The sequence below is a fragment of the Theobroma cacao genome, chromosome 1, assembly GCF_053813885.1.
Source record: "Theobroma cacao isolate CCN51 chromosome 1, ASM5381388v1, whole genome shotgun sequence".
In the NCBI taxonomy this organism is placed as follows: domain Eukaryota; kingdom Viridiplantae; phylum Streptophyta; class Magnoliopsida; order Malvales; family Malvaceae; genus Theobroma; species Theobroma cacao.
In genome coordinates this window covers 12019087-12162311 of record NC_142639.1, presented here as the reverse complement: position 1 = coordinate 12162311, position 143225 = coordinate 12019087, and the positions used below count along the sequence as shown (strand labels likewise).

The 143225-nt window shown below is 33.8% G+C and overlaps 12 protein-coding genes and 3 non-coding genes across 36 annotated transcripts; 6 read left to right on the top strand and 9 right to left on the bottom strand.

Moving 5' to 3' along the window:
• Positions 1–14596: 14596 nt before the first annotated feature.
• Positions 14597–20654, top strand: LOC18612360 (inositol diphosphatase DSP1). Of its 3 annotated transcripts, none has more exons than XM_007049124.3 (6): positions 14597–15270; positions 15407–15500; positions 19664–19721; positions 19819–19862; positions 19956–20035; positions 20186–20654. In XM_007049124.3, exons 1-6 carry the CDS (start codon positions 14990–14992, stop codon positions 20196–20198), a joined length of 570 nt encoding a protein of 189 aa, XP_007049186.2. In that variant the 5' UTR covers positions 14597–14989; the 3' UTR covers positions 20199–20654. The 3 variants fall into 3 exon arrangements, with proteins under 3 accessions (XP_007049186.2, XP_007049185.2, XP_017969639.1); XM_007049123.3 differs by having other exon boundaries at positions 14602–15270; positions 19956–20071; XM_018114150.2 differs by having other exon boundaries at positions 14604–15270; positions 19956–20654.
• A 13003-nt stretch (positions 20655–33657) lies between these two features.
• Positions 33658–35485, bottom strand: EFE (ethylene-forming enzyme). The gene is made up of 4 exons (XM_007049121.3): positions 35258–35485; positions 34901–35127; positions 34264–34597; positions 33658–34144 (listed from the first exon to the last, which is right to left on the bottom strand). Exons 1-4 carry the CDS (start codon positions 35360–35362, stop codon positions 33860–33862), a joined length of 951 nt encoding a protein of 316 aa, XP_007049183.1. The 5' UTR covers positions 35363–35485; the 3' UTR covers positions 33658–33859.
• Positions 35486–40605: 5120 nt separating this feature from the next.
• Positions 40606–42360, bottom strand: LOC148764540 (uncharacterized). The gene is made up of 2 exons (XM_088805403.1): positions 41878–42360; positions 40606–40833 (listed from the first exon to the last, which is right to left on the bottom strand). Exons 1-2 carry the CDS (start codon positions 42358–42360, stop codon positions 40606–40608), a joined length of 711 nt encoding a protein of 236 aa, XP_088661529.1.
• A 10088-nt stretch (positions 42361–52448) lies between these two features.
• LOC18612357 (uncharacterized) lies at positions 52449–53897 on the bottom strand. 3 transcript variants are annotated; one of them, XM_018120382.2, is made up of 2 exons: positions 53732–53897; positions 52449–53351 (listed from the first exon to the last, which is right to left on the bottom strand). In XM_018120382.2, the coding sequence occupies exon 2, from the start codon at positions 53288–53290 to the stop codon at positions 52625–52627; it is 666 nt and encodes a 221-aa protein (XP_017975871.2). In that variant the 5' UTR covers positions 53291–53351; positions 53732–53897; the 3' UTR covers positions 52449–52624. The 3 variants fall into 3 exon arrangements, with proteins under 3 accessions (XP_017975871.2, XP_007049182.2, XP_017975864.2); XM_007049120.3 differs by having other exon boundaries at positions 53658–53733; XM_018120375.2 differs by lacking the exon at positions 53732–53897 and adding an exon at positions 53612–53722.
• Positions 53898–54390: 493 nt separating this feature from the next.
• On the bottom strand, positions 54391–61686 carry LOC18612356 (uncharacterized). Of its 17 annotated transcripts, none has more exons than XM_018122494.2 (15): positions 61314–61686; positions 60577–61211; positions 60325–60485; positions 59746–59806; positions 59398–59463; positions 59105–59190; positions 58683–58746; positions 57509–57721; positions 56919–56984; positions 56469–56548; positions 56230–56379; positions 56066–56116; positions 55719–55781; positions 55351–55460; positions 54391–54974 (listed from the first exon to the last, which is right to left on the bottom strand). In XM_018122494.2, the coding sequence occupies exons 1-11, from the start codon at positions 61453–61455 to the stop codon at positions 56262–56264; spliced, it is 1692 nt and encodes a 563-aa protein (XP_017977983.2). In that variant the 5' UTR covers positions 61456–61686; the 3' UTR covers positions 54391–54974; positions 55351–55460; positions 55719–55781; positions 56066–56116; positions 56230–56261. The 17 variants fall into 17 exon arrangements, with proteins under 17 accessions (XP_017977983.2, XP_017977874.2, XP_017977915.2 ...); XM_018122385.2 differs by having other exon boundaries at positions 56070–56116; XM_018122426.2 differs by having other exon boundaries at positions 56254–56379.
• Positions 61687–66286: 4600 nt separating this feature from the next.
• Positions 66287–69220, top strand: LOC18612355 (ARM repeat superfamily protein). Its single transcript, XM_007049116.3, has 2 exons — positions 66287–68201; positions 68752–69220. Exon 1 carries the CDS (start codon positions 66431–66433, stop codon positions 68168–68170), a length of 1740 nt encoding a protein of 579 aa, XP_007049178.3. The 5' UTR covers positions 66287–66430; the 3' UTR covers positions 68171–68201; positions 68752–69220.
• Positions 69221–72709: 3489 nt separating this feature from the next.
• Positions 72710–75108, bottom strand: LOC18612353 (ENTH/ANTH/VHS superfamily protein). The gene has a single exon (XM_007049114.3). It carries the CDS (start codon positions 75030–75032, stop codon positions 72819–72821), a length of 2214 nt encoding a protein of 737 aa, XP_007049176.3. The 5' UTR covers positions 75033–75108; the 3' UTR covers positions 72710–72818.
• A 3662-nt stretch (positions 75109–78770) lies between these two features.
• LOC18612351 (O-Glycosyl hydrolases family 17 protein) lies at positions 78771–81305 on the bottom strand. Its single transcript, XM_018123761.2, has 3 exons — positions 81004–81305; positions 79583–80911; positions 78771–79029 (listed from the first exon to the last, which is right to left on the bottom strand). Exons 1-3 carry the CDS (start codon positions 81059–81061, stop codon positions 78995–78997), a joined length of 1422 nt encoding a protein of 473 aa, XP_017979250.2. The 5' UTR covers positions 81062–81305; the 3' UTR covers positions 78771–78994.
• A 1867-nt stretch (positions 81306–83172) lies between these two features.
• LOC18612350 (small ubiquitin-related modifier 1-like) lies at positions 83173–85165 on the top strand. Its single transcript, XM_007049110.3, has 3 exons — positions 83173–83388; positions 84621–84770; positions 84879–85165. The coding sequence occupies exons 1-3, from the start codon at positions 83311–83313 to the stop codon at positions 84963–84965; spliced, it is 315 nt and encodes a 104-aa protein (XP_007049172.2). The 5' UTR covers positions 83173–83310; the 3' UTR covers positions 84966–85165.
• A 635-nt stretch (positions 85166–85800) lies between these two features.
• LOC18612349 (G1/S-specific cyclin-E protein) lies at positions 85801–92972 on the bottom strand. Of its 2 annotated transcripts, none has more exons than XM_007049109.3 (10): positions 92251–92972; positions 92043–92146; positions 91330–91471; positions 90964–91245; positions 90730–90877; positions 87858–88817; positions 87528–87766; positions 87373–87446; positions 86885–86993; positions 85801–86261 (listed from the first exon to the last, which is right to left on the bottom strand). In XM_007049109.3, exons 2-10 carry the CDS (start codon positions 92096–92098, stop codon positions 86205–86207), a joined length of 2067 nt encoding a protein of 688 aa, XP_007049171.3. In that variant the 5' UTR covers positions 92099–92146; positions 92251–92972; the 3' UTR covers positions 85801–86204. The 2 variants fall into 2 exon arrangements, with proteins under 2 accessions (XP_007049171.3, XP_017979240.2); XM_018123751.2 differs by having other exon boundaries at positions 92043–92117.
• A 13647-nt stretch (positions 92973–106619) lies between these two features.
• Positions 106620–110862, bottom strand: AUG2 (HAUS augmin-like complex subunit). The gene is made up of 6 exons (XM_018120849.2): positions 110596–110862; positions 109694–109819; positions 109187–109291; positions 108500–108568; positions 107422–107535; positions 106620–107301 (listed from the first exon to the last, which is right to left on the bottom strand). Exons 1-6 carry the CDS (start codon positions 110716–110718, stop codon positions 106933–106935), a joined length of 906 nt encoding a protein of 301 aa, XP_017976338.2. The 5' UTR covers positions 110719–110862; the 3' UTR covers positions 106620–106932.
• Positions 110863–111241: 379 nt separating this feature from the next.
• On the top strand, positions 111242–111306 carry LOC148764539 (small nucleolar RNA U49). The gene has a single exon (XR_016024365.1). It is a non-coding gene; the product is annotated as a small nucleolar RNA U49 (small nucleolar RNA).
• A 206-nt stretch (positions 111307–111512) lies between these two features.
• Positions 111513–111665, top strand: LOC148764538 (small nucleolar RNA snoR2/U65). Its single transcript, XR_016024364.1, has one exon. It is a non-coding gene; the product is annotated as a small nucleolar RNA snoR2/U65 (small nucleolar RNA).
• A 60-nt stretch (positions 111666–111725) lies between these two features.
• On the top strand, positions 111726–111815 carry LOC148764537 (small nucleolar RNA snoR77Y). The gene has a single exon (XR_016024345.1). It is a non-coding gene; the product is annotated as a small nucleolar RNA snoR77Y (small nucleolar RNA).
• A 490-nt stretch (positions 111816–112305) lies between these two features.
• LOC18612347 (Xanthine/uracil permease family protein) lies at positions 112306–119639 on the bottom strand. Its single transcript, XM_007049104.3, has 14 exons — positions 119299–119639; positions 117217–117314; positions 116643–116819; positions 115807–115907; positions 115640–115715; positions 114841–114900; positions 114553–114740; positions 114373–114469; positions 114195–114281; positions 113695–113753; positions 113507–113598; positions 113143–113220; positions 112895–113055; positions 112306–112796 (listed from the first exon to the last, which is right to left on the bottom strand). The coding sequence occupies exons 1-14, from the start codon at positions 119372–119374 to the stop codon at positions 112584–112586; spliced, it is 1563 nt and encodes a 520-aa protein (XP_007049166.1). The 5' UTR covers positions 119375–119639; the 3' UTR covers positions 112306–112583.
• Between the last annotated feature and the right edge of the window lie 23586 nt (positions 119640–143225).

The window sequence follows — 143225 nt, the reverse complement described above, 5'->3', positions numbered from 1 at the left end:
TTTTCTTTATCTTCCTAGTTCCTTTGGAAAGAAAATGCTATTTAATTTGAATATATCATTTTCATGGTTTAAACTTTTTCTTTTTTATTTTTCAGTATTAAAATTTATTATAATCTTTGATATGTATTATAAAAATCTTCAAAATTTATAAGTAAAATGGAGTTAAAGAGAGCTTATCCTAAAATTTCATGAATACAGTAAAACAATATATTCGATTTGAGACAAAAGTAATACACACAAAAAAGTTGACTTAATGAAATAAATATTGAAAATTTTTAAATTCTTGGAATTTCAGTGAGGGATTTAATTTGGAGGGTTCAAATTCCACTTTAAGAGGAGGAACTTGCCAAATTTCTTGGTTTTCTAATAAGATATATACTTGTATTATATTTCCTTTTTTCACACACAACTTTTATTTTTTTAACCCCAATTACATCTAGACTTTTTCATATTACTAATAATATCAATACATTTTTGCAAATCTAAGGCACCCACATAGCTTTTTTTTTAAAAAATTTTTCCATCCCTAACATAATTATTCTTCTTTTATAGTTATTTTTTATCTCATCAAATTCCAATGCATACTTCATTATAAAAAGCAAATAATACAATTATAAATTGTATCATTTTGAATTGATATACCTTCATTTTAGAATTCTTGGAAATTTTGAAATTTCTCATCCATAATTTATATAAAAATACATATATTAAAAAGAATTTAATTAACGAAAATGGTCATATGGTATAAGGTGAAAATACATTAATTATACAATATGTTAAACTAGAATTTGAAGGGCTCTTATGCATTGTACACCATAAATTTGTTGGCAATAAAGGACTTGTGACTTTTGACCACTGAGGTTGTCACTCTTTGAATACACCAAAGAATTCCTAATCAAGCAAGGCAAAGCCCTAACAACCAATACAAAACCACTAATATTATTATTATTATTATTATTACTAATTTCTCATCTCTCCCTGGGAGACAGAAAAGAAAGGGAAACAACGTAAACAAAACCCTAGGAGCTTAGCTACAAATGGGACTATCCCAGCAAAGTTGCACTGTTATTTGACTGTTGCTTTTGTCCCTCTCTGCATTTTCCAAAATCATAATACCCTAATTCCCATGTCTTATGTAATAACTGCGCACAGCACTGCACAGTCTCAGAATTGGGGGGTTTTGCATTGTCGGGTCAATCTCAGACGGCCCCCCTCTGACTTAATACTCCTTCTACATGCCCTCTGTAATGAATTTAAGTATTGGATAAACTAATATAGTTTTGGTGGGAAAAAACATTCTACTAGCCAAGCAATCCTCCCACTACTGATAATACCAGCAGCACCCTTTAGCTGACTCTACGTATTATTGTTATTCCTTAATCTAATTTATCCTCCCTTAGGGCATGCCATGATTTGTGCGGCTATAGGAACCCTTGTGTTAAGCCTGATTTATTTTTTTAATTATGTTTTTGTGGTTGAAAAAAAGGGTGACAGGTAAAATACAGTCGTTTCAAAGAGAAAATTGCACCAGTGGCTGGGTTTGGTGAAGAGCTGCATTGAATGTCTGGCAAATGGCAGCATGACTTCCCATTTTGAAGCTGTAAATTCTCAGATATCACCAAGCTGCAGCGATTTATGACAAGTCATCATGAGGTTCCCACGTCAGGCTATGTCACCCATTTATTACTTCATCACTATTCACCTACTACAAAGGAAAGGGGTCCACATTTGAATGAGAAATCCTTCCTCCTTCGTTTCCTGAGAAAAGGGTTTCTCTCTTTTGTTCCTGTACACATGGCAGCACTGAAATGGTTGAAGACCAGAGCAGGCAAAGTGGCACAAACAGCTAAATAAGGCAAACACAACACCCTTTTTTCATGAAAATTTGTATACTTATACCTCGTCTCGTAGATGTCATGTCATACTGTCTTATTGCCATAGGGAAAAGAGTTCTTACAAACAGAAAGTATTGTCTTTTATAAATTCCTTATTCTTTTTAACTTTTACATATCAATTACTCCAAAGTCCAATTCTTTTTCTTTTTTTTTTATTTTGTGTTTTCTTCAGCCTCCTATTGTTATATTATTTATTACATATGAATAGTATTTAATTTATTTATTTTTCTATTTATCATTACATTATTATATTAGTTAGTTTGTTAAGTGAATAAATTATAAATTAAAACTTAAAACAAATTAGTTATCATACAGGTTAGTTGGTTTCTTATTTTATATAATTTTTTTAATTGATTTTAATTATTTCTTATTATATTAAAGATTGTAATATCTTAATAAAAATAATTATGGTAATATGATCCTTATAAAAAAATGAATAAAAATAATTAATGATTCTTTGTTAGGAAAAAGAAAAATAAAAAAAAATAAAAACAAAGAAATAATGACGTTTTTATTGTTTTATTGTTTCCTAATATTGATCCCACAAAAAGAGAGACAATATTTTTAAAATGAGATCGATTTTAAGAAGAGAAAAAGATAAATAAAAAATGTTTTACGTCTTTTTTGAGTGTGAGATATTTTATACTTATTAACACAATTTTTTCTATTAATTTTTAAAACATTTTACATTCTTAAAAAAAAATTCCCATTACAAACAAATAAAAAAAATCGAAAAACCTTTTTTGAAAAAAATTTTCACACTTACCCAACATGGTGTAAATGGTTTGTTAGGAATCAGTTTTTCCTCTGGTTTATTGCATGGACCTCTTTGGGTACGTGAGATTGATTCTGGGCCATACATTTGTGTTCTGGGTAAATGGCTTTGGGCCGAACTTCCAAAATTCATTCAAGAACATTCATTTTTATATTTTTCTGTCATTTCTTTCTCTATCTCTAAAATGATTTTTAATTTTTCTACATTTATTTAATTATCTCATCAAATTTCAATACTCAAAATTTTAAACTAATTATTCAAACAACACACTTACAGGTGTTATTATTTTAAATAGATAATAAATGCTAAAATGTTTAGAATTTGTCGTTCAAATGCACCTAATTGAAAGATTTGTTCAAGGAAGGACATTTCAAACATGATACATAACTAATCAAAATCATACCTCTACTACAATATTAACTTATTAAGTAATGAAAATCGGTTCATACCAGCCTTTGGGTCACCAAGACGGTGTCATATACATATATAGTTAAAGCTAAGATCTCTACCAAATTCGATCTAACCTCCTCTTTGATTACTTGAGCTAAACTCAATCGACATGAGAACTATCAATTAGGTAATATAACAAGTGTTTAACTATTGTTCTTATTCTAAAAAAAAAAAAAAAAAAAGGTCTTGCTCTTTGGTTGGAAGGAGTCAAGGAGGGGACATTAAATTCTTGCTCTTTGGTTAGAAAAAAAAGACGTGGAAGTATGAAAGTCAGATAAACACAGGAACTAAAGTATTAGTGATTGCTGTAGCAGAGAGTATTAGTATTTTATTCGGATGTTGTACCAGAGATATACAAATGCCCCTTTCTATCAAGCAATTAGCACTCAATTGTATGTGGAAAATCTGAAGCATTTGGCGTCTGAAAAACTCCGCCGCAAATACAACTTAAAAGACACGAAAAAAAGAATAAATAATGTATTGATATTTGTGTTGCTTAGATAAAACCAAGTCAAACTCAAACCTTTTGTTTTGGTAAGCCGGAATATCATTTGACACAACCCTCAAGCAAAACTGTCTCAATTATTAGGCGTGTCAAGGTCAAATAATTGGGTTTGTGTGGCGAATTGTTGCTGGATAATTACATGACAAAAGTGTAAAAAGCTTCTGCTGCCCTATCCAAGCATGTAAAGTGGTTCTTATTTCAAAACACTGCCCCGTGAATGGAAGCAACCCTCTTAAATTAGGCTATTGCGTGGAAAATCATGGACATGCTAGTTAGCGTCTTCTTCCAAGCTAACAACACCTTGCCAATTACTTGAAATTAATTATTAAGATTGAATAAATTCGGATTCTGACTTTGTTTCCTAGAAAGAATCAAACATTATATAAATTAATTACTTAAAGTAACAAAACTTTTGGGCATTTGTTTTTTTTTTAATTTAATTTTACTTTGATAAATTAAAATGATGAATAGGTTCGGACATGCCCAAATTTAGTCTAACACGAAACATCATCTGTTTTTCTCATAAGAAAGTCTTGGTTTGAATTTAAAGCAAAACTATATCCACTCAAAAGTCATGTTTTAATTTCACTATCAATGATCGTCAATAGTCGGTCCTCTATTATTACATTAAAGTCATGTCATGTCAAAGGTATTAATTTCTTGATAGCAACTCCACAATGTACTGCACATCTTTTTCTTTATATATATATATATATATATATTTCAATATTTTTTTTTAAAAAAAATTTATTGAATCAAAAATTAAAATGTCATAACAAGTCCATCACCATGACTTATCTTGACATAGAAAGCCAGCTTTGGAGAGGCGATGTCCCTATACATAAAGCAAAAAGGTGCTGCGCAAAAAGCCTTTGGCAGCAAAAGGCAAAACAAAGGAAGCCCCTAAAACCAAAAGGGAACAGGCAACAATGCATTTTGGATTGGAAAACTTGAAGTCAATAGTCAAGTTTCCAGACCTGACATAAATATAACAAGATCATTGACATAGCCTCCTGCTAGTGCATCACATATATTGTTGGCTGCAGCATGAGCCTGTAAAATTTGACAAGAAACATGAATGCCTTCGAGCAAGCTCATTTAGATTATTACAGACATGAACATCGTACCAAGTAGGCTGCAATAAAGATTGGAGCTCCATGCATGTACTCTTTGGTCATAGAGATTTCAATACCGTAAACAAGACCTAGTTAACATAAAATTAATTTTAAATTATTTAGTAAGGGTTCAACAATGGTTTTGCTTTTTCCCTAGTAAGCAAATAAAATATGAATGAATGGACGGGTCCAAAACAAACTCAAAAGTTAACGTCTTCGGTTACCGGCCTTTGAATAAAGCAGGGGACCATCACAGAAATTAAAAAACTAAATACACAGTAGGGCTAGCTAGAAACTTGGCAGAGATTGCGTGATGGGTAGGGATGGCAAGTGTAGGGAGACCGTTAACCTCTCATTGGTGGAAAGGATAATGATTATAACCTTCAACAATAGAGGCTGTTATTAATTGTTTTGTGTTAGAAACAAAAGACTTAGGGAAGGGGGGGCTCTTGCGGTACTTTCAAAGAGGTGCCTTCAAATGCTAGGACTTTTCTCATCTGATGTTAAAAGCTAAAGATTAAGAGGTTCACAAAATTCTTTCGTAAATGCACCATCAGCGTATACTCGAGCTTTATTTGAAAATAATCTTTGGGGTCACGACTTTAATGTAGAATCGGATATTTGTAGCTTTATCCCTATATGCAATTAATTAATTCGATGAGTTTTGTGGAGCCCCAAATTTTAATGTATCCACACAAGTAGTTTTCACATTTATATTCTGCCAAACGAAGAAAAGGGTACCATAGCGTTTTGAATTTGTTATGGCTAAAATTGAAGAAAAATGCATCATTCCCACATCAATATCATGTACTTTTTCTTTTGAGAAGAATATATATATATATATATATATATATATATATATATATATATATATATATGTTTGGACAGCCAGAGATTCTTCATCTGTGGATATTTTTTTTTCTTAATTTGACAAGTTATGCAATTCCCACTGAAATCAGACTCTTTTGTTGTTTTTTATATTCCAAATGTCCAATGCCATGTGATATGATCGATCTGTTGAAACTGTTTGACAGTATCCACCCTTTGAATTCAGGCATTGTGGTTAACTTCACATCACATATAGTGTGCGCACAGTAAGTGTAGAAAAGAATTGATTAAATAAAGACCAAAAGATACTTTAAAGGAATATATAAAAAAAAAAAAAGGGGGGGAGATCTATAGTTCATAAAATAAACATACTAGTGTATATATTCATGAATAAAATCTTGCTATATATAGCTTCAGGAAGAGTGGAGATGTTGCTTTCTTTTATTTATAGCCTTTCTTTCACATTTATTTCCAAGCTTTGATTTTTCATCTAAAAAGGGGGTTTACTTTACTTAGGATATCAGTTTTCTTTGCAGTCCTTTTACGTAGGACACTAGAAGATGTAGGTGGAACTTTTGACCAAGAATAAACTAAAATAAAATGTTGCGGGAGTTTGCATAATATAACGTTATTTTCATCAAATGCGTATCGTTACATATATATATATATATATATATATATATATATATATATATATATATATATATATATATATATAAGTCTACAAGATTGTTCTCATTATTGGCACCTGTTGTCACCATATGAAAAATATAAGAAGAGTATTGCGTATTCAAATTTTAAACAGTCTCATCTTGTCCGGATTTGGTTTAGTTTTATATTAATTTGTTTTGGATTTTTATTCTGAAATTGGCTAAATAACAATAAAAAAACAATAACACAGAAAAATCAAACAAACAAAATATACATATTTCAATATCCAACAGAAGGAAAACTTCAGAATTCAAAGTATTTTGTAAGGCCTGAGCTGCTAATTTTGGGAATTATGCTTTATATAGTTTGTAAGTATATTGGGAATGCCGGTGGAGTATGCTTGCTTTCTTATGTAAGTATATATTGGGAATTATGCTACACAATTTGTAAGGCTTGAGCAGCTAATTTTGGGGTTTTGACATCCATGTTGGGATATAATTTGACGTAGTTTGCTCATAATTTTTAATTAGTAAAGTTTATTGTGCTTTCAAAAGAAAAGAAGTCGAATCTAACAATGTATATAAAATGATTCGAATTCAAGCATTATTAGTTTAGTAGTGATTGACTTAGCAATGATTAACTTAAACTCTTATATAAGTCTTAAATATTACTTTCACATTCAATGTGTCATTGGGTATCACAATTTCATCCATTCAAATCTTAAAGGTCCTTGTTGTGTATCAAAATCACAATTAAAACTCATTCCACAAGACCATGATGTCACTAGCATAATGTGGGAGCTTATATTGGGTTGGCACATACTTTGATACTAATTATAATGATTCCGGTCCAATTACCACTAACGTAGTAATATTTTTAACTTAAATCACGTAATTCTTAAAAATTTAAATTTAAATTGTTAATAGTAATTGGTTTAGATATTTATATAAATCTTAATAATCTCATTCATATTCAATATAAGATAGCATCACAATATGAAAAGAAAGACTTCACTTTTTTTTTGTTTTGTATACTAATAGGATTAACAAAGCCTTGAAAAAAATTACCCAAAAATTATACTATATGATCAGCTATATATAATTGATTCTGTAATATCAAAGAATTCAATTAAAGAGATGAGGACTAACATCCTATTCTAAGAAGCAAACATATTCAATGTTGAAGACAAATATCTAAAGTATATTTATTCTTACCTACATATGAATTCTATGGGTTACAGCTGGTTATGTACTTACATGAAATTTAAAGAGTATTTAGGACATTTTGAAACTTGAAAAAGATGGAAGAAAGAGTTTATGGTTTTTGGTGTAAGAAAAAGAAAAAACACAAAAAATTACAAAAAAAAAAATCATATTATCAATCTTTTTAAAAGAATCACCACCTAAAACTCTTGAAATCAAAAATCAAATTTTCAAAAGAAGGAAGGAGGGGAGAGGTTTATTGGCTTGACACTAATAACACATTTGATTTGCAGAATAAGCAAAAATAAAAAAGAATAGCTATTATGTGATAATAGAATTGAATAATTATTACATAATTTAATACGACAAATGGAATAAGATAAAAATAATTATTATGACTTATTGCAGTGTTTGATTGGTAACAATAACTTTAAAATAAGAAATAAATAAAAAATAAAAAAGATAAAAATACCTTTTATTATATATATGATTATTTTTATTTATTTTTAAATATTAATATTTTATTTATAATCTAATCATTAACATTATAAAATACAAATATTTTATTTGTAATTTAAATTTTATTTTGATTATTTATCATTTAAATATTAATATTTTATTTATAATTTAATCATTAATATTGTAAAATACTAATATTTTATCTATAATTTAAATTTTATTGTGATTATTTATTTTTATTTTATTTTTTAAATATTAATAAATTATAATTGATTTAAATATTAATAATTGGTAATTTAAATATTAATATTTTATTTATAATTTAATCATTACAATTTTAAATATTAATATTTTATTTATAATTTAAATATTATTATGATTAAATATTAATACTTTAAATTAATTTTTAAATTCAAAATATTTTATAATATATAATTAAAAACTTAAACTTTTTATTAGAATAAGATTTTTTTTCTCTATTTGCATTTTTCATTTTTTTTAATTTATATTTTCACTTAATAATTTAAAATTTAATATTTTAAAATATTAATATTTTATTTATAACTTAAATATATTATAATTAAAATATGAAAATATTAATAATTTTTAAATTTATAATTTAAAATATTAATTTTATAAGTTTAAGTTTGTAATTTTTGAAAATAAGTAAGGACATTTTAGTCTAAAATGTTTAGACTTTATTCCTATGAATGTGGAATAGCTAATACTATGGGGAAAGATGGTAATAGCTATTCCAATATTTTACCAAGTTTTAAGGAATAGTCATTCCTTAGGAATGGCTATTCTTTCCCTTAAAAACAAATCAAATAAGGGGAAATTTTTTTTTAAGGAATAACCATTCCCCCAATCAAACATGACATAAAATTTATACCAAAACATCATACCAAATAGTGAATAACCACAAAAACAAAACCCAATACGTAGCAATCAATCGGACACAAACAGAATCTAACTAGCATTGTCAAATCATAAACACAAAATAAAGCTTCAAACTACAAAATTAACAAAACCAAAAATTCAACCCAAGAAAACCAAAGAGAATAATGTAAAAAAATCCAAAGAAATATCGTCAAAAAATCAAAGAGTGAAATATATAAAGGAAAATAAAGCTAATATGAAAGGTTGTTTCGGATTTTTCTGAGAATAGAGAGCAAAATAATGAAGGAAAGAGGAAGGAAATGGAAAAGCAAGAATATTTTTAAATAAAAATAAAATAATTAATTGAATAAATTTAATAATCACTTACCAAAATACACAATATGGGAATCCTAAGATTATTTTTCAGGAAGTGAAATATTTTTAAATAATTAGAAATAATAGAATTATAAAGTAGTTATTAAAATTGGAAATAATTTACAAAATTTCATCATTAAAATTAACAAATTTTAATAAGTGTAATTAATATACATTTTATTTTAATAAATTTATTATATAAATTACAGTAGTTGATAAATGATTACTTTTAATTTATTACATTTTCTCAATTTTAATTTTATTTTGTTATTTGAATGATCATAATTAAGAAATACAAAAATTAAAACTTTTTGAGAATTAAAATTTATTTAAATAAAATTTTTTCTCTAATAACAAGGCACAAGAAATTTTTTAAAAATGTTAGTATTTTAAAATAATTATCTTTAATTTACAATTACTACTATTATTTGTAGTATTTCCAAATTTAAGAGTACTCCTTTTACTATTATTACTATTATTTTTAATGTTATTCAAACATATTGAAAAACTTTTTGTACATTTTATACCAAACTATTTCTTTACATATATAAAATATTGATGAGCAAGATGAAGTTAATGATGTATATATGATATCCAGTTTTATTTTTATTTTTCTTACCATATGTTATATATTTTTGTTTCAATTGTTGTTATAATATGTATGTGAGACCTTGATTTTTATAGACTTGTAGCTAGAAGTAAACGCGATATCACGGATTAGAGGTAATTTCATCATTTCCTTAGTGAGCCCCTAGAAGTATGCTTTCAAACATTATGAAGGCCTAAATAGGCCTAAGGCATAAATGAATGATGAAAATAAGGATAAAATGACAAAGAAAATAAAAATAATGATGATTTCTAAGGTAGAGGCAAAATGATCATTTTTTTATCTCGAGTCGAAATTTTTAAGTTCTCGTAAACCCGAGTATTTCTAGACTATTATAGACTTTGTCTCAGTGTTAAAAGAGTAAAAATATTGCATAAAGGATTGGAGGAAGACAAAGCCTACTTGTTAAGGGCATTTTCGTAATTTAAATGGAGTTTGGATAAACTTTAGCTATAAATATCATTTTTCAGCAGCTTCTTCTTATTTTCCAACAGCTTCTTCTTCTTCTTCCTCTCATCTCACGTTTTTTTCATCCTCCATGGAAGCTTGTTTTGAAACCTCCATAACTTCTCTCAAGTTAACTCTAATTTTCATGCTTTTGTGCACTTTTTCATAAAACCTTTTATGCTCTTTCACTCTCTCACTTTAAAACCCTTAAAAAAGTCTTACTTCCATACTTTCTCTCACTGGCTAGGTGTTTTAGAGAGAGAAAAATGGAGCTTCTATAATAGCTTGAAAGTTTTTGAAAAAGAATTCAATTACAAAGCTACCAAGGTGAGTAGTGAATTAAAGTTGATTTTTAAGTTGTTGAAAATGGCTAGTGGATAGATTTGTGAATGTTTTGTAGTTGAGGATTATTTATTCGTCTTTAGTGTGAGTAGAATAGTAAAAGTAAATAACCGCTTAATGGCAATTAGAAGTTAATTAGGAATAACTAGTAGAACACGATTTAAGATATAGCTTTTAGAATTATGGTTACGTGAATTGAGTTGATTTGTGATGCTATTGTGTGTGATAGGTTCCAACAAGACCCCATATCTTTATTCGAAGCATTAGTGGAAGTTGGAGTTGATCTAAGATTTAACAAATATCGGTGAGTGAACTTGCATTTCAAAATGTTTTGGGAAGTGCCTACATGTTTAAATAAATCATTTAAAAGTTTCATTTGTTTTTGCTTTAAAAAAAATATACTTGGGGAATAAACCCTTGATGAAATGTTTTTATCTTGTGAAATGTGCAATTTGAATAGTTCATGCGTTATCACATTATATTGATATGTATATTATGCTTTGGATGCTTCTTTTGTGTGATAATCATGACCTAACTATGTGCGGTGTGGGAGTGCCATATGAGTTGATGATGATCCAGCTATGTACGGTGTGAGAGTGCACATGAGTTGATGATGACCCGGCTATATGCAAGTAGGGAGTGCACATGAGTTGAGTGGGATGGTATGCATGATGATGTATGTATATACATATATATGTATATATGTTATAGAAAGTTTATGAAAATAATTGTGATTGTGTTGTATGTTGGCATTGTTAATTGCTCTCAAATTGCTTTTCATTTCAGTAAGAAAAAAACTTTTTGATGTAACAATATCCCTTTTAACTAAATTGCTATGTTTCTCGTTGCAGCGAGAAACTCTCAGATTGGGGGGGTTACATTGGCTTGGTTCTTGCTGCAACTAGAAACTCTTGGGTGGTTCCAAAATTCTGATGCAGTGCTTTCACTTTGATAAAAATTTTGACCACATTCTGATTAGAATTGGGCAAAGTGGTAAACATCAAAGTTGTAGCCCAGCCTCTTATCTTTCTAATGAATTAAAAATTATGTCAATTGGACTTCTGTAGTGGGAGATATGCTTGAAAAACCGAAGTATATGTAAACTGAGAATGTCTTTTCGCTGCAGCGAGAAAACCCTCTGTTTGTTTGTCTTGCTTGGTCATTGTTGAAATTTTCATTCTATTCAACTTTATGGTTCATCATGGATCTTGTAACATTATGGGATTAAACATTCAAAGTTTGAAATGAGGGGTTTTAACCAAAAAAAAATTTAGACTAAATTGCATGGTTTATCGTAAGTGCATTATGTTTTCTAAAACATTATTTGTCGTTACTTGTTCTCTTCTTATATTCACTCACTGAGTTTATACTCACTCTTTTAAATTGCATGTTTTCAGATCTGTAGATAGTTGGGACAAAGACTAAGGCGTCCACTTGCATTCACTTTTGGTAGGTATCATGACATTCGATAGCCGTACCCTCACCAAAGTCACTACGTTGGTCGTCAGAAGTCTTTTATATAAGTACATGTACATTAAATGTAAATTGCTAGGAATCACTTTGCTAACGATGCATGTATAGTTTGGAATGATGGTGCCATTATGAGATGGCTATGAATAACCTTATTTTGAGATCATGCAAATGTAAATTTTTAGTATCTATGTTGTATTATGAAAATACGTCTAGTTGCAAATTACAAATGGTGGTCTAGTAATGGTGATGAAAAATTGATGGGATAGTGAACGGGATTACTTAAAGAGGCTTACTTGGACTTAGTGGGCTACGTCCACTTGGTCCATGTGCCGGTCATGGCTCGAAATTTGGGTCATGACAATGTAATATTGTTTACAATTCTTAACATCAAATGTCGATAAAATTTCACAAAATTCACATCAATCAAATATTTTAAAAATTATAATATTACTACAATAAATTCTTCACTCATTATAAATCTCATTGCGTAATGCAGGTGGGTTCCTAATTTTATATTGTTTCTTACATAAATGTCAACATTGTGACAAAGAGGCATTAGTCCAACTAAAAAAGCCCTTATTTGATATTCCTTTTTTAAAGTTGCTTTTCACTGTTAATACTTTTATACAAGACTTAATTAAAGTTTTTGGGATCAAGTTCATAAGATATTTTATTTAAAAAAATCAAATAAAAATTAAAATAAAAAATAAAAACTGATAGACATAAACCAAATGTACAAAATTTGAAAAGTTCATATACTTTTTTATATAGTATTCAGTGACGGATCTAAGATTTTGAATGAAAGGTGATTAAAGAGCAATCAAAGTTATGGATTGAGTCAATGATTTGATTCAGAAAAAAAAATTAATCACTTTTGAAAAAAATTAAAGTATGACATAAAATTTCATTAATAATTTAAATATAAATTTTAAACCCCAAGAAAAAAAAAGAAGTAAAGTAGAAAAAAGTGAAAATACTAAATCAATGTCAATAGCCTTGGCAATCTTTTTCTCAAATAATTATAGAAAAAAAAAAGGAAAAACAAGTTTTAAACCCCAAGAAAAAAAAAGAAAAAAATAATTTTAAAAAAGGAAAAAAAAGAAAAAAAATAATTCTAAAATTTGAGCTTAGAAGGCATTGAACCCAGCTCCTTTAAAATTTAGCTAAAAAAACTTACTACTATTCAAAACCAGTATATTTCATTTATTTAAGGATAACAAAATTACATATTTATTATTTTATACACATAAAAATTAAAAACTAAGAGATGATTCCTCCGTCACTACTAGTATTTTAACTAAAAAAATTATGACAATAGTTTTAACGTTGAATAAGTATTAATTAATACTGTATTTATAATATTTTTTACATATTGATTTTTTCAATTTTAAGTTTTTGATTTTAAAAAATAAATTTTTATTTGATTTTTTTATTAAAATATCTCACAAATTTGACCAAATCTTGGCATCGAGATCCATTGGCTAATTGCTGCCATACAGTCATAGAAAACAATAATAAAAAAAAAAACTCCTTAATCTAATGAAGACTTAAACAAGCAAAACATGAAAAACGATGGGGATCGATCCTCCATTTTGAGTGGTAGCAGCCGACATTGTGATTATAAGTTTGATCCCTTCATAAATTTTCTTTACCGGGTCAAAAGCAGGCCAATTTGTAGTAGTTAGTGCATGTTTTTCCATCCCCTGGAGAAAATGAATATTGAAGATATGAAACACTGGGGATGATTTATAGAACAAGAGCCTTGAGTCATCTATTCGTATGTTTGTGTATGTCACTTTCAATTGGCTCCGTTCCTGCACCCAACAAAATTAAATGAATTGAAATGGAGGGAAGAATGGCATGGAAATGAAAAAGGAAACAGAGGGCTTTCCAGGCACACTTTTTGTGGAGGTGGATTCGTACAAAAGTGACTCAGAAAAGTACGTGGCGCACGGGTCTCGCATTCCGAGCACAGACTATATCACCATCCCCCCTTTTAGCCTTCCCCCCTCTCTCTCTCTCTCTCTCATCCCCAGCATATTCTTTAGAATGTACTCTTTATTCCCCTTCCATTTTACAATTATATTATTTACTGTCTCCCAACTTTTATTTTATTTTCTTTTCTTTTCTTTTCTTTATGCCCTCTGTTAACTATATTTTATTATCCCCAGATTTGGAGGTCAAAAGTTTCCTTCTTACTTACTGTTTTCATATTGGGCGGCCCGTAGCTTCGCTTGATTATGACTCCCTAATTCTTTCAGGGCTGTGTGTGTGCATCAAAATTCAATGGCATGGTGATAGATAGAGCAAAATTGTGGGAGTTATAGCCAGGTTGCATAACCAAATTTTTGGTAATTAATTCAGTCACAAAAGTTTGATATTTCCTTAATTAAACCCGGCAATGACCACACATGAATTCGTCTTTTCGTTTTTGGTACAACGTGAATGGGCTCTTAGTGGTTAAACAAATTGCCTTTACAGGTATTACCATTTAATGCACTTATGAAGCGGATAACACGATTTTGCTCAAGAAAAAGAGAAAATATCTGGCAAAAAGTCACTTACATCCAGGAAGAAAAATCGGCTAATCTTTGGTTAAATGTAATTAAAAAACAATGCAACTTTTTCAGCCCATAACGCAGGCAGTGTTCATCCACGCCGTCTCCCTTCTGCCTCCTTTTTGTACTAAAATTTCCTACGCTTACAAAAAAGGGATGTGTGTCTATATATAGAGGAGCCATGTTCATCTTCCAATCCCCACCTTCCCTAACTCCCTCTCCCTCTACTATTAACCAACAGCACCCCCAGTTTTTACTCTGTTAGTATAACTCTTTCTTTCCTTTCTCTTTTAACTGTCACCCTGCAGCCCAAGTCAGAATCATCCCCAACCCCGAAAAGCACATTCTCCTTGATCCCAACGCTCTCTCTCTCTCTCTCTCCTCTCTTTTTCTCTTTCTTATAACTATATATTTTTCTTTTTTCATTCATGAAAGAAGACACTAACACCGAACTCAGCCAAAACCAACAACAACAACAACAAGGGAGCCAACAGATGTGCAAAACCATACAAGTTGTTGCCACCGTTGACCACGTCGACATGTCGCCGCCGGTCTTGTCTCCGGTGGTGGTCGCTGCCAACGCTGGAGACGACCTTAACTTGATTCCTCCGTTGAACTTTGCTATGGTTGACAATGGCATCTTCAGGTCGGGTTTCCCTGACTCAGCCAACTTCTCTTTTCTCCAAACACTTAACCTCCGCTCCATCATGTAAGACCAAAGCTTCTGCCTTTATTAAAAAAGTTGATGCTTTTACATGCAAATTTTTGTTCTCTCTATTAAAGTGTATTTCTTTTTTTTGGGGTTTGTTTGTTTGTTACGATTATTATTATTATTATTGTGTTAGATATCTGTGTCCTGAGCCCTATCCAGAAGCCAACACTGAGTTCTTAAAGTCCAACGGGATCAGGCTTTTTCAGTTTGGAATTGAAGGTTACAAGGTAACTCTTTTCTCTCTCAAAGTTGATTGCTTTATTAGCCAAATTGGTTCTTAAAATTGTTTTCCAATTTATGTTTTTATTTGGAATTGAGATCAAACGTGATTGGCGTAGTTCGTTATGTTTTTGTGACCAAATAATTGCTGAATTTAGTCATTTAGATGATATTATACTTTAAAGACCTACAGTCTATCATTGGCAAGATAAGCGAATTTTGGTGCTGTGATTGCAGTGTGATAACACTAACGAAGGGCTAGAATGATAAGGGGATAGGTGGGCAATAAAGCTAGTGGAGGCTGGATCTTAGTCATCATAGGTGTTACTTTAATCATCCACTATAGTATCAGACTTAGGTTTGTATAGTAGTTCTAATTCAATTCTCCAAACTTCATTATATGAGAAAGGGCTAATGTATTGACGATTTTTTTTAATTCTCAACAATGCTTTTTTAGCCCATAAACGTTTGGTTGATTAATTATTGCATTTTGTTCATTATTTTATGCTTATGAATGCTTGGGGCTTTAATTTGTATTATTAGGCTTATTTGATTTTTTACATGTGATGGATCTTTTTATGTCCATATGCATTCTACAAAAGTACAAGAACTTCCATTTTGGTATTAGAGTTAATCATGAGAAATGGAATCGGGCATGTGGCTGACATGTCAATTGTTTTGTTGTGAACTCTAGCTCTTTGAAGTTTTTAATTGCTAAAGCAATTGGTTCGAACATTGGGAATAATGCATTCCTTTTTTTTTTTCAATGAATTTAACTATCTTCTATTATTGGAAAATTTATTTGATGCTTTAGCTTTAAAAGTTCTAATTGAAGATACTTTTGGGCTGCGCATTCTGTACTCTCACATATGGATTTGTGTATTACCATGCTTTTCAATAACATTTTGAAATCTTGGTCAATTTGAGAAATTTTTTGGATTCTTTCTTTGAAATTCAGTTGTCTACAACTGAGGTTGGGGGTTGGGGCAATGTACACTTGATAACATCAAATTAGGTGTGGCAAGCACAATTTGCTTTTTCATCATGTAAACTGTAGTTTTATCAGTCACTGTTATGAAAACTATCTGAGCAAGTAGTTTCTGCTAACTCAATGAAGTTTGGTATTCCTTATGATTTAGCAGTATCATATAACTACATTGCACTTACTTTTGGATAGTGGTAACAAAGTAGCCTCTGCTCATGGTAAAATTGTTGCAATTCTTAAAATCTGACAACTACTAGCTAACATTAGCATGATACATAAGCATTCATTCTGGTCCTTAGATATTGTTAATTTCACGTGCTAGATGTGTTTACAAGGAATTGCATATGATCCTTTTATGATTTGAGGTCTTGCTGACAAATACACCAGATATAAATTTGTTCATCATGTGGTGTTAAATCTGGTTTGCGATCAAAATGGTTATTTGAAAGTGATAGAACCTTTTTGTTGTATGCAACATCTACTCCGTGTAAATTTTGAGATTGAATTCTCTGGTGAAATTTGCCTAAATGAACCACACTTGGGCTACAAAGTGAATTATTTTAAAGTCCTACCTCAATCTATGAATAAAATGAACATCCAGGAATTAATAATGCCTCATGTTAGCTTTTCAGTTTATATGAATTTCAAATGGTAAGTACCAAAAGTGAAACACAGGTCAAAACTAAACTCAACAGAGCTAGGCAGCTGGAATTTTTTTCGAAAAGCAACAATTTCATTCATTGAAGAGAGGGAATAAAATTCACCTCCAAACATTCAGTGAGAAAAGAGCTGGAATTGAACTTAAGTTTTGGAAATCTGGAATGCTTAAGCTTTGAGATGATGCCATTGATTAAGTCATCCTATCTCTCCCTCTACCTAGCCCCTAGAAATGGCTAATAATAGTCAAGGGCTCAGAAAAAAGCAATCATGAAGTTTTAATTGCAATTTGAATTATTTTATGAGGTCGGAGTGTACATGTGATATAATGAGTAAGAAAGCCAAAAAAGAAAAAAGAAGAAAACATACTGGGGAGACAAAAATAAACTAATAGTTATCTCTTGGTGGATTCACTCTTATTTTCTCATTCATTTTTCCTTTGTCATCTTGATCATGCTTTTTGTGTTGGTGATTTGTTTGAGCATGGCAGCAATAGCTGTAGCATTTGTTTAGAATTTTTTATTTCTTTTACTAGTTATTATGTAGGAGCTAATTGTAAGTAATCCTGGTAAGTTTTAATATTCTCTCCCTTGTGTTGCTTGTCCTCTGGTGCTTGGATCTGTGGAAGATAATTTCTGAAAACTTGCTCTTTTTCCTCATATATCCTTTTACCCATAATAACTAACATGGAGTGCTCACAATCTGTAAAACACCTCTTAAATCCTGCTCTAAAAGTAAGAAGATGAAGAGATTTCCATTTTAAGTAGGCAAAAATGAATCTCCTGATGGGCAAAATGACCATGGAATGGGGTTCAGTAGTCAGTACTCAGACCCTTGTTTATCATTTTTGCTGTAGCACATTTCTTCATATCCTTACTGTGTGATGCATTGTCTTAATATACTGTTATGTGATTTTATATGTCTTCTACCTTTGGTTATTTCAGAATTAGTGGCCAAAGAACTATGCCTTTTGGATTTTGATGTCTAGACTTGTTAAGCCTCTATCTACTGTACAGTTTACTTATAGTTTATGGACATATAATGGTTTTCTGTGGATATATTCTTGTCTTTATCACCAGTTGGGTATTGGTAAAACCTGATTAGCTAGTTAGGTTTTTTCATCATCTTCGCAAGATTGCCATCTATTTAGTTCTTTCCCTCTGTCCTTTCAACTTCTATCATCTCAAGTGTTTTCTTTTCCATGTGCTTTTTGGACTAGTAAGCCTTTTTCAAGATATATATGCCTTACATCAATCGATTGGCATTGCATGGCATTTTTTTAAGAGAAGGCTGGAAGTGCCTTCCGGATAGTTTTATGGCTCTTCACTTCCCCTAACATCTCTTATTTTGCTGGCTATATACACCCTTTGCATAGTAGCATTTTCACCATCTTTCATTAGCTTTTTTTCTCTCGCATTGTTTATGGACTGCGGTGTTATTACAGAAAACGGAGAAATGGATACACGACCTGAATTAATAAAGGCTCAGGAAAGTTGCATTGGCTTTCTTAGGAAGAATATCTGATGCAGCATCAATAATTTCAAAACACACCTCAAGAAAAGATCTGAAATTTCAATCATCAGAATCATAAATCTCAAGTCCATGGTAAACCTAATTATAAGAGCTTCACAAACTTACTATTTAGCCCAAAAAATGTCTTCCCTCAAAAGTCCTCCATTCATTTGCATTTCCTTGCCAAATCAGCTAGTTTCTACTTTTTCTAATTTCTACATGTGAAGAATGTCCCTTATCAGTCAATGAAGCATATGACTAAAAATGTGTGTGCTGATTTTTAATATTTGGAGTTGCATTCTTGTGAGTTACTCGTCACAATCACACTAGAGTTAAATAATCTAATTGTTGCAATATGAGTATCCACCAAAAGTCTGGCATAACTCTTGACTCATTGCCGAATGGGTATGATTTCAGAATCATGTCAATGAATCACCATAGTGTGCGAGAAGAAACTAAATTCCTACTGGTTGTTTTATATTAAACCAAGCTTGTGATCCTAAAATGAAATTAGATAATTACTCAAAAAAGATGGTAAAATGATCTGCTTCTGCCTCTGCCTGACATTACTGAGTTGGCAAAGATTATGTTAGTATCATCACATGTATGGTAATTAGCTGTGCATTGCAGAAACAGCGATGAAGCTGGATTGCTCATAGATGGGTAAATAAAGTGTCATTTAATGTATGGTCCATTTTAATTGTGAAGATTTAATGGATATCTGATGTTCATGTCATATGGCGTGTAGGTTAATCTTTTATATTTATTTTTATATATATTTATCTCCGTTTCTTTGAGCTTTCGAACTAACTAGTAGCTATGTTATATATCTGCAACTGAACGTAGGATTGTTGATGATAGGTCTTAACACTAGGCATGCCATCTATTTTCAATCCACCTTCACCATTTAACTGTATCGAAAGCCCTCAGCTCTTTCATACTATCCATTGAAAGAAGTTTATTATTCGTTTTGAAATGATATCTTTTGTTAGAAACTAATATACACATATTATCCAGGAGCCATTTGTAAATATCCCAGAGGACACAATTCGCGAAGCTCTAAAAGTTGTCCTCGGTACTACAAGCTTTTAACACTATTACACTTCACCTCTGGCTAACTTAAACGTGGTTGATTATTTTCCATAATTTAATTCTGCCTCTCTGCAATGCAGATGCAAGGAATCACCCAGTTCTAATTCACTGTAAACGAGGGAAGGTATGCACATGTTGGTTCTTCTTTTTATACCTGACTTTGACAAGTCAATACCTTCTGAGTTGTTGTAATTTTGCTTTGTTTTTGTATTTCCAGCACCGAACTGGCTGTCTGGTTGGATGCTTGAGAAAATTGCAAAGATGGTGTTTGTCATCTGTCTTTGATGAGTACCAAAGGTTTGCAGCCGCAAAAGCTAGAGTTTCAGATCAGAGGTTTATGGAGTTGTTTGATGTTTCTAGCTTAAAGCATCTGCCAATGTCATTTTCTTGCTCGAAGAAGTAAACAACCGCATGTATTGAACGGCTTTTGATTTCTTTCGTTTGCAGAGGAGAATGCTAGGTCCTGCATTGGAATAAATAGGGAAAGGTGATGAGTTCCTGAATTGCATTTTGGCGGTAAAGGAATTATTCTTCTTTTTTCCTTTTCAAGAACAATAGAAGGCGTACATAGTGGCAATGTCCTGTTGTGATGTTCAGTGTTCAGATCTCCCTCCCCATTTCTTTCTTCATGTTTTTCTTCTGTTCTCTACTTGTTTCACTAAGAAGCTTCTCTGCTTGCTGTGGTGGATGCAACAATTGTCCAAGTAGTTATATCCATAATATTATTGTTAGCTTGGTCTACAGTTTTTAGACGATTTTTGACTGAACAAGAATCAAGATGACAGCTATTCTTCCTGTCAAGCTGTTTCTGCCGACGATTATAGGCAAGGCAGCTAGAAAGGCAATGTATACACATGATTCTAGTTGGCTAGTCAATGATCAATCAAATAGAAAATAAATCAGTTGTTTGGAAACATTTTCCTTTGCAGAGTTACCTCGTTGTTTTTTCTCTGTACTACCCCATTCAGTAACCATGTTTAACATTCTGCAACTAGGTAGTGGAATGGCCAAAACAAAAAAATAATAGGTCCAAGTGGTCATTTATGAAAATTCATGTCTACTTTGATTATCATGCCAATATGAGATGTTGAACAAGTTGAGGAGTGAACTATTGAATTTTTTCTTTATTTCAGAGCTCTACCAAAATAGTTTAAATTGTTGTTTGAATGATTGCAATATAGGGCAGCAAGCATGTACAATTTAAGAGTATCAAGTTTAAGTGTCTGCTTAGATGATCGATATTGAAGTCAATGAATGTTTGAATGTTTTGCACTTTGTTGTTTCAGGAGATGGGAAATTTAGAAGACAGTGATACAATTTTTCTTGTAGATTCTTTAATTATTTGTCAATGTCGAAATATGATGAAAAGGTTACCTAATGGCCTTTATAAACTTTAAAATCAAATTATAAATCTAAAGAAATAAAGTCACATTTGATGCATGAAATTGGATTGGATATGTATGATAAATTTTTATTTTAATGTTATATGGTTGCCATTATTTTAGTATTTTTGGAGAATAATAGAAGAGTTAACGGGGTTAGTAATCCTATAATAAATACTAGATTAAATTATCTTATATTTTGCAAGTAGGCATAGGACTGAAGGATCTTGGAGAAAGAGTTTCAGATTTGACTCTTTGATACATATATTTACTATTGAATCAAATATTCGGGTATACGATTAATATCTAAATTAAACTATTAAATTAGGGATCCATTCTTTCACAGAAATTTCTCAATTTAATTGGTTTGCCCTCCTATATGAGAATTTGAAACAAAACGGTGATTGACTAAACCAATGGAACATTAGGAATTTGTCTGATCTTCTTAAGCTTCTAAAGAGTGCACACTACTCATGGGGCTTCATCCTTTATGCACCTCATAGCTCTTGGCAGGATTGGGAACTAATCTTCACGATTGTAGCCATCTCTGATCTCCCTACTGCTTTCCTCTTTGGTGTCACCCTACCATGAAAGTAGCATCTCCACCTTCATCTCTTTCCTTTGGTTATCCTAATGTTTCACCAGCTTCATGGTGAACCTTCATGGACTCCCTAGCTAGTTCTTTTATTCCATGTCATTAATGAGAGGTATAATGCCTTTAAGAGAGATAATTAGTTAAAAAGAAAAAGTTCACCAAAAACATGTTACTTGTGCATAGAAGTAAAACGGTATTTGATAACAATGGAGCAGGAGCTCTCAGATTTTATTGCCGAAAAATTAAAATCAGGGCATATTAACATAACAAACATTCCAAAAGATAGCTAAGCCAATTGTCGGCAATGATATTAGAAGTACAATTAGCACAACAAACATTCGAAAAGCCATAGAGAAGTGAAGTGTTTAAAGATGTCTTCAATTATGGAAGCAATGGACCTTTCCTGTGTAGCGCACTCATCTATCAAGGGCTTAAGAACAGACGCTGTTGCATTAAATTCCAAGACAATTCCTGGTCCACCCTTCAACCTGAGCCTTTCAAGGCTGCCAAAGGACATGCTTGTTAACTGTCGTTGCCGCCAACCATTATGTTTTTCAGCTGGAAGTTTAGAGGACCGGGCCTTAATTTCATCAAATACCATTACGTTCCCTGTTGAGCCTGCTAGCATCACATGGTCAGTCGGGTCCGGAGGCAGCGTCAAAGTTGAACTTTGTCCTAATCTGACGGAGCCCACACGTTTGGTACTTCATAAAGAAACTTGAAGAAATTGGACAAAGTTGAGGAAGAAACTTATCGTTTGCTTTTATTGATGAATGTATATATTGTACAAATGTTTACCTCTTTGAATAGGAGGATAATGGATGCATTTTGAATGTGCATAATTTGAATGATATATAAATTTAAATGGATTCAAATCACAGCATCATCATCATCAGTTAGTCTGTAAGCTTTGGATGCTAATCTTTAGCAGCTGTTGAGTCGTATTAGTCGATCTGAGAGGGGTCACAGCAGATTTAAGCTGCTAATTCTTATCATCTTGATTCAGGTTGAATTCTAATAGATTTTTTCCTCTAATATGCTCCCGCAAGATGATGACAACAGATTTGAGCTGCTAGTTCTTATCATCTTTATTCAGGTTGAATAGAAATAGATTTTTTTCCTCCAATATGCTTCCGCAAGATGATGAAATTATTGATGACACACCAATTTTGAGTAGTAAATGATGAATTTGATAATGTCTTGGTTAAAGCATATGCAAGTTGATGAGAACTGGGAATCTGTTGAACAATCAACTTACCTTTGCTAACCTTCTCCTGAACAAAAAAGGGCTAGATTTTTCATTCTATATTGGATTGACACGAGTATGTGGCACTTGATTATCACAATAAACTACTGAAACAGAGTTGATTTGATGCTGCAGTTCTGATAACAAGGATTGAATCCATGTTAATCCAAAGATAGATGCTGTAATGGCTTGATAATCAAGTCTTTGTGGATGCTCTAGTTACTATTTTTTGCTTCTCGGAACTCCAAGAGATTGGTGTGCTACCAAGATAAACAATGTAAGCTGAAGAAGAAGTTCTGTCATCAGGGTTCTTTGCCCGGTCAAAGTTTATAATGATATTCTCTGTTGATGATATTAAAACAAAGACCCTGAAATAAGGGTTCCTTGAGATATCTAAACATTCTTCTGAGAGTGGAATGATGCTGTTGAGTTGGCTTCTGCATTAACTAGGAGAGTTTATTGAGAGCAAAACTTATGTATGGTTTGGTGAGAGAAAGATGTTGAAGGCACCAATAATCTTCCTGAATTCTTTAGGATCAACAGTAGCAGAACCATCTTAAGTTTCAACGAAACATAGGTGGAAAGTGGTGTTATGGACTCCTTTACCCCTCTCGTACTTGTGAGTCGTGTAGGTCATGTCTTATTAATTGTGGTTCAAGTAACTAAATATTAAGAGTTACTTATAAATAGCCATTGTAATGGACAATCAGAATGCAAGTGAGTGAAAAAGTTTAGTTAAGTAGAAGATTTTAAGCTAAACTAATTCTGGAGAAATTTGAAGAAAGCTTGAAGAACAAAGAGAAAAACGAAAACAGGGATGAAGACATCAAATCTGAGAATCATAAGCCACTCACAATAACAGTTACTTTGCAAGTATTTATAATCACCTAAAACCATTCAATCCTTTCATTCAGCCTTAGAAGACTTAATCTAAGCGTATTTTTCTAGACACAAACAACGTGTCTTTGTTTTCTATGTTGTGGTAATTGTAACTAAACCACCCAGTACACTACCCGGTAAACATGGTTGTTAAGCCTACAACAAAAGACTTAAATGACACATACATCCTATTTTACTATATTAATTACAAGAGTTTAAAAAAGACAGGACTCGTTAATGTTTAGTAAATCAGCAGCAAACTAAAAACGATCCCTTGTTGAGAATCTTCTTCAACCTTTAATTTTCAGCTAGTTCTAGCCACATATTTAACTAGATTGGGAATCAGTACTTCAACACTGCCCCATGATTCATAATCTGCTGAACTCCAAGACACGATCTGAGATGCTCAAACCTTTCTCTTCCCAAGCTCTTGGTAAAAATGTCAGCCAACTGGTTCTCTGTCTTGCAGTGTTTCAACTCACCTTCATTCTCTTTTACAGCTCCTTTCAGGGCATGATATTTGACCCTAATATGTGTAGTTCTCCGATATTGAACTGGATTTTTAGCAATTGAAACAACAAACAAATTGTCAACACATATCAGAGTGCCTTGACTTTGTTCAAATCCTAAATCCAGCAACCTTTTCCTCAGCCACAATGTATGATTTGTAGCTGCAGCACAGGCAATGTATTTTGCTTCAGCCGTGGACTGAGCTATAACCTATTGCTTCTTTGAATTCTAGGCAAAAATAGCACTCCCAAAAGAAAAACAAAATTCTTTTGTACTTTTTGAATCATCCAATGACCCCACCCAATCACTATCACAATGGCCTATAAGATTACCACTATCTTGTTTAACATAAGTCAAGCTAAAGTTTAGAGTTCCTTTGACATACCTTGGAATCCGTTTGGCAGCTGTGAAGTGTATTTGTGAAGGTTCTTGCATAAACCTTGACAACAACCAGGTTGCAAACATTATGTCTGGCTTGGTAGCAAACAGGTATAAGAGAGATCCAATAATGCTTCTGTAAATCTGTCCATTGGCTTTGGGAGAACCATCTTCTTTGCTAAACTTAGCTCCAGTAGTGAAAGGTGTGCTTACCACCTTACACAAGCTCATATCAAACCTTTTCAGCAGGTCCTTAGCATACTTAGCTTGATGCAAGAAAATCTATCTTGTAGATTGTTGCACTTCCATCCCCAAAAAATAGCTCATCTTCCCCAAGTCAATTATTTCAAATTCCTTCATCATCTGAATTTTAAAATCAGTTAGGTAACTGCTTTCAAGACCAGTAAGTAGTAAGTTATCTACACAAAGAGTCACAACAAATAAAACTTTCCCATCTGATTTCTTCACATATAAAGTGGACTTATTGATACTTTTCTAAAGTCCTTAGCCTTTGAAATACTTGTCCATCTTGTCATACCAGGCTCTAGGAGCTTATTTTAGGCCATATGGGCTTTTATCAGTTTACAAATGTCACGACTCGGAACTTTCATCGAGTCCGTGACAACCACCTCGACGTCCCGATAGACATTCATTATCCGGAATGTCAATCAAAACCTCGCAAGGCTTAACATCAGTTTTTTTCTCGCTTCCCTTGTGAGTATTAGTTATTAAAATCATCTTTTGAGAGATTATAAACTATTTCCAACTTAAAACAATAGAAAAATAATTTTTTTCCTCACATGGGCATTTTGGTTATTTTTTCTCAAAAATCTCGAAATCCGTCAAAAATGTAATATGCGAGTACAAAACACATAATTCGTAATCAAAAATAAGTTTAAATGTTTAAAACACTCATTTAATGTGAAATTATGACTATTAGAATATAATAAAAATATTCAATAAAATATTCTATTTTCTTATAAAACAATATTTATAGAGTTACCGGTAAATAATTTTTGTAGTGTAAAAGCTAAATAAATTCATATATACTGTAATACAAATAACCAAAGCATAAGATTTAATTTACAGTGACACGTGGACCCACGAGCAACCAAAAGTAAGAAAGAATGTGAATCTATAGTTTGGAGGATGCAAATCCAACGGTGGTCCTCGATGAATCAGCTATCTATATACTATCCTGAGCCTGAAATGGGTGGAAATAAGGATGATGAGATTATATAATCCCAGTGAGTAAACAAATATCATCTAAAATATCTAAAATCGAGTAAATTGAGATAGATAAAATAGTTTAACATATTATAATTCATCACCTTTCAGGTCATTTCAACCAAATAAAATCAATTCATATAAGTCGAGTAATCAACATGGCTTATGAATTTCTTAAAAGCTTTGGCTCGTGCCAAAAACATTCTCATACTTAGTTATCAGGGATACCTTGATCTAGGGTTATCCCAAACCGAGTCCGCCAAGGCTGTTAAAAAGTTATGTACGCATAAATCATGTTTTTATTTTGAAAACATAACCGTTCCTTGGCGTTGACTAAGTTCCCCCTCACGTGGTGGTTTGGCGTGAAGTGTACTCTAAAAGTATTAGCCTAAGGAGTTATCCACTCGCTCCCTCATACTGAGGTAAGATATAACGGGATTTACCGTGCCCCTCTAATAGGCTGGTCTATGGAAACCCGCCCACTATAGCAAGCTTATCCCACCATACAATAAAATTTGCGATAACATGACATGACAATTATTTTATTTTACAGTCTCTCAAGGTAAATCAACAGTTCATACATTTTCAGCACATTTACCAATTCAACCAGTCATGCCAATATTATCATAAGCCAATCAATTAGAACCATAAATTTATAACACATCAAGTGGTCTCCAATTACTCTATTTTCAAAGCCATCATTTCATTTCAAGACAATTTATAAAATCATTTCGTTTAAACACATTTTATTTATAAAACATAAAGATTTACCATTTAAACTCATTTTTCATAAAATCACAAAATCGGATAAAAATCACTTTAGATAATTAAGACGATAGTAAGGTTACTCACAATACTATGAGTTTGATATACTCCTATTCTCGATCTTCGGGCACAATCTCTTTACCCTTGTTAGAGGGCTCACCACCTATACATCATACGTGACACGAATTTCAATAAATTGTGTCAATTTATCATAAACTATTTTAGGCTCTATAAATCTATATGAATGCACGAAATGTGATGTAAAATGTCCAAATAGCTGTTTAAATACAGTATTCGACGTAATTCGCACTATTCTCGATGTAATTGTCTAAAACCTCCAATTTAACTCCAAATCGATTTCTTTCACTTTCTACACTCCAATTATACTTAAAATACCTCAATGACTGTGAATATGATTCAATTTATCAGTCCGAACCATAAATCACACATGTCTATACATTAGGTAAAAATTTGAATTTTCATGCCAAAATTTTTCATTAAATTTCTAGCCTCACCAATCATTAAATACCACCAAAATATCATGAAATATCATCAATTTTAGCCTCAATATCCTCCCTAGAAAATTCAGCCTCTTGTGGGTTTGTGAAAAACAAAGTGATTCCTTGCTAGATTTTCATACTTTCCATTACCAAACAACCAAAAATACTTAATTAGCTTGAAATCTAGCAAAACCAATGCTCAAAACCTCTCCTCTCAAATTCGGCCAGCATGGGTTCATCATGCAAACTTGAGTTCTAAGCATGGAAAATGACAAAAAAAAAAAAGCATGGGTAGTGTAAATCACAAGATAAAATCACAAAATTTTACCTTTATTAGCTTAATCCCTTGAAATCCCACACTTTTTCTTCAATTTTCCCACCTAGGGTTTGTGTTCTTTCCTTTCCTCTTCACTTCATGCTTTGGCCGGCCATATGGGTGAGACTAAGAGAGTTTTAAATAGATTTTACAAGGAAATTCTAGAATAATCCAAGCTTGACACATGGCATGTTTTCATTGGTTCATGTGTAACACTTATCCATTAAGCAATCTCTCTCCACCATATAAAATGTTTCAATTATCCACAATGTAAAATGTTAATGGCTGAAATCCATGGGCATGACAAGTGTTAGGTGTGAAAAATTACAATTTTACCCCTAGGGTGGCAAAATGACTATTTTACCCCTATGCTCGAAAAATGTCAAAATTAAAATTTTTCACTTCTCAAACTCAAATTATACTCCAAATGATCAATCTTAGTCAAAAAATTTCATCCAACACTCACGTCTTAACCTCATGTGGCAAAATGACCATTTTACTCCAAGGTCATAAAAATTCCAATTTAACTCCAAATCGGTCCTCGAATTCTGAATTACCATTTTAAGTCATTCTGGGATTTAAAATTCTCAATTTCATCTTAAAATCTCTATTTGGACTAGTTCGAGGCTTAATTCAACTTAGTTGCACCGCTAGGTACACCACCGATTTTTGACGATTTTTCTGGGCTTTCCAAGTATGCAAGCATATTGTCAATCACATGAATGACATGGCAAGTATTTTATAAGATCGGGCTTGACAACAAACCTTACATTCAGAGTTCTACTGTTCATATCCCTCGGGTTGATCTACATAAATGTCTTCAGTCAAATACCCATTTAGAAAAGTTGATTTGACATCTAGATGAAATAGCTTCCATTCTTCTCTAGCTGACAGTGCTACAAGTATTCTTATTGTGTCAAGTCTAGCCACAGGAGCATAAGTTTCCAAGTAATCAACCCCATACACCTGAGCATACCCTTTGACCACTAGTCTAGCTTTATACTTATTTATGGAACCATCAGGATTTAATTTGGTCCTATAAATCCACTTAACTCCAATCACATTTTGTCAGCAGGTTTATCAACTAATGTCCATAGCAACCTTCCACTTACTATCTGAAATAGCATCTTTAAAACTTTTTGGTTCTGAAATAGCCACATTGCATCTGCTGTAGATATCTTCAAAACTCTTAGCTCCATTTACTGCTTTTGATTCATCTTCAATGTCTAAGTCATCACTAGAGCTAACTTGTGTTGATTCTTTATTTGGAGTGATCATTTTCTTCACGCTATCAGATGTTCTTTTTTCCCAATTCTAATACTGTCTTTCATCAAATCTAACATTTCTGTTGATCTTAATCTTTTTAGCTTCAATATTGTAGATTTTATACCCCTTTGAAACTTCACTGTAGCCAACTAATAAAGCCGCATTAGCCTTTGAGTCAAACTTGGATCTTTTCTCATCCAATCTTTGAGTAACACAAGTAGCCAAATGACTTCATGTGTGAAACATATGGCTTGTATCCAAACCACATTTCAAATGGGGTTTTATGCTCTAATACCCTTACGTATTACTTGTTCAAGATGTAATTGGACGTATTTACTACCTCAGCCCAAAACTCTTTATGTAAATGCAATTGGTAGAGTAAGCATTTGCCCATTTCTGCAAGTGTTTTGTTTTTTCTTTCAGCTTTCCCATTCTATTGAGGGCTGTATGCAACTGTGAGTTGATGTTGAACCCCAAATTCTGTCAAATAGTTCTCGAACTCTTCTGAAGTGTACTCTCTCCCATTGTCACTCCTAAGTGTTTTTATTTGCATACTAGAGTAATTCTCAGCATGTGCGTTGAATTTCTTAAAGTTTCTCAATGCCTCATATTTGATCTTCATGAAGTATACCCAGCAGTATTTAGTCAAGTCATTTATAAACAGGATATAGTACTTACTCCTATTTAAAGATGGTGTTCTCATTGGCCCAAAAATGTTAGTGTGAATCAGTTCTAGCTTCACAGTATTCTTTCCCTTACTGACCTTAGGAAATGGCATTTTAGTCTGTTTTCCAAATTGACAAACAAAACACAGTTTATTTGGCTTAGCTATCTTGGGTAAACCTTCCACTAACTCAATTGAAGCCATAACTGCCAATGAATTATAATTCGCATGACCTAATCTGTTATGCCATATTTTAGACAAATCATATTCATTATAGAAGGCTATGTAGGAAGATTTAGCCAAGTTCACAAGATAATAGTCATTTTTCATCTCAACAGTGAATATTTCATCTCCACAAGGATTGAACACTGTACAGCAGTTTTCTTCGAACACTAAAGCATACTTATCTCTAGCTAATTGTCCAACACTAAGCAAGTTGTGATTTGCTTCAGGAATATAATGCACATTGTGAATAAGTTTCAAACCAGATTCAGTCTCTACAGTTATTGTCCCTATTCTAAGTATTTTTATAAATTCGTCATTTCCTATTTTCACTTTGGAACTGTAACTAGTATCTAACTGGGAGAATAAATTTCTGTTACCTGTCAAGTGATGAGAACAAGCACTATCCAATAACCAGATGCTTGATTTGGTAGAATCTTCACCCATTTTAGCCATGATCAGAACTTCTTCATTCTCCTCAGTTTGCTCAGCTACATCAGCTTGATCTTCTATTACTAACTTCATGGCCTTGCATACTTTATCTACATGACCCATCTATTGACAGGCCCTGCACTGGACATTCGTCCTGTATCAACATTATTTTGCTGTGTGATTTCTCTTTTTACAATTGGGACAAGGAGGGTACTTGTTAGTTGCTTTACCCTTCTTTCCCTCTTTAGCTTTGCTACCTTTTCCATCATTTTTTTTTTTTTGAGTTGTTTCCCTTGACTTTCAAGCCCTTTATTCTTGCCACTAAGGCACTCTCAACAAAGTTTTCACCTCTAAGAGCTCTTCTCTACTTCTAGGCTAATAAAGCATTGATGAGCTCATTAACAAAAATCCTAGTCAAGTCCTTTGAGTCTTCAAGGGAGGAGATCTTTGCTTCAAATCTCTCAGGAATGCTGACCAGGATTTTGTTAACAATTCTTTTGTCACTGACTTCCTCTACAAGCTGTCTGAGTTGATTCACAAGCTTTAAAAGCTTGTCGGTATAGTCTTGAATGCCTTCATCTTCCTTCATTTTCATCAGCTCAAATTGTCTTGAGATATTCAACACCTGCATAGATCTTATTCTATCACTGCCTTGATACTCTTCCTTCAAACTATCCCAGACCTTTTTCGGATCCTCTTAGTTCATTATTTTTGCAAAAAATTGCTTATAAAATAGCTAATTGAAGGCAGATAAGGGCTTTATACCACTTAGACACATCTTCACTGTGTTGCTTAATTTGGGCTAAAGTAGGATTGGCATGCCTTTGTATTGGTATCTCACCAAACTTGACCACATCCCACAAGTCAAAAACCTTAAGATAGGAGCGCATTTTGACCACCCAAAAAGGATAATTATCACCAGAGAAGATCGAAGGAGCAGCTGCACTAAAACCGGTTATAGCCATGGGGTTGAATCAAGAAAATCAATTGAAGACTTTGTAGAAGATTTTGATCATAGGTCCTCTGAGAAATGATGCTCTTATACCATGTAGAAGATTTTAAGCTAAACTAATTCTGGAGAAATTTGAAGAAAGCTTGAAGAACAAAGAGGAAAACGAAAACAGGGATGAAGACATCAAATCTGAGAATCACAAGCCACTCACAATAACAGTTACTTTACAAGTATTTATAATCACCTAAAACCATTCAATCCTTTGATTCAGCCTTGGAAGACTTAATCTAAGAGGATTTTTCCATACACAAACAACGTGTCTTTATTTTCTGTGTTGTGGTAACTGTAACTAAATCACCTAGTACACTACCTAGTAAACGTGGCTGTTAAGCCTACAACAAAAGACTCAAATGACACATACATCTTATTTTACTATGTTAATTACAAGAGTTTTAAAACTACAAGACTCGTTAGTGTTTAGTAAATCAGCAGCAAACTAAAAACGATCCCGTGTTGAGAATCTTCTTCAAACTTCAATTTCCAGCTGGTTCTAGCCACTTATTTAACCAAATTGAGAATAAGTACTTCAACAAGTTATTTACAAAGATTACCTCTTCCTCCAACAATATTAGTCTACATTCCGTGATGTGGCACAAAAAGAGAGGAGAGTTCATGATGCACTGAACCTGTTCTAAATTTCTGCCTGGTGACGGACTTTATGTGAGATCTATTCATTGAGCATGCAAGATCTACTGTAACTGCTTTTGCAAAAGAAGACAATGAAACTTCACCCTACATTGTCCTATAGATCCCATTTGCAACAAAGATAAGGCGATTGAGAGGCTTTTTCTGATCCGCAAAAAGTGCTTTTAATACGTTTGTTTCTCTCGATTGTCATTGCAGCTAGCACCCATCTTTCAGAGAGGACTCAGATTATCATTAAAAGTGAAAAAGATGTTTTATCTCTTGTGGATTCTTTGTTTATTCTTCTTTTACACTCTCATTATAACTGCTCCACTCAGATTAGTTGAATGCTTATGTGGATTGTAATTACAATGTCAGAACATTGTGAACTACATTTTGCGTGGGCTATACTGTCAGCATGTTGTAGAACATCATGAAATGATGATTCTTCTATCATTCCTAACATTATTATTCTAAGATATGGTTTAAATTTGGCTTCCAGTCGACAAAGTTCTCCATCATGCTCACCCCACAAAGAAAAGGAATAGGGTCAGCTCTATTGCTAACTTCCATAGCAGACAATTGGACATATTGGCCCTCTCGTTGTTGCAGTTGAAGGTCACTTGGGAAAAAGAAACAATGATCATTTCTTTAAATTGTACCTCTGACGAGTATTGGAGGTGCATGTGCTTCTTCATGTGGGTTCGTTTTGGAAATTAATTTCTTTGTTTGATTGTTTGGAAAAAATGAAAAATCAGAATTGAACATTTGTTTTCTTTCTTTTTTGGTGGGGGATATGGTTACCGATCAAAACTTGTCTTGGTTAGTTGTTCTACCACCAAATTATTTGATAAACCCTTTTTTATCAGTGTATAATTTATTTGTGCTGCGCTCATCATATGTTGATGATATCTTATTCTGATACATTAATGGCCTTACATGATCTTGCTTAATGACTTCCCTGTTACAAGATTTTTTAAGGTTTTAGCCGCCAGCCTTTGAATTATTTATACGCCTATTCATGGGAATAATTTGATTTAATACTAAAACATTAGGTTTCTACCATACAAATAACTAGTAAATAAAAGGGTTTATCTATATTTATAGTTCCATACTAATGCTCAAAGTCAGGTCATGAATCGGCAGCAGTGTTTGTTCCTTACAAGATTCTCCCTATGCTTATTCTAATATCCAAATCAGCTTTTTCCACTTCCATATCTCACTCTAGGCAAAACAGTTGTAACTTATCAGGATTGAACATAAAGACGCTGCATTCCCTGGCCTCTATGTTGTCCCTAACTGCTAAATCAATATTTAAATAACTGCCTTTTCTCGAACAAATTTCCAGTTATAACTACTTTTCTTGATGTAACTGTACCAATAAAATACTTAGGAAAAATCTGGAGGATCCCATGACTTGACTTTTGAGTACAGGTATGCTATGCTGGTTGAGTGTGAAAAAGAGGCGGTTGTTCATTCATGAAAATTACTTTTTATTTCATATCTGATATCTTCTTGCTCTGCTTCCACTTTTTCTGGAAAGATTATAAGACCTCAGACCTACAATTAATGAAATCTATGAGGAAACCCAGCATGTCTAATGGGAATATGTATTTGTTGCTTCTTTCAGTCACCCACTCCGGCTTGGCCAAAGTGGTCCTAGCTTACTTTGCTTTTTGTACATTGTTTTGGATCTGTTTGTGAGGTTGTTTACTAAACTGGACATGGATAACATAAATAACTCATTTACTTTTCATCCTACCTATAGCAAGAGGTTGGATAAATCATGCAACCAACCATTCCTTTTTAAGTAATTTTGTAAGTGAATTGTTTGGTTTCTTCTATGAAGAGATTAAGAGATCCACCACAACAATTAAAAAAGAAATTCGAGAGGAAAACAGTGAGACAAATCCGGTCCTTTTATTGCGTAATAATAAAGTACTATTGTAGAATAGAAGTTGTTGTTGCTGTTTACAATAATAAATTAACACACACCAACAGTAAGCTCTGACTTCTTTTGGTTCGTTTTTTTTTTTCACACCACTAAAAAGTTTAGAATAGATAAAATCCTTTTCTCACCAAGTCAAAGCTAAGCTCTAGCTGTTATGCTGTTGCAATTGGAACAGTTGTTTCCATGGCTTTCATGGCTTCAAATCTTGGTTCCTTGGCCTGGAATTTCAGTCTAGCATATAGCTTCATGTAGTCTTCAAACACAAATTTCGGGTAGACTTGTTTGTTCTCCTCTGCTTCCTTCTCCAGCAGAGCTGGTGCTGGGTAGATAACAGCATCACTGCCAGGGTTGTAGAATGAAGCTATTGACATTCGAGCTCCGTCGGTTTGGGCGATCACTCTGTGCTCAACACTCTTGTATTTGCCATTGGTGATCACCTGCATATATAAGAATTCATGATCTGAGGTTTTAATTTTTCTTCTGATAGAGATACCTAAGAACTGAGCCAAAAGCAAAAAGCATTCGGCTAAAGTTTTTGGTGAAATTGAGTGCATACCTCGAGCTGATCCCCAAGGTTAATTACAATGGAGTGGCGCATGGGAGGAACATCGATCCACTCGCCGTCTTTAAGAAGCTGGAGGCCACTCACTTTGGCGTCTTGGAAGAGCAAGATGATGCCACCAGCATCTGTGTGGGCTCTGAGTCCCTTGATTTTGTCTGGTGTTGGGCATGGTGGGTAGTTGCTGACTTTGGTGCCAAAGGTTGGTCCTCTTGACCCATAGAAGGCCTTTTTCAGGTATCCTTTCTCTACTCCAAGGTTTTCACACAACAAGTCCAGGAGCTCCTCTGCTAGTTTCTCCAATTTCAATGCAAATTCTTTCATCACCTTCCTGCAATTTTTTAATTTGGACAAAAGTGTCAGGTAAAGTGAGGACTTTCAATTTTCCAAGACAATGACTACATGGGAGAGTTGTTGGTATTATTTAAAGCCAACGACGGTATTAATCAGGCAATATTATATTCATTGGTCATGAAAGGGAGGACAGCATTGTCAGCTGCGAGGAAAGAAAATTTAGTGAGAAAAATGATAGTGGTCTAAAGAAGTACCATGAAGACTGATTGTTATATTATTAGTATTAACGAATCTAGAACATCTGACTTCTTACAAAACTTGTAGTTTGCTCCCTCTATACCTGTATTCATCAGCGAGATCTGGGATTTCAGCCATGTTTGACTCAGGGAGATGGCGCAGGAAGAATGTGCTCTCCCAATCCATATCAGTCACCTCTGCCTGGAGACCCTCCAGGGCCTTGCTTGCTACCAGTTCCTGGAACCTCTGCTCCATGCTTTTCTTGTAATGTTCTTTTGTCAATCTTTCAACAGAGTCAAGAAAATCATGGGGAATCCCATGGTTCAGCAGCTGAAAAAGATATCAGCACAAAGAAATGAAGATACCACATTAACAAAAGCTTGAGGAGAAATGTAGAATAATCACATAGGAGAATAGAGTATAGCTAGATTTCAACACATGGCTAGCTAGCTTTTGATACCTCAAAGAAACCCCAGTTTTCACAGGCATCCTTGATTTTCTCCATGGTTGCTGCTCTCTCCTCACCGTTGAGCTTTGCCAAGTTGATCACTGGGAAAGTTGCCATCTCTCTAAGCACTCTTTGTTCCTTTTTCTTGCTTTCTTTCCTAAAAATCTCTCAAAGTCTCACACTTCTTCTTTGTGTGTTGTACAAAAGCTTGTATTTCTCCAATGCAGAGTGAGAGGAAGGTGCGGGGGTATTTATAGAAGATTCTAGTGAGGTTTGAAGGACTTATAAGTCCATGGCGAAAATAATGGAAAAAATTTAACAGTCCATAGCGAAAAAAGTCAAAAAAAAAAAAAAAGGTAATAGTGTCAAAAGCATAAGAAATAAAAATCATATAAGACTTATAAGTGGACCCGTTGTTTATGTTAGGCTAAATCTAAGGCTGAAGTCGCTTTCCCTTGTTGAAGTAGCTATCCACTCTAGGCCTTGGGTCCTTTGAGTGGGATTGGACCCACTTGTGATGGCTCTTTCAGTCTTCTCCTTCTTAGTAATTTTGACCGAACCCAACCACTGTTTTCCGTCTACTCTTTTCAATTTCTGTCCCTTTGGCTGTTTAGGAAACTGATGTCCCAAAAAGGAAGATGCCCAGCTCTTTCTCACCAGTCCTCTCGTGGACCGTAGACCGTCAAATAACCAAATCTTAGCCGTCCCATGTGATAAAAACTCATTAATCATGTTCCGTTGTTGTTTATAAGATGACCCTAAGTAAATAAAGCTACGCCTAATTATTCTAGCTTTCTATGTTCAATTTTCGTGCTAATATGTCGTTTACAATTTTATAACAGATACCTCACATAACTGTAGCTTATTAAGAAAGTTTCAAATTGAAATTTTCTCTCAAACTATGCACAATGGAAGTATATGTGATAATTACGAATAGCATTTGATGGATAAAGATGAAAGAGCCCCAAATTTAGAATAAGAAAGGAAGCAAGGAACTTTGACTCATTATTCGAGATACTTTTAATCAGATTTAGTTTATTTTGGATTTATATATGATTAGTAGTCCAACATTCATATCTATTATAAAAATTTAACACGTGGAATATAATACTTATTGACATAAACCATACCGTCGAATAGTTTGCCGCCATGTCGTCGTGGTCAGGCAAAAACCTGGATATTGGTATGGGAAGAAAACTTTTTGACGAGTAATGCAGCATAGGCATGCTCTCTACATGGTGTATATGTTGTCTGATCAACGTCATGATAATGTCATAATCGTTAAGCCATTGTGGCGGGGATGTCGATACAGTGAATTAATTCATATCAAGAAAGGAAAAGGAAACTCGAATTCCTGAATGGTTGGAGCATTCCAGGGAATGGACATGTTTTAAATGTTAGGTGCTAGCAATGGCCCTTTCACCTAATTTTGGACAGTTGCAAGCACCTGGGAAAAATGACAAGTGTGTACATTGTACTGTATCACCAGCTAACTGATAATAAGCATGTCAAAAATCTAAGCCAGATTCAATGGAGGATTTATTTTTTGGCACCTGAATTAAGTGCGTCAGGTGATTTACTATGATAGCTTAAAATCATATCCAACTCCAACGTTTTGTCATCTTTTTCTCAAAAATAAAAAGATTTACAGTGAAAATTTGTTTATTAGGGTTAATGTATTTCAATATTTGAATTAATGATAAATTTATAATATTTTTTAAAAAACTGACTTTGAGTCTATCCATCACCCTAGGGAATTCTCCCCCTTCCTCACTCAAGACAGTTCAATAATCTCAAGGGTCTAACGTTAAATATTTAATTGAGGCTTTTTTTTTTGAAATTAAGAAAATGAGACTTTTTTTAATGAAGTAGTTGAAAATGATTAAATACATATTATTGTTAGTTAATTGGGAATAAGAGAAATAGTTGAGAATTAATATCATTGTGAAAATTGAGAAGTGATAAAAAAAAATTGAGATTCATTATGCACATAATTAGATAATTGAAAAAATATATTATTTTATTAATTATTTGATTTTTACATATTTTTAATAAAAAATGAGATAAATAGATGAGAATTAAAAAAAAAGTGAAAAGTGAGAGAAAATAGATATTTATTAGACATGAGAGAGTAAGTAGATATTTTATTAATTATTTTATTTTTTATATATTTTTAATATAAAGTAATTATATTATTATAAAATAATAAGACCTATTAAATTTTGAGAATATTGCTCGCCTTACCCTAGAGCCGGCCCTTTCCTCACCTAATCTTGCTTAAAATCGTTGGTTAGCCTCCTTAATTTTGTTTTTCTGTTAAGGGACTAATTAACTATTTGAAGAATTATTTTACTTCAAAATAATTTCTTTAACTATATTTTTCCATAAAATAACCATAAACATATTATACATTGTCAAAGACTCGTGTGTCATAGCCTATATCATAAGATCACATATACAATAAGAAACTATATATTACCTAACCTTTTCCTATTATATCACCTTTATATTGCACTGACCATGATTTGATGTTACTAAAAATTATCATGTTTAACATATACATAGGTCTATGTTAATAATAAACTAATAATACTTTTACCACATTAATGAAAATCATTTATATATATATATATATATATATATATATATATAGCGTAGCTGCCTTTATATATTTGTACAGAAAATTTAAAGCCAAATAAGGGTAATCTAGTTTATTCCAATCACTTATTGAGATTTTAAATTTTAGGACTAATATCAAAATGGTTTTTTTTCTTTGTTTATATTATTTTGAGTTATACAAATTTCTTACCTTAAGATTCAAACTCAAGATTTTTAAATTAAAAAAAAATTAATTTAACTGTTAAAATTTCCCAAACATAAAGATACTTAAAAAATGGAAAAATGTATCACGACCTGACGTAAAATCCCTGCTTCAATTACTTTAAAAGTGATTTGTTTGATTTAATATAATAAAGGAAGTTGATTCAGTAGGTAAGTCCAATAGAGTTAATCAACAAACGCATGATATCATTTCCTTGTTAAGTTTGTCTAAAGTAGGATTAAGAAATTCTTCAAAGCCATCATAAATGGATTGAGATTCCAGTTAGTTTCATTTAAAAAAATTTGGGAGTCAAACTCCACTGATCAATTGCACCAGTTGGCATTGAAAAACTTAATAATTATGTGATGAATAAGAAATTCTTTAATTCAGGAGAACAAAATCATGTGCCTAAAACATTTTCAGCATGATCCTTTAACTTAGTGATAATTTAATTATCAGCAAGAAGAAAGACAAAAAAAAATGATTAAGGTGTCTCTTATGATGATATTGTTTTAATATAATATATAGTATTTACTTAAAATTAATTTCTTATGATCGTTATTGGTCTTTTTCTCTTTTGGCTTAATTGGATTAAATTCAAATAAGGTACACGAGAATATAAAAAAAAATCCAAAAGAAAATTCTTCAGAACTTTTGGTAGGATGTGTTTTAAGTGGTTATTGCTAATCTGCATATATGTCATTATTTTTTAAATAAATTATGGATGTTTCCTAACGACATAAAACTTAAAAATTTAGATATCCAATTCGGTAAAAGTTAGGTAGCTTATACTATATATATAATAATATTAAAGAATAATTTTTTTATTTAGTGACTCATTGCAATATGTATGAATGAATATGTATACCTAATACATATATTAAATTCAATAATAAATTTATATATCTCTTTTCAAAAAAATTAAATTCAATTTAATCTTCCTTCTCAATATTTAAAAAAAAATCCTAAATTTCGCAAAAAAACAATGAAAAAAGAACGCACTCGAAGGAGGTAATAATGTTTGTCTTATGTAACTGCTGGTTAAACACAACAAAAAGGATGGGTGAAAGAAAGAGAGAGAGAGAGGATGGCTTTTGTAAAAATTGCTGTTTCGGTGGAAATCCAAGAAGAAGATAGGTTGGTCTTCTTTGTGGGGGACTAAAGGTGGATGAGAAGTGGGAGTCTTAGTATTTAATTATCTTTAGCAATGAAATGAAAGCAAAAATTGATGGACAATAAAGGGGAGAGTGACTCAGTTCCAGCTATTTGTCGACCACAACCCCCACCACATTCTCTTTTACCTTTCCTCTTTGAGCCAGTATTGATTGTTGTAATTAACACCTTTCAGAATTTTTTAAATCACACGTCAATTAAACTGATTAATAAAGTTTAGTAGGGACTAACTTTAAACAGCTGTTATATTATTTTATCTCTTTTTTATGTCATATTTTTGTTTTTTAATTTAAATAAAACAATTGAACATTCTTCAATATATCCACGAATATTTATATTTAATTATGATCATTCCGTAAATATATATATAATTAAATACCTTGTATATATGTTAATTATTATTGTATAGTGAAATTGTCATTGCACTAAGTAATACTTAATTTACCAAAGAGGAGATTATGGTTGGCTAATTAAATTGAGAGGATGGCCGGTGAGCTTCTATATCCTTTCTTCATTAGCTAAAACCTTGTACTTAATTAGTCAAGGGCAATGTTTCCTAATATATCTTGTTAGGAAATTGCAGAATTATCTCTAAAGAGTTGTCAAAAATCTTACCCAATCAATAGAATAAAGAAAGAAAGAAACCAAGTACACCCACAAGAACACAAGAATTTACGTGATTCAATTTTTTGGTGACCTACGTTCACAGGCACAGCAATAGAGAAAAATTCACTAAGAGAAAAATCAAGAGATTACAAGAACAGTCTTAAACTCACAACCCTTATCCCACGTACACCCAAATCACTCTCTCTAAATTTAGGTGATGAGTATTCTTTAACCCCATAGGATTCTTTTATAGTACCAAATACAATAACCTTATCCTAATATAATTAGGAATTGTTATTCTAGTCTAACTAGATTTAAAGACTAATTTAATAAGGTATACTAATTTAATTAGAATTAAACAATCCTAATTAAATCACAATTCAATACTATCCTAACAAATCTCCACCTTAGGCTTGAATTCACCAAGCTCCACCTTACGAACCAATCTCTGTCGACACCGTCACTGCCCCAAATGGCCTTAAGCATTACGAACACCGATCAAGTCCAAGCAATGCTTGAACTTTATCCCTGAAATTGACTTAGTTAGCATATTTTCCAGATTTTCATATGTAGTTATTTTCTTTACTACAATCTCACATCTAGATTCTTGTCCAAAACAAAGATCACTAACCAAGTCTCGAAGCCATAAAGCCTCCTTCACTACCTCGGTCACAGCCATATATTCAACTTCAATTGTAAACAAAGCAGCTACTACTTTCCAACTGATTGCAGACCTTGAGAGAGTGAACACATACCTCATTCAAGATCTTTTACTATCTAGATCACTAGCAAAATCTGATTTGGAGAAGCCAACCATATTATGACTAATGTTTGCACCTCCTTCACACACTAAGCCAACTTCAATAGTACCTTTAGGTGTTTTCACAAGCTCCCATGTTTGATCCCAATGTAGAGACTCAATCCTCTTAGAAGACTCGGCATATGTAATTTTCTCATGATAAAAGTAAGGCTCATCAATCTCTACTTCCTCAGATAAAACATAAGAATCAGAATCACCATCAATACAAGTAATACTTCGTTGAGATACCAATTCTTGTAACTCTTACAATTCATTCTGAATTTCACTATCATCTTGCACTGTCACAAGAGCATTGATTTCAAGCTCCACCTGTTTGCCAACTTCTTGGTCTGATGTGTTTGCAATTCTAGACTTTATCCCACAAAGTAATGCAAACTTGTCAAAGGTAACATCCCTACTCACCACAAACTTAGGGAACTTACAATCAGTACACCACAACCGATAACCCTTCACCTTATATGCATAGCCTAGGAATATGCATTTCGTCGCCCTCAACTCAAGTTTACCATCACTCACATGAGCATGAACAAGACAACCAAATACTCTCAATATAGAGTAATCAACGGGCTTACCAGACCAAACTTCCTTGGGAGTCTTAAATTCAATTACAGTTGATGGAGACCGATTTACCAAGTAGCAAGCCTTGTTGATAGCTTTTGTCCAGAATACTTTGGTTAGGCCAACATTAGAGAACACGTATTTTGCTCTCTCCAGAAGTGTTTTCTTCATCCATTCTACAATACTGCTTTGATGTGGTGTTTTGACGACAATGCAATGTCTAACGATTTTTTCATTCTTGTAGAATAAACCAAACTCACCTTTGCAAAATTCCAAACCTTTGTTTGTTCAAAAGCTCTCGATCCTTTTCTTAGTCTGCTTCTCGATCAATACCTTCCAATGCAAAAAGGTAGTTAACACTTCACTCATAGCCTTCAGAAGATATGTCCACACATTTCTTGAAAAATAATCAATAAAGGTCCACATGTGTAATGATCCACCTTTTGAAGCCACCGAAGAAGGACCCTACAAATCTGAATGGATGTAGTTTACTGCACTCTTGGTTCAATGAGTTGTAGTGCTAAATTTCACTATATGTTGCTCACAGAAATCTAGCTTTTCAATCTTTTGACCACACAGCAAACTATGCTTACTCAGTTTTATAATCCCTCTCTCGTTCATATGACCCAATCTCATATGCCATAAATGTATTACATCATCTTCACGATCATTAGATGAGACCACAAAAATAGTTTCAATGATTATGTTTCCCACTAGACAATAAAGGTCACCAGATAACTTGTCCTTCATGATAGTTAAGGCTCTTTTAAATACATTCAAGACACCATTTTGGCCACTATATTTGTAGCCCTTCTTATCTAACAAACTCAAGGATATCAAATTCTTTTTCATGTCAGGGACATGTTTTACCTCAAGTGTTCTTACCATACCATTAAACATCTTGATTCGAATTGTGCCAATCTCAACAACTGAGAGAGAAAAATCATCTCCTAATTGTACAGTGCCCATATCAACAGATTGATAAGTTGTAACCCAATCACGCCTAGGACATATATGAAAGCAACAAGCCGAATCCAAGATCCATGTATCCATTAAATTACCGTTGGTAATTGCAAAAACATTATCAGTTTCTTCAAAAGTATCAAAGTCATCTCCAACCACATTTGCAGTATTCATAGATTTGTTGATCTTTTCATCATCCTTGAATTTGGTACAGTCCTGACGAAAGTGCCCTTTCTGACCACAATTTCAGCAAGTTTTCCCTTTTGTTTTAGATTTACCTTTTCTGTCTATACCTTTCTCTCTATCTTTTCCTCTATTCACAACCAAACCTTTTACTTGATTTTCATTCTAGATACCACCAACTTTCTTTTTCAATTCCTTGGAATTTAAAGATGCTCTTACACCCTCGAAAATGAGTGTCTCGACCATATAATATAGTATCCACGAAGTTTTCATATGATGGAGGCAAAGAACATAAAAAAATTAAGACTAGGTCTTCATCTTTAATTTTAACATCGATATTCTTTAAATCAAGAATAACTCTATTAAATTCATCAATGTGGGTATTAACGGACATACCTTCACTCATCTTGAGAATATACAATCGTTGTTTCATATCAAGCCGATTCGTCAGGGATTTGATCATATAAATACTTTCAAGTTTAAGCCACACTGCAGCAGCAGATTCTTCATCTGTGACTTCTCTTAGCACCTCATCAGACAAAGCTAGACAAATAACACTATGTGCTTTTTTCATAAGGTCATCTTTCTCACCATCAGATAAATTCGAGGGAAAATGTTCTTTTCCCTTCAGTGCCTTCAACAATCCTTGTTGCACTAGCAATGCGTGCATCTTAACACGCCACAGGCTGAAATCGTTTCTTCCATTAAACTTTTCAATCTCATACTTAGTCGACAAAGTTGCCATAGCGAGATCCAAATTGACTCAAGACCTTAAAGCTTTGATACCAGTTTGTTGGAAAATTACGGAATTATCTTTAAAGAGTTGCCTAAGATCTTACCCAATCAATAGAATAAAGAAAAAAAGAAATCAAGCACACCTACAAGAATACAAGAATTTACGTGGTTCGGTCTTTTGATGACCTACGTCCACGAGTACAGCAACAGAGAAAAATTCACTAAGAGAAAAATCAGAAGATTACAAAAACAGTCTCAAACTCACAACCCTTATTCCACGTACAACCAAATCACTCTCTCTAAATTTAGGTGATGATTATTCTTTAACCCCATAGGGTTCTTTTATAGTACCAAATTCAATAACTTTATCCTAATATAATTAGGAATTGTTATTCTAGTCTAACTAAATTTAAAGACTAATTTAATAAGGTATATTAATTTAATTAAAATTAAACAATCTTAATTAAATCACAATTCAAGATTATCTTAACATATCTCAACCCCAAGTGGAAGACAATTCGAAAGGGTCTTTAGTTAGGTTCCTCTCACAATCTGCTTCTCTCTATACAATAATAATTAAATAACCCAACAAAACTGAATTAGAACAATAATATATTAATTTTATTCCATTCGAAAAGACAAAAGTGATGATAAACTGAGACGGGTAGATGCATGGAGGTCGGCAACTAAAAGTGGGAGGTGATGAGTGCGAAAGGTGGGGTTTGATTTTTGGAAGAGAATTGCATGAAGTGCATATATATATATTAAGACAGACATTCCAGCTCGTGGAAGTATGGCAGATGAGAAATGCCATGCAAAATTGGTACCCAAATGGAAATGGTGATTAGTGTATATATGTGTGGTTCCCCTTGGTCTGCCTAGCGTAATTTCCTATCTGATCTCTTTCTGTTTCTGTTTTTGCATATCCAAAGGGGTCGGGGTCCATTTTTCTCCTTTTTGGGGTCTATCTTTGCTTATTTAATTTGTTCACATATAACAGCACTTTTCAGTCTCTTTAATTAACCAAAATTTTTTACTCCATTTAACCCTCCAACCATAGTCTTTATTACAAGTCTTTACCAGAGTTCCATATCTTTTATGATCAGTTACAAAGTTCACCAAGCTTTTTTTTTATTTACTTGCCACGAGTACTATGCCTTTTCATTTACAAGGGATGTTTATCTTGTAATCCTGGCTTTTTTTTTTTTTATAAGATTGCATTATTTAATTTGAATTATTTATATTAAATAAAATTAAATTTTTCTAATCCTGAAAGAAAGCAAGGACGGGGTTTATGGGATCAGACATAATTACTCTTTTTAAATCTTTTGTAATTCAAATCTAATGGGCTTTCACTATATCAGAAAATTTATGATAATCTTTTCATTTTTTTTTTTGAAAAGTGATAATATTTTCACTTAATACCTTACTCTCTCTTTTTTAAAATTTTTTTTCTCTATTTCACTTTCATAGAGTTTTTTAAAAAAAGTTTCAATTTTAGTGTATTTAATATAAAAATTTTAAAAAATTGTAAAATTGATTTTCCATATTTTTAATGTCAACAATTTTTTTAAAATCATGAAAAATAATTTCAGAATACTGAAAATATAAAAATATTGAGTGTTCAAAAAAATATAAAGATATAATTTCGAGACATCAGAAACAAGAAAAAATGTAAAAAAAATTGAAATGGAGGGGAATTCTTTTTTTTCATTTATTTTTTCATATTCGAACATTTAATTTAATTTTATATATATACTCGAGGAGCTGTGATTACATCTACTTTAAAAAAAAAAAAACGCACCTCATCTTTTTTAGGCATGTAGTAGTATATCAAATCTAGGACGCAATCGACCTTGTAAAGAATATCTTGGCTTTTATTTTAATTTTATATAACAGATAATTTGTACTAGCAAATTCATTAAATAGAAAAAGGGGATGGATAAATATGTGGGGCATGCAATTGATATTTCCAATGTAAGGGCACAATCAATATTATCTTTAATTAATGGTGAATATATCACAACAATCTGTACGAAAGATTTAACCAAATTAATTCAAAATGGTCATACTACTAACTAGTTTACCAAACCCTTGTTGTGTTTGTCAAAACGATCTCTTAAATAAATGTCTAAAAAGTAAACGTTCAACCCTCTCATCATATCATTTAAGAATCCTCTGAACACCATGCCTGTCATTTAATCATCCCCTCAAGTCAGCTCAAAGCTTAATCACCACCGTTCATACTCTAAACTTCTCAGCTTTATTTCAACCCCAAGTTTCCTGCAATGCCTGTGTTTTTTTCATCCTTGGAAATTGAACCAAAATTAAAACTGAGGAGGAAAACGAGCTGATGAGAACAACTTTTCTCTATTCAATTTCCGTGTATCACTAAAAATGAATGGGTTGGACTGATGATGGCTAGGAATTAAGGGGATTAATGGGGGGAATGCGTGACCTTTCTCACGTTTTTTCAACTTTCTTTGTACAAGTCTTCATCAGGAAACTAAGAAATGCCAAAGAATGCAAATAGCTACATCAAATTTGATATTAATATAGACTACAACAGATTGGTTTTTTCTGCTTGTTTTTTTACGTGGCGGCCAAGAATTTAAATTTCTTTGTCTTTGACTGTAGAGTATATCTTTTGTTTCGTTCTTTTTCATTAATTATTATGCAATGAATTATCTTTAATTAAATATAACAAACATGTCAAAGAGAATAAAAATTTAAACAAATTTACTTACATACGTGTGTGTGTGTGTGTATCTGATTTTTATTTTCACAAATTGGATGAAAGTCGAAATGTCGAGCATCACGTAGGTGAGCTAAATTTCTGTTCACTCAGCCTATTCAATGCCCAACACTCAAAGAGTACATGTGATGATAAATGTGCGCCAGCAAGTTAGGCATAAAACCAGACAAAATTAAGGAAGCCTTGACAACATAATAGGCTAATGGGCTCACCCCTTTGCAAGAAAAAAAATTAAACTCGTTTAAAAGGATTAAACAGAGTTTACACATTTTAATCACACCAAGTCCAAAAGTATTGATGTGATATAAAGAAGGGGAATTCCTAATGGTCAGGGTGTTTCCTGGAAACTTGTTAATTAATTCATGTGTGTCTTTATTTTATTGTTCCTTTATTAGTCTATATCAAGATTCCAAAGCTGTCATGGTCAAATTTGGTCTAAGAAAAAGAAATCTTAATGTAATTTGAGGTTTATTTTTCAGTCAAATTAAAAAAAAAAAAAAAAAAGGAGAAAATTCTGGAGTCATCTGATGCCAGATATACTTAGCTAAAATTGGATGGGACTACTGGGAAACACAATTTAACTATTCATTCAGTTTCATGGTATTAAGTTTCGGAGACAAATTAAGGATCAAAGTAGGGGACCGGAACTTCATTTGGAGGAAAAATCGTATTAATTGTTTTCTTTCCAATGGTAGGTCACTATTGTCATATATGGGAAAGACTGAAAACTAGGCTTGACCAATTTTCATCCACTCGTTTCTCTGATTGAATCTACCTGCTTTTCTTTAAAAAAAAAAAAATTAAATTAATTTGATTCATTTGTGTTGGAGTCATTTTTCTCTTCTAAACGCGGAAATTGACCCACTTTTGATAAGTTAATGTTGAAGTAACTAGGATGAAAAGAAGGGAAATGATAAAATTGCCCCGAAACCGAGCGCATGAACAAGGTACAAGATTTATTCATTGAATGTGGTTGAAGTTCATATGAGAATTCATGTATTTTGGGTATCATGATATGAGAATTCATTTATTTTGGGTATCATGTGAAAAACATTAGGATGGACAACTAAATATTGACCAACAATTTTGATGAAGAATTTGGTCCATTTTTACGATTATAGTTCTTCTAGTTTGGTATAAAGTTGAGAGCATGTACACTTTTTGACAAATAGAACATGCTCGCTCGTGCGCTTGAAAGCCAAAGCAAATTGTCCCCAGTTGTTTCCCTTGGATCACGCTTTTCAGGACCACTTTCTGTCATCATTTACTTAACTCTATACCTAAATCATAGACCTTAATGCATCGACCAATGAGTTCTGTGTAGACCCACAAAAGAGTCAATCCTTTAAACTGTGATGAAGAATAAACGGGACCATATTAAAGCCTCTGGCGAAGAGGAATAAGGAGTAGCAGGCGAGCAAGAGAAAAATGCTAGTTAAATTGCTGTATTTGGAAAAGTTTAGGGTATTCATTACTCTTTACGACTTAGGAAGTAGCTTCTAGTTAAGCGTAAGTAGGTATTGCCCAAAGAATTTCCACATTAAAATTAAGATAAGGATTCTTTTTCTTTTTTCTTTTTTCTTTCGTCATTTTACAAATACAAGTCAGAATTCAACGTTCAAACTGTTCTAATTGTGCCTTCTAACTTTTACTTTTTGTACAGTTTTACCTTTCTCCAACTACTTTTATACCAACTAAGTCGGTGTCCGAAGGGCTAGTATCATTATGACGGTGGGCAGGGGGATAAAACTAGAGTTATTACAGGAATGAAAAGTCTTCACCCCGCACTTCGGACCAACCTCAAACAAGCCAAAGTCAAGGGAAAGAAGAGAGTTGCACCATTTGGGCTCCTCCATTACTTTTACATACGCACATTCATCACTGCTATTAATACATATGTAGTAAAGGAGACGTTAGATCGGACTTACGAAGCTATATCAAAGAGAGGATTTAAGGATCGATTATAATGAATAGCGGAGCTGGTAACAGTAATATGCGCCAACCGCCACCGACTGCATTTCTTGACTTTGGCTCATGTTGCCACTGTATAAATACGTGTACAACTAAACATCAATATATTGATCTAAGTTGTCTCACAATCTCTCACGTTTTACACATGCATATCATGTTTAATTAGCAACTAGTAAAGGAAAGCCTCTATCTCTTGACTGCTGATTGTACATCAATGAAAGTTGCCAACAATTTATACAGTAATATGATTTATGGCAAATAGTGAGATTTTTTTGGTTTACTTGAGCAAATATGTATGCGACGCGTAGAATACACCTGTGCCATGTTCTTTAATAGGCTAAACATCATGACTCGTTATCTAGGCTGACTCTATGAGGGGAAGGAAGACAATTTTCATTAGGATCATATAATATAGCATTAACAATTTAATGGGACTCTATCTACCAAAAAAAAGAAAAACCCCAATTTAAAGATTTATGCCAAGCCCTATCTTTGGATGATTGCTGTCACTACTTGTCAAAAATTACCATATATTTAATCTAACCTACTACGCCCCTCTCATATGAATAAGAACAAAAGACAAGGAAGAAAGAAATACAGCTATAGGGTTTGGCTTCGAATGCATTTATGTTGTATATATTTCATGGAGATAGCTAGCTCTAAATGTAGCTAAAATCGACTATTATTGTCAAGACTTGAACAAGTAATGTCAACAAACCAAACAATGCAAATATTGAATGCTTCACAAATATTTTTTGAGTTTAACATGACTCCTTGTATATGCACAAACTGAAATATATAAGCATGCCTAACTAATAAAACTTTTATATATATACAACTGTACCATGTTATATAACATGTATGCATGTATGTATGTATGTATGTATGTAAAATTTACCGACCATATGTCCCAATCTTTTACATATATATGTAAGAGTTTTTCCATGGTTCATTTTGTTCCCTTACGGAGTATTACCCTATTAACTCAGGCTCCCGCGAGTCCTAATTTACGGATCATATGTCCCAACTTACCTTTTAAAAGGAAATAAACAACTAATAAGATTTTGATTTTATGTCAAACATTTATTGAACCAATCTTTTTTTGGTATATCTACGATTTTAGATTACACGGATAAAGACGATTCTTTTCGATGCTATAATTAAAATTTCATTTTAGGAAAATGCATTTAATATCTAAATTGAACCGTTCTTTAATATCTGAAGCTAAATAAATGAATTCATGGATAGGAAAATGCAACACCCATGGGCCATTGTGTATGCTTTTACTGTATATTGGGTCAAGTGCGATAGAGACATGTTTCTGATTGGGCCATATCGGATAAAATTGAGCCTAACGCCCTAACCTAACATGGCCCCATACCATACTAGTGGGACGGGACCAAACCAACCTTGAAATGGTCTTTGTTACCGATTGGCCTATTCCTTACGACACCTCCTTCTGGTCAACCACGTCCAATGAATTTATTTCTCTCTTATCTCTTTCTCCTTTATATTGCCTACATGCTCTTGCCTTTCTAGGATTTGTTACATCAATTATATATCACATTTTTTATAAAAGAAATCTAAATTTAAAGTGGAAATCAAATCTTTTGCTATTTCATGCTTGTTCTTTTTCTTTTTAGTAGTATGAAATTAGTATTTATTAATTAATATTCAATTAAAGTTTTATAGTTTGAGTAGGAAAAAACTAATTGTTGGAGTTGTATTGTTAAAAATTACCTTAAATTAAATTTATTTATGTAATGTACATGATTGGATTTTCTTATTCCAAAACTGCCCAATTTGATATTCTAATACTAAAACTACGTAATTTTTTTCTTACATTTATTATTCAGGACTATATACATATACATAAATAAAAATTTACCAGGCCTTACTCTAAATCAAGCCCATCTCGAAGCCTTGAACTTAAATCTTTTTCCATTTTCCCATTAGGCCTTCAAGGCTTTAAGGCCCTTTAAGCTTGCCTTAAATAATTGCCAGACGAGTCCAAAGTGCTGACATTGTGGTCTACAATCCCATTAACGAAGGTGTGACCACTATGGTGCACCATTATTTCAACACGTGATAGTGCGTGACACATTCAAAACCGTTGGATATTGCGACTCCAAATATCGGTACTTGACAAAGTCGGTTGTATATCAAAACGGGGAAAATCACAAATTAGGGATATACACCAACAATAATAGCTACTTGCCACCATAAGATTTAGTATTTATTATTACAACAATAATAATTAAAAATATCAAATAAAATAACATTTTATCATTTAATAATAAGAATTAAATGGCGAGTCCTGTCGAGCTCAAGCTTAACAAAGAAAGCCTGATAGGCCTTGCTTGACCCACAAACACCTCTTGACATGTAAGTGAATTAAACTTACATTTTGATGCACAAATAATTCTTGAAACTAACATCACCTATAAACTAACTGTTGTAATGTTGTTTTTTTAATATTTTAATTTATATTTTTTATTTATAACAAATGTTGTAATGTTATCTTCAGAGACGAGGGAGGGGATTAGTAAGTCCCCACCCCTTTTCAAATTTTAAAATTTAATAATTTTTTTATTATTTTTCAAATTTTATAATTTTATTTTTTAAAAAAAATTATAATTTTGTTCTTACAAACATCGTATTTTTTTTTTTTTTACCTTTCAAACATAAAACTCTAGCACTGTCACTGATTATCTTCCCAACAATTTAATATTTAGCAATAACTTGCTCAACAAATTATATTCCATTGGGATTAATAAAACAGCAAACTCCACCATAAATTTCTCTCTTTCACTTTCTCTCTCCTAAAACAAAAATGTGACGTATGGATAAGTATGTTTCTAATAATTATCTAAATCCTCATGTATAAGTGGCAACCAGGTTGATCAAGTCATCTCGAGTCATAAATCTTATCATGCTAGATATATAGGTCAAGTTAATTTAGACTCGGGTTTTTCAATCCTTGAGTTATTACTAGTTTCGAGTTAGATGTAATTAGGTTTAGATTATTACACATGTTTGATCATTTGGACTCTTGGAGCATTTTGGATCATATTGATATGATTTTTTTAATAATTTTAAATTTATATATACAATAATTTATAAAAATACAATTAAATTAGCTTGACATGCAAGTTTAGGAACCCAATAGCTCAAAGTAAATGAAGAAATAATCATCAATCTTTTTTGTCTAAGTGTGATTGACTATATATTTGAATCATCATTTTTAATGAAATTCTAAACTTAATTTAATTTTATTAAAAATGATAAATTTCATTTTGTGAAACAAAACAAGGGTTTTGAAAACGATTACACACGAACAAAGTATTAGGACCCACAATGCCCATTCAAAAAACGATATCTATTAATCATGTTTTATCCTAATCTAACCTTAATTAATATTTATTGATTTCATATTTATTTATATTTTTCTTAATTTTTTTTATTTTTTGCTTTTATTCTTTCATCTTTCTTTTACCTATTATTAAATATTGAAAACATTTCCTAAATCTTCTCAACAATTTGGTAGGACTTAGAAAATTTTTCCTCACCTCAAGATTCAAGAGAACATGTTTAATTTCTTTAAAAGATTCCGTCATCCGATTCATTCAACATTTTATGAGAAGGAGTATTGATTTTAAACTTTATGGTGACCCTTCTGACGACGAATCAGGCCTCTTCTAGCTAGGTCTAATCAAATAATGATTGGATTCCACCGATGGACGATGGATCGAAGGAGAAAGAAGAAAGAGGAAAGAAAGAATAACAAAGAATCACAGAAAGAAATAATAATCAAAATTAGGATTTTTATTTTTTTAACATTTATAATATTAAAATTTAAAATTTTGAAATTTTTTTTAACTGCCATGCGCTTATCAAGATCAGACACTGAATGTGACATGAAATTTTTTTAAGCTAAATGAGGAGTTTTGATCCCCCATTGACATGTATATTATAAGATTAGTATTTTTTTTTTTCAAAAAGTTAATTTGATAGAGTGTGTAATATCTACACTTATAACTTTCTTAAAATTATCTATCTATCAAATATGGGATTAAAACATTTTATCTATTTCGTTTAAAATGCTTGGCGTGATATTTTTTCACATGTAATTTGGCAACCCCTTATCATCGTCAGCCACCCTACATATCTATCTCCATTTAGAGATGTTTGATCTAAATTGGATCTAAGTTAGGCCGTTTTTGACACCACTTTGTCATAAGATTATTACTATCTTGTCAAAATGTTAACACAGTGGAATGTGCAACGTCAAAGTTTATAAGCTTTCTTTTTAATTACTTCATGTGAAATTAAAATATTTTATTTAATTTTTTTTCTTTTAGAATAGTTAATTTGACAATCACATTTAATTAATTATTTAGATATTAAAGTATGTTGATGTATAAAATAAAAAAATTATAACTTTTTTCAGTGCTTTAGTATAAGTATCACATTAATTTTTTTTATATTTTAATTTCCAATATGAAATTATCCTTTTTTTTTTAGACATTAAAAAAGATTGTCTCTGCCTTAATTCTTCTGTTTTCCTCAATGCGAACAGAATGTTTTTGGTTCTTCTAGTCAACATTTCTAAAGCCAGTGGGCCAAAATAGCAAAACCAGTTTGAAAGTGTTGTCGTATTGTTTTCATCTTACATGGCAGGTAAAATTCCCCTCAAAGAATATTTTCAGGAATCTCCATGAAAACCACGAAAAATAAATAGAGGAAAAGCGAAAAGCTTAAGCAAGAACAAAGAGGGTCTGAAAACTCTGAAATCTAGAAAATATCAAGAATATCGAGAATGGAACGGTTGCAGACAGGGCATGAACCCCGGTTGACCCACACTTCCCTGGAACAAACCCTGCAAAATGCGTGCCCACATGGAATAAAGGCCGCTCCTTTCTTCCTCTCCATGCACACGCAGCACATCCAATCGCAGCTACCTCCTCCTCCTAGTCCTCCTACTCCTACACCTTCAACATTAACGACATTGTCTTTCCTTTTCTTCTTCCAATCAACGCCGTCCGTTTCTTCAATCAATCTCATCAACGTCTTGACCTCCGTGGGACTTGGACCCATGTTGGTTGTCCGCAAATTACGCTCCGCCGCTAGCGCCATTGCCAAGTTCATTCCCGAACCTGCTGTGGGTACTTGCTGCTGTTGCTGCTGGCCCACCAAAAGCGGGGTGCTGGCACTGTTCTCTGTTTGATTCTGAATACGATTATTTACGACATTGCCACTCCTACTGATAATCACTTGCTGGCTTTGAGCAGCTGCTGCTGCTGCTTCTTCTTCTTCATCTTCATCTTCTTCTAGGATTGATATGGTTGAAATTCTGGCTCTGGGACTCCAGGTGGCTCCGCAGCATCCCATAGCCTTCAATCCTAGCCTTTGTTTCAGATTCTTCCAACTTGCTCTCCTGTCTCTGACTATGCTCTCCATTTTTTGCCCTGCTTGAACAACGTCCTCTCTTCTTGTTTTTCCTTTTCCTTGCTTTTGCTTTCTATATGTATATAATCGATTAGATGCAAAGTTCAAATCAGTCGCTGTTTGAATTACTAATCAAAGAAAACCGAAATGTAAAAGGAAAAACGAAAAGAACAGAGAAAGACTCATAGATGAATAAATGCAATGCAGAAATTGAATGGAACGTTGCATTATGCATGAAAGATCCAACACTCTTCCTCCACGTATCTAGCATGATGCAGAGATAATAAATGTAACTTGGAGAGTAAATAAGAAATAAAATACGGAGAAAAATACCAAGGAAATTTAATTTAATGGATTGAGCTAAGACATGTTTCTTTACTTGAAATTAGCTTGGCAGCCAAAAGAATTAAGCAGTGAGAAACTGGAAGAAAAATAATTGTAAAGAACCAAAACCTGAAACTAAGTGAGTGGAAAACAAGTGAATATAAAAGAGACGTGGCAGTATGGTGAAACCGCGTCAGAATGGAGAAATTCTGAGTTCATGATCAGTTTGCCGGATGGTCATTACAAATTGTGGGTCCGGACGCTTTTCAGAAAAATATTGCACCCTTCGAGAGACCTTTCTCTTTTTTCAATTACTCTGCTCTTAAATTATGGCTAAGGTTAAGCCTGTTTACATTTTGTTGGGACAATTATGGGTCGTCGGTCAATAGAGCTTAGCAATCATGGATATGTATATATATATAGACACGAGGGAGGACTTTCAAAATTTTAATGTTTAATTGTTATCTTGTTGCCATTGCTCTTAAAGAATTGGAAGACGGCAACCGCAGGTGCATTCAATTAGCCACTGTTAGCTTTACAATGGATGCATCTTAGAAGGAAGAAAGGCAGGGGGAATACTTTTATCAAAAAGAAAAGGAGGACATGCAAAGAACAACTTTAAAATAGTCTTTGAGAAAGAGATCAGAGGACATACGATTCTAATTTTTTGCTTCACAAAGTCAAAAGCCATGAAATGCGGCGATCATGAGTTAGGTACGCAACAGCTGTTAATAAATTCATGGCTCCCTCTCCCGATAATTAGTCTAAGTTATAGGAGTAGCCTCACATTGATTTTTCCTTTTTCTAAATTTATGGCGGTTGAGAAAAGAATAAATGATTAGCAGCAACATGCAGTGATCATGAGTCCTTTCGACTTTGGATCTTCCAGGGCCCATACCAAGTGGCTTCAATGGACCCATACTATTTTTCACCATGCATAATTGCATATACTAAAGTTCGATTTCAGACCATAAATTCTTTGGATGAAGGCTCAGAAGAGATCAACTTCCCCCCTTCCCTACACATTTTGATCAAAGAACATAAAAGAATAAACTACCAACCAACCTCCCTCTAGTTATTAGTCAGGAGGCATATCACTATCACTATCACTATAGCCGCCTGCAAACGTTCGTTTTTTTTCTCTGCTATCATCACGTAACATGAGAAACCCCCTAAAATGAATGTGTTCTACTTGATGGAATGTTCAATGGAATAGGAACAGAAACAAATAAATATTGAACGAGAATGCTCACTATATGAGTGTTCTCAAAAATGGTTCAGCATAAATATATCTCTGCAACACGATCATCTATAGCTGCCATCATTAAGGGATCAACTGCAGGATCTAAAGCTGCCATCATTAAGTGATCAACTGCAGGAAACGGGACACAGCAGTGGTTTAGATACTTTCTTTGCACTTACAAGCATAAAGCATTGCTCTCAAAAAAAAAAAAAAAAAACAAACAAGAAGCATAAAGAATTGAAGATATAGTTCAAGGAACATAATCTGTCTAGATAACCCATGATGCTACACAGGAAATAAATACTATGGATGATTCATTGTTTTAGGACATTAAGGGAAAAATAAAAGTCCTATACCATTCACATAAGAAAAAGATGTAGAATTTGCCTATTATCTTCTTTGCTGTCAAGTTGTCCACTTAGGCATAGTGTGGAAGAAAAGTAACCTTCAAATTATCCAAATCAGGTGTCCTTGTTAAAACAAGAATGATGGCAATAAAACTCACCTCGTTACATATCAAAAAACATCTCTGGTGGCAAATGTATCTACAATTTTGTTGAGTCAAGTTCACATTGTCAATCCCATAGAAGAAAGCAGGCATGCTTCATGAGCAACCTATACATGGAAAAACCAATTCAACACCATTCTAGGGAAGTTTTGCTGGAAACTAAGATCTGTAATGTAAGACAGGAATTAAGTTATTTCACATTCATTAACTCAAAAAAGCATTCCATAATATAGCTCATAGCTTAAAGTCATTATACATGTATATTGTGCACAAATATACACAAAGTTTTAAATGCCATACAAATGATTTTTAACTATCATCTCAAAAGTGCATCAAGAAATCTAACAAGGACAAGTAAATCTTACAATATATTCAAAATTCTGTTTAAGCCTTCATATATTTACCAAAGGTCCCCTACATTGTAAAAACTGACAAATAGAAATTTTAGGAAATATAGAAAATTACAAAAGGAACTTGTAGAAAATAAGGCTTAAGTCCATTGAGTGCTGAACATATATGAACCATGTTAGAAGGAATTGTTATAAGATAAAAAGAAATAGACTCCAACTAACATACAAAAGAATTCAGCAAAATCAAGCAGATAACAGGACCTCCAATGCTTGACTATAAATACTTAATATTGTGCCCTTGATTGATAATATGGATGAGTGAACCATGAACTAATCGCACATAGAAATAAAATGGAATTTACCTACATTTTATATGAACTTTGAACCATGCCCATGCCAAAAGAATCCTGAAACTGTATTTAAAAAAAGCAACAAAAGAATCTGATTATAATTCCTTATTCCATGACATGAGAACTACATCTTAACTCCTAATGGATTCAAGAAACTTAATAAAATCGATTAGTACTCAGTCAGATATGCCGCATCCTACCCTACGTTCTATTTATTATAGCCCTCTTGCAGCATCAAATGACGGTAGCTACGACCACGTATAACTCGCTGCCAAAGATACTGAAGCAAGTTCCGGTAACTCAATTGCATCCGCTCCTGGACAAGCCTGTGATCCAACATCAGAACATGTGAGCATATGATCCTCATGAGCATGTACCAATCCCATTCCCTTTTGTGGCAGTTTCTCTCACTTACCATCTTACAAGACACCTCTGAATACCTTTAGAGATGGGGCGAATGAAAGAAGGATCCCTTTGAGCATAGAGCAAGCCAACCTAGAAAGGGAGATTTTGCAGAGAATGGATTTAATTTCCCATGCACACAAAAATATGGGTCCTAAAGCCACACAAGATCAGTTTTGGAAGATAATTACAGTGTGCTGTCTGTTTACAATATCAAGTTTTCAATACATGTATTCAGCATAACATTTGGAAAAAATTTTAGGCAAAAGAGTTTAATAAATCAAATACTACCATCAGTACAGCAAGATTTTAAAGCAATAAGGGACTGAATTCCACTGCAAGTTTTGGTCATTGGAGAAAGTTGGATGTGGCTAAAAGATTTAACACTATCCTTGAATTTCAAATTGAAGGCCAGGGAGAATTGTAAAAGCAACAAAATTGTGAAAGCAAAAAGAAGAAATACCTCCACTAATGCAACAGCAGCAGGATCATCCAAAATCTCTAGACTACAGTCAGCTAGATAATTAATCTGCATACGGATAAGGGGGAAAAACAAAATTATTTGAAGCATCAACAATTTTCAAGAATGACAGTTGTATAGCAAATTGAGCACCTAAAGTAAGAAATTTATTCATATTATGGTGATGCACTTAAACAAGACTATGCATACAGATGAATTGATACAAATCTGTGACAAATTGCAAGAGGCAGTCTAACAGGATGACATTCTAAGTTTCCACTGCCTGATGCTTTTCATAAATCAGAGAATTACTAGCAATGAACAGGAAAAATCTGGTTATGAAGTTGAAGCCAGCCTTTTTGAGGCAAAAATAAGAATCATGACCAAAAATCGAAAAGTGAAAAACAAAGTTCAGAGCATCAATAAAGAAATGGAAGCATAATCCTGAAATGGAAATTTACTACAAAATTTGGAGAAAAAAAAAACAGATTATTTTAGGTATTCCCATATTTACAGCCACAATAATTCCAACAAAATTAAGCACCAAAGAACAAATATTTCAAAGCAGTGCGAGTGCTAAGTGACACACTTACACCAAATTCTGTGTTAACTAGAGATTGAATAAAATCCATTAGTTGAATCTTTGCCCATTCCAAGCGTGTAGTATGGTCCTTGGATGAAGGAGGATGTCTCCAAGGAGCACCAAAACGTAATCTATCATCTAAAATCTTTCCACTTCGTGCATCATCGGCAAACTTTTGCAGGAGCATCAATGCTTTCTCCATTGAAGGATTCACCACAGTAACCTAAAAATGATTATTGCAGAGAATGTAAGATAGCAATGGTGCACAATTGAACGAAAGCCCAAGTAATCAATTAAAAGAAAAATATTAACATCACAACATCAAAATAGCAAACCCCAAAATAATAAACAGTACCATAAGTCTTCTAATTAAAATTCTGAATGTTATTAACTTCTAATATTTTTGTAAGATTTTTCAAGAACCAAGTTCATTTATAATGCATCAATGCTTTATCCATTGAAGGATTCATCAAATTAACCTAGAAATGATTGTTGCCAAGAATCTAAGACAGCAACAGAGCATTGAGCTCAAACCAGGCTGTACAACCAACCTTTGTTGTCATTGGTTTTTTCTTTTATTTTCATGAGGAGGTGTGGGACTAAGCAAAAAGGGCACACAGGGGCTGATCATTCTATACATATTGGGGAGCTAAAGAGAGAGCCCTAGATCCCACAGATTTTCTCTCAAGCCAAGCTGAACCCATAGGCTAAGCCAAGCCCCACAAGTGCACTAATTTGGACTTGAACCCAGAGTACAAACTACAAGGACACCATCTTCAGTAATGGCAATAGACCTTTCCTTTATTATAACGTTGTGTGCAAATATCTTTACATAACTGCATATTAAAATCTTGAAAAACTAATTCAATAAAATCACCCATAAAAAGAATAGTCAACAAGCCAGGTTAGAATAGCTTATGGTATGCCAGCTGTTTATCCATGAATAAAGTGAAAAATGAAGTGCAGTTACCAACAAATATCTACTAGGGAAAAACAGCGATTACAAAATCATGTAAAAACTATAAATCATAACTCTTTTAGACTGTTCCTCTTGTATAATTATCCACATTCGAAATGCCAGAATACTAATCAATCCTGACAAATTGACTTGTAAAAATGATAGCATATGTGCTTAAAAGGATCAAGGAAATAACATGAAAGGTGCTTTCATTCATGAAGTTTACCTGCAAATATGCTAAATATGCATCCACTATGTCTTCAAACGTACTTGCCTCGTTGTCCATCAACCTATCGTTGAAGAAAACAAATTTTAACAAAATGCTACAGTGCATAGAATAGTTGTATTCAACATGACAGGCCCACATTAAAATGTTAACACAGAAAATTTCTTACTAAATTCAATTTTTTTTCATCCTTGCAATGAGAGCGTTAGAATCTTACAATAACAAAAGACAGCTCAGGAAGTAACTGAGATAAAATGAGACTCAACAACCACAAACACACTGGATAACCATAACCACACACTTTTATCATCATCTTTATCTGGAAAAAACAAATTTCAACATCTAGTTTTTGAAGCCACTATAGTGTCCAATATGAGATTTGAGATAACAATACAACAAACTGAACATGAAACATTTCTTACTTCTGGTAATAATTGCTTTGTTTGAGCACATAAAGCTCAAAAAGATGTCGAGGGTTTGGCCCAAGCACATCATCGATCACCATCCACTGCATTCCAAATCAAGGTAAGCTTAAAAGTTGCCTAGAATGTCTGTAATTCCAGATGCAGATAGATGGTTTGGAAGGAAAAAGATGTCCTCTACAGACTATTGAGAACTAAACATAAAATTTGATGGGGCTTTGAGCTCTAATTTTTCCTTCTTTCCTGATTATGGTGGTTTCATCATGTTTCTCTATTAACAAATCAATGCTCACCTCTGCATGAGTGAAGTAATCAGAAACCACGTGCATTTTAGCTTCTTGGGGAGTCCAACCAAAGGTCTGCAAATCAAACAAATTGAAGTAATTAAAATGCACCAGCACCATCCAGTTATATACATACTAAAGTGTGTGATCAAAGTTGTTCTGAAAATATTTGAAACATGAAGGTAAAAACACACTACTTAAAAGCCAATGAAATGAAACACATAAATGCATTATGCATATATGCATGTTCATTCATTGATGCACACAGAAATGTTTTATGGATGTGTATCTCCATGTGTTTGTGTGTGTGCACACATATTGGTGCGACATGAGTATCATATGTAATTTTCTGACTACCTCACGAGAGATGAATATATCTGGAAACCCAAAATCCATGAAAGCTTGATATGAATAGTAGCTGAGAAAAAATAATTTATTTGTTACTTGTTAGAAGTAAAAAAGATAGAAATAGAGTAAAAGGTTTCTAAAGTTCAAAGGCACATAAAAAAATATGCAAAACTAAGCATTGTAAAGGTTCCAAAAAATAAAGAAGAGTAGGAAGAAAGCCTATAATTCCCTTAACTGAAATATGTCATAATAACGTAAAAATTGTCCATCAAACAACAGCATGCAAGAATTGTATCACAGTTGTAATTCTGAAATTGTAACACATTTTGAGTGTTTTGGCACTACTTCCCTGAACTATTGAGCTAAACAACAAAAAGGCACTTGAAACTAAACATTGCTCAAAATTATTGCTGTTAGACAATGTGCATCCTGAACTTAGCCCTTCAGCGTTTTGGAAGGAGCAATATTTCAGCTAATTGAGGAAGAAAATTGAAAAGTTTAAACTTAAAACTTACATAAAATAGAAATATTTAGCATAAAGTAAACAACAATAAATAGAAAACATGGCTAAATAGTAATAGTCCCAACCTATCTGATGTCACGAGTACAACAGGCAGACATCGCTCATTTGCTCCTAAAGCAATTATTCTCCAGATCAAACTGTCATGATACATTGATCCACACACTGTCGAGTCATCCGTTAACATTGCATTCCGAAGAATTTCAATATTATTTATGACCAACTTAGGCTGCCAAATGTAAAACAAAACAATGATTAATTGACAAACCACTTAAATGCAATAAAGAGGTTCGTTCAAAATTTTCTAGTTAACAAACTACCTGAAAATGGTCAATCTCAGCAGCTTGAGAGAGCAAGTCAAACAACAAACAAGGCCAATCAGTACATGAATTTGATAGCGACCTTGAAAACCGTCCACTCCTATTCAAATCAGCAATGGCATTACCTCTCCACCCTTGCTGCACCTTAATCACCTCCTTAGCCAATCTCAATGCGACAATCGCTTCCCTAAAATAAGAAGCCTCTTCAATAGACAAACTCTTCCCTTTCTCTTCAAACCCCAAAACCCCATCAATCTCCTCAGCATTTGATCGAGCAGATAACGCAAAAACCGCTCGATCCCATAAACCCGAGCCCGAAACCTTATCAGAAAACGCAGTTTTAAAAGCGTTTCGGTTTAATATTCGGCGAAGGGCGGTGTTAAGGCCGTGCCACTTATTGAGTGTGGTGAAGATTTGGTTAGAGCTAATGGTTCCAAGCTTGATGCCTTTATAAGCCATTGATTCGAGGCAGTTTTCGAGTTGGGTTCGGCAGTTAGATAAAGAAGGTAGGTCACAGGTGGACCAAGAGGTCCAAGGAAACGAACCGTCGAAATTGGGATGGTGGTCTTTGATTGATTGAGCGAAGTCTACGTAGCCGGTTAAATGGGGGCCTTTGTTCCATTCACCAAGAAGACCTGGAAACAAAAAGGAAAAGTGAATGTCTTTTACTTCACATAAAAAAAAAAAAAAAAAAAGGCTGGTACAGAGAAATGTAAGTGAATTTGGGGGGAGGTTACGGTCGAGGATGAGAGTGGTTTTGCCGACGCCACGGGGGCCGTGGAGAATGAGGGGTTGAGGGACACGGTGGTGTTGGGCGTGGTTGTTGAGGATTGTTTCTAGTAAAGGTCTTGGAATGATCTTCCATGCTTTGTTCACCATTTGATTTTGCTTCTTCTTCTTCGTCGACGCTGGGATGCTGCCTCTGCGTTTCTAGAAGCTCTGCCTGCCCTGGGCTGAGTGCTGAGTCGTGGGGTTTTAGGGGGTGTGTTCATAACAAATTCTAGGGGTTTAGCCATTTAAGCCCATCTAACGTGTAACGAAAGGGGCAGATGGGGTCGACACTGGATTCGGAAAAACAAGCTTGGTTTAGCCATAGCACACACACTCTCATTTCACTTCTCCTATGGATACGAGTTTAACTTCTAGTCATTTATCCTAAAAATGAGAGAGTATACACCATATTTCAGTCTTGGGTTTTTTTTACTGTGTTAAGTAATAATTTAGTTAAGACTCTTATAACTCTATCAAATTATTCTTGAATATTTGGATTTAAATCTTCCAAAAAAAATTAATACAAAGACTTGGTTTAAAACTTTAATTGATATATAAAAGAGTTGAAATTATTAAACTACTATTTTATATACAATTATTGCAAGACTTATATCATTATCAAGTTATAATATAAATTTTGTACTAAAAAAGAACATGTTCTTAGCTTGAAGGAAAATGAAAAAGTGATTTTATTTTCTAACTAATTTTGAAAATAGATAACAAAAGAAAAAAAATTGAAAATAAAAATAATAAGCACATATAACCAATCAAATAATCGGTAGATAAACCCAATATTTGTTCACCCATCCTGAGCCTGAAACTACTTACAAGGCCCAACAAGTGGGGCCAGTTAAAAAGATCCGTTGCTATTTCTCCACCGTCGGCTCCAAAAATCAGTTCAGAGGCATGAAGCCCGCTCTAGCGTTCAGTCTTTGTTGGCGCTTCTAGATTCCATTTTCTCTTTACACATTTGAAAATTCATTAAATTTTGATTAGAAGACAAAATTAATAATTTCTCTTCAAATCAATCCCATCCGACTATACTTACGACTTGAACCGTCATAGTCTCTACCATATTCTCCTTATATGTATAAAAAAAAGTAGTATAAATTTCTTCACTATAACTTTTAAGTAAATTATATGTTTATACTAATACAGTAATACACAAAGTAATTGTCTAATTTATTAGGCCAATTAATTGATTTCAAAAAATTTAAGATGAGTTTGTATTTTTCTCTAAATTAAATATCATTTATTCATAACTTTCTCGTTCCCCTAAGTAACCCTTCCCATTTATATATTAATTATTTTGGTAGATCATTTGTTTATTTATTTATGCTCTCTCTTTCTCTCTCTCTCTCCCTCTTTTTTTCAAAAAAAAAAAAACTGTGTTCTTTTTTCGCTCATGAAGAAAAATTGCAAACAACTAATGTTTATTACCTTATACCTTATCAAGTAATTGGAGTAAATCAACTCCAACTGCCTTCATAAATATCTATTGTGATAGCTTAACTGTTGAACTTTATCCTTACTGCTGGTCCTTAAATTTCAATTCTAAATTTTGAACATAAAAATTATGGAATTGGGTTCTTCTTCATTTCTTTTTAATTCATTATCTTTAAAATTAAAAATCTGTTTACAGTGGTGAACTGAAGCTGGACCAAACAAATTTTATTGGGTGCAAATGGGCAATTGAATACTGAAGGTGTAACCGACAAAAATGAAGTGAAATTTCATTTTTCAGTTGATGAATACATATTTAATACTTACTGAAATATGGAATCCTCCTCTAAAAAACATTAATAAATACGTTGAAATATAGTACTAATTAAATTGGTCTTATTGAGCGTGCTAGGTCGGTGTAACTTCCAACAATTGGACCTCATTTATCAGTAATAGCCCACCCATTTTGGATTTGGGCCCTCTGCAATTGTACAGTTCCCACTCTTGATTCCTACGCCACATTCATTTGCTAAAATGTCACCAAAACATTTTAAATCTGCAAAATCATGCATCGATGCTTCATGCCCCACAAATTCATTCCCCCTCCATTTTAGTCTCATATGATTGGTAAGAAAGAAAATTGAAAAACGAATAAAAAAGAATAAACAAAAATAAATGATAAAAATTAAACTAATACATATTTTCTTTTTTTATTAAGAGCTTGTTTGGCTTGATTTTTTTCTAACTTAAAAACTATTATCAAGCTTTTATAAAAAATAATAGTTTTTAAAATTAAGTTAAAGTTATTTGGTAAATTTTTTTTTATAAATTATAATTTTTGTTAAAATTATTATAGAAGGTATTTTTTTTAGAGAGTAATATTGTAATTATTTTTAACAAATGAGGATATTTTTGAAACAAAAATAAAACTTCTCTTATATTTTTAAAAGAAGAGAAGAAATTTTTTTTAAGCTCTTTTTTTTTTAAATTTGTTTTTAAAAAAAATTTATTGTTTTTAAAAAAAAGCTTATCAAAAAATCATGTTTTGTCTGACTTTTGCTTTTAAAAAGTAGATAAGCTGAAAAAAAGCTAGGCCAAACATGCACTAAGACTATTAACTTATACATTATCAAGTGAAGTTTAAAAATTTTTACGAGCAATAAAATAAGATTTAATTAAAATTTTGTAGACTTTTTCTATCACTTTAGTTGTAAGCCAACTAATCAAGATCCAACTTGTCATTGTTTTTATGTCATGTTAGTATATACGAGTTCACAACTTTTTCTAATTAACATGACAAATTATTATTATTATTATTATTATTATAAATACATGAACATGTATATGCAACATGATAAATTTCAATATCGTGTTATGTCACATCATGATTGATTGAATTTATATTCATGTTCAAATAATATTTATATAATAATTGTTTTAAGAAAAATGAGGATTGAAAATGAAAGAAAAAGAGCATTGTCATTTCAAATAATTTATTATTATTATAGAAATAATATTTATAATTGTATGTAGTAGCATCGTATAAAAATTGAAAAATTCAAATTAAGAAGTAGTTACAACTGTTAAATGGGATAATACTTAATTTTTCACAGTGGGCTTTCAAAAATAAACAAGGGTTTTTTTAAGGCATAATGAAATTAACTTTTATAAAATAAAATGTTTATATTTATATTTATATTTATATAAAGTTATTATTTAAGAATGAGTATTTACGTGACAATAAATACTAGCTGGGTAAATAAGAGGGAAAGAAGTAGCTAGCTGTTGCCTAATCAGCCTTCAGACAACTGCCGAGCAAGACAGCTACTGGCATAAGCGGGGCCTAGAAAAATGCATCATTGGGAAGTTCAAGAATGACACACTCCAGTACTCCTGCTCAAAACTTTTCCTATATTATTATGTCATTAAATTTACCGCAACTAATAAAACAACTTTCTTTCTTTTTTCTATAATTCTGAGATATAAAGTATGATAATTTGACAATAATATTTGAAATTTTGATCTTTGCAGCAAAGGGGGCTTATATTTTCTAAAGACCAAGCTTATTAAATTTATGCTTATCCCACGATCAGATAACAATAGTCTTCTGTGTGGATGAATTATTGAACTTGTATCATATCTGCACTAACAACCAAGTGTGTTGGACCTTGACATCAAATTGTCATTGACTTCTATTAAATGTATAGCCCGCCAAAATCTTAGTCAAGTTCCAAAGCTAACAACTTTCTATTAATAATAAATAATGACTTATTTTAATTTAAATTTATTTTCTTAAAAACAAAAGGCCAAAGTAAGACTAACCGATTGTATTTAGCCTTAAATTTTATTTTGTTGAATAATTAAATGAAACAAAAACATTTGTTTTGTGTCAATTACATATTTTAAAAGGTAAAATATCCCCACTTTTTAAATTTTAGTCGAAATTTCAAAAAGGTTTATTAGTTTTCAAAGTGAACATTTTATCTCAAAAATACAAATATTATTAATAGAGATTAAGAAAAAATTAAAATATTTTTTTTATAAATTTAAAAAATTATTATTATATTTTAAAATTAAAAAAAAAAAAACATCCACCGGTGCTCATAAGAGAAGGGAGCACCAAATTGGGCTCCCTTGGGAGCGCCAAATCAGGGCTCCCCTTATTGAGAGGTTTTTTTTTTCAAAAAAAATTAAAAAATAATAAAAGTATATAATAATAATTTTAAAAATTAATCAAGAGTAAAATTTTTTTTTTACTCTTATCATGTTAGTAAATTGACGAAAATATTAACAGTTGATTAATAGCTGGACTTAAGTATCAAGTGAAAAATATTTTTTTGAGACGAGATGTTTATTTTGAAAACTAATATACCTTTATACAATTTTGATTAAAACTTAAAAAATAAGATATTTTGCCCAATTTTAAATTATCTGATCCGACTAGCTTATACTTATTATAAAGTTCTTATCCTAAAAAAAGGATTTATCTCTTAATTGTTTGGATTAGAAAAGGAAAGAAAATCCCCAATGCTTAAGCACGTCCTGCCTGCCAAATTTGAGGCCCACAGTATTCATACTCAACTTCTCATCACCCATCACGGATTATGATTCAAGTTTCTCTGATGAATGCACCGCTTAAATTCTGATCATGTTTTTGTTACAGAAAAAGAAAGCAATCAAATGTCCTTAATACCTGGGAATATTAAGATTGGAAACTTTTGATTCTACTAAAAATCAAATTTTATTCAACAGTCAACCCTCTCATTCTGTCAAGAAAGTCAACATTTGTATAAAAACGTTACTTTAAGTAGATCCAAAATTTTTAATGCATAAAATGTTTTCCTAATGTGACGTGGCAGAGAGTCTTTGAGAGAAGATTTCGGTCAACGTACTGTAGCTGACTTAAGCCCAAGCCGGGAACCCAACCAGTCAGCTCGTGACTTCTTCAAGACACAGTTCCCTCGCCTCCAAGGCTTCTCACACCGAGAAACTCCTTTTCCTTTCCAACTCTCTCTCTCTCTCCTGCTCTCCATTTCCTTCTCTTTCCTTTCCCCCCAAGCAAACCCTGTCTCTTTCATATTTTTTGCCATTTCACCTTAACCCTAACATTTCCGGTTCCTAATCCGGGCTTCAACCTCAAATGCATCCATCTGAACAACCGCAACCGCCACAACCTCCACCACCGTCAGAACAATCAGTATCTCAACCACCGCAAACACTTCTCGACTTAATCACGAGCGTACTCTCTATCCTCCTCCTTTCTTCCCTCACCGTCCGATCTTTCGTCGGGCGGTGGCAAGTCCTCCGATCAAAGCTCTGTTCCCTCCAATCCTCTCTCTCCTCAATCTCCGAATCTCCTCACTGGAACGAGAACTCTTTGCTTCACACGCTTTTCCCTTCGCTTCTCTCCACTCTCCAACGTTTGAAAGCTCTCTCCGATCAATGTACTCTCTCTTCCTTTACTGGGGGGAAACTCCTCATGCAAAGCGACCTCGACATGGCTTCGTCTTCTCTCTCCAACCATCTCCATGACCTTGATTTGCTTCTCAGATCCGGCGTTCTTCACCAATCAAACGCCATCGTTTTGTCTCACCCGGGACCTGACTCTGATAAAGATGATTTAGGTTTTTTCATCAGGGATCTCTTTACGCGACTTCAGATTGGTGGTATCGAGTTCAAAAAGAAAGCTCTAGAATCACTTCTCCAGCTTCTAAACAACGACGAGAAGTCTACTACTTTGGTTGCTAAAGAAGGAAACGTTGGCTATTTGATTGGTCTTCTCGACGTTAACAGCCAACCTTTAATTCGAGAACAAGCCGTCTTAGCAGTGTCGATGCTGACTTCTTCGAGCGAAGATTCGAGAAAAATCGTCTTCGAAGAAGGAGGATTAGGGCCTTTGTTAAGAATCCTCGAAACAGGTTCCATTCCATTAAAAGAAAAAGCCGCGATTGCTGTTGAGGCAATAACGGCCGATCCCGAAAACGCCTGGGCAATTTCAGCATATGGCGGCATCACGGTTTTAATCGAAGCCTGCCGATCTGGTTCTCAACCAACTCAAACCCACGCGGTTGGCGCTCTTCGAAACGTGGCTTCCGTGGAAGATATGAAAATGGCTTTAGGTGAAGAAGGTGCGATTCCTGTTTTAGTCCAGTTATTAGTCTCCGGTACCACCGCTGCACAAGAAAAGGCAGCCAATTGCATTTCAATTCTCGCTTCTTCGGGCGAATATTTTCGCGCGTTGATTATACAGGAAAAAGGATTGCCGAGATTAATGCACTTGATTCAAGATTTATCAAGTTCAGATACGATCGAGCATGTTCTCCGTACAATCAGTTCACTGTCGGTCGCAGATTCTGTTTCACGGATTTTATCATCTTCAACGGCCTTTATTATCCAATTGGGTGAATTTATTAAGCACGGGAACATGATTTTACAACAGATTTCAGCTTCTTTGTTATCAAATTTGTCAATTACTGATGGAAACAAGCGAGCAATTTCTAGTTGTATGGGTTCTTTGGTAAAATTAATGGAATCACCAAAGCCAGTGGGCTTACAAGACGCGGCGGCGGAAGCAATTGTTTCGTTGTTGACTGTGCGATCAAATAGGAAGGAGTTGGTTAGGGATGAGAAGAGTGTGATGAGATTGGTGCAGATGTTGGATCCGAAGAATGAGGCTGTTTCTAAGAAGTTTCCATTGATGGTGGTGACGGCAGTGTTAAGCGGAGGAAGCGGTGGTTGTAGGAAGAGACTGGTGGCTGCCGGAGCTAATAAGCATTTGCAGAGTCTGGCGGAAATGGAAGTATCCGGAGCTAAGAAGGCGCTTCAAAGACTCGCTGGGAGTAGACTCAAGAGCATTTTCAGCAGGACTAGGAGGGAATAACCAGAAAAGATACTAACCCCCGCCAACAAAGGTATGTTCTTTTATGAGGATATAATTGGAAATTTAGGATTTTTGTTAGGGTTTTATTCAAAGAAATTTCTCGTTAGCGCATGGAGTAACTGTCCTCTATTTTAGCGCCATTCAGTAGCGTTAAAAGTACGATGTTGCCCCTTCTTTTATCGTCCTTAGGTATTATAATTTCTGGTACTTTAGCTTGCCACGTCAGCAATCGAGATGTGCTTAAAGTGCACTAAAACATGAAGGATTTCGATTATCCGAGTTGTGATAATGTCGCTCTCACGCCGGGAAAATGATGGCCAAAACATCGAAGCCTTAGATGGTTATGGGTCCCATTGTCACACTAATCAATTCCATGGACCCTTAAATTTTTAAGCTTATTATTTGTAATGCTGACGTGGTAATCTCTAAAGATACCCGTGTCCTGTACCAGCTACGTCGTCGTTTTAACCGCGTAGGTACTAAATTAACGGAGCAGATTATGTAGATACGTGTCTAGCACGTGAAAGTTTGGTCCGTGATATTTTGTAATTATTTCTTTTTGACAACTTATTATGATGCAGGTGGAGTCCGTTTGGAATTTTCTAACTGTCAGAGGAATGAGAAAGCGCTGTAGTGGAAAAAGCAACAAGCAAGACAACACACTTCGTATACTCCAAACCTTTTTACCTCATATCTTTTAAAATATTAATTATATTTTAATCTTTATATATTATATTACTATTAATATTAATATATGATGACAAAAGGCATGGATGCGGTTTTTAGGGAGTATCCTCGTTTTGCTTTTATATTTCTATTTTTTTAATTAAAATTGATTCACTCATGAAGCTGATGAGCTGTGAGAAGGAGGCTATGATGATTGTTATGTATCCCTCCTGTCTCTTCTTTTTTTTTTTTTTTCCTTCTTTCTAATTTTAATCTTCCTTTTGTGGATTTTGTTTTATAATGTAAATTCCTAAAGTCTTTGTTTTTTATCTGTAATTTCATTCTAGTAGTGGAAAAAAGAGTGCAACTGTTTTCTGCTCGTCATCTGACTTGCATTAGAATTACACTTATGGAATGTGGTGATATTTGTCTGATCTTTATTTGATTCTTATTTTGTCTGATTCGTTCGGTTTTGTCGTCGCTGCACGGAATGTTAGTTGAATTGAGATGACGCTGAATATTGATTTTGATACGGACGTTAGTGATCTAATTCGGCGGTGCAATGATGATGATGTTGCAGCCTACAACGCTAGGCAGTTAACTAAACCCAAAGCTTCAGGACTTAAATTTTGCTTTTTGGTTTTTGCCCTTTCCATGTGGGTAATGGGGAAGGAATCAACGGTAATGATTATGGTCGTAGTATTTAGCAATGCTGATTGATCATGGTCTTCAGATTTGGCAAATGTGGCGTGGGGGCCCAGGTGACCCCTTATCTTCACACTTTGTTTGCAATTCTGAATAACTAGCTTACGAAAGTAGATATGTTGTTGATGATCACGTATTTAATCAGATGGACCTGAAAATTTAGAAGTAAAATATAGTGGATTTTATCGAGGAGTGGGCCTCGAATGATATTGAGAATCTGAAAAGGGGAAAAAGAAGGGAAAAAATTGGGAAGAGGAGCCCAGCCAGCAGCAGGCAGGATCAGGGAGCAGGCTGCAGCAGCGAGGAAAAGAAAAATAGAGGGGGCGGAGGACTGAGGAGTAAGGCTCGGCGCTGATGTAGGGAAGAAGGGGAGCTATAAAGAGAGGGGAAAGGCTAGAAATGCGGGTCCCAAGCAGAAGAGTACAGGGACATCACATGGGAAAGAGAGAGATAAAAAACACTAGTATTAGGGAAAGATCGTAAACATTGAGTGGTCCATTTCTTTGATACACAACTTCACATGCTCTTGCTTGCTTCCTTCTTGGGTCTTGTCCTGGTTAGATCAGTCGTTGGTACCAAAATACCCTACGACAATGCATCAGATGCTGCCAAAGAAAGTTTCACTTTTTGTTTTTTGTTGTTGTTGGCTATGGTCATATTTCCCGTGAGCCCCTTTTAAGGCCATTGTGTTAACAAGCTGTAAAGCTTCGCGCTTCCAGCCCCGTTCTCTCTTGCTTGTATCATTACCTTCACAAATCTTTCCAGCCTTTCTATCTTTCTTTACGTTTTCGCGCCAAAAAATTAGTACTATTTACTGGTACAGGTTTCCAATGCTTTTGGGCCATTTTATTAATATTGTTTATGGTTAACAGAATGTAGCCAGGCCCACGCGAAAGTTCTAGCAATAGTAAAATAGTATTAGTAGTTATAATTCAAAGAATATCACAGCTGGCTCCTGCCCCGTCAATTGGTTTGGCGTCGAGTTGACAAATTCCATGAGTAAACATGGTTGGTTGCTCTGCTGTCGGGTCATTTAGTAGACAATTTTGGTAGTAGTAGTAGTATTTCAAAAGTTCAATTTTGGGGCAAAATCTAGACCTTGGAGGACGGCTGCAGGCATCGCTTGATGCTAGATAAAGATTTATTCTACCTAGACGGCTATGAAATCTTTGACTGGTCGGTGAGATCGGTGGTTGAAGTTGAAGGTTAGCTATTAGTCAATTACTGCATTGCGAGTTTTGTTCAATAATTACTGCATAAGCATAAGTTGTGAAAGAGATTCGAAAAAGAAAATGATTTTCCCTCGAGAACAAATAAAGTGCATCTCAGTAACATGTCTACGCAAACACAAGGATTTAGACAATGATTAGAAAGTGAGAACGCCAAATAGACACAGCATACTTACGTTTTATTATTACATTTGAAAGTTGAAAGGGTTGAGGCCTTTTCCTACTTCTCAGACTCAAGTTTAAAGAACACATTAAATCAACTCTACTTTTATTTATAAAGTATTATTGTCTATCATGTTTGCACTTTTTCTTAGTTCATAAGTTAAGTTAAATAATAAGAGATCATCCATGAATTCAATACCTTCAACTTCCTTGAGAAAATATTTTGTATTAAACTATTTTTAACTGATTTTTCCTTTTTTCATTGTCTATGCATGAAAGGCAAATTAATCCAGCAAATAAAATGCAAGAGCATTTTAACGTGGCCATCTTAAAGCTATTCCCTTTGAATTTGAAGTACCTGTTTGAAAACCTTTGTTGATATATCATATAATTTCCATCTAAATTCCAAGTCAACTAATAACAACCCTGTGGATGTTCTTCTACCAAAAGCAAGGATTGTTTTGGTCAGCTTTACGTTATCATCTTGAATATTCGTGGTTTTTGACTGAGATATTTATGTTTTTGAGCTCAAAGTAAAGCCTATTGTTATCCATTTCCACATTGATTAGATGGATTTTATCATTTATCAATGCGTAAAGACATCTATCAAGAAAATATCTCTCCTTTCACGCCAAGATTTCCAAAAGATCACTAGTTTTCCTATCTATCAAACAACAATACCCTTTTGAACAAATCCAATAGGTTTCATTTTAGGCAACTGCAAATGTAAAATAATTCTCTTCTTAATATTTATATATAATATTTTACACTACAATAAATGCACAGGTAGATTTTTTTAAAAAAAATTGTTACTCTTGTTGAGCTCATGTACAGAGTCTTTAAATATGCTACTTACAGCCCAGAGATGGTGGTAAAAGAACCACACGAGGGGGGCCAAGCATGCTCCAACTCTTAGTGTGAAGTGTGAACCCTAGCTCAAGTTTAATGGGGCTGTTCTGTGTCGTTCGCTTAAAATTCCCTAGGATTATGACACAAAGCAATCCTTATTCCTTTTGGCGTAACAATTCTATGATAGCTTTAAAAGTAGTTAGAATTTGAAATGGAGAGTGCTTTACACATTATACTTCCAAAATAGACACCCTTCAAAGCAGGTTCTAGACTCCAGAGGAATTTTACATTTTGCTTCAGTTCAGGGTCGGGTCTAGGTAGTTTGTTCATTGTTGTCCGATTCCCTCCATATATATATATATGTTGCAATATAACTAAGAATTAATGTAAGAGATTATTCTCAGCTGAAAGCTTAGGTAGGGGCGTAGGGCAGAAACAGATGTGTTTCTTCTATACTATAGTAGTTCCAAAGTCCATTTCACAATGCCGTGCTAGCAGTGAAATTTTGTCAATATGAATTCTGTAATTGGCTCATCTGCTCACTAAGAAAGCCTAGCTCAGCTTTTTAAATTCGAGACCAGATTAAGCTTGGCAAAATTCTAAACTTCATTGTTTCTTCTCTTGATGGACCTTTAAAGTTCAAATTTTACTATCTTCTTTTCAGATGTTAACGGATTTCTTTTACTCTATTTTACTTCCAAATCATTTCTTTAGTTTATTGAGTTATCAACAAAGTGATTAATCTTCTCTGGTGCGATTGAATGTGTCATCCTATGCAATGCTGCACATTTCTCTTATTGATCTTTTTGTTTTTCCTTTTTCCAATTACACACAAGGCATAAATTTTCCTTCTTTTCAAGTTTAGCTTGTTCGCTAACGAAATGAAAGCAATGTATTTGTACTACCAGATAAGAGACATTGCTTCAGATGAGAGGAGAAAAATTTTCATTTGAGTATTGTATATTGGATTATCAACTAGTAAGTTTGTTTTACAGAGCTATTTACAAATTGAATATAAGTTTTCATTCAAGAATATATCAAACAATATGCCTTGCTATAATCTTGTTTTGGTTCTGCAACCACAACTCTTGTTGAATTAACACATTTTTCTGATCTACACACTCATCAGAAGAAATATTGTTGTTAGCTTTCATAGTAGGCCATGGAGCGAAAGGGTCATCATGCTCATCCTGAAACGCTGCTGTTGTCCTGTCAGGATTCTGGGAAATAGATGTAGGCGTGGCCTGAAATGTTGGTGTGGCAATTTCGTTAGGACTCTGAGCTAAGAAAGTTGGTGTTGCCTGAAATGTTGGTGCCACTGAGAAGTTATCAGGAAAAGCTGCATTTTCGTTGGTATTGGTGGCAATGGCTGCCGACATTTCTGCTCCATCCTCAAGAAATGGATTGTATTGGCGTTGAGATATTGGTCTTTGATCAAATAGATCATTTGCAATGGAGAGCTCAATCCCGTTGGCTAAATGTTGAGAAGCTTGTGCAGGTTGTGTTGATGCCTCTACAACAGCAAGCTCCCAATCTTCCTGACCACCATTGCTCAAATTAAATGCTGAATTTTGCTGTGGTTTTTCTGGTTCTTTCCTTTCTTCCCCAAGCCAGTCACCAAAGCAGGAGTGGCCATTGGCTACAATTTGAGAAGCTTGTTCTAGCTTTTTATCTTCCTGCAACCAGTCATCAAGATACGAATGGCCATTGGCTACATTGTGAGAAGCTTGCTCAAGCTTTTGATTTTCTTGTAGCCAGTCATTGATATATGAATGACCGTTGACTACATTTTGAGAAGCTTGTTCTTGGTTATGATCTTGTTGAAGCCAGTTGTCAAAGAAAGAGTTATCATTTGATACGTTTTGAGAAGCATGTACAGGTTGTGCTGGTGCCTCTACTAAACGAAGCTCCCAACAACCCTTTTCACCATTGATTGAATCCAATATTGTTGAATTAAGTTGCCCTTGTTTTTGATCTACCTTTGGCCAGTCATCAAAGGATACAAAATCTATAGTCACATTGGTTCCTTGATCAATTGGTAAGGAATGGTTTGAACCTGTTTCAGTGACATTATACATATCTTCTTGTTCATGACACTGTTTCTCTGAAACCTCCGAAAGACGGTCGACCGAGAAAGAGGGGCTTATTGTTCCAGCAGATTCTGTCTGACTCATCAAATCTTCCAAGGACGTGCATCTTGAACCAGCTTGAGATTCTCTCTCTGTAATTCCAGAAGGATCCTTGGCTGGTGGTGCCGGGAGGAAAAGCAAACGAGGAGAATTAGAAGATGGGGATTTCCCAGGTGATGGAAACGAAGCTTGGTCTTTCAAGAATTCTTGTAATGTTTCCATAAGCTCATCTGATATCATCTGCACACTTGGATATTCCGAGGTTCGCCCAATTCCAAGGCTCTTACAAGAATCATAAAAAGAACAAAGCTCTTCGAATTGTCTTGTGGCTTGGACACAATACTGAAAGGCATTGACGCAGGATTGATGTTGCAAATGAAAGAAGCTATCTAAAAGAAGACCCAGTCCATCAGATATGTCCCTGTAAAGATCAAAGCTTTCTCGAACGACAGCATAAAGAGAAACCTGAACCAGGCGGTTTGTCTGGGCTGCACCCGTTGGTTTGGTGGCAATGGCTCTATCAAGCAATCGTTGCCAATAAGAAATCCTGTCAAGCAGCATTGGCGGCTTCATTTCTCCAACAGGCTGTTGGTTAACTCGACGGCTTCTTGGATGGCTATTCTGCCTTTCTTTGTACGTAAATCTTCTCTGAAGCTTCCCTGTGATAAAGCAATCTAAACGCTCCTCAAGATAAAAAGCAAACGACCTTACAAAAGCCGTGTAATCATAAGGGCTGGAATTGGAGACATCCCTGAAAGTGGAAAGGTTTAGGATCTTGGCTCCACGTTTCCTTGCTTGAAGGACTTCTTTAGGGAAAAAAGGGTCACCATCTTGAAAAATTCGAAGAACAAGCACCAAAGATTTGAGGGCAACAACCCAATTCTTCGTTTTGCCAATTCTCTTGGCAATGACATGGGCACAGATTGCGGCGTTAATCTTGTTGGATGAGATAGTCTGAAGGATTTCATTAACGTAACGTTCGTCAGTGGGCTCTTGGTCACGGGTCGTAGCTTTAAGGACAGCCACTTCAAGATTGGAGGAATTGGTGTTAACAACCTTGGCCAGGCTGATGCTGGTTTGGTCTTTCACTGCCCCAATCGCCTTCTTTAACTTGCTTGGCATGGTCGATTCCCAAACTCTTTCTTCCTTCCCCTTAATCCTTTGAGCTATCCCGTTTCCCTTTTCTTCTTTCGGGACTTCGTTTTCTTGGAAAATTATGATCCTAAAAATAGTAATAGTGGGAATGTGTAATTTATTTTGGGTGGTGGAGACTGTAGCCAAAAGCCTTGAGACTCTCCCAACCTTGTAAACGTGACAAAGACTCGTAAGCTCCGTTGACCCATTCCTAAAAATTGCAACTCCCGACTGGTAAGTGGATCCCCAATCAGAGCGTGTTTATATATTTGTAGTACCAGCTTACACCAACTATAGATTATTATATATCAAGCACTAGTTCAAATAAGATTTAGTCCCACTTTCAGTATCCAAAAATGAATTTGGATTTGGTTTATTTATATGATTATGAGGATCAATATACCTGCATCATTTGACATTTGGTTAATCCGGGCTTGATTGGGCCTTCAAAATTTGAACTTTGAATTGGATGGTCATGGTCCATTCCTCTCTCTGCTCCACGTATCTGGGCTTTGCAGGACCCTATTCCGTCACAGATAGTTTGGGCTTTTACTTTGCTTTTCTAAATTTAGAAAATTGATCAATACGAATCAATGCTCATAAGTTAAGTTGAGCTTTGCCAACGCATTTCGACATGTATACAAGGCAAAGTTCAACTATGATAAGAATCTCAATCAACTTAACCACAATGTTAGAACAGTACATTCAATATTAAAATGAAAAATGCATAATTCAGAAGGATACAAAGTTGAGTTAGTACGCACTACGCAGTGTCTTATTATGGTGTAAGTATGTGGACAAGAAGCAGTGGACAGCAGTCTCATGGCAAATGATAAAAACAAAAACAGAGAGAAAGAAAGTGGCAGCAATAATAGTGATAGAGCATGTGAGTAACACAGTGACTAGTGTAAGAGGAACTGGGAGGCAAAGGGAATCCCATTGATGGTTCCCAACAGATAAAGATTTTGGGTGACAGCCTCGTCCCTCCCAACACTTGTTTAACGCTTGATTTCATAATTCGTAATTCAGAATGCCCCCACCAATCAATCGAGTAATTACTAACTCCATATTCACTCTCCTCCCTCAAAATCCTCACCTTCCATTTCCTTGAAACGAATGGAGGAGGCAGAAGAGGGCGACCTTATCTGCCGCTCAGCCTTGAGCTTCACTCATCAAACAATCAGAGCATTATATTTTGTACTTCACTTTGGCGAACGTCAATGCCAATTAATTTCACAGCCACTTTAACAAAATTTTCTAATTAATGATATTATAATCATTTTATAAGAAATATTTTGATGAATGTCCTACAATAAAATACTAATATTTATAATATATATATATATATATATATATATATATGTATCTCTTTTCTTTAGATGAAATAGTTAATATAAGTATATAACACCTTTTCCCCTTTTTATTCAATTTAAAACTGACATTAATTAATGAATGCTATAAAAGTACTCATTAAAACATTTCATAGTGATAAATATGTTATCGTACATGATAAAAATTATTTAGTATAATATGATAAGATCCAATTAGATACGTGAAACTATCATACAATATACTTTAACAAGTTTATATTCATGTTATCATATTCCATTATTCAATATCCTTTTATTTATTTATTTCTTTCTTTCTTTCTTTTAAAATAAAACATGAAATATTTTTTTTTTAGGCTTCCACCTCCAAAATTAAAACTTCAGACAGAAAAGTACTAACAAATAAAAAAAATCAGATTCACTTCTTGTTAATGTGTCAAATGTTTTTTTTATTTTTAGTTGATAATTTAATATAAAACTACATGTTTTATCTAAAAATATATAATAATAAGGAACATATAGAGAGTTGGAATTAAAAAGTCATTATGTTTTTTATCATATAACACTCAATCTTATAAATAAACAAATAAAAAAATTTTAAGTTTTAGTTATGCAAATGTAAACATGTTATTTATAATTAATTTTATTTTTTTACCATATATCATATGATATTCAATAGTAAACACTTAAAAATAAAATTTTGATAAACGATATATATTTTGATTTAACAATTATGAGATACTAGTCTTCAAATTTTATTTTTTTATTATAATATTTAGTTAATAACTATAGGAATATGACCTAATAAAATTAATATAAATTTTAGTTTTTTTTTTCATAAAAAAAATAAAGGACCTATCTATTTAATAGCAAGAGATGGTCCTGCTCCAAGTTCACGAAATGACCTGCTTTCCTTCTGTGAATAGCAACAATATTAGATACAAATGCCCCCGTGCAATTGAGTAGATGGGACCTCAAGCACATGGGATCAAATCCCCTCTCATTTTCAGAGCTTAAAAAATGTGTGCACTTTCCTACTGCTTAAAAGTAACGTTGTCGTCTGCTTATGATAGAAAATAGTTTTGTGATTCAAATTTTATATTAATATTTTTCTCATCACCATGTTTTTTCAGGTTCACATTATCATTATGCTTTGCATTTGCATTTGCATTTGCATATTTGGCTTCCTCAAACCAAAAAGCACAGCGCAAACTGGATCCAAGGTAACTTTTGCACAGCATCATACCTTCCATCAGTCACTCATTCCGAGTTTCCAATTATCCAAAGCAGGGCCTACAATACAAGTTGACCTTTCATTCTTACCTTGACAAGAAATAGGCTGCTTAAGTGATAACAGCAGGTTCATTCCATTGCTATAATCCTGCACCTTCATGTGAGTGGTCTGATCAAGTTTAAGCCTATTTGATAACCTGTCTTGGTTTATTCTCTGGAGAGGAAATTCCCAATATCCATTTCCCAACATTAAACTTGGAATTTGTCCCAAATTTCTTTTTGGAGTTAGTACTGAATATGAGCCGGGTGAGCGCCATCGTTGCGATTCTGGCTATGGCTAAGAGCCTAAGAAGCCTAGACCCAGAACATCATCTACACCGCTTGAGAAAGTAGTGCAACGAGGGAGGTTGGTCAACATTGTATTTCAGAATATTGGCTTAGAAAAATGTTTGGTTATCTTTTCAAGTTTTTGCCCCAGTGGAATCCGATGTCAACTTTAGTTAACTAATCCCTTCCTCTACAAGAGCCTTTTGACTTCTTTGTGTTTCCATTTTCTATATCCCATTGGGTAAAATTCCCTCTCCTAATACTACAAGGGTGCTAGCAAAGAGACTATTTAAAGGTGGAGAAAACGAAGAAACTTGGGGCTCAAAGAATCCCTTTACTTGGCGATTTGAGCAAAACAGGGAATGAGTTCGGTTGTGTAGTCAGATTCCAAGAAGCTAATGTGTAAAACAAAGGTCGTACCAAACAGAATCAAAAGAATTTTCATTCCCAAAGAAAAGTGATTTCCGATCCACTGTGCCTTAACCACAATTATGCAAATCATTATTTCCAAATCCAACTACAATTCCTAAGTCTTACTCTATCGCCATTGATTAAAAGTAAGAGAAAGCTTGTGAAAGTGTTAAAACTTTGGGACAACATATTCCATGAAAAGTTGGAAGCCATTGAAATCCCTTTGTTCTTGGCAATCAATCAATGCCCCAACTGGAGCTAAACAGCAACTACAGAATGCCAACAAACGGGAAGTAATTGAGCATCCTTAGGCATATAGACTCTTTGTAGTTTCCACTTTCCGGCCCATCTCAATTCATTGCATTTTGGCATCGAGTGACTTTTGCTAAAAGAGTAGAAGTAATCAAGGAGAAATAATACCCAGTACTAGTAGTAATCAACTGATAATTCCCATTTAAGGTTGAGCTAGAAACACAATTAGAATCCATTTATACACAAAGGTAGTCCAAACATTTGCCTAACAAATCCAACTAAATACACAGTAGACCCCTCCCAAAAAATTCCAAAAAAACCAAAACCAACTACAATCAAATTAGCACTAGTAACTATCTCTTTCAACTACTCCCCCTTGGCCCTTTATGCTTGGTCTTTTCAGTATCCCGTGGGAAACTCGCAATTACCATACTCTGCAAAAGAAAACAAAAACACTCATTTTTTTAGCCTTTTAACAAAGGGAAAGATGATTAAAGCTAATTACATACAACACTCGTACATTTTTTTATTACAACTAAAATTAATTGAATTCCACAAATGCTTTCACTTCACCCAAAGGTCAAACTTTACAAGGACAACAATAATTCAGGCAGGCAAATTGCAGGCGCGGCAGAGCTGCACCATTAAATTTAATTTAACACGGTCTATCTAACAGAAAACAGGGGCCCACAACAGTGACCCAATATATAAAGACCACGTCAGCAGTTGAAAGATTCCAAAATCACTTTCACCACTTATCACGTGGCCTTTTTTGACCTGGCGTGCACCATTGTTTCCAACCACAAGTGACCGACTAACTCTCTAGGGTGCAGGTTAACAACTCCACTTCACATGTCACTAATATGAACCTTAAAACAGTTCGTAAGCGTAAATTAGCAGAATTTGCGAAAAAATACTACTTCGTATGCGCCGAATTAAATTTTAAAAAGTTAACGAAGGCCAAGGGGCTTAGGATAGAATACGTACTGGGTGGTTGGGTGACGACGTAGGCCGCCCCTCCAAAATAACAAGTTCCCATCTGCCGCCCTTTCTTTTGATAATAACTGTTGAACGCGAAGGAGGCGTGGGCTTGGATGGTGTTAGGATCGTAACACGTGGCACCTGGCTGGATCGAATGGCAATCAGCACCTCCTTCACCACATGCGTAATCTAGAGCCGCCTGCAGCTTCGCCTTCCCCGCTTCACCGTTTGCAACGCACCACGTGTTTCCCGTCGTGCTCTTCGACACGCTCCCTCCTCCACCACTAACGGGTGCAGCTGCCCCTTGTTGATTCCCAGCTACCGGCGACCGTTTATCCCGGTAGTTCTTCACCCCTTCTAGAGTGAAAGGAATGTCGTAAACTTTTTCCTCGTTAGGATAAAAAAGCCCGTAATTTCTCTCCGATGTAGGCCCGAATTTCTTGTTCTCGTTAAAAAGGGCAAACAAATAAACGGTGAGATCTGCCTTGGGTCTCAAAGGGGTCCCACCACCAGTCAAGATCCGACGGACAAGATTTCCGTTATAAGCGGCGGCGTTTTCGATACTCGCGCCATTCTCATTTTCATCTCCCTTTGATGGCCAACCCGTTTCCGTCACAACCAACTTAATATCATCATATTTCAAAGCAGACATTGCCGCGAAAACGGCGTCGATTTGAGCATCGAAAAGACTAAAATACCTCAACCCGTTACCGGGATCCACTACACCCGGATTCTCTCTGAACAAAGCGTAGTCCAACGAGATGACGTCAGTGTTTGACTCGTAAGCGAAAAAGGGGTAAGCATTAACCATGAGGAAAGACCCGGTTTGACGAAGGAAATCCAACATGGGTTTAAAAACGGGTTCAATGAGTTCAGGTCGGAAAGATCCGGCTGATGACGGGTAAGAGTTTTGGAGAGCGGAAAGGGCAATGGGGGAAGAGACTTTAATATCTGAGTGAAGGTTAAACTTAACCAAAGCTTCGTGGATATTCTTCATGGCGGGTACGAGGAACTTGGTCGTGTTGTGAGGGTCCACGAAGACTTCGTTACCAACGGCAATGGCTTCGATTTCAGTGTGAGGGTAGTAAGCGGCGACGTTTCTTTCGACCCAAGAGTTGGCAAAGGAAGTGCTCTTGGCTGCAGCGAAGAGTTGTTCGTTGGGGAGGTCGACGGTTACTTTGATTCCTGATCCAGATAATGCATGGAGAACGGCCGGGTCGGTGTCGTAGACTTTGACACGGTTTAGACCATGGGATTTTAGTAGCTCCACCACCTTGGTTGCTGACGGAAGGTTGTTGGCTATTCTTCCATAGTTTACTCCAACAGAACCACAATCTGCAATGGCAACAAAAAGATAATATGTAACTTTTAACCAGAGAAACAACAAGCAGAGAGAAACAAAATGAGAACTCAAAATGTAGCTTTACCTGCAAGAGTGAAAACAGAAATGAGTAAAACAAGAGAAGTAATGAAGGAGCTCCCCATCGCTCTACTCTTAACTTTTTTTGGAAGCAGAGCAGAAAAGAACAGAGGAAGCGGAAGTGAGAAGTGAAAGCTAATGGTAGGGTTTTTTTAGTGTTTATTTATAAAAAAGAGAGACAGAGAGTGAGAGAGGGAGATTAGGAGTGAGTGGGAATAGTGTTTTTTTTAGGAGATCGAGATGGTGGGGTGGGACCTGGGTGTCAGGGGAAATTGACAAGAAGCCAAAGGTCGGAGAGAGAGAGAGAGAGGCGCTGGCAGGCAAGGCAAGCGAGGCGGAGTCTGCACGGACCACGATCCTCCACTTGGGTTCAGGGCCTAAAAGAGCAAAAAAATGGCTTAAAAAAAGGTGATATTGGCCACTACACCCCACGTGGCCCCACTTACTCGACCGTTTTATGTCAAAGTACTTTTGCCCCAATCCCACATTCTTATGCTTCTCACCTTGATCAACATCAATGCATCATCCTTCTCCATTTCCTCCACGTGTACTATGTGAGCTGGAAGTCTGGAAGAAGAGGGGATTTGACAGTGGGGTTCATCGGGGGTGGCAGTGGGGAAAATGTAGGGGATAAAAAGTGATGAATCCTGTGAAGAAATTAATAATGGCCTGTGTATTAGATGAGACTGTTGGAAATGGGGGTTCCCCTTTTTTACTCAATTTTTGAACGTTGGGCTAGCTGGGGACAGGGAACTGCCGGTGCTAGACTGGAAGCAAGAAAAAGAAAATTGCCTAATAATTGTGCCTTTTGTGTAGTGTAGCGAACCAGCATCTAAATCTGTGAAAAAAGGGTGTTAACGTTCAGATACTTCCTCCATGGATTTTGACGAACAAAGTTTTGTGCAATGCACCCAAAAAACGGGAAAAAAAAATCACGTTCTAGAACTGCCCAGCTTAGTCTGTTTTCAACCTCAGGAGGCCACATGGGAATGGTGGAATACTGAAGAAACGGCCAACTGGCTCAGATTGTTGCATTAAAAGCGAAGAAGCTAGCTCTGTCATGAGTACAAACAACATATAATCTCTGCTTTGGTTCCATTCTCCCCGGAATCCAAACCATTAACAGAACCGTGATCAAATGTTTCATTTGCATGGACATTTTTTTACTTGTTCAAATTTTGATGCTCACTCACATCACATGGAACCATCTTTGTTGACAGAATTTGGCTTAAATTTGATAACATTAATTCTATTCCTAGCTCATTTGTCACTTTGTGGGCAATTCTAAGTAAGCGTAATTTTGCACCATAGCTTAATCTATCATTAAGGGGAAGAAGCTTTTCACTCTCATACCCCACCCATTGTTTGATTTTTTTTTTATTTCTTAAAGAAAAATATTTATTATAATTAATGAAAACAGTATTTATTTTTTAATTTGAAATTTAAATATTATATACATGTATTTCTCATGTATTGTTGCTCTGTTTAAGCAACTTGGTGGTGTATTTTGCTGTGGGTATTGTCTGTTTTAATGAATTTCATTTGTTAAATGAACTAAAAAACGTTCACAGCCCTCAAAATGGGCCAAAGCAAAGAGCTCTGCGGGTGAGTGGTCCCCAGCCTAATGTCCAAGCCCAACCTCAAATTGGAGAAAAGGCCCGGCCTTGGCCGTGGTCTAGAAACAAGCAACGTGTTTCTTTTGTTGCAAAATGACGGAGAACTGAGAGAAATGATAGCAACGTGTTTCTTTGTTTCCAGAGTAAACCAAATTGTACAATACGAACTTGCAGATGTAGTATTATTTATAATTTATTTTGCACTGTTCAAATTTGCTTATAAATTATAATTACTTTAATATATTTCTCATAATTTGAAATGTGAATTTTTTTATATGAATGAATTTTATATATATTACCAACTTTAATGTAGTCCACAAAATATTTTAATCAAATATATTAAGAGGAACAATTATCCAATTTAAACGGAATTTCCCTTTTGACCAAATAAGAAAACAGCGTTGCTTAAGTGCTTCTCAAATCAACCAATCTAACCACATGTCAGTTGCTGATTAGTTCAGCAACAAAAGAGGAAAGGATAAACCAGTAGCATTTTGCCACGTCATTACGCTGACGAAACTCGAGCTTGCTGGAACTAGTAAAGAGGGAAAAAGGAAAAAAACAGCCTCGCAGTCGTGCTATAAAACGAAGTGGAGATCAAAGCAAAGAAAAAAAAAAAGAAAACCCTAATTCTACAAAAAAAGAAATTGAATTTGAGAAGAATCGGAAGCAGAAAGAAATCGCTGAGCAGGGAAAGAATGTCGGGGCAGCAAGAGGAAGATAAGAAGCCCGGCGACCAATCCGCGGCTCACATCAACCTCAAAGTCAAAGGCCAGGTCTTTTTTCTGTTCTTTTTAAGAGACTTCTTTTAGGGTTTTTTTTTCTTTTTTTGTATATTGATTTTCTTTCAATTAATAACCTTTTTGGATCGGAGTTGAAGTTGTTTTAATCAGTTATGATTGAATCTGTAGAATTTCCATCTTTCGTTTACTACTGTTTGGAGATGAAATTTCTACCATTAAAAGTCGTCTTTTGTTTTTTTCCCCTTTGGCTTGTTTGTTGGGTTGTTTTTAATTTTATTTCCTCATTTATCGAAAATTATGGTAATATGGGTAAGTATTTATTTCTTAGTTTTTAAATGTTAAATGTTCTTTTTGTAATTGTTCATGTGTGTGATATTTGAACTTTGGAGTATAATACGATGCTGATTGGTAGTTGCAGAGATTGTTCTTTGTTATCGCTGAGTTTAATATTTGAGAAGAGAGTTAATATCTGGTGATTCTGAGTTGTGTAATAATTGATTGCGTTTTCAGGTTATACAATAATATTACTGATATTGAAAAGCATGATTATGGTGTTTAGCAGTGCATGGTTACGGGTTTAGCGTGCTTTAGATTAATTTAGAGTACACAGGATATGGTGTGTGTGGTACGTTATAACCAAATTAACCAGTAATTATAACTTTCTGTTTGTCTTTTATCTTTGGTTCTTTGGTTGCATAACAACAATACTCTCTCCCTAACCTTGCCGAAAGGAAAGTCCATTTTTCATTCTGATTTTTCCAGCATCTTTTAGTAGTTTCTTTCTTGAACTCATTTTAGTTTGGCTGTCATTTTCTAGTCATCCCGTGGGTGTATGTTCAAATGATTTTTCTGTATTGATCCAGTCTGAAACCATGTAAAAAGGATAATTTTGGCTTGATATATGAATTATGGGAAATCAGTTGTTGATAAAATTATGGGGTTTAGGAAATTTGTAGGTTCAAATAGTTTCTCTGCTTTGGGGCTAATAGTTTCCTAAATCACTTTTTAGGAAATTTGGTTGGTGTGGCCTTGAACAGACCTTGATTTGACTTTTCATTTGTAGAAAATTCTGTTAATTTATTATTGGACGGTGCTCCTACCTGTTTTGGCTTAAGAAGTTTAATTGCTTTTGTTGAGTAAGATCAACTTGTGAACTGTCCAGATTGAAGGTATTGATATTGTCGTAGTAAATTCTAGATTTGTAATATAACTTCTCGGATTTAGCGCTCCCCTTTATTTTGGACTAATTTATATTATGACCATAGGATGGGAATGAAGTTTTCTTCAGGATCAAAAGAAGCACCCAACTGAAGAAGCTTATGAATGCATATTGTGATCGGCAGTCCGTGGAGCTCAACTCAATTGCCTTCTTGTTTGATGGTCGCCGCCTGCGAGGAGAGCAAACTCCTGATGAGGTATCTTTCCATTTCTTTCTCTTACCCACACCATCACTTGTACTATGTGCACATGCTGATGGAAGTTTGTTCAATGCATAATGAAATTTCATGTTTCTTTTGCTACAGCTGGAAATGGAGGATGGTGATGAGATTGATGCAATGCTGCACCAAACTGGTGGTGCAAATGCTTCGACAGTGTTCTCACTTGTGTGAAAGCAAGTATTAATTTACTGTTTTTAGTGCTTAAGGGTAGAGTTATTGTCTAATTATGTGGATGTTATATAGAGGTTTATTGCTATGGAATCTGCTATAGACTTGTGTGTCTTGTTATGAAACATCTAGCTCTTTTATCAAGAGCTTTCATGGCTACTGTTTACCAAATGATAAGAGGAACTCAGGACTTGTTTTCGATATTGCTTAGTGTTGATGACTGTTTAGCAATTTCTAGCTATCCAGAAGTTCCTTGTTATAGGATTGTGAGGATTCCTCTTCTTTTTCTAAATATGGCTCAACCTTTGGTGAAGTGTGTGCAGCAAGTACTGGCTGGCAGTGCAGTCCTAGTTATTGGAAGATTTTCTGGGTTGGTGGTTACTACTTAAGGACAGAATGAAGATTGTCATTTTTTGCCCATGTTTGGATCCGATTCTAAATCCACTCCCCAAGATGTTAAAGGAAAAGCATATGCTAGCGGTAATTTTTTGTGGCAAAGGATCAACATCTTCAAATAGTTTCTACAATTGCCGAGAGAAGCCTTGACCTATATATGTTGAAAAGCATACACCCGAACAGAACCACTGAACAAGTAATCGTGATCAATGGTCGTCTCAGATTTTGGTTAGTTAAGTTTAGGTTTTCTTTGGTTGCAAAATAACTTTCATTGCAATTATTTTATCATCATCCCTTATTAGCGGTGGCATATAACAGGGCAATAGCCACAAAGCTTTAGTTATGGCTGAAGAAAAGAGAAACATTTTGGAGGACACGAAAAGATGGCAAAATCATAGTTACATAATCTACAAAATCAACATTTATCACCCAAAAGCATGGCTAAACTTAAAAACTTTCCAACTCTTTTTTTGTTGGATAAATATACAAATAAACTGTACACAATATTTACACATCAGAAGCTGACTACATAGATACAGTGGAATAGTCGGGGTAAGAGGAAAACAAGTAAAAAAGAAAACGTAGCTGAAGTTAATGAACACAGAGAGAGAGAGAGAGAATAGCCAGCTTCCGAGACACAAGGAATAAAAGAATGAAATTATCTCCATCCTATAGATGGTATTCTTTTTCCATGATAGCTCTTGGATCTCATAGATAGTATTTCAGAATGGGGCTGCTCATTCCTTCCTTCTCCTTTACAGTTAGCTTTCATTCAAGCTTGTTAAAAGACTTCCGCATCAGAATATTAGCTCTGGAACAAGGATACGCTCTCTCCATCTGTTATACTCAAAATGACAACGTGGTAGGACTCTCTCTACTGGGGACTCTCCTCCTTAATTCCAACTGCAAATCCATAATCAAGAAAACAGCTTAAGGAGTTGCACATAAAGGATTGCTGTTTGCATCTTATGGCAAACTATGAATTAATGAAACTTCTAGCAAACATAGAAAACTAATGCAATAGAAGTTTAATTTTCTAAGGATCATATTTCCGCCAGCATCGTTTCTAGGCTGGAATTAAAATATAACATTAAGGCTTCAATATAAGATGGAATAATAAAAAAGGCTGGGAGGATTTTTAACAGGATAAAAGGGGTATGAGAGGGGATTGTCGACCTAGTATCCACTGGGGAACTAATACTGGGGTGTAGATGAGACAGCATACATAGGGGACCGACAGACACTCCTTGAGGCCAAACAGAACCCATGTTAGCACTGAATGAGGAAAGACGTGCATTAACCACTAGGCCACTCTTGGGTGTCGATAAAAAATTTCATAAAGAAAGCAACATGCTATTGCAAGAGTAAAAACATATCTAAGAACACGGACAATCAATCTTGTAGAATCCATAACCGTAAATCTATGAATTTCACATGTGCATCTGAGCAACTTAAAATCATGTTTGCAATATCATGAGGAGATGAGAGCTATGGATTAAACAAAGATCAAGCATATGATTGCTTACTGGATATTGAACTCCATGTGTTGATTTACTACGTCTAGGATCTGAGGTTCGTGATCTTGGGATTCCACCAAATGGTCTTTGGATAAAATCTTGTATATGATTATAAATGCTGTACACCATTGCACCAAAATGATCATATAAGTAAAAAACACATTTGAGCTTAGTTAAAAGTGCTTGAAAATTAAATTCATCTAGTGCAAAATAATTAACATGGCCTCACTGGTCATTGCCCCTTTACCTTTCTTGCATGCTTATATGATCATGCCGATAAGTAACTAACTTCCATGGAACTTGCATAATTACTACTAATTTTAGTCGATAACATCAATTTAGAAGTGGAGCTATGATATGAAAAAATCATGCAGATACTTGCATGCTTCATATGTCTCACTCTACCCAAGTGCATGCCTGGATCTCTAGTTAAAGCTATAAGACAGGACAAAAAATAAATGGCATAAAAAAGGACAGGATAGGGTAAAATATCACACCTTAGGCGATGTCTGTTGCAGGCTGTGAAGAAGGCAACAAAACCATTTAATATACTTCTGACAGCACGAAAAACCTGAAAAGTTCACAGAAAAAAAATAAGAAAAAAAAACGTAAAGAAAGACATATTTATTAGGTTATAGTAATGTCTTCTAACCTGGGAAAAAAGGTCATTCCAAAGTGAACGCCATATGGAAACTTCATGCGTGCTCACTGTTGCCTCAGAAGCTGAAGCAAGCCGAATTACGGTACTTAAAGACCGCCATATATCCCCCACCAAATCAGAAATGAAGCCACACACAGAAGCCATAAAACTGGCTAATGCAAGGGCCAGGCGTATCGGGGCATATAGTATTTCCCAAAGAATCCAAAATATAGGATACAGGATGGAAGTTGCTGCAGTAGCATGACATAAGAAGAAACAAATTAATATATTGATTCTATGCTTAAAATTAGGAAATAGCTTAAGAATCATCTAATGACCTACCAATGTTCCAGAGAACTAAGCCTACAAACCATATAGGCATCAGTACAACCTCTATGAGAGCTTCCACTAGATTGTAGAAACAACCAATCACAATCCATATGACCGAAAAGAAGCTTTCTACCACTTCACTGAACAAATTCCAAATTGGCAAAAGGAAGCCCAAAACTTCCATAAATGGTTCTGCCAGTGGTAGATTGAGAAATGAGAAACATGACCGAGTAGCACGCATAACTGTCAAAAACCACTTCACAGCCTTCTGAAAGTTATGTAGAAATAACATGGTTCCCAAGTACTTAATCCTCGATACCATATCCCAGGTTTCTATCCAATCGAAAAGTGGCCCACATAAACGAGAAGCAGTCGCCTTAAGAACAGGGACATTTTTGTATAAATCATAAAATCCTATTAGAACAGTAACGATTGAAATCAAAACGTATAGAGCTCTGGCCAGAGGGCACATCCATGGGCGATAGATATGGCAAAAGCCAGGATATGATTGAAGGAAGATGACCCAAGATGGAAGACCAGCCTCTAATAAACGAAGTAACCTCAGATTAGGTGTTATTATTTGCTGCAATTTAAATGGGAGATCTCTATCATCAAATCTAAACAAAATTAGAACATCCCTATACTCTGTTGCTTCGACTGCATTTTCGTTAGAGTTGTCTAATGAGTTTTCAGCTGGCTTTTGGGTTTCCTCAAAATAGACATCAACTTCAACTCCCGTAGTAATTGCCTTGGTTACTTTCCTTCTCTTATAAGGCCCAGTAGGAGGAGGAGTATGTGGCTCAAAAGTTTCACAGTCCATGGTTGCAGGGTATACCCTAAAATTATCATGGGGGAAGTTATCCTCGATGCTGAAACTATCATCATGAATATTTTCACCATCATCATCATCATCATCATCATCAAGAGTGATCGGCCTTGGAAAATCTTCTTCAGCATCATAGAAGACCTCTCCTAAAAAATAATCCAGATTAAATACTGTATTAGCACAGCAAATTCATTTCATTGATTTGAGAACAACAAACACAATGTAGCATCAGGCTTCTCAAGTCTATCAGGTGGTAAACAGCAAAACCAGCATGCACTGGATCTGAGTTCAGATTTCAAATTTTCTTCTAAGTGAAATGCTATGCTATTAGAGAAAGAGAAAAAGGGATGTGCCCAGAACTGAAATATAAATTATGGTAGGTTACATAGACTAATATACAGAACCAACTGAATGCATCCACTAATTATTTGACCCATTTTCCAAACAACTTTTGTACCTATCATAGTGAACAGATGTAATGGTAACTTCACCTACAAAAAATATTTGCTCTGTCATGCAAAGGCATAAAGGAAGCTGCTACTTGAATTCAGATCGAAGTTAATTGTGCTCTGTTTTCAGCATGTTCAGAGACTTAGAGGGCACAACACCTCAATTGCAACTAAGCATGAAATAATACATACAATAAAACTGATTTATGAGGAACAGAGTTAGCACATACAGTATAAGACAACTATAGGAATAGCATACAAAATATTTGTAGTCAACCATACACATATGCAGATGAAAAGCTGACATACAGGTCATAATATCAAAGAAGTTTTTCCTACAATACTGCTTAGGACTGACAGGCTTAAGGTCATATCTAAAACAACTGAGGATTTCTATTTAATTTCCTTCAAAAGTTATGAGGAGGATTTGCAGGTTTGACAAAACTAGCTGTCAAAAGAGAAGCACAACACTGGAAACACATTTACATACAACTCCATTTCAGGTATCTGCATCCCTTTCCAGCACGTTGTTATAGGCAAACAAGTTACCAGCAAAACAGGCAACTGGAAACACATGTTTAATGCCTGTTAAGTTTTCAGAGACAACATGTTCTCTAAAGCTTTGACAAACCAAGACCAGTAAATATCAGAGGCCAAGTTTTAGGAAAAAGCAACCAGACAGAAAACTAAAATTCCAATAGTCATAACTTACGATATGTAAATGCCAACTCATGAAGAACTTTACTACAGCATTTATACATAAAGTTATAAAGAGTTGTCGATACAGGGTAATAGCATAATAAAGGATTCAAAAACTGGCAAACAGAAGAAAACAGAACCTAACAGGCTAAGGAAAGTCACACTGCTTATCTAAGGACAATGTCTGGCTTCTCACCAATCTTTGAGCAGTATACCTAAGGTATCCTTCTCAAAATAATGTACAAGTTAAAGACTACAATCTTACATAAAGGAGTTCAAGGAGGTTACTCTAGATTGTTGACAACAAAGGAAGTGCTAGGTCCACACCTCCTATAACTCATAACAGCTAGAATTCTCCATTGTTGACAATGTCCTTGTGAGTTCAAAGGGAACAGAGGATAAAGTAACTGAGAGGGAAGCTGATAAGAATTGATGAGAGGAAACAACTCTCCTTTACTTTGTTAAAGAATAGCATGTGCAGTAGAGCAAAGTAGAGAATTCATGAGCTAATATTACTGAAATTCTAAAGTTTGACTTGACTTTGATCAACTAAATACCTAGGCAAAAAATTATCAAGATACACATTCAACTGGTTTTAATTATTATAAGTTCGAAGAGATTCATTCATTTATAATCTTTTAAAGGTTGATTAGGCCCTCCATCAATTGTACTACACCTAGTGAGACTTATAAAGCAACCAAATATACTTTACTCCTCATAACACTATAAGGTTCTTGCAAGCATGCATCTCCAGTTTGCAATTTATTAACTTACAACAGTTTCTTCTTTTCATTTTTTTTTTTTTGTGTCCAAAAAGATATAAATGCTGAGGAAAGGTAATCCAGTGCAAGTCAAGGATCATAAATACATCTTTTCTACTAATGTCTTCATATATGGAGGCAAGAAGTACCAATTGCTGAATCCAAATACTCTTTCAAGCGACGCTGCTCTAAGAATGTTCCGGAGAACCATGAAGACATAGAGCTTGCTGCTTGATCGATGCTGTCAAATTCCCATCTTCGCATGAATTTAGCCTCTACGGCCAGAGATGTATCGGTCTACAAATGAGATGAAAAGCACTTGAACAAAATGACCTTGATAGTGAAGTACAAGAAAAATACAAAGCACATAGAATGGCAAATACCTGAAGCTCATTCAAGTAGTTAAGACCTCGAACATTGGACCATGTGACTTCAAATACAATGAAGCCATACAATGTCCTATGCAGCTCACTGCTAAGATGCAAGGAGGTTCTCAGTTTCTTAACAGGCAGCAAAACCCTCTTTTTAGACAATGTTGCAGCATCAATCAAAGAGAACCATCTCTCAAATTTCTTGGAATCTTTCGCATTTGATTTGGAAGAAGTTCCCTTTCCCTCCTTTCTCTCCCTACGACCTTTGGTGTTAGCAAAAGGAGATAACCTGGACTGTTAATAGATAAAGAATGACTTAAATTCAATTATAATCCTCTCCATATTGATAAATAAAAAAAAACCAATATTTTCAACAACCTTGGTAACCATAAATTGCCATAAGTGAGCTCGCCGTGAACCTAAGTCCCTGAGCCATGGCCGGTTGTCCACCAAAATGTAGAATTTCTTACTCTCAAGGGCCAGGAAAAGGCTAAGATCAGAAAGATAAGACTGCAAGTCTCTGCGAACATACATTATACAATAAAGAATCATATGCAATTAGAAAGGCAAAAACTCTGACATATAAATTAATGGACATATCATATGGTCAGGAAACTCAATAAAATTGTATAAATCCATTTCCAGATCATAGTCAGGAAACTCAATAATACATACATACATACATATGGAAAGAAAAACTTGAACATATAACTGCCGTCACCCTTCCCTAATTATTTGGTAATTACTAAATTCATCCGAAAGCTAATAATAACCAAAAAGAACAATGTGAATCAATAAAGTTACTACTATTTGTTGACTCAGTTTGTAAGATTTCCATCTAAATAACTTTAACAAAGCCAACAGAATTCCATCCATTTATTATTTCTTGTCCTTATAAACAACAAAATTACCAAATAAAAAAAAACATTTAATCTCATCAGAAAAAGTAATAGGCAATCGAAGAAAATAACAATGTACGTAGAATGTATAAACTAGTAATTGAAGCCAAATTTTTAAATTAATGAAATTCAAGTTACATAAAAAATAAAAGGAATTTCTTTTTTCTAAAAACGAAAAGGTTGATTAATTACCCGATTTGGAGGCCGGTTAAAGGAAAAACAGAGCATCCATCATCGTGTTTCCCCATCAAAATTATGCTCTAAACTCTGTTTTGATTTCAAATCACAGCAAATCACTGCTTAACAATTAGCAAATAGGAAAAAGAAGTAAATTCTCATTAATATCCAAAACAAGCAACATTATTATTTTAAATATTCAGAGAGAGAGCGGAAAACGGACCTTGATGAGAGGAATTCCATGAAAATGGAAGAGAAAGGAAACAATCACTCTTGCACTTCATAACAAAACAGGGGAAAACAAGCGTAACCAAGCAGAGAAAACAGGAAAAAAAAATCAATGGCGGAAAAAAGGGAGGAGAAGAAGCGACACGCACATCGAAACTAACTTCAAAAAAAATGTCAGAGAAATGACAGCAAAAGAATCAGATATAAAGACAAAAAAAGAAAACCAGCAGATAGTTCTTTTTTTTTAATATTTTTGTATAAATTAAGGAAAGAAATTGGTTAGGGGCAGGGGAAGGGAGGGAGTTGCTTGGCTTGGAAGGCGTGGTGAAGCAAGTAAAGATTCGACACGTTAAGGACACGTCTGAGGATTCAAAAAAGACGTCATTTAATTCGAAAGACAGAAACAGAAACCCAAAAAAAAAAAAAAGTTAGTATTCGTTGATGCAGGGAGGGAGGAGGTTGAAGGGGAAGGGCATAATGGGAAATTGGGGAAAGGAGTTTCTGGAGATCTGATGCTTCCCGCGCCAGGAGATCGTTTCCTTTGTCGTTGTCTTTGCCAGAGAGAAAGAGAGAAGAGAGAGAGGAGGTGATCAAGTATCTAAATTTCCAGAGGAAGACGGGATTTTCCTTCTTCTTTTTTTTTGGGGGGTTTATAGGAAGGCGAGAAATCCGGGAAATAACCGAGACATGCGCGATAATGCATTGAGGGGGATTAAATTTATGATGTGCTACGGCTGCATCTATCGATTTATTTGCGTCTTATTTCTTCATCGTGTGGAGTATTCATATCACGGCATTATTGCCACTTTCTCTTCGTAATTATTAATTAACAAGCAGTAATATTAATAAATGAAAATGTTAAATGGTTCAAATTTTTTTAAAAAAACAAGTGTAAATAATGCAAATTATAAAAATAAAAATTAATAGTTAAACGTTTGCACTGTTTCTTAGTGTCTTGTTAATTAATTAAAGAAGCAATCGAAAAAAGTTTAATGATCCTACAAATTTGAACCTACGTTGAAAGATATCCTTGTTTTTCAAAAAAATTAAAAAAAATGGTATTATTGTTAAGTGGATATTAAATCAGTATTAACTTTCAATTTATATTAAATAGAATTATAATGATTATCATTAGACCACTAACTACTCCCAACGTCATCCTTAACGAGGAAGAAAAATGAAATTGGGTAAGAGCAAACATCAGCGATTGAGGATTTTGAGTAAAATCGCGAAGGTGGTGAAATCAGTCAAGCATAATGGCCAAGGTGGATAAGGGATTGAATTAATGGGGAACAGGTTAGAAGCGCGTGTGACATTTGATTTTTGCTTTTATTATTGCTTTTATTAGGACTCGTGTGGGTTTATATTTCACCTAAGAGAAAGAGAAAGAAAAAAAAAAAGCACATTAATTGAGCGCCTAAAGAATATGCTCTAGGTTGAAGCGTAAATGCCACGATCGTCAATTATGGTGGTCCTATTACACACTTTGGCCTTAAATGCGTGTGTTGGTTAGTTAATGTTAAGCTTTTTTTCTGGTTTAATTGCTGCGTCTACAATAAATTCAATCACTGTTTATTTGTCTCTAGGGTAATTAATTAGATTGCAAGCACTCAAGTTTAATTTTAGAAAGTTCGATACATGAATTTTAGGAACTAAGTAATAATAGAAAGTTTGATGCATGAATATGAAACTAAGTAATAATAGGTAAATTCTAATGATCGTTATAAGATTTTTGTTTTTTTATCAAACTCAGAATTTTGATATGCATTTGATAAATACAGAAACATCAATAATATAATTTTTTGTAAATAGTGGTCTTATGAAGACTAAAGACCCATTATAATTTTATGCAAAGTGTACATCAACTTCTTATCAAGATGTAGTAAAAGTTGAGTAAGTTTCACATTCAAGAGTTTTTTTTTTTTTTTTTTTAAGAATAATTTCCCACCCCATTGGACCCTTTATTTTGAAAGTAGCTTTACAATCCTTATCCTATTAGATAGCTTGGAGTTGACTTTGTTTAATAAGAAGCGTATTAATGGATTGGAATTACAGGATGGCAAATTGCAGTGCGCACTTAATTTCTTTATCTCAAATTGAACATTTTAATTCGTTTTGAAACCATTTGCCCATTTGCAATTACAACTTTGTCTACTATATACATTTATTTACCTTCATAATTTGTTTAAGATGACGTGTTAAATAATTATCAAACAAATTATATGTGCATATCGTATTTGAGTGCAAATAGTAACATTTTGTAAAAGAAAAATTGTATTTGAGAGATTATAATTTGAGGAGTTTTGATGAATATAAAAGTAAACAAATATGTATTCGAACTTTTTATTCATGATCGAAATATGATGTAAGTTTGAAATTTTTTTCTTAATTTTTAAAAAATATAAAAATATGAATAATCAAGTGGGCGACACATGTTACTTAAAATGGAGATGACCATGATCTAAGTTTACCCCCCTGACACAAAAAATGCTGCACTTAGTTTAAAGTTTAAACGGCTTCCAGTTTTAAGAAACGGTTCCTCGTTAGATCAGAATTGGCTCCCCACCTTGAATGGAAAAGGCAGATAAGGGCAGCCCTCCCAACAATCGCGCTTCAACACTCGAGATTTTGCGTAGCAACCTTATCCAGTTTTCGCAACTCAACACCGGTTTCCTGCTTAATAAGTGTTTCGAGTCTCAACTTTATAGGTAGTAAGAGTTTCTTTACCGTGGAGTTTTAACTTTAGTTGACTTCATCTGAAATGTTTAATAAAACTAAAATGTCCTTCTTTTATTTAAAAATTATTTTTTAAATATCATGGTGGAGTTTTAGTAAAACTAATAATTGAATAAAATAAATAAAAAAATATGTCATAATATTTTAATATTTCTTGTAAAGTTTAAAAATTCTACCAATAATATATAAAATGATAATGTTTTCGTTCAATCTAATTTTTGAATATCAATTGAAAACAAAGAAATTAAGCACAAACCACCTAATTCTGAACTTGGAAAAAGAAAAATCAAAGAATGGTAGCTAAATTAAACTTCAAAAGAAATAAGTTACTAAATTAAATATAGAAAAGCAACCATGAAAATATTAATAAATTTTCTCATGGCATAAAAAGAATGTTATTTTACAATGTGTGTAAACAGGTAACCGGTTTTGGGTTGCACAACACTGACACAAGATGCCGCGTGTCACAGCGCACTTGTCCGGGTGGCAGCCCCTAGCATTCTCCAAAATGCATTAAAGCGCAGCTGCTTTAAGCTCAATGGAGCCTTTGGAACCTGGCCCCACCTCAATCAGGAACCAAAATTATAGGCTTGAAGTACCCCCAGATATATTTGGACGCATCTGGATGAAGAATCAGACCAATCAGAGGTTTCGTGGTAGGGCCCAGGCAGCCGTTGCTTGTTGTTTGTGTTTGGGGTAGGTCAGAGTCTCAGAGGTGTAAAATAATAGGGCAGGACGGATTATAGGGTAATGGAATTATTGAGGGATGGGTATGGATATTGCGCATCGTGTGGTGACATCATCATGAGCTGGTGGGCAGTTGGGGGTATGCAGATGCGGATAATCATGCAGTAGCCATGCAACATGCAACATGCATCATGCATCATGCATGCACCTGAGTTTGGATCATGCTTCGCTGTGTCTTTCATCAGTTTACTTGTGTGGGGTCCTTTAACACATGGCACGATGGAGGTGTTCCGGATGAGTGATGATAGAACAGGTGCCAACATCTTTTTCCATCAACTAACAACCCACCCGATGCATGATTCTCTTACACTTAGAATACTACTATAATTATTTTTCATTGTTTATTTATAGTTGTCATGCATATAACGATACACGTTAATCTAATAATTATGTTAGTTAATTGAAAAAAAAAGTAACATATTTTGAAATCTTAAACTATTGAAAATTTATTAAACTATTGACAAGTTGGAAGATTTGATAACAAATTTATTTTTGCATGTAATAAAATATATTGATAATGCTTTACAACAAAGGCAATTTATTTGGTACCTACGCTTTGGTGTACTTTTGAGGAATACTCTTATAATTTGGATTCTGGAATTTGGACATTGATCGTGTAGGGAATGTGAGCTTCACTGATTGGGCACCAATAATTGGCACTTGCAGATCTCAAATAGAGGCAAAGCATGTTATCCTTCAAGGGGTGGGCCATGTTTTTAATCATATTCTTTAATTCACCTCTTCTCTTTTAAAATTTTTATTAATAATTATATGTATATAATATATATGTATGTATATTTGTATATACATTAAACATTTTAACATGTTTTCTGATATTTTGATAATTACATTTCAAATTTAGAGGTGGAATATAAAATTTTAAGGTAAAATGTCCAAGACTGTTTCGTAAGGTGATTATCGAGACAGCTGCCTTTAACATTTCTGTCGAAGAATTTTTTCCTTTTCGTAATTAAGGGAGCTTCCTACTATCCTTCCATAATGAGAGAGTCATATCTATTATTATGAGTAAAATGATAGACATACTTTTGGCAGACGGGGTCCGCTCTGCCTCTTTCAATGGTACATTACGATAATTTTTTAGGGATACATTACATTTAGTATGTTAGTGTTACTATTTTGTTATTAGATAAGATCTTTTTTATTCAATTTTTTAGAATAAAGTGAATATGCCTCATCTTAATCAGATAATCGCTTTCTGACTTCAAAGTCTTGTCGGCATCTTACTTAAAAAAGCAAAAATTCCCTCATTTCTTGTTTCTAAGAAGTTGGAAGCACCTTGGTAAACAATCAAGGGTTGGTTTGGGGTTTGTTATCTTCTTCAAGACAATAAGTTGATTGAAAATATCTTCCACATTAATACTATGTTGGGAGGAAGAAGTTATTCGAAAAGAAGGCAGGAAGATAAGATGGAATCTTCTACAATTATACCAGGCGACCATGGTGAAATCAAGAGAAGTTTAATGTTATTATTTTCCTTTTTAATTAAACAGCTAATTGCGCATATTGTGCTTTTATATTATAGTAATCATGAAATGATCAAAATTTAAGTAATCAAATAAAATCATTATTTCATTAGGTTAAGTTGGGTTGTTGAATTTGCTATATTTGTTTGTATTTTTCATCTATTTTGATTTCTCTTTTTTTTTTCTTATTTTTTTGTTTTGTTTTAAAATAAAAGTTAAATTATGTCATTAGTTCTTGTATTTTGTCAAAATAGTTATTTTAATCTCTATATAATAATTTATAAAAAATTGAGTCCTTGTGCATTCTAAAATTGACAATATCAATTTAATAATTAACGATTATTAAAATTTTTACATCATCTATACTAACATGCGATATATCTACTGATGTGACATTAAATTTGATGATATGATATTTAAAAATGATTCAATGATTATATTGACATGATATTGATCGAATTTATATATAAATTTAAGTGAAGAGGTGATGTTAATGTGGTACTGTTATGTTATTGACGCTATATTTTTACAATTTACACATAATGAATGTTAATTTTTTATAATAATTAAGAATTCAAAATTTTATAGCAATTCAAATCAACAATTACATTCACACAAAATTTACACAAAACTGTAGAAGAAGAAATTAAGACTTTAATTTTTAGCTTTTGAAAAATGTAGTACCAACTACTAATTTTGATAACCTTATGCCACCTTTCTTTTGACCGGCTCAAAATACAATAATTAAAAAAAAAAACCCGAACATGTTGGAAGATTGAATGTCAAATACGACCCAATATCTCTTTTTTCTTCTTAAACATACACAAACTGCTTGATAGCTGGGTCTCAAAAATTAAAAAATATATATTAAAATTCAATAAAATTATCTATTATTAATAGTAAGTTAGTACGTCTACAATAATTAATGATAGTAGTCAAATTAAAAGGAAATACGAAAATAATTGTAAATGGAATCTATGACTATCATTGTTAAAAGGCATATATGGAGCTTAAAGATGAGTCCGAGACATCACCAAACGTTTGACTTGAGTTTGCAATTAATGGAATGAATTTTGTTGTCTCATTTTGAAAATTTGATGACTAAGGATGGTAATGGATATCTTATTATAGGGTGCTCGTGAGTATCTGACATGATTATATAGGATTAAGGTATTTTATAATTGAGTTTGAGACCAGTTCGGGTAATAATTTCATTACCCTTGTACCACCCCTTAGGTACTCGATACTTGAACCCGATTATAAATTTTTTATTTCATGTAATAAAAACAAACCCATATTGTTAAATAAATTAATTTGTGAAATTATGATTATTAATTCACTTATAATGTCTTTTAATATATATACTTTATATGTTATGTTAATTTATAAAGAATATAATTACTATTATATATATTTTTGGCTTCTTTTCAAAAATACCCCTCATACATAAAGTGTTTTTGAAAATAAACATATCTATAAATTTGATTATTTTTAGCCAAGAGAAATTAATTTTGGATAAAATTACCCTTAATGAAACCAACCAATATAATTAGATCTGTGCCTCAAACCGACTCATATCCTTTAAGCTTTTCTCTCCAGACCGTTCCTCATTGGAGTATTTCTCGCTAGAAAGAGAAACCTTTAAGTATTTTGAATATTTTAAAGTGATTTTTGATACACGAAAAAAAACTATTGAGCGTTTTGAGCATTTCAAATATTTTGGAGTGGTTTTTGATACATGAAGAAAAACTTTGAGTATTTTGAGCATTTTGAGCCAAGTAGATATATTCGTTGATTATGTTATTAAATGGAATATGATGTGTTATTTGAAGTTGTTGATTTTATTAAATAAAATTAAGTAGTTTTTGTAGTTTTAAGGCATTGTGTAATCGGTTTTTTGACATTGCATGCTAATTTTTAAGCATTACGTTACTAATTTTTATGCATTGCGTGACTGATTTTTATATATTACGTGACTGGTTGATGCGCATTGGGTGACTAAATTTTGGTTATTGCGTTACTGATTTTTATATATTGTATGACTGGTTGATGCGCATTGGGTGATTGACTTTTAGTTATTGTATGACTGATTTTTTGGTATTATGTGACTTAAGCATTACCTAAAAATTAGTTTTGCAATACTTAAAAACCAAAAACGCAATGATTAAGTCACACAATGCCTAAAACTTAGTCTTGCAATACTTAAAAATCAGTGATACAATGCCTAAAACTAATAATGTAATGCCTAATAACTAATTGATTTTCCTGTTCACAGCCAGGTTTAAGTTGCCAAAGTCATACAATGTTCTAATTTATAGATATATCTAATCAATTTTAATCCATCAACTTTGGGGTTCTATGAATATAAACTAATAAACCCAAGAATCTAAAATACATACTTTAATGTCATTTTTACTCTTTGGGATGACGAGGAAGAGCTGGATGACGAGATACACAGTATTTGGCAAAAGAGAGAAATTGAGATTTAATTTTAAAATTTTTATTTGGATGGTGAGATAGAGAAAATCGAAACCATTTTAATTTGTCTGGAATTGTTTAAAGGGCATTGTTGTCAAGTGATGTTAAAAATTAGCTAAAAATATAATGAAGATATTTTTGAATTGGGCTTATGAGAAGAGTTTCTCTATACTTTTAGTATATATATTTTAAATATATACATATTTACTTTTTATTTTGTGTTAACATTACAAAAATTATAACTTATAAAATTATTAATTATAATATACCTTTGATTATATAAACTTATAATATATACACCTAAAGATAAGTTGTGATATTAGAACAGTTTTAGAACTTAGTTTTTTTTTTTTTAATTTCATGTAATTAAGAACAAACTCATATTGTTAATTAAATTAATTCATGAAACTATGATTATTCATTAACTTGTAATGTCTTTTAATAAATCTTTTATATATTGTGTTAATTTATAAGGAATATAATTACTATTATATATATACTTTAGTATATTTACTTTAAATATAAAGAAATTTACTTTTTATTTTGTGTTAACATTACAAAATTATAATTTATAAAATTATTAATTATAATATATACTTTTATTTATATAAACTTATAATATATATATATATATATATATATATATATATATATATATATTTGTGAGATTATAATGGTTTTGGAGCCTAGCTACTTTTTTTAAATTTCATGTAATTAAGGACAAACTCATATATTTAATTAAACTTGTAATATTATTGCCTTGTTGTAAACTTGTAATGTTGTTTAAGATGTTGTTTTTAGTTATTTAAATTGATATTTGAGATATTGTTTTTGATTATTTAAATTTAAATTCTATTGTTTGTCTACTTTTATAAATTTAATTATTAGTTAATTATATGAAATATAGATGAGAAATATTATTGTATATGGATACTAGTACGGATGCAGGTTCAAGTAATTAGATACCCTTGAAGGGCATTTTAATAATTTTTTACATAACTAGGTTAAACGAGTTTGAGTAATTATCGGATAATAAGTATATATTAGGGTTCGGGTTAGCATAGTAAGTTTAAAAAATTTTCAAATAGTTGTAGAGTTTAGGTACCTCATTCATGGAACGAGTTTGGGTTCAAGTATTTCAAAATTAACGGATATCTTATTCGTTGACATCGTTAATTTAATCTGACATTGACATGTTAAATGCATAACATAATGCATCTGAGAAACTATTTCATATGCATGCATTTGGGGAGGGGTCCATTTGCTACTTTTAGGACTCGACAGAGTTGTAATTAAACCCTCCCCTTTAGATGACCACTTTTATAGCACAGTACAAGAGCAAAGCAAGCTTTTGTATTTAGAGTATATTTGGCTTGATTTTTTTTTTAACTTAAAAGCTATTTTAAAACTCTTATGAAAAATGATAGTTTTTAAAATTAAGTTAAGTTGTTTGGTAAATTTATTTTTTATAAGCTATTTTTTATAAATAAGTTGTTTGATAAAATAATTTATATAAATTTTAATTTTAATTAAGATTACTATAAAGGGTATTTAATAAATCAGGAGAAAAATTTGAATCAAATATAATTTTCTCTATAATATTATAAATTGTTGAAAGATAAAAGAAAAATATAAAAAATATTTGTTGTTATTTTTTTAAAATTGTTTTGAAATTTATGACTTTTGGAGCTAGACAAACTGATGTTACATACAAGGAACAGAATCCAAAAAGGAAAAAGAGAAGCCTAAGGTGATATTAATAATGTGTCACGACCCGGAACCTCCCTCAGGCCCATGACAATCGTCGCAACGTCTCTAATTGACACTCATTATCCGGAATACCAACCGGAACCCCGCAAGGCTTACATATCAGTTTCTTTCCTTTCCTGTGAGCAATCGTTGTTAAATATTGAGTTTTTAGAGAATATACACTATTTTAGATCAAAAACAATCAAAATAAAATTTTCGCCACACAAGGGTATTTTGGTCATTGTTTTCTCAAAAATTTTGAAACTGGCTAAAACGTAATATACAAGTACAAAACACATAATTCATATTCAAAATGAGTTTAAAAGTCTAAAATCTTCATTTAAAACGAAATTACGGTTATTTGAATATAATAAGAAAATAAAAGAAATATTAAGAAAAATATTTTATTTTCTTATAAAACAATATTTATAGAGTTATACGTGAATAATTTTTATAGCGTAAAAGCTAAATAAATTTATACATACTGAAATACAGTAAGCCAAAATATTTAATTTAATTTACAATAACAAGAGGGCCCCCGAATAAACAAAAGTAAAGAGGACTGTGAACCTACGGTTTGGAAAATGCAGATCCAATGGTAGTCCTCGATGAGATCAGCTATCTACAGTCTATACTGAACCTGAAATGGGTGAAAATGAGGGTGGTGAGATTATAAAATCCCAATGAGTAAACAGACATTATCATAAATATCTAAATGCGAGTAAAATGGAGGCAAGTTTAAACAACAAATTTCAACCCATTTCATAATGTTTTCAGTTTATTTCTTAAATCATAAAATATTTGTAATTTACCAAAACAGTTGTTAAGGCTTATGTCTTTTATTAAAATAAGGCTCAAGCCAAAACTAATCCTCGGGGATACCTTGGCCGAGGCATCTAACCGAGTCTGTCAAGGGTGTTAAAATATTCACACGTGAAACACATTTTTATTTTTAAAACAAGCCGTCCCTTAGCGTTGGCCGAGTTACACATTCACGTGGGAGTTCGACATGAAGTGAGCTCTAATACTACCCCGGGAGTTACCCTCCTCGCATCTACAACCGGAGTAACTATATAACTGGATTTACCGTACCCCTCTAATAGGCAGTCCACGGAAACCCGTCACTGCAGTGACTAACCCACCAATTTTAATAAAATTTCGACAGTATAACGTGACTTTTATTTATTTATCCAGCCTGCATAGTAAAAACAACTTACATAGATTTCTCAATGCATTCACAAAATATAGCCACATATACTCATTTCTCATAAACCATTCCTAGGAAAATATATATTTTTCAAGTCAATTTGCAGCCTCCAATTACTCAATTTCATAATCAATACAATATATTTTTATTTGTCACATTTATTCCTAAAACATCAAAAATCTCGTTTTAATCTCGTTCTCATTTCATAAAATACATAAAAGGCATTTAAAAATAAACTCTAGATAATTTACAATAATAATAAGTTTACTCACCGTTTGTACAAACTAAAAGCTTTCTAAGCGCCCCGATCACTACTCGTCGGGTACGACTTTTTTGCCTTTTTCGGAAGGCTCTCCTCCTAGACACATTACAAAAATTTACACAATTCATCATATTGATGCTAAATCACTATATAATTAACTTAAATCCTATACTAATGCATGGTATGAAATGCAATAGCCTAAAACGGCTTAAACGTGGTATTAACCTATTTTGGACACTTTACCCGATAAATTGCTAACGCGCTCCATTTTAGCTCTAAATCACCCCATTTTCTCTCCAACATTTCTAACCATTAAATATAAGCCAATAACCTTCTAAAAACAACAAAATCAGCTCACTCCCTTCCTTGGAAAATTTGGCCAAAAATGGGACATTAACTCGATTAATTTTCTACTTTGTTTTTCTATCACGTTTTATCGTTTTTCATCATTTTCTCTTCATTTCCCTTAGGATAAAATCAATTCATCATCATTGTACAGCATTGAGCATCCAGCAAAGAGTGGGTATTGTGAAAATTTAATGATTTCTTGCCCAATTTAATTTCTAAACACATTTAACTAACTAAAATGATCAATTTAACTAAAAATCAAAACCTAAAAATTTCAATTTCTCTCCCCTAAAATTTCATCCAGCCCTTGATATCACTTTTTGATCTCTCTCCTCAAGCATGCTAAATGGAAATAAAGGCATAGGAAAGGTAGAAATCAAGGTAAAATCGAAAAATCTTACCGTTAGACGCGTAAACGGTCGAAAATCGCGAATTCCCCTTTGAATTTTCTTGTTTCTCTTTGGTTTTTCTTTTTTTCTTCCTTTCCTCTCTATTTCCTCTCTTGTTCTTCCTTATGGCCGGCCAGCACTTAAAATGGGATTTAAATGGGCTGACTTTTTATTAAAATAATATTATTTCATTAAAAAAATACCACGTGTCACTTTCCCATTGGCCCATTTTTAAAATTTCATCCATTTGTTTTCAAATTTTCACAATACACTTGTCCCACATATCCATAGCTTAGATAAAATTCTCAGACTTATCCAAAGTCTCGGTGGAGTAATTTTTAAAATTTACACTTTTACCCCCGCAAAAGTGAAAAATTACATTTTTGCCCAAAAAACTGAAAAATTGCCCATATACATATTTTTCATCCCTTATACTCATACCATTCTCCAATTTTTCAAATTTGATCTAAATTCTCTCAAAATCTCAAATTTTGTCCGCGGGTGGTAAAATTATGATTTTGCCCCTACACTCCAAAAATCACAAGAATTAAACTTTTTCACTTCCTATCATTAAATTATACTCCAAATAGTTAATCTTGGTTAAAAATTTCACTCCATGATCAAATTATTATCTTAGGTGGCAAAATGATGATTTTGCCCTTGAACATCAAAATTTTCAATTTTACCCCAAATGAACCCTCGAACTCCAAACAATCATTTTTAGTCATTCCTAGACTATAAAATATTAAATTTCATCCTACAATTCCTATTTGAACTAGTTCGAGGTTAAATCAACTCAAGTGTACCGTTAAGTACGATATCGGGTTTTGTCTTTTCTTATGTGCTTTTCTAACATAATAACATGCTACTCAGTGCATGTATGTCATGACATGAATTTATAGGGTCGGGTTTTACATAATGGATCCAACGAGATCAGGAAAATCACGTTTAGCAATTGATTTGGCAACCCATTTTTCTATAGAAATTATCAACGTGGATTCCATACAAGACTATTAAAGTCTTAATGTTCTCACCAACTAAGTTCATCTCTATGAACAAAAAGATTTTGACTTTTATTTTTATTCTTATTTTTTTAGGCAAATTTTGTTGATTTTCTTAATGGCTAATTTATTTTGTCAAGAAATACCACATCATCTGTTGGGTATTGTTGGCTTAAATATGAAATTCACTATTAAGAAGTTCAAGGATTCTGCAATTCCTGTTGCCAAAGGAATTGAAGTCTATTTCAATTTTCTTGTAGGGTGCCTATTATTATACCTAAAAGAACAAAATTTTCAAAACCGAGTTAGCAAGAATGAGTGTAAATATTAACTTTTCAATTTTCATATAATTTATCTCAATAACCATTAATCTATTTGATTAACTATTTCAATCATAATCAATAAATATTATATATATCAAAAGAGAGTTAAGAACAAATAAATATTACATAATTATCATATCAAATAAAAAATTAAAAAATATCAAACAATAAAAAAATTTTCAAAATAAAAAATAAAACATAAAAATAATACTTAAATGTAATTTAAAATTTAAAATTTTTTAAATTTTTATTTAAAAAAAATTTCTAAAAAGTTGATTTACAAAAAAGAAGAAAAGAGAGGAAGATGCAAAAAGGAAGAGAGTCTCTTTTTCCTTTTTAAGGGTTTTGCTAGGAAATAGACCATTTATAAGATTAAATTAAAATATTAAATAATTCATCAAGTAATAGTTAATAAGTACAACTACTGTTTCAAACTTTATCGAAGGACGCAATGAGTGGGTTAAAAGATGAGAGTTAACCCAGCTATGCCGACATTAAAGAAGTAACGCATTTTTGTAGCAGTCAGCGTCAGTTCTATTGCTTCCTAAGCAATCCTTTATATTTTATATGTGATCAAAACTAACTTGTTTGTCCTCTTTCTTCTGTTACGGTGAAGATAGCAATTTCTCTCTCTTGTCATTGGGAGGTGGGAATCACACTATTCAGCAGGCGATCGGTGTTTACAGGTCACTTTCTGACATTGTTGGGTAAACAGTTTTCCTTTTCCTGAAATTGGGTCTTACGGTGGAAAGAAATTGTTGACCCTAGAAATTCACTAACTCAGAAACAAGCATAGGACGTGCGGCACAATCAAGATATCGTTTGGGCTTTGTCTCCGATTCTATCCGTCGTGCCCACCTTCTTGGGTGATTTGAAAAAGAATTTTTAGTCTTAAAAGCGTAGTTCAATGGTTTAAATATGAAACTTTACTTGACCCATTACACTTTTATTCAATATTTTCTCCTGATTTGGACTCTCTCTTTGCTGCCAAAGAAACAAAGTAATGTTTAGGGCCTACTAGATGAAGCAAAAATATATGAACTTCAAGCTTTAATAGCATATGAACCCAATTGGCCCAAAGCCCTTCAAACGAGTAAGGACGAAATTATTAAAAATAAAATACCTCTATTTTTTAAAATTAAATCAAAATTTTAAACGAATTTATTACTTTTTAAAATAAATATTTCGTTTCAAAAAAATATCTTTTGTTGGACATATAAATCCAACCGTTAATAAACTTTTAGTGTTTTTATTAGTTTGATGATGTAGTAATATTAAAATGATAATTTTATTATTTATTAATTTTAAAAAAGATTATTATATATTATTATTAATTTTTTTAAAAAATAAAAGAATACCCGTCAATGCTCTCTATTTTTTATTTTTTAAAATAAAATAATAATTTTTTAAATTAATAAAAAAACATTTTAATCTTTCCATAATCTCTAATAATGGTATTTATATTTTTAAAGTGAAATGTTTATTTCAAAAACTAATAAATCTATTTGAAATTTCAATTAAAACTTAAAAATATGATAGTATTTTACCCAATTGTTAAGGTTAGACTGACTTAATTATGAAAACATAGGTGTAGTATTTCCCGATTAAAAATGAAGAATCGAACTCCTTGACAAGTAAGGTAAAAGGCAGAAACTGTGTTGATAAAATAAGGAAATCCCTACAAACATTTTACTTTTCATACAGTATTCATTTCAAACTGCTGCAGCACCATCAGTGTATTAAACGAATACATAATATTGTAAGACCAAAAAAAAAAAAAAGAATGTATAATATGCACTGCTCACTTTCTGTATTTCCTTTTGTTTTTTGGCACATATTTTTCAAGCAAACAATACTACTATGAACTATGAAGATGCTGAAGGGTTCCAAGGCATAGAAAATATTACCACAGGAGAATACAAACTAAAGCATAGCAATACATAGCCGAAAGAATTAAAGACCGTTCTTTTTAACGGAGGGAGGCCAAGACAATCTCCTGTGGCTTGAACCATCAACCTGATGAAAGTCATCCACCTCACTGTTTCCATCCTCTACTTCTTGCTGCTCAAGCTCTTGGGTTCTAAGACTTTTGATAGCTAAGTCATCAAAACTTGATTCGTTTTTCCAAGGGGATGGAGTCATGCAGTCTGACTCTCCTAGTACTCTTTGGGAGGGATCCTTGGCTGGTGTTGTTGGCAAAGAGGAAGCAGAATGCCCCACTCTCAAATTTTGAAGTGTTGCAAATGATTCTCTCATTGCAGACATGGCCTCAAAGAATCGAGTACAAGATGCTAAAGCAACGGGAATTGGACGGAGCATCTCCTGTGTGAGGAAAAGAAAATTAAGAATGAGAGGCAAATCCAATTAGAGAGAAAGAGATGCTGGATGTCACACTCCTTGGACATAATACAAAAATATATCACAATATGGCTTTAGGCCTACCCCCCAAACTGCAGGAGACTCCTTAAAGTTCTGGCTCCACTGGAAATCAGTAACAGATGCTGTCAATGCACCATAATCACTTGCAGCCTTCATCAGTAGTTCAGAAAATTGTTTCTGCAGAAATCCAATAAAATTGTCATAAGCAATGGAGTCAAATCTTTCTGTTTTTCCCAAATGACTATGGAACTAACACAACAACCTACCCTTCAAGGTTCAAGCATAAATATTTAATTGCTTTCAGTTTAAATTTTTTTGGGGGAGAGTATTTAAGAATTAAAATTTCACATTCAAAACAATTTTGAATTTCATTCTTTAAAAAAATTGAATTTATTTATTTGATTTTTTCAATCTTCCATTTGGACTTGTTATCTTACAGCAAATTATAATACTATAAATTTTGTTATATTCCACCCTGATAATACAAGGTTCTTCTGCAGATGGACAATATCAAAATCAGCGCAGAAATCCAAAGAAGAACTGAACATTATACCAGTTAATCCACATCTCTGCTGATTTTCCATCAGAAAAGATAAAAAAATAAACATAATAGTTCATATTTATAGGACCTAACGACATGGAGCCTCATGGGCCAGATAATCATCTTTTGAATGATTATATTTGTCTGTAAAATTGCAGAAAATCTGAAAATTTGAATCCCATTTTAAATTGAATGTGGAATTCATTGGCTCACAAATTCTAGGTAGCGAAGAAGATAAATACAAATCATGCAAGAGTTTAAGGGAGAAAAAGATAAAGAGAAGGGAGAAAAAACAGAAGAGTTCCCAACATCTAATGATAATGCAACCATTTCAGGTAAATTTGTTCTATAACCTACAACAACTCTCAGTCCACATGCTTGGTAGGCCATGAAATTCAAAGTTTTTCCAGGTGATCATACTGCCATGGGTCATCACCAAACTTGCACGAGAAACATAGCAAAGTGAATTCCTAGTACCACTAAATGGTACACAAAGAAGTTCTCCGTGTAAACAATCAACCCAAGGACAAAAAGGACCAACATTACTAGGTTTTCAAATTTTACTGTTCTTACGTTAAAGCAAATCACCGAATGACAAACCTGATATTCTGCTTCCACTGGAATGCAATCTAGGGAATATGGTTGTTGTAGACGAGCTATAATACGATCCTGCCAAAATAATGAACAGAGAAAAATAGCAAGTTAAATAAATGGAGTCATTTTGGTTGTGTGATCTGAATGATAAGAATATAATGTGTTAGGACAAAGACAATAGCTTCTTGTAGTAGCCATCTTGGCTATGGAAAAATTTCTTCTTCCTAGACAAATTTCTTAGGACATAAGAAATAAGCCAATGTTGTAATCCTTAGACAGTACCAATACAAATAAGCCAATTATGGTCTCAATTCCAGACACAGTATATTAATAACAGAACCTTCCAGGATCCCCAGTAAATGACATGCTCCTAGTATTGTTCATAGCAGCATTTTGAATATGAATTTTCATGGTTAAATTTGGTTGGATCAAGGGAGATTTTTAACACCAAACCAGAATAGGAGTACAAGTAAAACCTCACCCATCTTCCGAACCCCATCAACAAAGTAAAAAGATAAACAGGAATTGTTGCAAAAGTAGTGGTGCTGAGAAATTTGCAACATGAGGTATATAATGTAAGTAACATTATTTGTGCATATGAGTGGATATATAAAAAAATCAGCAAAAATCACTATCATTTGGTATGCCCAACATTAAGAAGCTACAGTACACAATAAGGGAACCTGAAATTACCTTATTCTGGATAACATCTTTCAATATAGTAGTAATCCTTGCCAGTGTCTCACACTTCTTTTCCATTTCACTTACATGTGTCAAATGAGCAACATTTTTATCATCCTAAAAATGCCATAAAACAGGTCAGTTAAAAGAACCTAGGGTGTGCTTTGTAAGTTAACAAATAAAATTTAATGTTTTATATAAAATATTTCTGAATGTACAAACCAAAAACTGTAAATAATAAGAGTAAATAAACATATTAAGCTTCCTTGTGTGTCTATGTGTGTGTTTAATATTTTAAATGAGAAAAACTGAAACTCAACCATCCTTAATTTATTTTTCAATAACAAACTGAACCCTTTTAAAAGGTCCGAACGGGATGCAAAACATCAGTTTGGTTCAGTTTCTTAGTTTCTTCTGGTTAATTGCATACCCTTAAAACTACCCAAAGGTGCTAAATAGTAACCCTTACACGCAGTGAAAAAATGATGTGGAATTGATAATTAAGCTGGGATGCTTCACCTTTCGGCCTTGAAGTTCCACTTGCAGATCTGCTATTTTTCTCTGTACAGTGGTTAGCTCTCTCAAGACCTTTATCAAGTCATCACCCTTTTCACCAGTAGTAGATGATAAGTTTTGCAGTTCTTCCTACAGAAGAAAAACATCATTAACTCTGTCATAGTTTCAAGGCATCCTCCCATAAATTAGCTAGCTCTAATGTAACCTTGTAGATTCAACATGTGTAACTAAATCCAAATAGGCTACAGAACAGCAAGTGCATATCAAAAGATTTATAAATAAAAACAAAAGTAAATGAATGAAATCAGGCGAACTATTTAATCAAACAGAGTTTCACACTAATAATTCCACCAACGGCAATGTACAAACTATTTATTCTATACTTTTAGAAAGACAATGCTCGAGACATTACGTTATAAGGCAAGATATCTATCCTCACGCTTACCAGAATTGTATGAATAATTGATCTTTCAATTGAGTTTACTGCCTAAACCCCTACCTCTAAAATAGTTAAAAAATGAAAACCTCAGACTTCAACTAGCGTCCAGGATCCTAAATTTAAAATTTCCGCAAAGAAACTATATGCTTTTGAAGGTTAAATTCCTCTGGATTGACTATTAAAAAGGGTAAAAAAGGGCTAAATATTTTGAGTATAAGCTTCAAAAAACCAAATTCATTTCAAAAACTGCAGCTAGAAATGATATTATATCATTCAATTGCTTAGCATAGAAGACCAAAATAAAAGAACTCAATCTGCCCCAGAAAGTAGTGTAATTTGGGAGTTTCAAATTGCATAATTGGAGTGTTTGAACACAAAAATCCAATAATTAATGTGAATAAAATCTATCCAAAAGAACAAAATATGAGAAGAAAAGGAAATAGAATTGATAAAAAAAAAAAGGAACCTGAGAAGGAGGAGGGGGAACAGAGAAACCAAGATCGGCAGCAATGGAGAGTGCATCCGACATTCCTCCGATGCGCCTCAATGGCTTCTTGCCAACCCATGTCGTGTCATTTCCCATCGACATTTCACTCCAAAACACTCTTTTCTCTATTCTTCGTCGCCGCAGATTTGAAATTACATTCAAAGTTGGTGACGGGAACGGACGGTTAGTGCCAGAAGTGTCCGGCCTATGCTTGAGTATTTTTTAAACCTGCGCTTATTTGAATTTAAATTATTTACTATTTTTTTTTATATTTTGAAAGATGATTTATTCATAAAGTCCCGCACCAACCCGCCCAAACACTTTGGGCCTATTCATAACAAGCCCCCGCACCCCTTTCCGCCATTATGAGTCCAGTAAAGAAGCCCAACTGAACAAATTTAAGCCCTGAATGTCAGGGTTCCCTCTCTCAACAAAATCCGAACGAGAGATCTAGGGTTTTACTTCAGTGCTCTCTATAAATCCCCAGCTAAGTTGTTGTCTCCGTCTCAAACCTAACCTATGTGATATAACTAATGGGTTTCTGTTTTCTTTTTGGTTTTTGGAAAGTTTAGCATTTGGTTTTTGGTGTTTATTTTGAAAGGAGGAAAGAAAGTGCAGAGCGAAATCCCAATGAGGAAGAATTCCCATAGATAGGAAGTGCCGTATGACACTTTAATCAGCAGCGGCAACACGCTGAGGAAGATCCCGTCCTCCCATCCGCCAATCGCCAGCCCTCTGATTCATGTTCTTAGGTGCTTGATGATTGGCCGGGAATCCACGTTGGCCTTCCTCAAAAGCGTGTTCCGCTGTGTGTTTGATTTGAAACGGGTCTCTGAGGGTTTTGATATTTCGAAAAAAAAAAAATCTTTTTTAAAATTTTAATATTGGGAGCGTTGGGTCCGATGCCACGTCGCCGGTAGCAAATAAAAAAGAGCAGTGACCGGCGATGCTATGATTGGACCGAAAGGAATCACATGTTTCGCTTGCTGATAGGAACCTGTAGATCTAATTCCCTACGATCTACGGAGCCGTTTTCGGCGATTACATTTTTTTTTAAAGTGATTTTTATTATTTCGTTTAGGGTGTTGTTTAGGATTAATGGATTGTTGAGGCCAATGAGGATTTCTTATTTAATAGTTGGAATTACCGACTGAATTTTAATTTTTGATGTCAACTTGACTGGCTGTCTGAGGCTTCGTACAATCTGTTTGCTTCTTAACTTAAAATTCATTTGTTGAATTTTTGGCATTAGGTACAAACTGCAAATTTGCCACTTTTCTTTCGAAATTGTAACACCTTCATCTTGGCCGAACAAAAACATAGAGAAAATTCAAGGAGAACGGTTGATAAAATTGAGCAGAGATTCTTTAAAAGGGTATAAAAATATATATTTTTTAAAAATATATTAAATTAAAAATAATATTTTGAATGATAATAGTCATTAGTGAATAATTAATTTATTTAAAATTTTTTAAATAATTGAAAGACATTGTAAACCATAATGTTTTGTCAATCAAATCCCTCTTGGAATATCAATTACTGTTTAATTCCGTAGTAGAAAGTAATATAGGGAATGCCAAATAAGTAAATGGTGTTTGTGTAATTGCCTAAATCATTTAATGATCATCTCTTCCATTGCTGGAATAATGCGTGAATTCTGGAGTAGGGATTAGCAAGGACAAGGAAGAGTTGAGAAATCAAAATCAACCGATTTCCTTTCTTTCTTATTGCCATCTACAAGAAGCAGAGATAGAATGCTCTACAACCCTACCCTGGACCTCCCCCTTACAACGGGCCCACAAAAAAATTTGGAATCGTAGTGAAAACCAAAGGAAAAAGGATTACGCATCCTCCAGCAAAATGTTTCTCATACGAATATCCATCTTTCTTCGCGCATAAACATTATCTATAAAAACTGATAAAAATCCGGAAATTAGCTGGAATTTTCCCTGACGTTGAACTCTCTACTATGTTGGTGGAAAGAACCTGTTGAGATTGAATGGCAAGGTGTAGAATTCCTCATTTCTGTTGTCTCCTCTAAATGTTCTGAACTTTACCCACCATGGCATCCCTCGGTCTTTCTTCGATTTTTCCACCTCTAACGTATTGTCCAAAAACACGGCGATGATCAGGCCAACTGTTGCCGGAGATGAGAATATGGTATTCAGAAATGCATTGAACTGCAGCGAGGACTCCAATGTCAATATTATTAGGCATTTTATGATACCTTGCCTACAATTTTTAACAGGATTTTAACACGATTGGCAACATTACTTACCCATCCTGCATTAGTGTGAACAAGACCCCGGTGTGTTGGATTCCAATATTCATTAAAGAATTGTGGGATGGAAAGTCCAAGGAAGAGAGATAGCCCTGTAATAATGAGGTTTCTCATGCAGTTCATGTTTGTGAATTGAAGAAATGATAATCCAACTGAAGCTGCATAGCAAGCAAAGAAATTGTCATTAAGGATATAAACAGCACGGCAACGGCAGATAATAGAACTTTGATACAAGTGGTACATACCCACAAGGCCAAATTGAACACAATACAGTGCAGCAAATATTGGGAAGGGTATGGATGCAAACACAGCTCCAAATTTTCCTGGAAGTACCATAAAGGGGAAAGATTATGTTAAAGTATCTGTTGAAGCTGAGAAAATAGATTTCTGGTTTCCATGAGAACAAGGAGATTAAATGCAACACAGCAAAGCGGGGTTCCTGTTGAGACAATATCAATTTAATTGACTGCCAGAAATGTGTGTTAAAAAGCAGTTCTTGTTTAAGTCTAAGCCATATGCCTGGACACTGGCTGAGAGAATCATATATGCTTCTGATAGCAGGAATATCATTTTCTTTGCTCTCAGGACTCTGAAGTAAGGTGTGAATACCTAAGGTTGAGAAAAACATCATGAAGCCAGCAGATAACTGAACAACTCTGCGACTTCCAACTCGGCTTAGTCCAAGGAGTCCCACATTTTCCCTGAAACATAACCAACATCTCTTTCAAGCTCATTACATGGGGAAAAATACAACACTAGCAGCATGCAGCAATAACTGATCTAAAAGTATATCTTACACAGAAACAGTAGAACCAGTGCATGTTCCAAATAGACCATCAAGCAAGATGCCAATCCCCTGCAAAATGATTTTGAAAACCATCCAGCTTGTAAATGTACTTAAATGAAGTTCTACAAGAAAAAAAGGGTACTCAACTGAAATATCAAATTATTAAAGTTAATATAAATCACACAGAATGACAGGTGAAATTGTTAAAATTGTGTATTGTTGATATGTAGTGTACACAAGCTAGAAGGATGAAGCTCATGGCTGAGGATAACCCAGATCGTTTGTATTTTACACTGAAGCATAATTTGAAACAATCAATATAACTTTATTTTAGATTTTTTTCAATTATATGATGGTTTGTTGGCTATTTGTTAGTTAGTTTTCTTTCTAAAAGGGCTTGTTTAGTTGATCATATATGTATTGTCTACTTGTACTTGTGCGTGTACTCGTTAAAAACAGAAAAGAAAAGAAAAGGAAATAGAGAGTGATAGTAATGTCAAACCCACCCACCTGCCAGCCAATGCCACGGCTTAATACATAAGCTGGAGGTGGAGTTGCAATAGCCAATCGAGATGCTGCCTTGTATGCGCCAGTGGACTATAGAATGAAAGGTTAACATTGAGAAGAAAGTTCATGGTAGAGTTGTTAGTTTGAACTTTAAGAAGAATGTAATATTAATAAGATTTACCTCAACCATAGACACTAGAACTGCAGACATCATAGCAAAGGAATGACCAGCTGAAAATGTAGGAGGGCCCCACTGAAGAGGATATGGGAACTTGAACCTGAATCATAACACATTAATGTTAGAAGCAGTGAAAACAGAAATACATGTCAAGAGGAGCTGAAGTTGGTTGTTTTGATATACCATGGAGCAGAAGATATGAGATTTGCTCTGTCAGTACGGCAATTATTTTGAGTATCATTTGGCTTGTCACGGTAAGCCCCACTGGCAGTCAGAATAAGGGAATAGATCCATATGATTGCAACACAGATCAACACAGGAAACCTTTCGAAAATAGGGACATCTCTTATTGGCCTCACATGCTTTAGATACTGCAATTGCCAAAAGCCAAGCAAAATAAGTAAGTAAATGAATAAATAAAAGGAGAAAACAAAAATAACTGATATGGTAATAATTATACTAAACACTTACTTGTGACACCCCAATCACCAATAACAGCATTGGCAACCCGATTTCCACACAATTTCCCAACTGAAACAAATATGGCAAACAAGGAATTAGAGGTGTGTGATACTCACATAGAAACAGGGAATACACAGTTCAGCTTATCTCAGTAAGTTTTGGTATATTGCAACCATAAGTAATCAGTTAAACTAAAATATTGCAGTGGAAATGAAGTTTGAATGGTAGATACTTCAAGTCAATAATGGAATGTAAGAATCTCATTCCTTGTAGAGCTAAATAAACAATCCTCGTGTTGACATCAGAAAATCCACTTAACTGAGAAAAATTACATAAAATATGTTTGGAACCATAATACGATAACTTAATGTTGTTAACTAGTCTTACACATCCATGACTTATAATTTTCCTAATAGAATCTAATTTTTATTACTTTAAGTAATGGTTGGTTATCTTTTCCAAAAAGTGGGTAGCTAATATGAACTAAAGATTAGGAAAAGCAACAAGTGGGAATGAAGACTTGGTACCTTTTAAGCAACTACGTTTATGTGTAACCTTTAAACAATTTTAATCATCCGTGGACAAAAAGAATAGGTTAGTAACTTTCCATGACACAGAATTTGGATTGCACATAAAAATAGCAATCATATTCAATGAGCTAGAACTAAAAAGTTAAAATTCAGATGTTAGCATTCCTGATTATGTGGCTGTAAGAGGTGCTAAACATATTAAATTGAAGTTCCATACTCAGAATCAATCAATGGATGCTCAATGTCAAAAACAAATTCCCTTATACAGCAACACCTACCAAAGGAAATCCTCTCTGAAACAATCCCAAGCCTACCAATGCAACCACTGGTGCCATACCAAGAGGACTGAAAAACCTGCATAGAAAACCAAAACAACAGTGAAGAACAATATAATACAACCCTGGTGGGTTTAACAATTTCGCATTTTCATACGCAATCAATGTACCGTGAAAAGAGACCCCAAACTTGGCTGTATCCCAGGATGATTTGTATGCTTGAGGCTACAATAAGAGCTCCTTGGATAGCTCGCATCGTTTGTATAAATCTCTGCAAACCAATCACATTGGAAGATCTCTTTCAATTACCCCTAGCAAATGAGAAAGTTCAATTTTTGAGAAGGGAATCAAATTGAAGAAACAACTCGAGTGGGATGTAAGCTGGCACTGATTGAGCACTGCACTCACGGTAGCACAGCTTTTGATACCGGGAGTTTAAAAACATCGGATTTGTAATAAGCATCTGTAGAGTTTAAAACACTCTGTTTGTAATAAGCATCTTATACTTAAGAGAAAGAAACACATTTAAGTGACGTTTCTGTGACCCATTTTATTTGAACGAATGTTGGTAGCTGAATGTCACAAACAACTAAAACTTATGCACTTTCATATGACTACATTGACCTCCATGATGAATCAATTTTATAAGGTAAGCATGTTAGGACATTGACACCTGCTACTCTGATGTTACTCTGAAAGGTTAAATTAAGATATCTGTCTCAACAATAACTGCTGGCAATCTCAGAGTTCTTTGTCTTCTCCAACAAATATGGGGAAAAAGAAGAGTTGTTACGTTCTCTGAGCAATGCCTCACTGATGACTCCAGCAGCCAGGTTAGAAGGCAGAATTCTCACTACTACCTTTGCTGGCATACATATGTTCACACATTTCTGGTGTGCAAACACTATGCAGTTAAAGTTTTTGTCATACTTGTCAGCTATATTTATATGGTTTGTAAGTGCTCAACAATAAAGAAACGGATGGTGGTTGTCAACAAGCAACTTACTTCATGTCGATCACTAATCCGTTGCAATGACGAGTCATTTATTATATAGGCTATTGGGATGACATAAGCATAAGAGCCTCCAAGAATTGCTGGCAACCTTGTTCCAAAAAGTGCTTGGAGAAGTGTGTTAATGCCAGCTACAAAGAGCAAAGTCTGTATTACCCGTGCTTTGTCTCCCTGGTTATGAGCCAAAACATGGATATAGAAAAAGAAAAGGTGTTAAAGAAATGAAGAAAATTTTGGCAGAAGGATAAATGTCATGGTAAGTAGTCCCCACAAGTTCCTCTAGACAAAAATTCAACCAAATACCATTACCTGTTTTCAATCTATTGTGAAATTGAGAAGAAGAAAAATAAAGAAGCAAAAGACAAGGTCTAATTTCAACTCCTCAATTGATGGCCTATTAACCTCAAAAATAATAGTAGCTGGGAATTAATAACAACTTGGTTCAAAGTTACCAGCATAGTTCCTCTGGCCTGGCAGCAACTTATGATATAAGCCAAGCATAAATTAAGATGATAAATGGCTAAAAAATATTTAAGATAATGTACAAAGTTGAGTACAACCAGCTTACATCGCTTCCACCCATCGCTGGGACGAGCAATGAAGGGATCATTACACTTGTACCCAACAGCTGGATGTAGTTCTGAAATGCTAATAGGATGGTTTCAGCTGCAAGAAAAAGCTTTGTTTATAAGCACGGGCAAGATATTTAGCAATAAACTTGACACCGATACATCTGATCTTGACAATGTCAAAACGAAGACTTGTTTCTAATTTACATTAGTATTGACTTAATTTGAACTGAATACCTAAGAAATTGTTGAATTATTAGCATTAACAATGTACAGAGTGACAAAGCTGTATTTGTACAAACAAACAAATAAAGTGCATCTATACAGTGACAAAAAAGTGATCACAGTGCAGCTACAGGTGTGAAAAAATAACTAGAATCCCTTATCTCGTAAATTTTACTCAGCATGCAGCTTCAGGTGTGAACAAAAAACTAGGATCCCTTAATTCTTGGGGTTGATCCACAAAATATGTACTACACCTTTATGGTGGTGCAGAGATGAGATCTACATCAATAAAACTGTTTATAAGACATTCTGTGTACAGCAAGAGCATAGTATTTCCTTGATGGGCTCGTGATGGGAAAATTCACCTGATTTTGACAATTGATTGACTGCCCTAAATCATAACTGTGGTCATAAAAACATCCATCAAAAGCATCTTATGTTAGTTGCATCTACCATGGAATGCACTCCTTAAGCATAACTTGATCCTATAAGGACCACAAATGTTTTTTTGTTTTTGTCAATATTGAATTTCAACCATCATTTTTTAAATGCGCTGTAACTTATCCAACTCTCACCGTTTCTTTACCTTATTTTGTCTCTATGTGGCCCAATGTTAAGCTTATAGGTAGTTTGAAAGTCAAAGCTCCAGACACAGGGCAAGGATAGGGGGAGGTGAGGGTTGTTTGTTTCGAAGAGTACCCAAGTAATGAAATTGGAAATAGAAAATTAGCAAGCAGCCCAGTCAACAGCGTGGCTAATCTTAAAACCAAGGACTACTAGAAACGTCCTTAAGAAACTTGAATTGATTACTAAAAGCAAATGCATAATGTGTATGTTCTCTTCCAACTTGATATCAGTCATCTGAGTGAATCTATACCAAGAGAAGGTAATTATAAATGTAAGTATGACATTGCTATATGATATCTTGTCACAGGAAAAAAAAAAAAAATCCTCTCCCAGGCTGTGGTCATTGCAGTCATACTGAAGGCATGCTCCCTACAACTTGCATGAGTATACTGCATTTCCAAGTTGACGACTGTTATCATACAAAGTGAATGGTTACCCACTATTTGCATTCATCAAGCACGACCACTTTTGTAGGCAACCAAAGAGGATTGTTCTGTTGAGTAAAAGAGATATTACAGAAATGCCATTCCCATTCAGTTAAGTCCCGAACACCATATATGTCAACGAATTCTCTGTTTGGTACCCGAGAAAATACAGGAAAAGGAACCCGATATACACATTACAAAAAACTCATTGCTTTCAAGATAATTTCTAACCATTCAAAATAATCAGGAAATGGGAAAACTCACTTGACCTCAAAATCATTAAAAAACTAAACGAAAAATCAGCATCTTATCGGGAAACTAAGGAACAAATGTTTGCAGCAAACTGTTACACTTATTAAATACTATGAACAATCATACTATCAACAAAACTAAACAGACACGGTTAAAAAATGAAAAAAAAAAGTAATCTTTCTTTTTTAAAAAATAATTTATTTTCCTTCTACTGGGGTCAAGTTCATAATAACTAGACCACAATGTCTCCTATTGCATTCACAGAAATGCAAATTTACAGACTTTACTGACTATAAAACAAGCCTTTAATTTTTAATCAAAACTATGACCCACAACTTCATCTGTCTTTCTTTTTTACTGCACCATTCCAGTGTCATAAAGCTTAAAGCCATTACCCCAATGAGAACACCAATGAGAAAAATGGGAGAGGACCAGAAAACATAAAAGAAACTAAGTTCAAGAGTCAAGACCCACCACCCCATTTCTGTTATTTACTTTATTTATAAAATAATCAAAACAACACTAGACAAAAGAGGAGAGAAGTGCACGTACCCCAAGGAGGGTTAGAGTCTATGCAGTATTCAAGGTCTTGAAGCTGGTCCATGGGAGGATGGATCATTTCTGCCATTGTTCTTAAGCGTTGGGAAAGAGAGAAAATAGTTAAGAAAGAAGTTAAACAAAGAATAAGTTGAAGTAGGAAGAAATAGTAGTGGTAGTAGTAGGAAACGAAGGAGAAGAAGGAGAAGAAGGAGAAGAAGCAGAAGGGAAACTGGGAGCAAAGTAAAGTACAGATATAAAGTGAAGAAAAGTAGCTTCCAAGGAAATAAAAATAATAAAGAGAGAATAATATGCCAATGAGCAAAAGCAAAGCGGCAATAGCCTCTCAGTGAAGCCCCTGCCCTTTCCTCACTCTCTGTTTCTTTTTCTCTCTCTCTTTTCCTTCCGTTCCCTTTCCCCTCTGGCTCCATAAGCTTCCTGTTTTGAATCAGTTTATTTTTTAGTAAGAGTTTACCCTTGGTTTCTTAATTTATTTACCAAATAGCCATCTGGCCCCCACATTTTTCCCGGCAGCAGCAATTACAACTGTGTACCATCTGAAAGCCATAAAACCAACAACATGAAGCACCTCAGGCTAGGCTAGGTGTAGGGGACCCCACCATGAAATCCTTGACGGTGTCGTTTTGCCTGCCATCTATGTTCTTCCATATTGTTATCTTATAATTCCTTTAACAAGCAAATCTTGACATTATTCCTACTGTTCCAATAGTACTAATTAAAGGCCGCCAATAGAACCGTCACACTATCCTATAGAATAAGAAGGAAGAGAAAGTGGATCTTACAAGAATGCAAGCAATAGAATAAGAGGGAAGGGAAAGTGGATCTTACAAGAATGAAAGGTAAATACTAGTAATAATATTCTTACATTAATTACTCTTGACTTCATACCACTACATTAGGACATTTTTAGCTTACATTCTTCCATCACTTTACTCAATATTTATTTTTGAATTCTTATAGAATCATGCCATCTTCTTTAACACATCTTGTTTACTAAACTATTGGTAAAATTTATATTAATACTATGTGTTAAATAATTTAGCAACTAAATACAATAAGAAAGATGTAGCTAATAATAAAACTAATAGAACTTGATAAATAGAGGAAGCTTGATTACTGGCACAATGGTGCAGTACACCTGGAAGGGTGTGGTCCACCAATTGCATGGGAGAATCAAGGTTGGGGCCATGGGCCTCACATTATCCTTTTTGGTAGTATGGTCCCACCCAAAAAATTGTGTCAAAAGGGGTGGGGGGGGGGGGGGGGGGGCGCTAGGTATGCAAAAATGAAAGATAGAACTAAATGGGGTGATGGTGTTGAGTAAAGAAGTAAATAAGCATTAAATGATGAATGAAGGGCTAAAACAGAGTTTGTACTGGCCCCGTTGTTTGTTTCTTTATGGGTGGAAAAAGGAAAAGGGAAAACACAAAAGAGAAAAAGGAATATGTGCTTGGGCTGAGCAGGAACAGATTGGGAGAGGTCAGCTTTGGACTTTAAGATGTAAAAAAGGGAGAGCAGAATGGTAAATACGAGGGAAAAGGGAGGGAGAAAGACGGCAGAGGCCAAAGAAGGGAGTAGGGGGATGTAGCTTTCGGTTATCGTAAGGGGGATGGTGACTTCCCGCCTCAAACTCCGATTCCCTTCGATATTATGAAACCAAACAAAACAAAACAGAGCCCCATACGCATAGGCTGCTGTAATACCCCTATTATAACGTAACCATTTGCATGCGTCCTCTCCCTCTCAAGATAAGAATCTTACTGCTTCCACCCTCTTTTTCAATTTACTTTATATCATATTTAAAATTTAAATTTACTTTTTGATAATGCAAATTTTAAAATTTAACTAAAAGGCTTCTTATCCTTAATTTGCTCTAAGGACACACGTTTAAGGTAAAAAACAAAAAAAAAGTCCTTCAAAATAATAAAATTAAAATTTTAATTATTTATTTATTTTACTAAATGACTTTAGAATTTGCAAGTAATCTATCTTCAAACCAAATTCAACTCTTGTTGTGATTTTAATATTTGAAATTGAAAAAGAAGATAGTCATGGAAATTGAAGGTGGTCCATCAAATGTGAAGCTTAAGTAGTCAAAAGCCTATAATGAAAAGCCTAATCAGCTAAATTTTTACCTTGTAATGCCACATTTGATGTGATGTTTTTAATTGAAACTCTCCATAAAAAAAATGTACAATTTATGAGATAAAAAAATTATTCATTATTTTATAAATTACGATTCAATGACTATAGAACTCTTATCAATAAATAAAGAATCTCCGACAAAAATAAATAAAGAAACTATTGGTTAAAGAGTAGTAGATATGATAAAACTGTTACTGCACCTTTGGTACGGGGAATAGCTATGCTATTCCCCTCTATTCCCAACCATAGTTTGTAACCTTATTTGGTGCTTGTTTGGCCTGACTTTTTTTCAACTATCTACCTCTTAAAAGTAAAAGTCAAGCCAAACATAAATTTTGAAAAACTCTTTAAAAAAAGTAGTTTTTTTTAAAGAATAAAATTAAAAAAAAAAGAGTTTTTGGAAAAGTTCTTATGAGGAGCTTTTTCTTCTCTTCTTTTAAAAATGTAGAAAAAATTTTATTTTTTTTTCAAAAATATTCTCATTTGTTAAATAGAATTACAATATTACCCTATCAAAAAAAGAAATACCCTTTATGATAATTTTATCCAAAATTATAACTTATAAAAAAAACCTATAAAAAGAAATTTACCAAACAACTTTAACTTAATTTTAAAAGCTATTATTTTTCATAAAAGCTTCATAATAGCTTTTAAGTTAGAAAAAATCAGGTCAAATAGGCTCTTGGTTTAAAAGTGGAATGAGGAATAGGAATTCCTCAATAATCTGTATTCCTTAAAATGGGTTAAAAGTCTTGCTTTAAATATTCCCGATTCTCCCTCTGGTTTTATCTATTCCATGAATCATGGAATAGCTTTGAAATATTTAATGACTAAAATACCCTTATTAGATTTACAAAATTACAACTTAATCTATATAAAATAATTTTGTCTCTCTCTTCCTCTTTTCCCTTTTTCTCTAAGCCGTTTTTCCCCTCTTTCTTTTGGCCATCTTCCTCTCTTTCTCTTAGCTGCTCTTCCACGGTTTAGGGTTTTGCTAGTAGCACCGCCTCTCTCATCTAACTTTTCAGCTACGTTACTCTCTTTCATAGTCCAGGCACTTGCTTATTGTGCTATTGTTTTCTATTAAAGGTGCTCTTATTATGCTGGCTGTGATTTGGGTTTGCTGTGAAAATATTTTGGGTTTGCTGTGATCTGGGTGTACTGTGATATGCTTTGTTTGTTACATTGGTTTTCAAATTTAGGGTTTGCTGTGAAAATATTTTGGGTTTGCTGTGATTTACGCTTGAGGTGTTCATTCCCTTATAATCAAACCCATCCCTTCCATCTGTTCTTCAAATCCTTTTGGCAACCACTCCTCTTTGCCTTTGTTATTCACCTTCCTTACAATCCAAATGAAATCCTGTCCAAAAGCTTCAAGTCCCTTAGCAATCTCATAAAGCTGAGCAGCTAAAAACTAGGACATGCTTCCAAAACCTATATAAAGAACTGACTTGTGTTTCTTTGAGTCTAGCCATCTTAAGCATTCAACTGTGTCCTTAGATGCTGCATTTTCTCGTTGTGCTTTAAGAATATGTGTTCTGAGAATTAATCTAACCAATGGAAGATAAAATTGTAGTCAATTAATCGAATTTGATCAATTAATTCAATTATAACAATTAACCGATGGAAGAAACATTTTAGGATATTAATATATAAATATATATTATAACAATATAATATGTTTATATTATTATGTATGTTATAACTTGTAAATGGTTTAAATAAAAATTAATTAATTCAGTTAATTGAACAAAATTTATAATTAAAAACAACCGAATTGATTGATTTAATCATATTTATTTTTGAATTAATCATACTGTTTTAATTGAAAGTTACTCATTGCTCCTTTGTATTAGTATGCATTACTTCAATTTCAGTTTAAAATTTATTTTGTCGATTTTATTTTTTTTAATCACATTATTAGTTTAATCTTTTAGGACATTCAATATTGTTGGTGGTTGATTTCTCATACTTTATGATACTATATAGCATTACTACATACTAATACTTATTATGTTAGTGTCAGTTGTTCAATTTTTAATATATCTTGGAATGAAAAACATTTTTCTAATTTAACAAAAAAGGAGAAAAGAAGCTTTTTTACATTAAATTTAAAGTAGATTCACTTAAAAAGTCTCTAAACTTCATATATTTTACTTAAAACATTTTGGCATTTCAATTTGAAGGAAAGATAATTTTTCAAATTTCAATTATGAATAGTGAAATTCTTCCATTAATAGATTATTAGAATATTAAGCTAGCTACCATGCCAAAACTATGTTTTGGACATTCTGTTCATGTTAACTAATCAATCTTTTAGTGACATTAATAGAAGTATATAATTTCGTGTGTGTTTCGGTTGCAGAGAGAAAGCGGGCTTATGTGCCATGTCTTCCCTCTCATAACCTTCCTGTACTGTTTGACATAACCTGGTTTCAGCTCTTAGAAACTGTTCATGATAACTCCATAGCTTGTAATCTCAGACTTTGCAATTAAAAAAGTGAAACTATTAAATCTATTTCCCTATTACCATTCAATGTAAATGACTTTTTAGCTATCATGTGAGTTTTATAAAAACGAGTTAACTAATTAAAATTTCATGATAAATCTAATGTTTTATTTTAATACACGGTATAATAAATTACATTACTTTTATTGTGAAATAAAAGCATAAAGTTCTTCAAGCATCCATCGAAAAAAGAACAGTAGTATAAAAAATTATAATTTGATTCTTTTGTTTATCATCATGTTTTTGTTCCCAATTGTAGAGCTCCATTCATAAGGATAAATTATTGCTGTGGGTTTGGTACAACTAATTCTTTTATGCTTGGTGATCGTTAATCACATTAAAAAATTTCCACATACACCCCCTACCCCTCTTTTTCCTTGCAATTTACTAAAAATAGAACATTATACACTAAACTACCAAAACCAACCACTCCTCTTTTTCCCTGTTTATCTCTCTAACCCAGTCGCACCACCTTTCACAATTTTATCATATGGCTTACTTATGGGGCTGAAATGTGCTCTTGATGTCACTTACTTTTTTTGTTACCATATGGCTTTAATATTTTTTGTACATAATAAAATATATTATAATATTTATTTTTTGCAGTCGTGGTTCGTTTGTATTTGAGAAGAGATGCTAAACGACGAAAAAGGCTACTAGCTATGTTTAAATTTTATATGGAGATTTGTCGTGCTGTTAGTTCATTCTTAACTATATTGTCTGCATCGTCAACTTTATGTACTTATAGGTCAAAAGTAAGATCTTATGTATTAGATTTTGTTGCAAATTGAGAGTATGTGAGGCGACTTGTGTATGATAATGATATTTCATGTATTTCACAAATTAGGATGAATAAAGAAGCCTTTTCTAAATTATGTGAAATGTTAGAAAGTATTGGAGGGTTGAAGTCAACAAAGAACATGCTTGTAGATGAGTACGTAGCAATATTCTTACATATTATTGCTCATCATGTTAAGAATCGAGTAATTAATTTAAATTTTAAAAGGTCAGGTGAGACAATTAGTCGACACTTTCATAATGTTTTAAATGCAGTGCTAAAATTCCAAAAACATTTATTTAAAAAACTTGAGCCCATTCCAACAAACTCAACAGACAATCGGTGGAAGTGGTTTAAGGTAGATTATTGATCTTATTACTTTTTGTAACTATATATATATACAAGACATTAATAGGTTTACTTATAAGTAATTCATTACATTGGATTTGTAGAATTGTTTAGGTGTTTTAGATGGGACATACATCAAGGTTAAGCAGATAAACCTGGATATCACACTTGTAAAGGGGATATTGCAACAAATATGTTAGGTGTATGTACACCTGACATGCAATTTATCCTTGTTCTTCTTGGTTGGGAAGGGTCTGCAGCTGATGGTAGAGTTCTTCGAGATGCACAAAAGAGAAGAAATGGACTTAAAGTGCCTCATAGTAAGCTTTCTTATGATAATGGGAAGGTATAATAAATTATGTACTATATGATTATTCTAGTTAAATAAATAAATAATTTATTTAGTTTGTTTTATATAGGTTGTTACTATCTAGTTGATGCGGGCTATACAAATTGTGAGGGCTTTCTTACACCTTTTAAGGGTCAACGATATCATTTGAATGAATGGCGTCAAGGCCATGAACCAAGCAGTCTTGAAGAATTTTCTAATATGAAACATGTTGCTGCTCACAATGTTATAGAGAGGTGTTTTAGGTTGTTGAAAATGAGGTGGGGTATCCTTAGAAGTCCATAATTTTATCCGATTAAGATATATAATCAGATTATTGTAGCTTGTTGTTTGCTTCATAATTTTATTAAGAGAGAGATTAGTTTTGATCCTATTGAAGTGGATTTAGGGAAATATATTGAAACCAACACAGTAGTTGATAAGGATTTTATAAGTACTATTGATCCTACTGATGTTTGGGGTAATTTGAGAATAGAATTAGCAAATTAGATGTTCAATGAATGGCAAACATCTAGGTAAAATGATGATTGACATTTGTTAGGCATATTGTTATTGAAGGACTGTTTTACTGTTTTTTTCCTTTGTCAGTATAAGTTGTGTTTTTTTCTAATTTGTTCTTAGTGTCTTAATGTTTTGTCAATTGTTGTTGTTAATTGTTGTTTATATTGTACTTGTTATCATGTGAATAAAGTTTGACAAGTTTTAATATATTATTGGATATATCTCTTGATCTTTTATTTTTTTAGCATTATAATTAATTTTTTATAATTAAATGTTTGGTGTATGGTAGAAAACAATATCCACATCTTCAGCCCTAGCTACTTTAATGGTTTTATGCATGTTGTAAGTTAGTGTAATAGGATGAATATTCATCCATTACTTTCAAGGTTAGTGTATTTTTGTAAACTAGACCTTGGCTTTTGATTATATGTAATAATATTTTCATGTAAAGGGCATTTATAGTATGACAAGGCTATTTTATTATTTATTGTTTTCCATGCTAATATGCACTAATTATGCTTGTAAATTATCATTTTCTTCTCAAAGATGGAATGCTTATCTAAATTGAAAGACACGTTATTTTTCTATTTCGCATTTATGTTTCCTCAGCACCATATGCTTGGTTTAAAGAAATGATATTTTTTTAAGGTAATATGAATTTTTATTTAATATATCAAAGGACATAATTTACATTTTTTGTTAGGAAGAAATTTAAGACCATCTTTCTAATTTCAAAGATATGATTTTCTATTTAATATATAAAAAACATGATTTTCTACTTCTATTTGTTTTTTCATTTTTTTTTTGCAAATATTTACTCTCCAATATTTTGTCTATGGAATATTTTAAAAATGATTCATAACATGTGAAGAATTTACTAAAAATAAACATTTATACACAAAATTTATTTGAGTATGATGGAAAAAATATAATATAATTAAATTATATTTTAGAATAATTATCCATTTATAAAAATATGTGTGTAAATTATAATTATTTTTAGCAATTGAGGTAAAATATAATTATGATGGATAATTGTCTTTTGGCATAAATATGTATTTAAATTATAAGAAGGATAATTTTATTTTTTTATGAAAATAAATGTTAATATGATCAAGGTTATTTTTATCTTTTTATCACCTATTCTTTTCTTATTCTAATTTTATTTCTACCAACCAAACACTGCAATAACTCATAATAGCAATTTCTGCTCTATTCCATTAACTATACCAAACAAAGTAATAATTATTCTATACTATTCTTACTTTATTCTATTCCCACAGAATAACTATTCTATTCTATTCTTGTTTATTTCGCGAACCAAACATGCCATTAATGAATAAGTGGTCCAACTCCATTAATATAAATAATAAAAAAAATCAAACGCTATTGCTTTAAGAAAAAAAACCTCTAAAATATTTAATTAATATGGAATTTGGAATAACTTAAGTAGGCCTCCAAACAATGGCTTTTGTATTCCTACTTTATTCTATTCTCACAGAATAACTATTCTATTCTATTCTTGTCTATTCCGCGAACCAAACGTGCCATTAATGAATAAGTGGTCCAACTCCATTAATATAAATAATAAAAAAAATTGAACGCTATTGCTTTAAGAAAAAAAACCTCTAAAATATTTAATTAATATGGAATTTGGAATAACTTAAGTGGGCCTCCAAACAATGGTTCTGTATTCTTCAATTTACCATAATGCCCAAGTATTATAGGCAAAGTGGTGGGGACATTTACGTGATTAATTGTACGTTTGAGGACTAACTTCTATAATATTATTTTAATTTGATGTTGTTGGTAAGGCTAGACCTAGAATAATGCAACATTTATTCCAAGCTTAAGGAATAATTTCACTTCTTTCTTGGATTTGGAAGCACGTGTGTATTAAAGTAAATACTCGCTACTACCCAAATACATTAAAGTGTGAAACACAACAATTAATTTTATATGAGTGCACATGTAGATGACAATTAAAGTGTGAAGATGTTATTTAAGACTGTAATGAATGTTGTTTTGGTAGATAATTGTACAATATTACTATTTACATTTGATTTTAGGCTTCGTAAGTATTTATTTTTTGTTATTAATTAGATAATTGAATTGTTAAATATTTTTACATTTCCCTTAATTCAAATAGGAACCGTATGGAGATTAACAAAACCAATTACCATATATACTCTGCAGATACGGTTGGATGAATGATTTCAAAAAAAGATTTCATTTGTAAAGAAAATTTGGAAATTCTAAAATAAAAGAATTATCTTGTTTAGGAAACTAAAATTTGAAATTGTTAAAACTATGAGAATTTGAATAAGAGATTTTGGAGGGTTTAAATTCTCATTTCAAAATCCATCTCATGAATTGAAATTTTTGAAATTATTTGACTTTTTAATAAGATATCAATATTTATTATGTTTCCTTTTCTTGCAAAACTTTTATATTCTTTAACTCTACAAAAACTTAATTTAAAATATATTTCCCCATTTTTTCATATTATTAGTAATATATATACATTTTTAGAAATTCAATAACAATCAAATTACTGTTATGAAATATAAACTGAAAGAACGATTATGAGACAAAAATATTGATTAAACAAGAAGATCTTATTTGAGAATGTGTATTTAAAAATGAAGTGAGGAGTATATTTATAGGCTAATAACCCATTAAATTTTTATTTTTATCTACTTTAATATATATCCAAATCAAAGAGTTCAAATCATATTATATTTCGTGTGTCTAGCTTGTTGCGTTATTTGATTTGATTTGAATTTCTTGGATCATAACATAATGTACATTTACACGTATATTTATAACACTCTCCCTTAATTTCAATTGTATTAAGAATATGTCATGTTAAAACCTTATTCGAAAAAAACCTTATGGGAAAAAACCAAAGTAAAAGAAAAAAAGTACATAATTCTTTTTAAGAATATATTTTTGAAATACTATCTCATTAAAAATCTTATTAAGAAAAACCCAATGGAAAAAGTCTTGACAAAAGAAATGAGAACAATGCGCATTTTACTCATCTTGATGACTACATTATTAAAGATCTTTGAAACAACACATTCTAATCTTTTATACTAACTTTTCAAAAATTTGCTAAATTGGTACTTGAACAAATTTGTTGAATACCAATATCACTATTTTCTTGGAGATCATGAATGAAGAAGAACTTTGGTGAAATATGTTTTGTCATATCTCCTTTAATGTATCATTCATTTAATTGGGCTATGCAAATGGTGTTATTCTCATATAATGTTTTTGAAATTTTCTTCTTGGTTAACAAGCTACACATTTCTCGAATATTTAGAGAAATAGATTTTAACTAGACATATTCACAACTTGCCTAATGAATTGTTAAATTCCTGCATGGTTAGACGAAGTAATAACTATAGTTTGTTTTACAAAATGCCACGAAATAACTGTACCTCTATATGTGAATAAGTAACCTGTCTGGGATAGAGCTTTGTGTGGATCAAATAAATATACTGCATCAACATAATCAATTAAATTTGATTTTGATAAATTTAAGTAATATAAACTCATATCCATTATTTCTCGAAGATTTGAAGTATATATTTAATTTCATTCCAGTGTCTTCAAGTTAGAAAAGAACTATATTGTAGACACCCTAAACCATCCCCTCACCATCCCTTCACCATCATTTCCCATCAAGTCCCCAACCACCACGCACCAGGGGTTCTGGCCACTAACTCCCTGGTGCCAGAACCCCCCCCTCGCCGGGTTGTCCAAATTTTTGGACAACCCGGCTCTTTAAAAAGACACAGACCAGAGGAGACAAAAAAACCAAAAATCACCAGCAGTTAGCCACAGAAAAAGAACAAAAAAAACAAAAAAAAAGCAAGAAAAAAAAAAGAGAGAAGAAGAAGAGAGAGAGAGAGGTGAGAGGTCGGCAAAGGAGAAAGAAAGAAAGAAGAAGCCAACGGGGAGAAGAAGGAGAAGGAGAAAGAAAGGAAGAAAGAAGAAGAAGAAAAAAGAAAAGGGGGACCGGCGGGGAGAAAGGAGAGGAAGAGAAGGAGAAAGAAAGAAAGAAAGAAGAAGCCAAAGGGAGAAGAAGGAGAAAGAGAAAGAAAGGAAGGAAGAAGAAAAAGAAAAAAGAGAAGGGGGACCCGCGGGGAGGGATAAGAAAAGAAAGAGAAAAAGAAAAAAAGAAAAAGAAAGGAAAGAAAGGAAAGAAAGGAAAAAAAAGGAAAAAAAGAAAGAAAAGGAAAATAAAAAAGAAGACAATGCAAGTTGACCAAGAAACAAGACAAGAAAAAAAGTGTGGGCTCTTGAATTCACCTGGATTTCGTCGGACTCAAAATTAGATAAGTTTTGTATTTTATATTATTTGAGTTATTATATTATTAGTATTAATTTTATTAACATTCAATATAGTTTTTACAAAAATTATAAATGTATTTATAAAATAATAAATAAGAAAAAATATATTTAAAAAATCAAATAAATAATTAAATAATAATAATAACGATAACAAGAGTAAGTAAATGTGAAAAATAAAATAAAATAAAAAGAGAAAGAAATAGTTATATTATAAATATATTTAGATAGTTGTAAATATAATATACATACAAAAAATACATGATACGAATATAAAAATATATATATATATATATATATATATATATATATATATAAAATGAATGAAAAAATAAAATGATTATTGGAAAAATTTCACTTAAGAAAGGCAAAGAGTTGCTTTTTTTTTAAGTGAATTTTTTTTGGGTGCAAAGTTCGAGACGGATTTTCACCGAAGCGTCGGGATAAGTCCGAACTCTAAACTCCAATACCCGTTAAGTCAAATAGTCATTGTTAAAAAATAATATATGTAGGAAAATTTTGTTACATTCGAATTAATTTAAATAAATATTACTAAATAAAGTTAATCCAATCGTTTAAAAATTAATTAATTATTTATTAGATAAGCTTTGAAATCAAGTAAAAAATTGACCAACAACAAATATGGATTTAAATAGAAGACCAAAAAATAAAGTATATATATAAATAAAAAATAATAAATAACAAATAATCAAAATTTTTAAATAATCAATAAACGCGTACATGTACATACCATCCTTTTATAATGTCATTGCATGCCACTCTTATTTTGCAAATGGCGCGGGAATCCCGATGATGGGATTTCCCCGAGGAGCTCGTAGAGACGAGTTCTTCCGGGGATATCTCTAGGTGAGGAGAATTTCGAGACTTCACCAAAGCGTTGGGATAGTCTTCGAATAATTTTTCAATAAAAGATTACCGACTCCGTCATTTAAAATAAATAAGTCACGACATCATTCTACGCTTGCATCATATGCATACGTAAGACCAAGTGAATAACTCAGTCTGACAATTCAATAAAAAATTTAATTAATGAAATAAGGATTAAACTAAGAAAAGGCTATATTAAGATAACTTAAGATTGAATGGTACCGTTCGTAGAACGGGCGTCACGGAGGTGCTAACCCTTCTCCGTGCGTAACCGCACTCCCGAACCCATCTCTAAAACGTGGACCAATTCTCGTTCTTTCGACGGACCTAAAATTAATTTAGGACTTCGTCGATTAAGAATCGGGTTAATAGGTGACCAATCACACCTAGATAAAAAAGATTGGTGGCGACTCCCACACCTTGCGATTTTAATTTTCGCCCCGCGTCTGGCGGACGGGTTCCCGGACCCGCACGTCACGACAGATGGCGACTCCACTGGGGACTTCGAGAGTCAAGCCATTAATTAATCATAAGTTATCTTTAGCCTTGAATAATTTGTTGTTTTCCCTAGCATCAATTTTGCATATTTTTGTTTAATGCATTTATTTATTTTGCTATTATTACTTCACTATTTTAATAATTGCGGGAAATTTAGGATAAGGGGAATGTGAAATTATTGGTCCAAGGTCGGTATATTCCTTCTCACACACTACACATCTTGCATTCATGCATAAGCCTTCCACCCGGGCTTTATCCTTGATTAGGAGGGAGTTAAGTAGCTACGCTCTCGTGAGGTGATAACCTCCGCATGGGCTAGTGAAGACTCCCACTCAAATCGAATCTAGTCCGTTTGAAGCCTGTAATGGGTGAGGACCGGGGTGCCTTTCTAGTCCGTGTGGACGACAGTGAGGAGCGATTTGGGAACCTTTAGCTCCATTTTCAACCCAAACTCAGCATGTAGAATACCGAGAGTCGCCTTTGCTTAGGTAGAGCTTCACCCGTGAGAATATACCTTTTGACTAGGTACACATGAAGGAATTTTCATAATCCCCTTGTTCTAAATTTTTCTCCGCGAATAATAAAGGTATCAGGTTACTAATTACTTTCATTCATCTTTTGGAATTTTTGTTTATAGTGCTAACTTGAACTTTTTGCATATGCATGTTTGCATCATAATTTTGTATATAGGAAAAGTATGTCATTTGACAACCATTGACAAAGTAGATGCAAAAGATGACTCCTGAATTGCAACAAGAAACAATAGCTTATGCATTGAATTACTTTGTTGAGGAGTGTTATGTGACAGATACTTTTAGTACATGATCATTCATATGTGCATAAATCCTCATTTCATGACAATAAGTATTTTCACCTGTAAATAAAGATAAGGGGTTCATTTTTTCATTCATACATGCATCTAATTCACGTTTATGATTACAATAAGGTTCCAAAAATAGCTCGACCACCTAAGTCAAGTGACCAACGTGTTCATAATACGCGTCGACGAGCAAGGATCATGGAAGAAGAACAAAGTGAGCAAATGGATAGAATGGAGAGAGCTCAAGAAGAAATGAGAGAACAGTTAGCAAAGATGATGGAATTGATGATGAGTCTCAGTAAAGGAAAAAGAGCGATCGAAGAGCCAGCTCCGTTAGAAAACCCACCAGCACAAGACAGTGAAAACCAAAGGGATGATCCATCCTATCCCCCAGGGTTCACTCCACCACATGCCCAAACCTCTCAAAGGGTCCACCCTCAAGTGATGCCATCCATCTATTACAATGCACCACCCCCGCTAGGCCATCAACCGACTCAGGGGCAATTTGGGCCATACCTTGGGATAAATCCTGCTGAACCAATAAATGTTCCAGACTTAGACGATCCAAAAGAGCAAGAGAAACTGAGAAAGGACTCGTCACAAACGGAGGAAAATGAAAAAGATCAGAAGAAGTACGATCTGTTGGAAGAGCGTCTGCGTGCTATCGAAAGAGTTGATAGGTTTGGTACCATGGACGCAACTGAGCTATGCTTAGTGCCGGATGTATTGATCCCTGCCAAGTTCAAGGTTCCGGAATTTGAAAAATATGACGGAACAAAATGTCCCATGGCACATATCACCATGTACTGTCGGAAGATGGCTGCACAGTCTCACGATGATAAGTTACTGATCCATTTTTTCCAAGACAGCTTGACTGGGTCAGCTGCTCGGTGGTACGTACAGCTAGATCGAAACCGTATCAAGACTTGGAAAGACTTAGCAAGAGCCTTCATAGCTCAGTACAAGCATGTGGCTGAATTAGCCCCTGATCGGTTGTCATTACAAACTATGGAGAAGAAGCAAAGCGAGAACTTCAAGGAATATGCCCAAAGGTGGAGAGATACAGCAGCGCAAGTTCAGCCACCTCTCACTGATAAGGAGATGACTGTTTTGTTCATAAATACCCTCCGAGCTCCATTCTATGAGCGCTTGATCGGCAATGCCACGAAAAACTTTGCAGATTTGGTCTTATCGGGAGAAATAATAGAAGGAGCTATCAAAAGCGAAAAAATTGAAGGGCATGAAGTTGCCAGCTCAAAGAAAGGGAGTATGCCCAAGAAGAAAGAAGGAGATGTGCAAGCAGTCGCTCACGACAGCCAACAAGCCCACAACTTTAACCCATATTACCCGTACCCTCCATACCAACCCTTCTATCCGCACATAGGCAACATCACACAAAACCCATATGTGTACCAACCCGCCCCGCAACCAACATTTCAAACCAATGTTCTTCCACAAACTCCACCACCAAGACCGGTAGCTTCAACCAATAATCCTGGCAATGGTCAAAGAGGACCTAGAACTACCCTAGAAAAACCAAAGTTTGATCCTATTCCAGTCCCTTACACTACATTGTTGCCACAACTCATAGAAAATCGACTCCTTGCTCGAACCCCTTTAGAACCACTTCGACCACCTTTCCCGAAATGGTATGACCCGAATGCACATTGTGATTACCATTTTGGAATTCAATGGCACTCCACCGAGAATTGTACTGCTTTAAAACATAAGGTCCAAGCGCTCATTAAAGCAGGACTTCTAAATTTTGCCAAAAAAGACAATTCAAATGTTGATGGGAATCCCTTGCCTAACCATGGAGGTCCGACAGTGAATGCAATACATGAAGGGATGATTCGAAGGGTGAAAAAGAATGTCGACGAGATTCGAACACCGATGGATAGAGTGTTTGAGGCGTTGTCCAAAATAAAAACCATCACTCCAGAACCGATAGAGATAAAAGAAGTAGGACATGATCTCACCCTTTCTTGCAAATTCCATATGGGGGTTGTTGGACATTCCATTCAAAATTGTGATGGCTTTCGTCTTAAGTTGCAAGAGTTGATGGATTTGTCAGAAATCGAGTTTTATGAAGAAAGTGAAGAGGAAGAATTTTGGAAAAAGACAATTCCCTTTTTGTATGAAACCTTTCGATTCGTGGGGTGCAAGGCATCGGACGAGGTCAATCAGGTTCCACGGATGTTTGATGAGCTATCAATTCATATGATCAAAGATGAAGAACTTAACGAGATCCCTATGGTGTATCCAGTACTGCCAGGAGAGGAGCTAAGCAATTGGACAACCACGGAACTGCCCATCATCTTTAAGTCTTCCAAAATGTAATGAACAATTTTATCTAAATGCCTATGCTCAAGGGTGTTAAGATTAATTTTCTGTTTAAGTAGGGCTTTCTATTACCTTCATCATTTGAATAAATGACAATGCATAATGTGTTTCATAATTCATCAATCTTTTTGCATATTTCCTTTCATCTATTCTTTTAGCCAATAAATACCTGCCCATACACCCGTCCAACTTTACCTGTTTGCAGGTCTTTAAATAATGAACACGAAGACAATCTAGACAACGATTTGAATATCGATTTTGAGATAATTCCGAACATTGATGAATTGAAAAATGAAGAGGAGGTGGATGACTACAGCTTACCCCCTGATTTGTCGAGAATGTTGGAACAGGAAGAAAAGGAGATTTTACCTCATCAGGAACTCACAGAAATGATTAACCTCGGAAATGGGGAAGAGAAGAAAGAGGTTAAGATTGGCACCTCGCTGTCATCCGATGAACGACAGAAGCTGGAAGAGTTACTCCGTGAATATGTGGACGTGTTTGCTTGGTCATATCAGGACATGCCAGGTCTTAATACTGACATGGTTGTTCACAAGTTACCTTTGGAACCAGATTGCAAGCCTATTAAACAGAAGTTGAGAAGGATGAAGCCAGAGATGTTGCTGAAGATTAAAGAGGAAGTAAAAAAGCAATTCGATGCTGGATTTTTAGAGGTGGCTAAGTACCCTGAATGGGTGGCTAATATAGTTTCAGTTCCTAAGAAGGATGGAAAAGTTCGAATGTGCGTCGATTATAGGGATTTGAACAGAGCGAGTCCGAAGGATAGCTTCCCTTTGCCACATATTGATACTCTTGTGGACAACACAGCGAAACATGCTTTGTTCTCATTCATGGATGGCTTTTCTGGTTACAATCAGATTAAGATGGCACCCGAAGATATGGAAAAAACAACGTTCGTGACCATGTGGGGAACGTTTTGTTACAAAGTAATGCCATTTGGATTGAAGAATGCAGGCGCCACTTACCAAAGGGCAATGGTAGCTTTGTTCCACGATATGATGCATAAAGAGATAGAGGTATACGTAGATGACATGATTGCAAAATCTCATACAGAAAGGGATCATACTGTCAATCTCAAGAAACTGTTCGAGAGATTGCGGAAGTTCCAGCTCAAGTTGAATCCTGCAAAATGCACTTTCGGTGTAACCTCTGGGAAATTGTTGGGGTTCATAGTCAGTGAAAAAGGAATCGAAGTGGACCCGGATAAAATACAAGCTATTCAAGAGCTACCACCTCTCAAAACGCAAAAAGAAGTGAGAGGATTTTTAGGGAGGCTGAATTACATTGCTCGATTTATATCCCAGCTCACCTGCAAATGTGATCCAATCTTCAAGCTGTTTCGGAAACGAGACCCAGGAGAGTAGAATGAAGAATGTCAAATAGCCTTTGATAAAATCAAAGAATATCTCACAAATCCACCGGTGTTGATGCCACCGACGGTCGGAAAACCTCTCATTCTGTATTTGACTGTGAACAAGAATTCTATGGGATGTGTATTGGGACAACATGATGAAACTGGGAAGAAAGAACGAGCCGTATATTACTTGAGCAAGAAATTCATGGAGTATGAGTCCAAATATTCTGCGCTCGAAAAGATGTGTTGTGCACTAGCATGGACCGCTCAGAGGCTCCGGCAGTATATGTTGTATCACACAACATGGTTGGTGGCGAAATTAGATCCCATCAAGTATATTTTTGAAAAACCCTGCCTGTCCGGAAGAATAGCTCGATGGCAAGTACTATTGTCTGAGTATGACATTGTGTATGTGTCCCAAAAATCAATCAAAGGGAGCGCCATCGCCGATTTCCTTGCAGATCGAGCTAATGAAGATTATGAATCTGTAAGTTTCGATTTCCCAGATGAAGATTTGATGGCCGTTTTGCATGTAGAAAAAGTTGGTCCCAATGAACTTAATCCATGAAAGGTGTATTTTGATGGGGCATCCAATGCTTTGGGGCACGGAATTGGGGCAATGTTGATTTCTCCAAATGGGAAGTACTATCCAGCCACGGCGAGATTGAATTTCAATTGTACTAACAATATGACGGAGTATGAGGCGTTGGTACTGGGATTACAAGCAGCAATTGATATGAAGGCTGATGCGATAGATGTTTACGGAGATTCGGTTTTAGTGATATGTCAAATGAAAGGTGAATGGGAAACTAGAGATCCAAAACTAGTTCCATATAAAAAGCTGGTTACAGAATTAAGCAAACAGTTCAAAGAAATCAGCTTCAACCATTTGCCTCGAGAAGAGAATCAGATTTCTGATGCTTTAGCCACCCTCGCAGCGATGTTCAAAATAAAAGAGGCGGCCGATGTACGCCCTTTTGATTTAGAAGTCCGTGAAGTCTCTGCACACTGCTTGAATGTTGAAGAAGAGGTTGATGGTAAGCCGTGGTATCATGATATCATGCAATACATCAAGCACCAGGCATATCCTGAGAATGTCACCGATAATGACAAGCGAACTCTTCGAAGATTAGCAATGGGTTTTTTCCTTAGCGGAGAAGTGCTCTGCAAAAGGAGTCGAGACCAAGTACTCTTGAGATGTGTGGATGTTGCGGAAGCCAACAAAATAATGAAAGAAGTCCACGAAGGAACTTGTGGAGCTCATGCTAATGGACATATGTTGGCTAGAAAAATTATGAGAGCTGGTTATTATTGGTTGACGTTGGAATCAGACTGCATAAACTTTGCTCGAAAATGCCACAAGTGTCAAGTATACGCTGATAGGATCCATGCTCCACCAGCCCCATTGCACGTTTTCACGGCACCTTGGCCATTTTCAATGTGGGGAATGGACGTGATTGGACTTATTACGCCAAAAGCCTCTAATGGACATCGATTCATATTAGTGGCCATTGATTATTTCACGAAATGGGTAAAAGCAGCTTCCTATGCCAATGTGACACAAAAGGTGGTATGCAGGTTCATCCAAAAGGAGATCATATGTCGGTATGGGCTTCCAGAAAGGATCATTACGGATAATGCAAGCAATTTGAATGGTGCGATGGTGAAGGATGTTTGCGCTAAATTCAAGATCAAGCATCATAACTCGACAACTTATCGTCCGAAGATGAACGGAGCAGTAGAAGCGGCCAACAAAAACATCAAGAAGATTGTCGAAAAGATGACTGAAGTTTATAAAGACTGGCATGAGAAACTTCCGTTTGCCCTACATGCATATCGAACTTTTGTGCGTACCTCCACCGGGGCAACTCCGTACTCATTAGTATATGGTGCAGAAGCAGTTCTACCTGTTGAAGTAGAAATCCCATCATTGAGGGTGTTGATGGAAACGAAATTGGAAGATGCTGAGTGGGTCCGCTCCCGCTACGAACAGTTGAATCTGATTGAGGAGAAAAGGCTAGCGGCTCTTTGTCATGGTCAGATGTACCAACGAAGGATGATACGAGCATACGAGAAAAAAGTTCATCCCAGGCAGTTCCGAGAAGGAGAGTTGGTTCTCAAGAGAATACTCCCTAATCAAACTGATTTTCGGGGAAAATGGATGCCGAATTGGGAAGGGCCATACGTGGTAAAGAAGGCTTTTTCAGGAGGAGCTTTGATTTTGACTGACATGGATGGGGGAGATCTGCCTAATCCAATAAATGCGGATGCGGTGAAGAAGTACTATGCCTAACAAAAAAAAAAAAAAAAACGGAAGGGGTTCGTGCTGAAAACCCGAAAAGGGCGGCTCGTACCTAAAGGAGGGGGTTCGTGCTGAAAACCCGAAAAGGGCAGCTCGTACCTAAGGGAGGAGGCTCATGCCGAAAACCCGAAAAAGGGCGGCTTGAGGCCGAAAAACAGGAAGATATAATGGAATTTGGGGATGTCAGCCTAAATACACCATGGATGGAGCTCCACAATTTCACAAAGAAGGGGAAGCTAAGGAATCTGCAACCTACAGATTTGATCAAAGCATCAATCAAGGACAATTCTTGAAGTCGAATATCAGATTGTTTTCTCTTAGTGGTCCGGGTGTTCATTATTTAAAAGATCTAATGTCTGCCCTGTAAATTCTGTTTACCTTGAACTATTTGATTCCTCATATATGAAGTTTTTCTTCGTCTCTTTATTTCAACTCTTTCGTTATTTACCATCCCATGATTCACATAATGATTGTCATGAAAATGAATGATGATTGGTAAAAGAAATAAACTAATTAAGCAAGAAATTACACTCATTGTTCAGCAAAAGACTTAAGGATGAAAAAAGGAATGGCAGAGCCCTGAACCTAAGACAAAGTCAAATGTCAAAGGAGAGGTTACTTAAGGGAAAGTCTGGAGTTACCTGAATTCTACAGAAGGAAAGAAAACAGGCAAAGAAGATCGAAAGTTGCAGCGAAAAATCGGATGAAGCAAGAGGATGGTCTTGGAACCTTAATGAATCGTAAACATGAAAAGCATTCGATCATGTCAATCATGCATACATGCATACATGCCTAGCCACGCACTCGACAAGAATCAAAATTAATTCATGACCCAAGCGTCGAAGGTAGAAAGTCACTCGACCTAAAGGGTTGAGATTGTAAAACTCCAATGGAAGGATTTGAGTCTTTTCATTTCATGGTATTTCCATTAAGTTAGCATTAAAGAAATTTTGTTTTAAATCGAACCTGTTGTGAGATAGGTCGAGCCTAGATTAAGTCTAGGAATTTCAATTTTGTTTAGATCAAACCTGTTGTAAGATAGGTCGAGCCTAGATTAAGTCTAGGAACTTCAATTTTGTTTTAAATAGAACCTGTTGTGAGATAGGTCGAGCCTAGATTAAGTCTAGGAATTTTAATTTTGTTTAAATCGAACCTGTTGTGAGATAGGTCGAGCCTAGATTAAGTCTAAGAATTTTAATTTTGTTTAAATCGAACCTGTTGTGAGATAGGTCGAGCCTAGATTAAGTCTAGGAATTTTAATTTTGTTTAAATCGAACCTGTTGTGAGATAGGTCGAGCCTAGATTAAGTCTAGGAATTTTAATTTTGTTTAAATCGAACCTGTTGTGAGATAGGTCGAGCCTAGATTAAGTCTAGGAATTTTAATTTTGTTTAAATCGAACCTGTTGTGAGATAGGTCGAGCCTAGATTAAGTCTAGGAATTTCAATTTTGTTTAGATCAAACCTGTTGTAAGATAGGTCGAGCCTAGATTAAGTCTAGGAATTTTAATTTTTTAGATCGAACCTGTTGCGAGATAGGTCGAACCTAGATTAAGTCTAGGAATTTCAATTTTTAGATTGAACTCGTTGTGAGATAGGACGAGCCAAGATTAAGTTTAAGAATTTTAATTAAATTTATTCTAACATGGGTCAAGCCCAGATCAAGTCTAGAAATTTCATTTTTGTTTAAAATCGAACTTATTTTGAGATAAGTCGATTCTAGATCGATTTGATTAAACCAACTGGCTTCGAGATAAGCCAAATGTGGTGTCTACGTCTTTGCACTATCCTTGATTCTCAAGAATGTACAAAGAGGGGCAACTGTAGACACCCTAAACCATCCCCTCACCATCCCTTCACCATCATTTCCCATCAAGTCCCCAACCACCACGCACCAGGGGTTCTGGCCACTAACTCCCTGGTGCCAGAACCCCCCCCTCGCCGGGTTGTCCAAATTTTTGGACAACCCGGCTCTTTAAAAAGACACAGACCAGAGGAGACAAAAAAACCAAAAATCACCAGCAGTTAGCCACAGAAAAAGAACAAAAAAAACAAAAAAAAGCAAGAAAAAAAAAAGAGAGAAGAAGAAGAGAGAGAGAGGTGAGAGGTCGGCAAAGGAGAAAGAAAGAAAGAAGAAGCCAACGGGGAGAAGAAGGAGAAGGAGAAAGAAAGGAAGAAAGAAGAAGAAGAAGAAAGAAAAGGGGGACCGGCGGGGAGAAAGGAGAGGAAGAGAAGGAGAAAGAAAGAAAGAAAGAAGAAGCCAACGGGAGAAGAAGGAGAAAGAGAAAGAAAGGAAGGAAGAAGAAAAAGAAAAAAGAGAAGGGGGACCCGCGGGGAGGGAGAAGAAAAGAAAGAGAAAAAGAAAAAAAGAGAAAGAAAGGAAAAAAAAGGAAAAAAAGAAAGAAAAGGAAAATAAAAAAGAAGACAATGCAAGTTGACCAAGAAACAAGACAAGAAAAAAAGTGTGGGCTCTTGAATTCACCTGGATTTCGTCGGACTCAAAATTAGGTAAGTTTTGTATTTTATATTATTTGAGTTATTATATTATTAGTATTAATTTTATTAACATTCAATATAGTTTTTACAAAAATTATAAATGTATTTATAAAATAATAAATAAGAAAAAATATATTTAAGAAATCAAATAAATAATTAAATAATAATAATAACGATAACAAGAGTAAGTAAATGTGAAAAATAAAATAAAAAAAAAAAAGAAAGAAATAGTTATATTATAAATATATTTAGATAGTTGTAAATATAATATACATACAAAAAATACATGATACGAATATAAATATATATATATATATATATATATATATATATAAAATGAATGAAAAAATAAAATGATTATTGGAAAAATTTCACTTAAGAAAGGCAAAGAGTTGCTTTTTTTTTAAGTGAATTTTTTTTGGGTGCAAAGTTCGAGACGGATTTTCACCGAAGCGTCGGGATAAGTCCGAACTCTAAACTCCAATACCCGTTAAGTCAAATAGTCATTGTTAAAAAATAATATATGTAGGAAAATTTTGTTACATTCGAATTAATTTAAATAAATATTACTAAATAAAGTTAATCCAATCGTTTAAAAATTAATTAATTATTTATTAGATAAGCTTTGAAATCAAGTAAAAAATTGACCAACAACAAATATGGATTTAAATAGAAGACCAAAAAATAAAGTATATATATAAATAAAAAATAATAAATAACAAATAATCAAAATTTTTAAATAATCAATAAACGCGTACATGTACATGCCATCCTTTTATAATGTCATTGCATGCCACTCTTATTTTGCAAATGGCGCGGGAATCTCGATGATGGGATTTCCCCGAGGAGCTCGTAGAGACGAGTTCTTCCGGGGATATCTCTAGGTGAGGAGAATTTCGAGACTTCACCAAAGCGTTGGGATAGTCTTCGAATAATTTTTCAATAAAAGATTACCGACTCCGTCATTTAAAATAAATAAGTCACGACATCATTCTACGCTTGCATCATATGCATACGTAAGACCAAGTGAATAACTCAGTCTGACAATTCAATAAAAAATTTAATTAATGAAATAAGGATTAAACTAAGAAAAGGCTATATTAAGATAACTTAAGATTGAATGGTACCGTTCGTAGAACGGGCGTCACGGAGGTGCTAACCCTTCTCCGTGCGTAACCGCACTCCCGAACCCATCTCTAAAACGTGGACCAATTCTCGTTCTTTCGACGGACCTAAAATTAATTTAGGACTTCGTCGATTAAGAATCGGGTTAATAGGTGATCAATCACACCTAGATAAAAAAGATTGGTGGCGACTCCCACACCTTGCGATTTTAATTTTCGCCCCGCGTCTGGCGGACGGGTTCCCGGACCCGCACGTCACGACATATATTTTATTAATAAATTTACAACAAATGATATATCAGGTCGTGTATTGCTAGCAAGACACATTAGTGCTCTGATTGTCTAAGATATGGTACTTTAGGATCAAGAAGTTCTTTATCATTCTCACGGGGTCGAAAACGGTTCCTTTTCAAATCTAGTGACCTTACAACTATTGGTGAATTCAATAGATATGTTTTGTCCATAAAGAATCGTTTTAGCACTTCTCTTATATTATTTGATTAATGGACAACAATTCTAGTTGTCAAGTGCTTAATTTAAAGACCCAAACAAAACTTTGCTTTTCTAAGATTTTTCATCTCAAATTCTTTTATTTAAGTAATACACTGTTTTTGTTAACTTTTCAAAAGTTTCAATAATGTTTAGGTCATCAACATAAACAATAATTATGACAAATTCATATCCAAATCTTTTAATAAAAATACATAAGCATATGAGATCATTTTTATAGCATTCTTTTAACAAATATTCACTATGACGATTATACCACATGCGTCCAAATTGCTTTAATCTGTATACATATTTATTTAATTTGATTGAATAAATTTCTCAAGAATTATCTACGTGTTTCAAGCAACTTAAATCCTTCAAGAATTTTCTTTAAAATATCGATATCAAGTGAGTCATATAAATGAGTTGTAGCTATATTGATTAGACGCATTTCAATCTTCTCATATATTGCTAAACTAACTAAATATAGAAATGTAATTGCATCCACCACAAGAAAATATGTCTCCTCATAATCAATATTAGGCTTTTAGGTAAAATCTTGTGCGACTAACCATGCTTTATATCTCACAATCTCATTT

Bases quoted from the DNA above. Each gene is read 5' to 3' on its own strand.
- LOC18612349 (XM_007049109.3), bottom strand. From the start codon at position 92,098: ATGGGGAAACACGATGATGGATGCTCTGTTTTTCCTTTAACCGGCCTC. The intron at 91,472-92,042 runs GTAATTAATCAA...GTATGTTCGCAG, and splicing joins TTAACCGGCCTCCAAATCGG to AGACTTGCAGTCTTATCTTT. The intron at 87,447-87,527 runs GTTAGAAGACAT...TGAACTTTTCAG, and splicing joins GGAATGACCTTTTTTCCCAG to GTTTTTCGTGCTGTCAGAAG.
- LOC18612353 (XM_007049114.3), bottom strand. From the start codon at position 75,032: ATGCCAAGCAAGTTAAAGAAGGCGATTGGGGCAGTGAAAGACCAAACC.
- LOC18612356 (XM_018122494.2), bottom strand. From the start codon at position 61,455: ATGGTGAACAAAGCATGGAAGATCATTCCAAGACCTTTACTAGAAACA. The intron at 60,486-60,576 runs GTAGTTTGTTAA...TACATTTGGCAG, and splicing joins CTGAGATTGACCATTTTCAG to CCTAAGTTGGTCATAAATAA. The intron at 58,747-59,104 runs GTAAGAAATGTT...CTTCAACGATAG, and splicing joins CAAAGCAATTATTACCAGAA to GTTGATGGACAACGAGGCAA.
- LOC148764540 (XM_088805403.1), bottom strand. From the start codon at position 42,360: ATGAATACTGCAAATGTGGTTGGAGATGACTTTGATACTTTTGAAGAA. The intron at 40,834-41,877 runs GTAATACATTTA...GTTTTATCTGAG, and splicing joins CTAATGATCGTGAAGATGAT to GAAGTAGAGATTGATGAGCC.
- LOC18612351 (XM_018123761.2), bottom strand. From the start codon at position 81,061: ATGGGGAGCTCCTTCATTACTTCTCTTGTTTTACTCATTTCTGTTTTC. The intron at 80,912-81,003 runs GTAAAGCTACAT...TTGCCATTGCAG, and splicing joins TTCTGTTTTCACTCTTGCAG to ATTGTGGTTCTGTTGGAGTA. The intron at 79,030-79,582 runs GTACGTATTCTA...TTTCTTTTGCAG, and splicing joins CGTCGTCACCCAACCACCCA to AGTATGGTAATTGCGAGTTT.
- LOC18612350 (XM_007049110.3), top strand. From the start codon at position 83,311: ATGTCGGGGCAGCAAGAGGAAGATAAGAAGCCCGGCGACCAATCCGCG. The intron at 83,389-84,620 runs GTCTTTTTTCTG...TTATGACCATAG, and splicing joins ACCTCAAAGTCAAAGGCCAG to GATGGGAATGAAGTTTTCTT. The intron at 84,771-84,878 runs GTATCTTTCCAT...CTTTTGCTACAG, and splicing joins GAGAGCAAACTCCTGATGAG to CTGGAAATGGAGGATGGTGA.
- LOC18612355 (XM_007049116.3), top strand. From the start codon at position 66,431: ATGCATCCATCTGAACAACCGCAACCGCCACAACCTCCACCACCGTCA.
- LOC18612357 (XM_018120382.2), bottom strand. From the start codon at position 53,290: ATGGAGAGCATAGTCAGAGACAGGAGAGCAAGTTGGAAGAATCTGAAA.
- LOC18612347 (XM_007049104.3), bottom strand. From the start codon at position 119,374: ATGGCAGAAATGATCCATCCTCCCATGGACCAGCTTCAAGACCTTGAA. The intron at 116,820-117,216 runs GTAAGCTGGTTG...GCTCATAACCAG, and splicing joins CAGCGATGGGTGGAAGCGAT to GGAGACAAAGCACGGGTAAT. The intron at 114,470-114,552 runs GTATATCAAAAC...GTTATGATTCAG, and splicing joins CTCATATCTTCTGCTCCATG to GTTCAAGTTCCCATATCCTC.
- EFE (XM_007049121.3), bottom strand. From the start codon at position 35,362: ATGGCAACTTTCCCAGTGATCAACTTGGCAAAGCTCAACGGTGAGGAG. The intron at 34,598-34,900 runs GTATAGAGGGAG...AAAAAATTGCAG, and splicing joins GATCTCGCTGATGAATACAG to GAAGGTGATGAAAGAATTTG. The intron at 34,145-34,263 runs GTATGCACTCAA...TTATATATGCAG, and splicing joins ACCTTGGGGATCAGCTCGAG to GTGATCACCAATGGCAAATA.
- AUG2 (XM_018120849.2), bottom strand. From the start codon at position 110,718: ATGTCGATGGGAAATGACACGACATGGGTTGGCAAGAAGCCATTGAGG. The intron at 109,820-110,595 runs GTTCCTTTTTTT...TTTCTTCTGTAG, and splicing joins TTCCCCCTCCTCCTTCTCAG to GAAGAACTGCAAAACTTATC. The intron at 109,292-109,693 runs GTGAAGCATCCC...TGGCATTTTTAG, and splicing joins TGGAACTTCAAGGCCGAAAG to GATGATAAAAATGTTGCTCA.
- LOC18612360 (XM_018114150.2), top strand. From the start codon at position 14,990: ATGAAAGAAGACACTAACACCGAACTCAGCCAAAACCAACAACAACAA. The intron at 15,501-19,663 runs GTAACTCTTTTC...CATATTATCCAG, and splicing joins TTGGAATTGAAGGTTACAAG to GAGCCATTTGTAAATATCCC. The intron at 19,722-19,818 runs GTACTACAAGCT...TCTGCAATGCAG, and splicing joins AGCTCTAAAAGTTGTCCTCG to ATGCAAGGAATCACCCAGTT.